Source organism: Cyrtonyx montezumae, unplaced genomic scaffold, assembly GCF_038088225.1.
Source record: "Cyrtonyx montezumae isolate F1298 unplaced genomic scaffold, pur_monq_1.0 scaffold_3, whole genome shotgun sequence".
NCBI lineage: Eukaryota > Metazoa > Chordata > Aves > Galliformes > Odontophoridae > Cyrtonyx > Cyrtonyx montezumae.
In genome coordinates, this window is record NW_027072034.1 from 146,622,247 (window position 1) to 146,738,743 (window position 116,497).

Sequence of the window (116,497 nt, forward strand, 5' to 3'; positions counted from 1 at the left end):
AGGCCTATGGTTTTCTAGCGGCTCTGGGGACTATTCTCCCAGATGCTGGGCTGCTGTTGAAAATGGTTTGACATGAGGGGGCTTAAAGCTGTGAGAGAGAACAAAATACACAGTGTGATCCAAGTTCTTCAGAAAACAGCTTAGCAGATATCACTTGGAGGAAGCAGTCTATGCTCCTTGATCCATGACAATTGGAAGAAAACTTTAAAGACATTTGTGATTACCGAGCAGAGAATCGAAGTAGATTCCATCAGTAATTAAGGACAGACTTGAGAGATGAAGTAAAAGCCACCTTGTCCATGGTTGACCATAAGCAAGAAAATTGTGTTTACAGTTGACTAGTGTCATGGAGGTAGGATGGAATAGATCATTTAGTGCAGCACTTGAAGCCTGACGGGTCATAGGACCAAAACTTGCAGCCCACAGAAAAAGTCCAAGATAAAGGAGTCCTGTGCATGGTGCCATTGGCAGCCAGTGGTGCTCGAAGGCCTGCATCACCTGCTGGGACATTGGTTATCCCAGGCTGCAGACAAAGTCTTGATAACACTTTGGGAACAGTGAGCTGCAAAGATTTATTATCTATCCTATAAGACCTATTTTCTTTCATCAGTTTTAATTCACAGAGAAGTTGCATTGTGTTCTTACACTGTATCACCCTGTTCTTTGGGGAAAAGACTCAGAGAGGAACCACATTTATCTTCCTTCCAGCACTTACTGTTTTCTGCCTACCATCAAATCTCCCTTCTTCGTCTTAGCTAAAGCCTTACAGTTCCAGCCTTCTTGGTCCCTTCACATGGCAGTCCCAAGATATTGCTAATGAGAACAAATTACACACTGGCATGAAAGCTTTGAGATCCAGAGGGAGGACTACGGTACGGTAATCTAGAACACATTTATCAATCTGTACAATGATATTAAAATGGAGCTCTAGTGACTAGAATCTGATCCTAGATAAATTTGATGTAACAGGAAAATAAGGACTTCCAACAAATAAAATAAAAGATGCCCCAGGGAGGACACAGACTGAACCTGGTGCCCTTCTGTCCCTGCAATTTGAGATAAATGACATGGAGCAGACCTGGGCTTTAATTAACACTCCTGACAGATTAGGCAAACCTCTGCTGGAAGTGGCTGAAACAAAGGCCACCACCCTGGTGCCTTCCTGAGGTTTTTGCAGCCCATTTTTCTCACAGCTTTAAGTGAAAGGTGATCTGATTGACTTCCACACCTGGGTCACTAAGACCCATGTTGCTTACATAGGGACTGGGTTGAACCTACTTTGCTAGCTCCCAGACTCTTTTCCATGCTCTGGGGGAAATCTGTTTGCTTGGCAGTGTCTGTGGCAGGAAAGGTACTGTGGAGGAGAGAACATGGGAGCCTGTATCAGGTCTGTCAGACATTTCTCGTGTCCTCCACAATAGGACTGATCTATGCAATGCTGGAGAGCTGAACAGCTTGTCTCACTAGCAGAGGAAGCTATACTGGTATTTGGAAAGCTTTGTCACTGACTCCTGGCAAAGGATATTGCAGGCAGAAAGAAGATAAGATAATGCACCCTGTTCCAACCTAGGTGTTGGTGTAGAGCTGAGAAAAGGCTCATGTTGCTGCACAGCAGCACCAGTGGTCCTTTAACATAGCAAAATGGAGCAAAGCATCCTTCAGAAATCTAATCGTGAAAAAAGATGACTTCCAAGTCCTTCCCAGCAGTCAGCGAGATTAAAAAACCCTTTGGTGGAACCTGGGCAACATCACAAGGCTTGGCAAATGAGCCAAGAACCAGCTGTCACCGCAAATGTATGCTGATGACCAAAACCAGAACAGCAAAGTGAGGTTTCTCACTTGAAACCTTTTCATTCCCAGATGACTCCTGGCTCTCCAGACAGATCTATGAGCCCTCATCACTTCAGTAATTCACAGGAAATGGAACATGGTTTATTACCAGCTGTCCTTTGTCTATTATATTTCTAACAGAGGGAAAGGCCTCCTTCTCTGACAGTAAGTCTATACTGCAGAATAGAAGAAAAGCTTGTTTTAGCTTGTAATCTGAGTAAACTTGACAAGGAGGGAACAGAAGGGCAAAAGAACAAAAAAACATTTTAATAACATTAAAAAAGATACAAGGGAAAAAAAACGAAGCAACAAATTCAAAGAAAACAGACGAAATGTTTGAAGTGTTACTGCTCAAGCATTTCTGTTCCATTTCACTTTTTTTTTTCCAAAGTCACTTTCAAAATAAATAATGCAACAAACACCTCTGCAACCATCTCAAAAGCATTTGGACTTAGAAGAAAAGAGGAGAAATGTGTTTGAAATTCAATCTCATAACCATAAAAAAAAAACCACCAAAAGCTCACTCCAGTGATTCAGGATTGCCCACGAAACCCAACAAACAAAGCAAAGTGCAAACCATGGCACCTGCTGCATCTCACCTCCATCATCTTGGTGAACAAGGAATTAGATTTTTCAGCATCTTTGCAGCCCAGATTTGATGAATTGACGCGTACTTCATCCCATTTTAAACTGCAAAACATACATGTTATCATGTGAATTTTGCCATATTTAGTGGAAAAAACAATCCCTAATTTCTAACTGTAGGATTCAATAGGTGAAGTGCAGAGCTTTAGCATAGTTACAACACTGGAGAAAACAGGCAGCAGAACTGAATCTTTGAATCCAGCAAGGTGATCTCACTGCAGAGCTTAGCATACTTTCTATGGCAGTGATCACAAGTAAACAAAAGCTTCCAGGGGTCCATGCTGTACCAGCATGACACACAGAGGCAGAGACACACTGAATCACTGGAATCACTCAGCTTTCACAGCCGTAGGCTCTAGGGCACTGATCACCCCTGCATTCATGAGTTGATGGCTGGACTTGCCGCGTTTTCCAACCTTAATGATTCTGATTCTACCACTTCACTCTGAGCAAGTGCAGCTGGAGCCTGCTCTGCAGAATCACAATGTTGTTGTCTCACAGCTACCACCAGCTCAGGCCTCATTCCTGTTGTGTTGGTGACATCTGTGCATTCAGCAGGTCCAGAACTGTACTGAAGAGCTGGCTAAGGAAAGAAATCTACTGCAGTGTATGAGTGTACTCCACTGGGGCCCTTGTCTTTGGATAGCACGCATAGTGCAATCTCTATGTATTGCATCCCTGTTTCTTCAGTTACTGCCAAACAAGTAGATTTTCTGAAGAGTGTGGAAGAGAGTATGGAAGCAGATCCTTTCCCAGTCTGGAAGAGGGCAGTGCTGCCACGGCATGTATGAAGAAAAATGTCACTCCTATTCTGCACGCTTCCATAGGCTCCCTTGCCTCAAGGTCATGCAGTCACAGAGGGCTTTAAGCTGGAAGGGTCCACTACACAGAATCTGGTCCAAACTCATATTCAAGTTATGTCAGGAATCCCAGGGTCATATCCTGTAAAGGTGAGAATATCTCCAACAGACTATTTAACATTTTAAAGCAGATCCTCTCTCCTTTGGGCAAAACACAGTTGGAGCAGACCTGAAGTGTTGGTGCTTAGGGTAGCACTGTCCTGCAGCAGAGCTCTGAGCCATGGCACAATGTCTATACTTCTCTACAGAGCCAACTCACTTCCGTGTGAAACTTCCAGGTAGTTTCCTCTGTCTGAAATACCTTGTACCAGGAGAGACTAGGCACAGACCCAAGTGGGGGTGGCAGCGGTGCTTCAAGACACACAGCAGCCACAGTGTGGGTTGCAGGTTGTTGGCACAGCATCTTCATGTCTTTGATGTTGACACAACCTCTGGTTAACAGAAAATCTCTGATACGTTTAAGCACAGGAGGGAAGAGACAATGGCAAGACCAAGTTTAGGAGCCAATGCTTTTCAGCCTCCATCAGCAAAAAAAAAATCAGAGATGATTAAATAGATTATGCTAATTAAGAGATGTAATATCCAGAGGAGAACAAGACAGCACATTCTTTGAGGGACATGAACAGTTGCCCAGGTGACAAATAAAGCTTTCCCAGCTGATCTGTCCAGGCTAATGTCCATGCAGACATGCTGCAGAACAAAGTAAGCAAAATAATTGGCTTGTGTTTGTATCTGCTCAGTCACCCCACATCCTCCCAGACTTTTCCTATTTAAGCTCAGTCATTAAAATAACAAAAAATACACTTGGTAATTGAGAAGAAAAACTAATGCTGTGTTTCCATCCCTTGGAAACACAGGGCACTGTCTTGCATTCAGCTTGAGCTGAACCTTGTTTCCACCAGCTGCGTATCCATAGATGATAGGACAAGAAGTAACAACTGTAAGTGGTGCCAGGAGAGGTTCAGGTTGGATATTAGGCAACATTTCTTCTCGGCAAGAGAGGTGAGGCACTGGCACAGGCTGCCCAGGGAAATGGGGGAGTCACAGTCCCTGGAGGTACTTAAGAAACATGGAGCTGTGGCACTGTGGGATATGTTTTAGTGGGCAGTATTGGTGGGGATGAGTTGATGGTTGGACTAGATGATCTTAGAGTTCTTTTCCAACCTGGAAGATTCTACGATTCTTTGCTGGAAACCTCTCTCTGTACCCCTCTGGCCAGGGCACCAGGGTGGCTGCTCTCAGATTCATCAGTGTCCTGCATGATACATAGCCTTGCTGTTGCAGGCTGCAGGCCTGCAGTGCTCTCAGTGCTGCAATTACTGACATCTGTAGCAGGGTGGAGACTGCGGGTGCCAGGATCATCTGTCACCATTTGTGCTTTTTGAAAACAGAACAGATAGACCCAAAGCTGGGCAGGAGTGGGAACCACAGCTAAGAAGCTAAGCAACCTTGTTGGTGCTTCCAAGTCTATTTAGCACTTCTTGGTGACATGAAATCCCACAAGTAGATTGATCCTGTGGAGGTCTGTTTGTAGGGTTTAGTGTGCCTCTTCAGCTGGAAACCCTGTGGCACTCCCCATGAACACACCCTACACTAAGGGGTTAATCAGCTGTGAGGAGCCTTTCTTGTCCCATTTGGAGGTCCTATGGCCCAAAGAGTGCCTCACAGTGCTACGGCCTGTGCCCATCTCCAGCACTGTATGTGGCCCCAGCCCCATGCCCTCACAACAGCTGCTGCGTGTGGAAAAGACAAGCCTTCTCCTTCAGTCTCTCTTCTTCCTTGTGCACTCTCCCTGGACAGTGACATGTTTTTGGCTGCTTAGATGAGTATTTCATTTATATATTAGCATTTTCTTTGGCCTGTTTGTTCAGTGTCCAAATGTTTGATCAGTGGTTGTGTTTCAGGGTAGTCTGTATTTTTATTACCTATTTGATCGCATGAAGTAAGGTGCTTTTTATTTCTTTCTCTTTATTCTATTTTTTATTATTATTATTTACTCTTAATTAAGAAAATGCCTAAACCTGTTGTGCAAGAGCAGCACAGCCTTGTACCTCCCAGGCAGGAGCAGCCAGTGATGCCAGGGGAAATGTCTTGTACACAATCTTTCTTTCAGATCTGATTATAAAAGAAAAGTGGCACTGACATGACCAATGTGATAAATGTCAACTGCTGACTTGCTGAACTTGAAATTTCACTTATTAGAACAGCTTATCACTGTTTTCTTTTATAGACAAATATATAAGCTGTGTGCCATTCATGCACTGAGACTTCTTTGAGACTAGTATTGATTTCAGCAAAGCATTAACACATTGGAAGAGAGAAATGTGAAATATAAAAGATACGGTTAAATTGGAAATAAATATCCTCTTGAAGTGCTCCTTGTACCTCCCAGGCCATCTGCTTCCCAGCTGGGGTGAGCTCTGCACTGCAGCACTAACACAGTCCTTGCTGGACACCAGGCACTACCAGAAACATCTAATTTTACAGTGGTTTTCCCACTACTGCTTTTTGGTCAGCAACAGCTCATCAGTTTTCTCACTTTAATATTCTTTTCACAGCTTTCTGTGGCACTGTTATCCCTTTGGGGAACTGCTGCCGTACTCTATTTCTTTCCCTGTCACTACACAGAGTGTAGTGTACACTAATTCCTCGGCAACTCCTTGAAGGGAACCCCTTTCACCTCTCTCTCTGTGCTGCACTCATTCCTGCACCCCAGGGCATCCATCCCACATCCCTCCCCAGCACTCACCACTGCTTCTCTCCCACCATGCAACCACCCAAAGCCCACCTGAAGCTGGTCCCACCTGACATGTTGCTGCTGGCCATGGGGTCACCGTGAGCTGGTGGGAGAAGTGACAGGAGTATTTGGTTCCCTTTGAGTTGTGGCTGTGTTTGTAAGTCCCTTCACTCTTTCCTAAGGGTGCTCATGTGCACAGAAATACTGGTGCACTTCCATCTTCTTTGCTTCTTCCACTAAAACTCATGAAATCCTGTGATATAACCTTTTCTTGCACTTCACCCAACAGCTGATTTGAGTCCTTTTCTTTGCAGATCTCCAAAGGCTGCATGGTCATGGCCCTGGGCACCCTGCTCTGCATGCCCTTGTTTGGGCAGGGTTTAGGCCAGAGGGATACAGAGGTCTCTGGCAGCCTCAGTCACTCTGTGATCCCAAGAGAAGGCATTTTCATGAGCTTCACAGAACACTATCACAGCACTAAAGCACCACGTGTTTCTATTGAATTTAACCCTAGAGACTTCCTTGGAGAGGTTCCTTGGAGGTCAGAATCCCTTATGAAATTGTTTCTGGATCCTTCAGGGACACCCAGGCATTAGTGGAGGCTCCAGGCAGAGCCTCTCCTATCAAAGGGGCACACCATGCTTCCAAAATGCCTGATAGCTCCTTCGTGGTGTGCACAGTTTTGAGGCCGCATCAATTTAGTTCCCCCCTTCCCTCTCTTCTTTCCAGATCTGAAGTTCACAAGCATCACTGTTCCTGCATGCAAGAGCCTTGCAGAGCTTTAGGCTGTTCACAAATGTCCTCTGCTTCACTGCAGTGCTCTGAAGAAACTTAATTCCAAGCCTGGGGCCCCCAGCACAAAAAGGATGCAGTGCTCCTGGAGGGGGTCCAGAGGAGGGCCACAAAGATGATCAGGGAACTACAGTGCCTCTCCTATGAAGACTGGCTGAGGGAGTTTTAAATTGGAGTTCAGAAGGCTCTAATCCAGTTCTTAGTTACAGCCTTCCAGTGCTTGAAGGGAGCCTACAAGCAGGAAGGGGGCTGACATTTTACATAGTCTAATAGTAACAGGACAAGGGAGAATGCTTTCAAGTTAAAAGAGGGGAAATTTAGAATGGATATATGGAAGAAAGTCCTTACTCAGGGGGCACTGAGACCTTGGCACAGCTGCCCAGAGACGCTGTGGTGCCCCATCCCTGGAGGTGCTCAAGGCCGGGTTGGATGGGACCCTGTGCAGCCTGAGCTGGTGCAGGCAGCCAGCCCATGGCAGGGGTTGGGACCTCGTGGGTTGATTCTATTAATTCATCATTACCCATTGAGGTATGAAAGTCCTCCCATCAGAAAAGTTTGCCAGTTCCAGGCCAGGCTGCTTTTCCTTTCCAACTAAAATATCCTGATGCCATGGTAATGAGCAAGTGGTGCCAGAGCATCTGTGCTGCCACCGCTGGGACTTCTAGGGGTGCATGGAGCTGCCTGTGTCCCTGAGCTGCCAGCAGCCATCCACTGCCTGCAGCAAGCTCTGCTGGCTGCCAGCACAGCTGGGGATGCACTACCAGGGCAAAGCACATCGGCAGCACCTCTCTGCTCAGAGGGCCTGCCATGAGCTATTTGACACCGGGGATGAGCTGACATTTGTGATGAGTCACCCGTGCATGATTGACTCCTTAGTCACCTCCAAGAGTGTGCCCACGGGGGCTGACACGGATCTGGGCAGAGGCAGCTTTGTTGGAGCATCAAGATCCCAGGAGGCTTGCCACATGCTGGAGGTGTCCAGGCCTGGATCTCACAAGGGGAAAAGGTTTACTCAGACACACATGTAACATCTGTATGCACATATCTCTGTTACAAAGTCAGCTGGGTCCACCTATTTCCTTATTTTAAAAAATCATTGTGAAAGGGGTGACTGTGAAAGCAACGAGAAAATTAACAGTGAGAAGAGAAAATTATATGCTGGGCTACCAAAGCAGAGCTCTCTAGAGATTCGTGTCCTAGGACAACCTGTCACCCAGCAGGGAATTCCATGTGTGAGCCCATCAACAGCACAGACACTTTCCCACAGTTTTCTCTACTACAGACCCTCCTCAGTTCCCCTGATTGTTTCTGAGTGCAGGTAAGTCTTATGTCCAGAGTGTTAATCATTTCATTTTTCTGACCCTTGTGAAACTTGTCCCCCATACTTTGGCATGGCACAGTGATGTATTATTATTGCATCTCCTCCTGTCCTCTCTCATCAGACGCTGGTGTCTTCCTTGTGAGAAAAGTGACTTTCCAAAGACCATCAAGGCTCTTAGTCTGCCCTCATTCCATTCACAAAGGCACAGCATGGCTAAGGCTGGCAGTGTCCTCTGTGTCTCTGTGCACAACCCCTGCCCCAGCAGGGACACCCAGAGCAGGGTGCCCAGGGCCACGGCCAGGCGGCTTCTGGACATCTCCAAGGAGGAGATCCACAGCCCCTGGGCAGCCTGGAATTCAGATTTTGCATGGGTTTAACTGAAGTTTTGTCAGCAGCTCTGCAGGTATAACTCAGAAATAGAGCCATATGTGACTCACTCAGCGCTGCAGCTCATCCCATCCCACCATTTGCTCTGCTAGAGGCTGCTGGCTCCCTGAAGGCACTACAGCAGCCCAAGGTGCTGGAGGTTGCTCTCTTTAGGGGCTTTGGCACAAGCAGCTTAGAGACCACTTCTTGCTTCTCATGCCTCCTTATCTCCTGGACTGTCTGCACAGACCACCAGAGCACGTCCTCTTTACAGAGCCCACACACCCTACAGGGAAGCTCTTCTGTCCCTGTCAGGTGGAAATAATGGAGGGAACAAATGTTTTCCCAAAAATAGTGCTTCTCTTTGTGGCTCTGGACAGACAGGCTCCTGCTGAGAATGACTTCAGATATAGCTGGCTACTGTGGGTAAGGAAGGCCAATACTTCTCAGAACAGATTGTCCATAAGATGGACAGAATTTGTACATACTAATACAATTGCTGTAAGAGAGAAGGAGCTGCTGAAGCAGCCTGCAGTGCCAGCAGGAGGCAGTTAGGGTGCCTTTGCCCCTTTCAGTATAGAAGGATGCCATGTGGATGTGCCAGGCTTTAATAAAGGTCTCTCACCAGTTGTCAGAGTAGGAGGCACAAGTGTCTGGTGGTCACAGCCAACACCACGAGAAGACAAAACCATTTGAGGATCACAATGAAGAACAGCATGTGGGCATCAGTGCACCAAGGGGCGGCTGTCACAGCAATGCCCCCATCTGTGCATGGCCTCTGTGTGGTATCAGCCACTCTGTTTCTGGATGTGGGAAGAGGTGCCAGTTGATGGGAACCACAGCAGAAGGAGGAAAGGAAGCAGAGGACAGAGCCACTGAGGTGAGATGGAGATCTGAGCCTCCACTGGAAGCTTTGGTTTGAGGTTAGCACAACACACAAACTTATGTGCAGAGCTCTCTCCTTTCTCCAATCCTGTAGGGTCAGGGAAATTGTCACAGCATTTGCTCTAATGATAGCCATGAAAATCTGAGAAAGCAGTGGAGATGTCTGGAGATTCCTCCATTGTCACAGGGTGCTTTCCATAATGAGACAGCTGGAGGATGGCATCATTCAGCTTTCTTTACAGCACTCACAATTTGGATATTCCATAGTACAGTCAGAGAGGGAGGAGAACAGCAATTGGAATGGCTCACCAGCTTCCCAAACACAATGGGCAACACCATGTTTAGCCAGGCAGGCCCTGCCCTCTCTGGACACATCAGAAATTCAGCTCTGCAATCATATCTTGTGATTAAACCTTCTTGTTTGTCCCTGGTCTGTTTTATGGATCACATCAGTCTGGAATGTGCTGAAAGCTGCAAGGGACTGGGCAGCCAGCAGCCATCGAACATCATCTCGCACTGCCTGCACCAGGCACAGCGTGGAAACACCCATCTTGCTTTCAGTGCTGCATTCAGGCTTGGAAATGTTACCCACACATGGAGAGTGCAGGGCTGGGGTGCACCTATTTTATAGGTGGGTTTACCTGCAGTTCTCACTGTAAAAGCAGAGAGAATGCCTTCTGCACTGCATCACCTGGTGCATTCTCATTTAGCTCATTTAGCTAATTTAGCAAATATTTAGCATATTTGCAAATACAGCATCGTTGGTGGAGCGGAGCCCAAGGACAACCCTGCCTTTCTGTCTTTTCCTCCAGAATCTACATTCATTTTGTATTCAGCTGCTGTCACCTTCCCCCTAACACATATGCTTTTAAAGCTTCCTCAAAAATGTCTCTGTGTAAGCTGCACTCCTGTGCCTTTTTCCTCTGCCTTTCCTTTCTCCAGTGGTTATTTCTATTTCTGTAGCAACTGGAGAACTTCAGCAAGCTGTGGAACACAACAGGAGACTTGTTTAGGTCTATCAGCAAGCACAGGCAGAGGAAGAAGCATTCTCTCCTGCACTGAGATGTCCTGGGATGGGGAGGTGGCTGTTGGGCACTGTCTCTCTGATAAAAATGACAAATCCTTCAGTTCACGTTTTTTTTTCAGCAGGTTTTCCAGATGCTGTTTCTACCCTTCTCACCCTGCCAGACTCAGGACCATGCACCAAGCACCTGCTCATCTCTGTTCCCATCAAACCACTTCTTGTGCTTCTGCTGGGGAGCACTAAGCTCATGGCCACTGTCCCTAGTAATGCCAGGGCAAACAGTGTCTTGGCATCATAGGATGCCAGTTCTGATATCTTGGGTGCAACAGAAACCATGCTTTTCATCTCCCTCCATCTCCTCCATTTACAAAGTCAGATAAATACCTCATCCTCCACTAGTCACAGCCAGTTGCTCCCATTCCCAATAAAAATGAAAACCACGAGTGTCATATTTAGCAATGGAACACGTTTGCTTGTTGTAGTAGATATTTACTCCTTGCTTCCCAAAACCTTTCTTGACTCATCAATGTCTCCCCCACTTCAGAACAGCTTGTTTGCATGTGGAATAGTCCTAAACAGTCAGCTTTCACCTTACCGCTGTGATACTCACATGAATATCCTCTGATCTGAGCTCTGTCCTTCCCTTCCCAAAGCAGAGCTGTACCAGACGGGGATCCCATCACATGTATGCAAAGCAAATGCTGCTGACCACACACCAAGCTGGAAATGAAAGTGGCCATTTGTGGCATCAAATGGGCATATGGATCCAGTAAGGATAAGCACCAATATGGAGCCAGCTGGGGACAGGAGCTCTGAGATGGCTTGTGAGGAAAACGGAGGTAGGAGGAGTAAGGGAGGTGAGGCCCTGGCACAGCTGCCCAGAGAAGCTATGGGTGCCCCATCCCTGTAGGCTCTCAGGGCTGGGTTGGATGGCTGCCTGAACTGTTGGGGGGCAGGAGTTGGGGCTGGCGGGCTTTAAGGTCTCTTCTACTCCAAACTATTGTGTGATTCTATAAATCTATAAGGCAGCATCTGCCCCCCGCGTATAGCAACACTTTAAATATCCTTATGTTCCTATTTCAGTTTAACAGGTTTAAAATACAGCACCATTTCAGCTTGTATTGCCTTTGTTAAAGAGAGCTTTTGGAAACCTGCTACTTCCTTGGAATGACAGATAATGGACATGTCTATTGATAACAGCACAGCGCGTGCATCAACAAGCATTTTAAATTCCTCTGTACTGTTAAATATCTAACAGTGCCAGAAGGAACTTTGCTAATTCTGTGGGTGTGTGGAAAACGTGTCTCTCTGTTCTTGTTAATTCTTCCAGGGCAGAGGGAAATGCTGCCGTGCAGCTGACAGCCTCCCTCAGGTAATGAAATGCTGCGATTCAGTGGTATTCCTCACTCACAAAAGCATCACCTTCTTCCCATTTGTATTCCACCAAGAGGCTTAGCAAGATGAGGAAAATAACTTCAGAAGCAATTGCAGTATGTCTGCAGTTCACTTGTGGGTTTTCTTTTCTTTTTTCTTTTTCTTTCTGAAGGCTTTATCTGCTGTAACACCTATTCTTATGCCAAAGGGAATTCAGCGAGGGGTAAATAGCTAATTTCATTAGCAGGTGTGATTTCTCCATAGTGTGAATTCTACTGAGTAAAATGCTAAAAAAATTGAATTCTATTCTAAGCTTTGTGAAGGGCTACCAAAGTGACATTTGCAAAGGAGGCTTGCATGGATCTAACTTACAGAAAGGTGACACATTTTGAGGAGGTCTAGAGAGCAGAAAATGAGGATGAATCAGTTTTAAAGCCGGTGGGGTTTCTTTTGTCAAATACTTGTCATGGTTGCAACAAAAGAATGTCTGCAACTCCAGCCAGAGGAACAAACCATTAGCTCCAAAGGAGGTCAGTGGGAGAGAATGCTATTAACCAGTCACTTCCATCATAAAATGATTTTCCCTCTACGTGAAAAGGCGTTTATCTCTGAAGCTATACATGACAAACACGCAAAGCACAGATTTAAGGGCATCTGATAATGCTAGTCCAATTATAGCTCTGTTCCAACACCTCTTAAAGGCTGCTGCAATTCTTTTATCAGAGCTAATCCTCTATCACGAGTGAGTGAATTAGAGATATGAGGAAAACGCCATTTGTTGGTATGGAAGGAGCAGTGTTTCAGTATCACCCAGCGTTATGAATCCTGCAGATCTAACACACCTCCTATGTCCTTTGCCGTAAATGAATTGTAGGAAATATTTCTGTTGGTTTTTCTCCACCAGCCCACATGCTTTAACTGTGAGTTCTGGCTCCCAAGCTGTAACGCATCAGTCACTGCAACACACGCAATGTTCTCTTGTTAATGACAGGTAACCATAGCTGGCTGAGCACATCTGGAAGACTGACTGCAGCTATTTACTGGGGGAACTGAGGCCCTGTGACAGTAAGATATGAAGTAGGCAGAGATCTTGGTGCCAAGTTCATGACATGGTGACCTGGTGTTCCAGGGCTGCCAGCATTGTGCTGGAGGCCGTGCCAGACACAGCTTCTACTCACTCAATTCCTTCAAGCTCATTCCTAAGGCTCTCTGCTCTCCTCTGAAAATCATGAGCCCCAGGGAGTATGGAGTGGCTGTAACGCCTGAGGACCTCTGGAGGGGCTCTCTCTCCCACGCCTGGAGATGCCCTGTGGGAAGAGCAGTCACAGCTGAAGCCTTTCCCCACCACAGAGCACTCTGACATCTGTGCTCACACCTCTAGGGACAAGGAATGCTATGGAGATGGGTGTTAGAAACAGCTCATCTGACACTGATTTCTCTGCTAGGCAGTAGAAGTGAGTTGTCCCCCTCCATATTTGCCTGCCACCAGCAGTCAGCTGTGATGGGAACACTGCAGAATTCAACCTCCAGGTGTTGCAGGCAGTAGCATAATGATGGCTCTCTCATAAGCTCATTAAGTTTCCCACTACAACGCACCAGTTGTACAATGCTGCTGTTTCAGCATCTCTTTGCAATTCTTAGATCTGCACACAGAGCCTTCCACTTCACTATTCTTTGATACCAGCTCACCTGGTGCCTGCCTCCCTTGGCATTCACCATCACCGTGATAAGAACTTTGTCCTCCTCTTAGCTGTGGTCACCAACAGGGAGCTGGTAGTCTCAGCTGTCCATCAAATGGGAATATCCTCATCAGCTCATTTGAATCCATCTCTCTGCAGATGGATGACAGCTACACCCACAAGTATACACATTTCAGATGAAATCTCACTAGAGCCCTCCATGGCTCTCCTGGTGCCTTCCTACCAACTAACCAAGCCACCCCAGCATTGCCAATCCAAGGTCCCATCTTCCCGTTTCCACACCATGCTGGCTGCCTAAGAACTTTGAGGTAGATGACATATACTCCTGTTGCTCTTTTCCAGTTGAAAAGACTGATTTAGCAAAGGAAATCATCATTAGACCCAAAGTGCCTCTCATATCTCTCACTCCAGCGCTCTGTCTCCTCTCTGCATGTAATATTCTTTATTTTCTGTTAATTAGGTTGCCTACATTTGCAGGACTAATGAGTAGGACTTCAGGATAGTTAACTATTTAATGCATTATCGCCTTGCTCAGATGGAGATCAGACATAGTGGCTGCCCAACCTGTTCAGAACAATTTCTAAGACACAGATTACGCAATTTTTTTGAGATCCATTAGAATGTGTTCTCCAGTTAGGAAATTTTGTCTATCATCCCATATAAGCCTTTCTTGCTGCCAAAAAAGATAGCTTCACCTGTCATCTCTGACCTTTGCACGAGCGCACACATTTATCACAGTCCCTTTGGTCTTTTGCATACAAAACACAGCCAGGCACTTTAAGTTTTTTTCCTCTGTGACTGAACACTGCCAGCTCTTTTTCTCTTTTGGACTCTTTCAGAATGGTGTGGTCCAGACACAGCACAAGGGTAAGGCTCAGCACTGCTTGGCGCAGAGCAATAACCACCTCCCTTCTCTCACAACCACTCTTAACACCATTCAGGGCGATCTTTGCTTTGTACGTAACAGTATCACAATTTGATTCATATTAACTTCAGAGTGCAAACGTATCTGCAGATTATTAACTTCTGAACTGCTGTTTATCCAGGTATTTTTCATTTTCATTCCACTTGTGCTTATTTATTCCCCTCTTGAATGCAGTACTTCCTAATTTTTTTTTCACAGCAGTTTATCTCACTGGTTCCTGACCTTCCCTCCCACTTCTCTAAAACATTCTTGAATTCTAATCAAGCCTCCCAGCCTGTGACCCTGGTGAGCTGACACATTCATTGGCTTTATAAACGTAGACTCTAATCCTTTGTTAATAGCATTAATGACAATATTTACCAACAATAGACATGAGAGACTCCCACAGAACTCTCCTTCTTTCCTTCAGATTTGACAATCTATTGGTATTTTCCATTCCTCTTGCTCACAGAAAGCAATCAGTAAAGGCTGTGCGCTCTCTTCTGTATTTTTGGGGGCTTTTTACCACTGGAAGTATTTAATGACATGGTGAGGGGATTATTTACTCCACTGCACTCTGCAGAGAAGTTCCACAGCCTACAGTACTTCTGTGCTCACAGAAAGCCAATTGGCTTCCCAGCACCTTCCCTCTCCCTGATGATTGCATCCTGATGGCCCACTCAGCTGAAGACAGCCTTCATTGCTAATCACTTTGCACATGCAGTCAATTGCCTTGATTTCATGATCAGCCCAAAGAAAATTGAACCACATAAGAGCCTGTGGCAAGGGCACGCACATGTCCACCACATTATTATGACGACTGTGTTCTTCCTCAGGCTAGGTGGGATTTTGCTTCCTGGGCCAGTACAGAAGTGATGAAATCACAGCACAATGTCTAGCAGTGGCTTCAGAGGGCTGTTGTGGCACATGGAGGCAGGTATCTCACACCATTCAAATCTCACAGCATTCTGTGGCATGGGGCGTGGATTTGAATGCTCAGTTGGCTTGAGCCCTCTGATATAAATTCATCAAATGAGAAGCCTGACAATAACTTAATGCTGTCTAGTGTTTAGCAGTAAGTGCATGTTCAGAATACAGTACTCTATGCCCTCTGTTTAGAAATCCATCCTGAAAATAGCAGTCATCTGCCATCAGCTGGGGAAGACACACACTAATAGCAACGAGCATCAACACACTGGCTTGAAATTAAACCTGAAATCATGCCATATCGAGTTAGAGGCAAAGAAACAATAATCTGTTACATGGAGATGAAAAGAATTTGCACTACTGCTGTAAAGCATTGTGAAAGAAAGTAAGATCACAGTTGATGTGAAAAAAGTGAGCAGTATGAAGCAGCAGCCTAACGCTCTACACGGTTGTGGTCAGCCTTCCTGAAAATATTTCTGCCATGCTGATATCCACCTGCTCTCCACACCAGCAGGGCAAGTTCCGATCTCATGCTCATCCTTGCTGTTGAAGTTCACTGTGATCTTAAAAGAGTTAAAGCCATGCTCTGGCAGGGAAGCCGCCCCTACACAGTGGTACCGTCCATGTCTTCAGCCAGTTTCTATCCTGCTGCTGTCCTCTCCCGGCTCCTCACAGCACAAGAAGCTGCAATACTTTCTCTTAGTGTAAGCACTGCTCTGCAAGAACTAACACATTCATGTGTTACCAACATCATTTTCATCCTCAGTCCAAAGCACGGCACCATATCAGCCACGATGAAGAAAACTATCACAGAGAAAACAGTACACACCTCTGCTTTGCTGCTGTTGTTTTCCCCAGAATTGTTGCACAGCCTTGAAGTTAATAACAAGTTTTTTGTTACTAAGCACTCCTACCTACCTCCACTCATTTAATTTACTCCTCTTGCAGACTTTTTTTCTAATCCATAAAAATTATTTTAATTTTTAAACGTTTGAAAGTGATTGAACTATCTGCAGTTCATATAACCTGCTAAATTAATAAAAACTTTTCGTGTATTGCACCATGAATGGCAGTCACCAAACAGTACCAAAAGCAAGACAGGTCCCTAAGATCCCTACGGAACATGAGCAGATACATTTTTCCTGTTTGATGATGAAAGACTTCTAGCATTTCTCTGAACAGTCTAAGCAATCTGGGATTACATAACACTTCAAATGAAGCTGCCACCTCCTGCTTTGCCTTTAAAACATCAATCTAAAGCTTTAATAAAGTGACACGGGGGCTGTTTCAATCCCATATCCTAAAGCTCACGATCCCACTCTTCCAAAAAAGAGGCATTCCCATTGGTAGCTGTAAACTTAGGTTTAAGTAATAATGACCACTACTTGGAATGGACCGTTTAATTATTACTCCTCTTCTGTGATGACTGAAGGAAACAGACATTGAGCATTTCACTGCTTTCCTGAGACTATTCACTCTTTTTTTTTTCCATTCCTGCACATCTGTTACATTTATCCACAGCAACACGTTCTCCTTTTTAATTCTTTTTGACGTTTTTGATTAAAACTTCCAATGCAGCCGTAATTATTTACTGCATTCCCTGGTTTCTCACTGCACTCCCTGGGTTCCTGCTGCATTGGTGTAATTTGTCACTTGGTGTCCTTTTATTACTTCTCAAAGATGACAATCATGTATCATTTTGATTGTTTCAACCTTTTTTTTTTATTTTATTTTTGGAAGTATTCTGAATTTAAAGTGAATTTAATCTGACCCTCTTTAGCTTTGAATCCTGAGCTTTTCAAAATGTGTCTTCTCAGAGAATACCTGCTCTTCTGATTCTTTTTCTATTCTTTTTTTCTTTTGTAGGTATCTCTTGGGGTCTATACTTAGACCTTTTTGTGTACGGAATTAAGCTGGTTTGAATTCCACGTGGATCCTGTTGTGCAGGCTGCCACCTTTCCCTACAAGTTACAAAATTGTTTACGTAACTAAAATCAAACTAATTTCCCCTTCCAGATTAACAAAACAATTCCAGACTAATCTCAATCAAACCTAAAGCCACTTTCAAATTCTCTTCTCCACGAGGCAGCATCCTTCCTAATTGCTGGAACGTTGGTACAGGTTGCACTCTGCCACAGCACTGCCTGCACTGATTACAAGGAAATCATCAGTTCAAAGATGGATACCAAAGGAAGAGATCTCTCCTCATGGAGCTTTCCTTTCAGGGCAACTCGTTTTGTCACCTAACATGTCATATTTTGCCTTTATTACACATAAAAGCTCCCTGCTACTCCATAGCCACAGTATTATTGAGCTTTGGTAGTATGCTCGTGATTTCATGTGACAGTATTTCACTATTTTTGTAGTTCTTGTACACACCATTTGGTTTACCCCTTGAGGTCTAAAATTTTTCTCTCTTTCAACACTTGTTGCTCTTCCATCTCACAAAGCTTCCTATTAGATGCAGTACATACCCACCACTAGCATTAGCCTCCTGAATGCTCTGTGTTGTTCTGCTTCAGTATTGGTGACGGAGGTATTAGGTATCCCTTTCTAGGCCTTTAATAGCCACACTCATATACAGAATAAGAGGAGAATTAATCATGAAATGCATGGAATACAAAGAGGTAAAACATGAGTCCAGCTTGGAAGCATTACCTTCACTCAGCAAGAGCCTCTATGTTCCATTGTCTGTCCGACAGCTGCTCCTGTTGTGGCTGGTAGGAGAGGGAGATGCAACTGCTATTCCAGAGAAATGAGAATTATGACCATCAACTCCCATCTTTAATACAGGCATGCCTGAGGGTACCCTGTGAGCCTACAGAATGGTCTCATACACATTACAGAATTAAGTTGTCCAACATACAGGCAATGTCTCCAGTCTGGAAAGACTCCCTTTCCCACCAGAACACTGAGTCCACTGACTACCGCTCTTCCTTTCCATGACTTAATTTAGGTTTACACTTCAATACAAAATGGAAGGAAAGAGAGCAGTGTAGAATACGACAGGTTGGTACTTGGGCTGGATGGAAAAAAGACTTCTGATCAATCATTAGATTATTAATTACATGGATTAAATCTTACCTTTATTTACAAGTTCCTCCACTTGTTAAATTAAGACCAATCTTTGCATGAATAAAAGGTGGTGATTAAATGACAGCTAATGAACTTACTCTTCATTTTTTTGTCTAACTCGGTCTGAAATAAATAAATACTAGATAAAACACCCAATAGATATCTAAGTACAAGATACAAGGTAAAGAAATAAGAGGTTGGAAGAACTAGAATGCGAGTAAAAGAGGTTGGTCATTCTGGCTTCAGAATGAAAACAGCTTAACACATGGACTGCTGAGAACAGCTAAAAATGGCAAAATGAAGGAACAGAAGTATGGTTTCAATTCAGCAGTTTCTCACATGCCAATGACGTTAAGTATGAAAAATAAATAAAGACAGAAGGAGAGCACCACCACCATCCAGTAGATTTAAACTTATTCTTTATGATGCACTTTCATCAAAATTTGTCAGGTATCAAATTTCATTCATGCAACATCAATCCACTAAGAAATACATGTTTTGGTGAGAAAATTAAAGTCCATATTTATGTAAAAATCGTTTTGAAATAAAAATAAAACAGTATCTTTTTTACCAAAAAACCACTTTATAATATTTTTTTTCTATTTATTCTTTACTAACAGATAATAACCTGGAAAAAAAAAATGGAATTTCCTGCATGAGACAGAAGGAGTTTAAATATATTTAAAAATGGAAGATTCTGCATTTACATAGTTATATGCCATTAATATTGAAGATACACTTTCTGGAAAAAAAACTTTTCATGCTTAAAAAATGCACCGTAGGTTCATACTGTACATTCCACATACAGTAGTAAGAAACAGAAGTAGTAAACGGGTTATATGCAAAGAAGAAAGGTTACATTACAGGACGGTTACGACTGTGACACAGAAAAAAATTAAAAATATTCCATTTTAACAGTATTTGAAGGCAACTCACAATCATTTCAGGAGTTCTGTGAAATTTAAGGCCATTAGTTCTAAATAAAATATATCTGACACAAACTCACAAAACTGTGTATTTTGTAAAAACTGTACATGCAAAACTATTTCATAATTATATATGAACAGGCATATAATAAAATTTTTGGGTAGTTCAGTACACAAAATTGTGCACAAAGCAACATGGTTGTGCAATTTTTAAACCAGTTAATTAACATTATCATTCATGCATCCTGAATGGCAATGTGATTAAATGACAATATAAACCCAAATATTAAGAGCCAGCATCCCTTTGAATGGGCAATCTAGACAAAATGTTGCAATTTTAAATTAAGTTTAAAATGATCCATTATAAAACATCTGCTATAATCACTCCAAAAGTCTTTTCTGATGCAAAATTTCCAGTGCTTTAAGGAATGCATGATAAGATTTAATGAGCTCGGTGAGTCAACTGTAATACTCAAAGTTCTGATTTGAGGTAATTTTCTTTAATTACTTATAGCAAGTAACTCTTCTAATTTGCTTCAGTAACTAGTTTAAAAAACTGTAAACTCAGATAAACTTAGAAACTGGATTATCTCTGACAAAACACACGTTCCTCCCCCTTGAAATATGGACCTAGTCAGAAGTCCCACGTAATTATGACATTCACATTTTAGGAGCTTTTCTCAGGCTGTAAAATGGATAGATCACTGAGAACAAACCGAAGCAGTTCAGGTACTGGAAAACACACCTATCTGTCCTTTTCTTAGCTTTCATCTGTATTTGTCTAAACAAACATTCAAAGAGATATTGCTTCTCTTGTGATCTTGTGACAAACTATTGCAAGCTAGAAGATGTGTGAATCAATATTCCAAACTTTTATTGTTAAGAATAGTTATAAAAGTACTGAAATTTAAAAATAGTAACATGTAAACATTGATACAGAGGAATAGCATTCCTATACGTTTATGTACACACAGTTTTCAGAGAGGACATATCTTCTGAGTTGAAATCCTGACTTGTGCTTTCCTCTCCAATAAATAGATCAAAAAAGTTGGGCTTTTGTCAAAAGAAAGAAAGAAAAAAAAGACTCAGAACATCATCATTTTGATCCTAGCATTTAAAACCCTTTCAGTTGCTCATGCAACCATATGAAGAAATTTGGTATGTGAAGAGAATTTTTCTCGCTCCAAAAAGCTACTGCTGCATCCAGAAATTCTTGACTTGTGATAAATGCTGAGGACTTTGGAGCACTCATATCTGAGTCTGTAACACATGAATAGGAGGCGTATAGGGTGGTGGTGCAGGGGATGGCTTTATTCCTCTGACCCTCATGTAGGACAGAAACTGGTCTGGGATCTCAGCCAAAACATCCTTAGCAAGTCTTGCCATGCTTAACACGTGGTTTCCACTTCTGTCAATGTAATCCCGGAACGGCACAAACTACAGAAGAAAAGATATGCTCACACAGGTCATGATGCAGAGACAAAATATGTCTTAAAATGCAAAAATGAGGAAGTTTGATCTAGGCACTAAAGGCACATTAACATACCACCTTACACATTATATATATATATATATATATATATATATATATATACACACACATTATATATGTATGTACAAATACACACGCATACACACGCATACACACACACACACACACACATATATATATGTCCATTTTCTAATAGAAACATATTCTCAAACCATGGCTGGCTCAGATTACCAGCTATGTGCTTTACTGACATGTCTGGATTAATTCTCAACCTCTTCCATACAAAGCTATTTTTTGCTTACATGACTTACTCCTGGGCCTCGCCTACCAGAATTCCTAGGGTAAATGTTTGCTATCTGAAGTGAACAAAACAGAAAGGATGACTTTATCATCTTGATCATTTTTCATTATACTTAGTAGTATTGTGAACCACTGCTGTGAACTTTTTTTTTTTACCTAATATCAACAAACACACCAAGACTCTAAGAAAAAAGATCTGGTTTCAAGTAAGAACTTGCTATGTCATTCCCAAATCTGTAACACCCAAAAAGGCAGCTACCAGCTCTGCCTTGGAGATCACAATAATAAGATGCTTGTGATTCTGGTAAGGAAAAAAGAAACAATGTAGGTTCCTTGATTTTTACTCACAACAGACAGCATGCAGAGGTGCAGTGGGTTAAGCTACATAATAGGTTTTGCCAAAAGGATGGTTTATTAGGAATTCTGTTTCTTGCTTGGATTTCTCAGGACTGCAGCTGGGTGACTTTTCAAAACCAGGAATCAATGCCCAAAGTTACATCTGGTACTGATATACTAGACTATGCTTGAACACAAATCCTAATGGTGTCTTTATCCTCTAGGGAAAAAGAGAAGACTTGACTGTAAATTTTCTCACATAATACTCCACAATAAAACTGGAAGCCAAACCCAGAGATCTCTAACCTCTTAGATGTACTCTAAAATAAGCAGACTGTTTTGCCCATTATCCCAACCTGAATTTTTTTGTCTTCTTGGATGCACATCAACCAAGATTTTATATCAGTTTTTGTTTTTCTAAAAAGCACTACAGCTTTCAAGATTAGGGGACCACTGAATTACAGTGGGAGTTCAGCTTACATTGCAATTCTGAGAGCCTGACAGTTTTCCAGAAAAGAAAGAAACAAAATAAATCTACTTAATATATTAAACAAATAAAGGAACTCTTGGAAAAAAAAAAAGATGAAAACAACATTTAATCAATAAAGAACTTAATTAAATTATTTTTTTCATCAGCTTTGAAAAAGTAATTCTCATCCTGGACTTATGAAACTAGATGATCATTGCTATAATTCAGCTATGTCATTTCTTTGTTGTTGGTGGGTTTTTTTTTGTTTGTTTCTTTGTTGTTTTTGCAATGAACTTCTGTATTTTTAGTGGAGCCAATATTAAAAAAATGCTTAAAAGAAGCAGCAAATGAAAATATAGCTTGTTCGTCAGAAGCAAAATAGCTGAAAAATAAAAACTGTTCTGAGCAGACAGTATTGCTATAAATTATGCAGGGATTCAACTCAGTTGACTCTTTGCCTAACTCCACAGATGATGGAGTTCTCAATTTGACATAGCTTTGATGCTATGTATTTGCACTATGTTGAGTTAAACTGAAACCCATAACCAAATTAAGCATGAACAGCAAGTTGTTAGAGCACTTCCCCAGGAAGCAGTACATGTGCAGTTCCTTAGGAGATGATGACAAAGTCACAGAACCACTGAGGCTGGAAGTGACTTGAGATTGTTCAGTCCACCCCTGCTGCTCAAGCAAGGCCAGCTAGAGCAGATTGTCATTGTCATGAGACTACAAGAGCAAGCAGCAAGACCATGCAACTAGACAGGTGGGAGAACAATGGGCAAAAAGGAACCTGTGAAGGTACTAAGCCAGGAAGCAAAGCGTCCGTAGTTCCATAATTAGCTGTAGTAGCCACTTCTGTGATTATTCAGTGACTTTTCCATATAAGAAACAAGCAGATACTGTGACATTTTCTAGTACTGACTCCTTTGTTTCTCTCTCACGCACACACACACAAAAAAAAGCCATCACCAGTTTTCAGAAGTCAGTAAAGTACCGCTCAGTTTCAGCAGCGTGGTCCTTAAACTCAATCAACTTATTGGCAAGAATAAATCTAACTGTCCCCAGAAGCGTGAAGTTAGAAGAGTAACAAACAAATGGAAAAACCACTGTAGCCTGTAGGCTTACACACTGAGCTGTGAAGGGATAAGATTTCTCTCTCACGTTTTCTCATTTCCTAATGCAATAGCTGTCTTGTAAAAAGCATATGCAGACAGGGTTAAGAATCAGAAAGTATCCCATTTCAAGAGATCACCCTACTTATAGACATGAAAAGTCAGATCACGATTTCTGCAGCAAAGGGAGGCAATTTCAACAGTGCAGTTGTTAAAACACAGTTACACAATATCAGCGGCCTAAATTCGTACTCTCTCACCTCTCCTTATGGGATATAGATACCAGAAGAGCTTGAGGAACTACAGACAGAAACATACGTACAGATACACACGTGCAAAGAAAGGCCTAGAGTTACCACACAGAACATGTAGGAGTGGCAGAGGAATAGAATGAAAGACATAAGAAAGACTGAAGGGAAACGGAAAGAATGCAACATCCTTTGCCTTTAGCTTAATAGTTTAATTTATAATTTTAACACATAAAATTATCAACAGAAACTATATGTACATTACCACAAGTTAAGTATTTTGTCAAAATTTCTTAAATAAAAATAGGATAAAAGAGAAGCAGAAATTCAGTAAACTGAGGAAGAACTGGCAGGCATATAATTCAGGGTTCCCACAATACCCATGTTTATTAGCAAGGAGGGAAATCTAAGATCAAATCTTTCCTTGAACTGCAGTTAGTAGTAAACGTAATAGATAAACCAACTGTAAAATTAACAGTTATCTTTACCAACTAACTTTAACTAACCTAGCAAAAAAAAAAAAGTGATCTTTTTACATTTGAGAATTTAAGTTTCTAAAAGCAAGTCATTTTCATCCTACCATCTATAAAATAAAGGTCATACTAAACTTAAAGGGTTTGACATTATCTCTTTTTATTTATGTAGCTAGTACATAATGTATTTGTTATTATTTAGACAGAAAGAGCACAAAATTGTACTGCCTTCAGCTAATCTGGTATGACTTGGGGCAAAGTTCTAAATGAAAGATGTTCACAGCAACTAAATGTTTCACTGAAACATTTCTGATATGCAATGAATTCTAAAAAATTGAAAAAAGTAACTTTTTTTAATCTCAGAAGAAACAGAATGTTTCTGACATTTTCTCTGATCTTTTTAATAACATCTGAAGAAGTTTTGAAGAACATCTGAAGAACATTTGAAGAACCTATTATTTATGCTCTTTCGATGTAAAAGTGGCAGCTTTTGGAGCTGCTGCTGTTCTGAGGAATTGTGCATAACTACCTAGCATATATTAGAAGGGCACAGTGCTGTGTATGTTAGAAATACCTGAATTAGCTTTAAAAATTCTGACCTGGCTCAGGGTTTGCAGAAATACCAGTCTGGAGTCCAGAAGCACTTCCAGCATGTTTATAGCTGACTCAGTCCAGGTATTTTAGATATCATTCTTTCTATAGTCAACAAGTTGATCTGATTTTGAGAAGTTCACTGCTTTTCATCTGTCAGCTTCAATACTTCCTTTAGCATGCACGAACTAGCATGCTGAGCCTTTCTATGTGTTTGGTTTTCCTTCAGTATCCCATGAAAATAAAAAAATTGGATCTAGTTTCTGATGCAGCTTTTTGAAATCAAAACAATAACAAAATTAATTCTGTCCAGGTGGTACACAGTGAGATAGGAAGAAAGAATGCCTGAGCACAGATGCAATGTTTCAGAAAAACTGTGGACTTCTAGAAATCTACTGCCCTTGGGAAGAAGTATGATTATGGTGGATATGTGCACACAAAGCTACCATACCACCCTGCATGTGACTGCTTAGGTGCCAATGACAAACACAGGGCTGACTGAATAATTGTAAAGAGCAGAACATGAACAGAACCAGAGCGAAGAAGTGGAGTAGCATGTGGAATGCAAGTAAGAGTAGCACTTTTAGGATTTGGTTCAGTCATCTAAACAGAGATGTCTGCTATCATCTGGCATACCTTAAGGCATGAGACATCTGCATGGTCATATGTGGCAGTCAGGTCACATGAAATGGGAGACACCCACAGTCTCTTGGACTGGCAGTGAGAGGAATGGGAAGATATCCTAGGCATTTCAAATACATTCAATAGAGGCCTAGGTACTGCTGACTTCCAAAACTGTTAAAATTCTTCTTTACAGACTCACAGTAGGATTGCAGTACCTGTAATACAAAGGAAACTAATTCTCCTCCCGTTGCTGTATAACCCTAAGACTTTATTTCTGTGCTGCCGGTAAGGGGTCATTTCCTAATGAACACACATCCAGTATCTTGTGGTATATAAAGGCTTATGAGGCATCACAAAGAGTTTCTGAAGCTTTTATAAACAAACCAAGATGTTTATAGACGCTACGGTAAATCAATGCTATGGTAAAACGAAAGGAGGGAAGACATGAACATGAACATGAATTCAAAGCAAACAGGATCGGTAAGATGTAATTGTTAGAGAAATTTTTATCTCCCACCTGCACAATGTCTCTTTCTGCAAACTTTCCTCTTGAAGAAATCCTGACTACATCGCCATCCAGTTCTTCCATAGCTTAAAAAAGAAACAAATGAATTTATCTACGAGATAATCTACTCCAAAAAAAAAAAAAAACAATACTGAGAAAAATTTTAGTCAATCTATACTTGAGAGCAACAGAATCAGCAACTGCTATCTTTAGGTAAATTTTAAGGTCATTTACATCATGCATTGTAGCTATTTTCGCTTTTTCATGCTGATGATACCCACATTTTGTCTTTATTATCACCTTCAGAACAAAACATGCCGCACTAAGGTCCACTATATCCTTCCGACTTGCAAACCAGCAAGTATTTCGTTTTTGTAGGGCTATGTTCATACTTCCACATGGAAGGTGGAAAAAAATTCATCTTGAGAAATCACAAGACAGCAATTGATAAATTAGTTCAAATAACTGAAGTAAAAAAAATTATTGGAATAGAGAATACTACTCCAGAACATCTTATGAAAGAATATGCAAATAATCTTGGTGATTCCTATCATGCTGTAATATTCTTTCACCAGTGCTAGACAGTAAGGCTCACTTATGTTATAAAGTGAAACCCGGTTTAACACAGATCAAATTTATTTTCTTTTGTATTTTATTACGGCAGTAAGAACAGGTGATCAATATTTCCAGTCAACTGATACATCACAAGGCAACTAAATATTGATGTTTCAGAAATTCAGAATTACTTGAGTACACTTATTTTACTCTCCCCCCTGCCCTAACATTTTCTAGAGCACAGTAAATGCTCAGCCCCCATATGGTTCTATGACTTGAAGAGAGAGCCTGAGGGGCTACACAGCTCGACATCATAGCTTGTAATCATACTGAGTTATCAATCAATCCAGCTGGAAATGTCATCAGTACTTACTGTTTGTTCTATATTATGTAAAGAACAGTATGTGTTTCAAAAGCCACATATTACAGACGTAAACAAATATAAAACATTTTAGAAAAAAACCAACACACTAAAACACTTACCATCAAACTCTGCTGGCCCTACTCCCACTATAATTATTGACATTGGAAGCTTTGAAGCCTTAGAAAGAACAAAAAAAGTGGTTTAATACATTATATAACCTCAGCTGCTATTATGAAAGATGCAAAGATAATATGAATAAAAAACATACAGGAGTGAAGCTTTGAAGAACAATTCCTTATACTCATCTCCTAAAAAGATGAGTAGAATAAATGACTGATTTGAACAATATTTCTTCCATGAATGAAAAATTTTATTCAAGTTAGTATTCTATGCCATAAAGTTAACAAGATATTAAACGGTGTTATGGTTAAGAGTTTTAATTTTACTTATCTTTTTTTATTCAATGAAAAATGGCAAAGATGGCTTTCCCTGAATGAACTCTCTGTAAAACCTTTACAATTATGAGGATAGAATCATAAATACTGGATTCTCCTGCCCTGACAGCAGGACTAAATATTCACTACAGAAATCTTCCAAAACTATTTCTTTTGAGGAGGGTAACAACAACAAAAAATCTAACCAATATCAGGGCTGAGAAATGTTTCTTATTGTGATCACAGAATCATAGAGCACTTAGAGTTGGAAGGGACCTCTGAAGGCCATCTACTCCAACTCCCCTGCAATGAACAGGAACACCACAGCTAGATCAGGGTGCCCAGGGCCTTATCCATCCTTGACTTTGACAGCCTCCGGGGAGGGGGCACCAACCACAACACTAGGTAACCCACGCCAGTGCCTCACCACCCTCACTGTAGAAGATTTTTTGATATTCTGATAGTCTGATGAATATCTGGTGATACTCTACTGAATAGTGAAATGCCTACAGTCATTTTAAACAGGAGTCTACTGAGGTCAAAAATCACAGATGTACACTTTCTGCTAAATTGAAATCAGCTCAACTGAAGTTCCAAGTAAAGTGGCTTTAGGAGATACCTATGGTTTTCTTCTGGAATATAAAAGCATTACTCTGCCTCATCTAAAAGACATTCTCTTTTTAGACACACCATTCTCACTTCCCATTCTTGACCTGTCACAAAACTGCATATAAAATCAACCATTTGAAAGGAGAAGACACAGAGTTAATTAATGTATACATGCTTTTTAAAACAATGAAAATATGACATCCTATAAATCACTAATGTGCTACAGCATTCTATACTGTACCGTATATGTTCTACATTAATTACAAATTCATCATGAAGTGATACTACACAGTCAATCTTCCAAGTAAAATTTGGTAGTAAAGTAATGCAATTTATTATTTTTTGTTTAAAATTACTAAATACTTATATGTTATGAAAAATGCTGGCAAAATCCATCTGGACATGGTGCTAGGCAAGCAGCTCTGGGAATCTCTGCTTGAGTAGAGATTTGACTAGATGGACCTAGAGGTCCCTGAGAACCTCATCCATTCTGTGATCAAGGTCCACAAATGCAGCATAACTGTAACTGAGTTGCAATATACTGCATAAGTCATTGACAGTGAGTATAAAGTATTTTTTTGGATATGAAGGCACTATTTAAAGGCACAGAATGTCTTCTGGTTTTCAGATGTTTTTGAGAACCTTTGAGTTTGAATTTAAAGAAAGTGTTCTTCAAAAATATTCCTAATCAGATAGACACAGTACTACATGATACAACATACATGAAACCGTAAGAGGCAAGGTCAGTGAAAAGACAGAGTTCAACTTTAGCATATAAACTTGGTGTTGGCATTTTCTGAATGGCAGTATAACCTTTGAACAGTTTGATAAAGCAGAACATCTGACACATATGCTGTAACAAGAAGGATGCACAGAGCACAGTGTTAAAAAAAATGAAACACTCTCTTCCTCAGTTTTATACACATCAGCTTGTATTTAACACTACTGCCCCTTTTTTCATTATTCCAAATATTATTATGACTGGAAAATGCTACCAGGCAGCATTTAATTAGTCCTGTCATGGTATACTGTGCTCGCACTTCAGGAGCTATACAGAAAAATAATGCATCTTCATCAAAACGATGTGACATTCCTGAACTTTTGCTCACTCTAGGCAAACAACACATCTTTTGTACCTCTAGACATTTACAGAACATCAGCTATTACTCCTAGAAGTTAATTATTTCTTGAATCAAGGTTTCTCTGTATTTCTTAGTGACCAAATACTTAATCTTACAAAGTATCTACCAGATGAACTTGCTGGTCCATTAGTCAGACATACCGACTTTGCATTGAAGAGAGTTAAATCAAAAGTTGCTCTTTCTTCCCCATGGAGCCTTTCTGACACCTAAAAAAAAAAGCTCTATTCCAAAGTTCTAAACTAGACCAGAGGATGAACTTGTAAGACAAAAGCTTGTTTATCTCCTTAAAAAGTGAGAGTGGATTTATCCTATTTTAATATTGGAGAGGAAGTAAACCAGTACATTCAAATTCAGCTGAAACTGTGGTTGTCAAGATTTATCATGTAGGTTCACAGAGTTCACTGACATACAGATTCTGTCCATATGCTGCTAGCTAGAACTTGAGGGCATCTTGCTTTCCAGTGAGAGACAGAACATTTCAGTAATATTCTCCTGTGCACCCTACAAATTGGAACAGTACTGTAGCTCTCTACAGCAAGTAGTGAAAGTGGGCCTTCATAAGTATGTCACCTAATTCTATTATTTTCACATTACAGATCCACTGTGGCATGTTCAAAACTACTGGTACAGTCCTTTTTCATACTCTGGATGGAAGCTGGGTTTTTTTTAATGTACTTTCATCTGGTATTTCCCAGGGACAAAAGAACAGTTTGTAGCATAGTGTATTACTTACAAGCACAGCAGCTTCAAAGAGAAAAAAAAAACACATTTAAAATAATACAGACAGAACTTGAAGAAAAATCTTGATTTTTAAAATTCAGAGGAACTACTTAAAAGGGAATTAGCTGACAGTTGTGCTTGGCATTTGGGATCAGAAAATTTGGAGCAGTTTTTAGAAGGTGAGGAAAAAAAATCTGTCTGCGATTACTAGAAGGATAAAGTCCATCACAGTTCATCATGAAATACTGCACAGCAGGCATGCATGAAGGAGGAGGAGTCAAGAAGATGACAGAAGTTACATGAACATTCAGTGCTGAGTATCATTTCCAATCAAACAGTAATTAAGCTGAGATACATCATTGTACATAATAATTTTTTTCACAGTTTGGAAAGAATGATTAATTTATGAAACTAATTTAATACCTGATAATAATAGATTCAGTTTACTTAAATTATTAAAACCTAGAAAGATAATTATTTTATATTTCAGCATTTTCAGCAAAACTTACATTCACTATGGATTCCTTTGTCTGAGCCATATCTGAAATAACTCCATCTGTAATAATGAGAAGAACAAAATACTGGGAGCCATCTTTAACTGAAGCAGCATATCTAAGAGGAAAAAAAAACAACAAAGAATATTATGATAGTAAAAGAAACTTCTATTAACTTACATGAGAAGGAGCTATATTTTATATATTTTTTCGATTTCATGAAGGACTATTCTAAATAATTAATTGTGATACCGCGATACACTGTACACTGTGATACACTTGTATACTCAAGCTTCTACTCAAGACTCAAGCTTCTCCCTGTGCAATACCTGAATATAAGACAAAACACATCCAGCATCATTCCAATCTTGCTTCAAAGGACCCAAGAAGCAAACGCTCTTTGAAAACGAGCAGCTCTCCAAGATTTGGAATGTTCTGAAAAATAGTGAGTCTGTAACAGATCCATTGAACTCTGTGTATCAGAAACCAAGACTAGAGTTTGCTTGCTTCCAAGGGTCAAAGTGTCCTATACAGTTGGTGAAGAATTTTTTTTGCATGGAGCATGCTGTTCCACTTGCTTCTTGACTTGACAGAAACCAGTGTAGTAACTGCCCTCATGAAGGCTCTTAGTGCTGTGAAGGAGCCAAGCGAAACTTCATGATAGAAGTGGTCATGAGAACAGTTGAGAACATGGAAAAAATAAATTCTATGATATATATCCTCAAGTATAGAACATGGCTGTTCAATACCTCACTGGATACTGGACAGGGTATGTTCTAACGATGCTCATGATGTTACTTAGAATATTCTAACAGTAAATGCTCAAGTTAGTCCTGCCTATAAACAAGATGCTGTAACCACAACATTTGCAAGTTTGGAAGAACACATGTTCCATGTGAAATGGAACCAAAAACTCACAGAAAGCCATCCCCAAAATACAGATAGGTAGAAAAGCCCCATAATCCATCAACTTGTTGAACATATTCCGCCTGTACACTAGCAGTAGGGACTGGAATTAAATGTCTTTATTAAAAAGATCCTCTATGGAACACATTTTCCCTACGATGACTTCTTTTATCTCATTTTTCCCCAACTCTCTGCATATTTTCACTGATGACTGCAGTAACAAGGGATGACAAAATGAGTAAAATGTTCACTATCCCTTCTGGGCAGTTCACATTCCACATGACTACACTGAAAAAGGTGAAACACAAAGAGGAATGTGATCAATTCAAAATACATTTGAAAAAGCCAATCTGAAGTCTTTTGGAAGCATGCTCTTAGCTAAGGACGGAAGATGATGGTAGAGTGTTGTTTGGATAATTATCTAGCTACAGGAAAGACAGCAAACTTATTACCTGCTTTAAGAGCTCCAGAGGAGTTCTGAGGTCATAGCAGCACTGTAATATCTGACAGAGCTTCCAGAGATGTTATCATAGGTGTGTTTTTAAGTAGAATTAATGTGGGAAGAAGAAATTTCTTTGAAACTAAAGGTAGGCTAGAAGAGAAACTGCAGGCTGCATTGGAGGAGTAACTATAATAATTTCTACTGCCAAGCCTATAAGAGTCAACAGAGGAACTGAGAAGGTGAACCTTGAGGGAAGATGCTGTTTGTCAAAATGAGATTACTATATTATATTAATCATGGTCAGGAAGTAGAAATGAAGACATTCACCATTTCCCCTTCCAATGTGTTGTGATTTGTGATCAAGAGTACCCAAAGTTTGCAGTAACTTGATATTTAGACAAAAGTTCAGTGGAAGAATTACAGATGATGGTGACAGGCTTCTGTATTTCTGGACAAGTCAACAAGTGTTCCTGAGAACTAAGTGCAGAGAACAACTCAATTTATATCAATGCTCTGATGATGCTAGACCCTGAATTCAATTTTTTTTTTAAATGAATAGGACAGTTAAGGTGAATTGACAAATTCAGAACTAGCCAGCTCAGTTGATACAATCAGTTCTAAAGAAGAATGTGCAAGAAAAATCAACAGGTTAGACTGACAGTTCACACAGCTAAAGCAGACACTAAAAGCCACGTATATGGAACTCATCTACCACAAGTGTTGGCATATTTCCTGACTGAAGGTCATAGATTAAGGACTGCTACTGGAGGGACCATACGAACGAGAAGACTAAAAGGAAATAGTTGCTAAAGGTGAGTAGTAAAATATACATGTGTATGGTTTGAATGGCGTGATTCAATGATAGAGCAATTAATCCTAATTATAAATAACTGAAATCAACTATCTAGCCATACTGGAGAGCACAGACAATTCTTTGCACCACTGAACTTGCAAGTTATTATTACTGGGCAGTAGAACAGCAGCAAAAGCAGAAAACATAGGAAATATATATATATATATATACATTTTACAACAATTAACTGTTTTGCAAGCTTGTAAGACATTAACAATATCATGATTTATGCATTCCCGATGCTTCATTTTTAAAATATCATTTCATTCTATGCATCTATAAGTAAAATCTGTTCAGATGGTTACTAGTTATATTATCTGACTTGTATTACTTTTCCTACACAAACACATGCAGTGGAAGTGGTACTTAAGTCAAGACCTCGTCTGCAGGACATTATCCTCCTTGAGAAAATTCTACAAACATATGAAAGGTTTGACTTTGGGAAGTCAGAGGTGACCCAGAGCAGCACTGTGGCTCCCCAACAGAAGCTGTATGATTGCCTGAAGAATACCTCCACCAGCCCTGGAAAATTTTTTAACATTTTCAACACTGAGATCTAAGGAACTGTAAATGCCAAAAAATTACACCTGAAGTATTTTTGATAATGTCTTTTTTATGAAGCCAAAATTCTGATTACTGTGATTCAAAAGACAAAAATAGAACATGGCTGAGTGATATCATAAATAGGTTTTTTCATCATGAATTCTCCTAAGATTTTAACATAGAGTAGATGAACTGGATCACCTGAATTTATTTTTAATCAGCTATGAAAGTCTGCAAAATACTAGCACACAGTATTCAGATCTACGAACAAGTGTAAGTTAATTGCATTAGAATGAAAAAAAATGTAAATAACTTTTTCAACGTTTTAGCATCATGTAGCTGTTAATCTATAACATTGCGATAGTTCTTCTAAAAATAAAAGGTTTCTGCAAAGTACTTGCTATGCTTACCTGGCTACATGATTAATTACAGGGGCAAAGTTTGTTGGTCCATAAAGCTGAACTGATTTTAGACTCCTATAATATGCCTCCATTACACCATCAATGCCATGGCAGTACGGATTTTGAGGGTTTCCATTCTAAAGAAAATGAGAAGTGGTTAATCACTAATAATAATCATGAAGCAGTTTAGTGAACACTATCCAGTGTGCGTTTTTAAATGGGAATGACCTAAGAATTTAAGGATCTATTCAAACTTTGCTAACACTATCCATTGTAAGTGTCATGGTCAGTTCTGACTGTTAACTGCCTAGAGAGTAAGTTTTTGCAGCCTCATAATGTATGCAGTCTCGATCACTGAAACAGGTTTTGAGACACAAATACCATCTTGAATGGAATTAAGCAGTCCTTACATGGAACAGTAAAAGGCAGTTCTCTGCGAGCATTAAAAGTACAAATCACAGGGCAGATCATAAACTAGAGTCACACTTAGGAGCACAGTTCTGGATCAATAATTTCCAGTTAGATTTTAGTTCTGTAATTTAACCAGCACATGTACAAAATTGCAGATTTGTTCCTGTTACCTCATCCTATACTCTGCTAAGTTATTTCTAGATATCTCTAAACTAGCAGCCTGTTGAAGATAGGGATAACAGAAAATGTGCAGGAACAACAATAATAATAAAAAAATTGGATCACGATTCAATCACATATCAAGGTAAGATTATCTTCAAACTAAAGTATTTCAAACATCTGCTTCGCATGCTGCTATAGATGAGGTTTCTTTATTACTATTTTTGGCCTACAGGGATTTCTTGACTGTGGATGACTATCAGTAACTTCACTATGCTGAAAAATTCTGAAACAAGTCTTTTAGACCTAAGAATTAGAACATTTTTTGTAACTACTTTACCTATTAAATTCTTATGACAAATCTTAATTCCTCAAATTAGGTTGCAGTAAAGGAATTTAAATAAATGTATATATATTTGCTTACCAATGCAAATTCATGTGATACTCTTCCATCTGGAGGCAGCCTAGCTCCAAAGCCTAGAGCTGGGAACATTTTATCACTATCATAGTCCTGAATAATTTCACCGACTGCTTTCAGTGCCATGCCATATGCATTCAGCTGATAGGGATTCATATAGTGCAATGAAGTAGGTTGTGAAGGGTTACCTGTTGAAACAAGAGTCAAGTTTACTTTACAATTGAATCATTCCCATCTTGAACCACTGACACCTCTCCTAAAAAATGTCAGAAATCTAGGAAAGAAGAAATTGAAAAGGAAACAAACTTATTTCCTATATATATAATTGTGGTTAAAGCAGATAAAAAATGCAATGTTGCTAATGCATCTTTAATAGGTTAATATAGTGACTATAAGCTTTTTCACCAATGAAATGATAGCAAGAAATTGTGACCAAACCTGTATATTTCTGTCATTTTGGTAATGTAATATACAATTCTATTATGAAGTTTACTGAAACGTTGAGAGATTTTGAAAACCATTCTGGAAGAGAATCAAAACTTCTCTTTGATTCACCATCCTTCAGCCTCACTCCTCTTAAAACTCCTTTGTTTTGCCCCTCTCAATGGAATCTTCTAATTCAGCCAATTTGCTCACAGCAATAATAAATGCACACAAAAAAACAGAAATATGTAAATAACAGCAAATTGTTCCTATTTGTACAAGTAAGAATTATTGTTATTTATTTATTTATTAAGGAAATTTATATCTGCTCTCTTTGTCCAGTTTTTCTGGACAGGAATTGGTTTCTAGTCTGTTGTTGCTCAGCTGACTCCAGGCGGAGCCAAATATACAAATAATTAGTAATACAAAGTACTTAAGCGAGATTCTGATACGGTATGCACACATAAACTATTTTTAAAAAATTAACTAAACACAACACAAGAATATAGAAGTTTATCTTCATTCTTACCATTTGAGGCTGTGAAATCAATAGCTACTGTGAAGTTGATTTGGGTTCTGTAAAGTAAGCAGATACAGTTCTTACTAAGAGCTTTACTGCCATGTGGAAAAATAAACAAGAGATGTGATAATGTTTTTGAACAAAATATAGGAAACAGACTTTCTAATTCAGGTAATATACATTGAAAATAATATTTCATGAACACACTGAAAACATTAATTTTATTCCATCCCTCCTTTTTCATTGCTTAGGAAAAAAATCTAATTCTACATTTAGGTTATTATGATCTCTGTATATTATTATTTTCAACAGTAAAACTGATCTTTCCTTGTCAATTGGAAAATTTGGAAGTTAAAAGTAAAATCTGGGAACAGGAATATAAAGATTAGTAATTTGAGCATAGCTGAGTAAAGCCATTATTGTGCACGAATCAATTGTCAGCATACCATTAGTGTCAGAAAAACTAGTCACTAATGGACTTATGGAGTGACAATCCAATTAACGCAATCCTCTTCCATAACTTCCTCCAGCACAAAATACTGTCATTCTGGAGAAAATCTCTTTACTGATAAGAGTGTAATCAGACAGAAGAGTTTGGATGAATCTAAAAACTGTCTTTTTACTCAGACCAAGTTTTTTTCGTACTTCTTCAAATCAGCGCTCCACTATGAACTTATTGACCAAACTGCCAAAGATTACAGCTCTCTGAAAGTAATTTTACATATTTAACTCATGCAATATTATATCAAATATCAACAGTCTGACATGGTCTTACTGCCCAGAGAAAACACTAGTACTTTCATGAAAGTCTAGGTGCAAACAGAAAAACACATGGATTTTATTACACTGACCAAGGTCTACACAAACTAAGCTAGGCATTAGTGGACACCATCTCTAAAAGGTAGAAAAACCCCATTGACAACCACAGTATTAAGAAAAGCCTTTGTGTTTCCTTGGAATGCTGCCAGTGCAGAGTATTTCTAAAAATGCTGTATCACAGTGGACTTGAATGAAGAACAATGAAAGCTGCTGCAGACTGAAATGTTCTGAGACTTTTTTTCTGATTTAGGAGAAATACGTCCTGATAGTAGTTCTGCACTCTGCTTTACACACTTTCATCCGAAATACACTACTGTTAATGGTTTGACAAGTCAGATTTTGTTTGATGGGTACCTGAATGGCAATCCTTGTGGTTTATTAGCCAAAACGTACTTCTGCACCATAAGTTAGTTACAAGAATAAACATCCTAAGAAGTGCATGCCAACCAGCTTTTTATCACCATCACTAGAGTCTGCAGTAAAGCCATCCTTCTCAGCTGTTAATACAGTTAGGAAAACCAACCAACAACAAAAGACTAATACAATACCATCTCTGCTTTTATGTTTAGAGTCCTTACTAGCACTGCTAAACAAAACTGGTTTTGGACAGTCATCTCTCTGTACTTAGATTTTAAGAGCTTTACTGTGGTGCAATGTCTGAAGACTAAAATAAAACTCTTAAAACCATTACATGTCTGTACATCAAGAACAGAAACCCTTCAGCTGGCTCAAGAATGTATCACTGAGGAAAACCTCAATTTTCCCTCTGTCCGTAAATTCATTTTCTGCATCAGTTATCCCACTCCAACTTGTAAGAAGAAAGAGTTACGAACATTCCGAATGTAAGACTGAAATGAGAAAGCAAAGTAAAAAAAAGAACTTTAAAAGAAAAATGTCTAACAAAAGAAAAAATATCTAAAATTCATCTAATTACAAAAATAAAAAATAAAAAATCACACTCCATGTGACTAAAAGTAATGACTGACAGCAGCAGTTTTAGAAGTATTTCTCAAGCAGATATATCTGTGTTAAATGTACATTGCTCTGGATAACAGAAATTCACCTGTTAAACTAGAAAAAATCCCTCACCCATTTAGCATTCACAGTAATCTGGACTACAGGTTTTCTCCAAGAAGAGTTTGCTTATTACTGCACATGCCAACTTGACAACCATAAAAATCATGAGATAAAATAAGATTAAAACAGACGTCTACCTTTCTACAACAGAACCGGAATCACTTACTTATTCTTACAACAGTTTTACAGATGCATATACAGATCAGAATTGGGTTTCTTAAATACAAGTTTCTAAAGCTATTTTATAACCCCTACCGTACTTAATACACCATGGAAGATTCCAGGAGTCTAAAATGGCATTAAATGCCATTTTCAGGCAACTGGATCCCACTCTTAATGCAAGTGTAACATTGCATTATGAACTTATGACCACACAGAGTATTATTTATACCTTACATAGGACTGGGAAAGCTGGAACAAACTCACTTAAGACAAACATGCACTGTGTTTTCAATTACCCTTTTATACACACATATATAACACACTTGAATGTCCCTCTGAGTATGATACTGTGAAAAAGAGGCAAGGGAGACTAGGTCACACAAGGCACTAACTAACCCTATGGCAAAAGGAATAACCAACTACAAAAAGGTACAAAACGAGTATCAACTCTTGCAGTCAAAATTACCAAAATGCAATTAAAACTTCTTTGAGCACAAAACTGAGTATCTGAAGTTCAAACAATTTAACTTCAAAAAAGTACCACAGGGGAAAATATTTCCAAAAGCAGCTGCACTAATGTGAATACAGATTTTGTGCGAACGATTATTATGAAAAGGTATTAATTTCCCACTGCTTCTCAGGATTGAAAAAAAAACCCAAACTGTCCATAATTAAAAAAAAAAAACCTAATTTGGGAAGGCTAATTTAAAAGCTGTGTGTTGTGGGTACATCAGACACAACTAATTTAGAAGTCAAGTCTGATGATTAGAAAATTAATCTGAATGATATTTTAAGAAATGTTTTCACAGTAGCACATGTTATTCTGGACACAAATTAAAAGTAATGAATATATCTGACAGTTCACTGCTCTGTTTTTATTTCTATCATGTTTTATTTATTTTCAATTGACTAATTTTTAGGTTCTATCCAGTGCATATATTAATAACATGTTTGTTAACACTAACATATTTTTGGTAAGATCTTTGATTACCATATTTTATGTAAGGGACAATGTCTGAAAAAAAAAATAATTCAGTGTGGATGCATAAAATATTGAAAAGCATCTGAAATCACAGTCCTCAAGACAAACTTGGATGCACAATTAAATAATCTAAATTTTAAAACACACCAAGAAAAAGGAAGCTTTATTTAAGATGCTTTACTGCTTGTTTTTACAGAAGTCCTCAGAGCTTTATCTGAACTATAAAAAGCACTGCAGTAAAATCACCATCTGCACAGTGATTAATTAGGAAGGATATACTGAACTATCTTTGTGCTTAACTCAGGTGAAAATAAATGAACTGGCAGACAATTTTGTTTAGACTTCTATACACAGAGCAGTTTGTTAGGAAAACTAAACAAGTGTTTACGTGAAAACTGAGTGAGCCTTGGAGTGTTTTCAGGATTAACTGAATGCTCTGAGAAGGGATATATAGTATTACTCTAAACAGCAAGAAAGTCATTGTCTGAACACAGCTCAAAATCACACACACACAAGCAGATTTGTGTCCTAACTGTATCTGAAGAGCATCAGAAAATAAATGAACCAATCACTAAGCTAGAACCATACTCCAAGGCAAGACCAAATGTGTAAGAAAAACTAAGGTTCTCAGACCACACAGCAAGCATAAGGTAAATATCCATACCTAGGAATCCTGAAAAGCAAAAAACCTCTTTCAGAGCAATATATGAATGCCCTATTATTATCCCCACATATTTCTGTAATACTTCAAAACACCACTGTAGCACGCTTACAATGCAATATGGAACCCAAATACCTCACATACAGGGCATTTTTTAATCTAAGTTGCACAACATAGGTTAGATTTTTGTTTATAGAAGCACCGAATCTACACAGTACTGAGCTACAGAAAATTCCAATACATAAGAAAAGAATTTTGAATTTACAATCCACAGAAAACTTAAGGCAATCTAACTACGCTGAAATTTATGTTAAAGCCACACTCTCTGTTTAGGCATAATGACATACAGCATTATTCAATCATGGAATGCATCATTTTGTAAAAAAATAAAACCACCATACTGGTAGCTGTTTGATCTATAAAGCATCAAAATAAAATAACATTAATAATTAAAAAACCCAAGGCTGGAAAAGTAGTGTATACAAGTGTCAAGAATTATCAAGCTCCTGAATACAATCCCAAATTATCAACTTGAGTATAAGGAAAAAGTCTCTCACAGGTTTCCCGGAGACATGAAAGCTCCATCTCTGGAGACATTCAAGACCAGGGTGGACAGGACTCCGAGCACCTGGTATAGCTGTTGGTGCCCCTGTTCATTGCAGGGGACTTGGACTAGATGACCTCTGAAGGTCTCTTCCAACTCAAATGATACTACAAATCTATGAAATACTTAAAGAACCCAGAATACTAAGACACTAGAAGAACTCCACACAGGGTGAGGCAAGAAGACCCAGAGTAACAGGAGAGACAAAGTAATTGAGGCTAAGGGTCAAGGCTTTTTTGCTGTTCTTTTAAAATATTTCTAGTTCCTCACATTTTTCACAAGTAATGTTTTTCTGATCAGGAAATTCATTTGCTGAGGTTGTTTTTCTGCTTTCCCAGATGCACATTCCCCAAGGAGCTAGATGAGAAGCTTGTGACACCCAGGGCTTCAAGTGAGGTTGTAAGGTCAAAAAGCTGTGCACAAAAGCTACCACAACACTGCTGTCTGGCTAGGCAGGCTGGGTCACTGAGTGTCCTGACTCAGGGGAGGGCTCAGACAGAACATCCAAGCACAGCAATACACCTTGTGGACTCAGAGCTGGTAAAGGAAGACATGACCTCTCAGGGTGAACTCACCCTATATTATCATTAGCAGTAACAAAAGTATCTTACCAGTAGAAGTAATCTTCACCACAGAGCAGTCTGTGTCTCTGGGAGAGCAAGGTAAAACTATCCTCTTTCAAAGTTATAACACATGAGGGAACAAGTTAAGCCTGGATGTAGCTGTTGACAAGGCAGTGTCAGTTTTTTCTAACAGTACACTGGAAGAAAACAAGAAATTCCTTCTGTGTCTTCAGAGTGAAAACCAGCTGGTCTGACAGCAGGGGGGAGTCAGCGAAGGTTTGAGAATAACTTATTGCACAGCAATCTATAACTGAGCTAATGGAGTAACTAACACTAACAAGGGGCTGTCTCATCTCCATGGTATTTAATCTAAAAAGTCTCCAGTGACAGTATTTTTTTTAATTTCCCCTTTGCAAATGCAGCATCAAAACAAACAACATATTCCTCATAAAAGTTCCACAAGATCTTCCTCCTATATAGATTTATTACTCCTAATTATTCTCCAAGGTTACAGCATACATGGTTAAGCCTCTACAGCACGTAGCTATGGTAGCCCTTGCTTCATAGTTATCTCTCAACTAAGCTTCCTCAGTACATCAAATATGTATGCCATTATATATGATGTACTGGCTGGATGAAAATAGCTGTCATAAAAGCAGTTCTAAATTTCCTTTTTTGACCATCAATGATTCAGTACACCTCAGTTAAAAATGAAAGCCCAAAGTCCTAACAATCCAAACAATATGTAGATGTTCATATCTGAAAAGATTTATGAAGGCAAGTTTTAACACAATGGTGCAGAAACATTTCCTCTTATTTTTCACTAATCTGGGACAGAAAAGATTTAACACTTTTAGGTTGAAAGAGGATACAGTTCCTGAAATTTTAATGATTTACAAACATCTAAAGTATCACATGCTATTCTAAGATGTTTATTAAGTCTGAAAAGCATAGTAAGTTTTTCACAGAGATGTTCCTTCTGTCCACTAAGTCTTGCAGCTTTATGGCTCCTGGTCTCATTTCTAGACAAAACAGAGCCAACTACTCTACATTAGAATTTGATAACATTAGGATAAGGGAATGGTTCAAAACTAGAAGAGGGGAGACTCAAGTTAGGTATTAGAGGGTCACTCAGAGGGTGGTGAGGACTGGTGCAGCTACCCAGAGAAGCTGTGGGTGCCCCATCCCTGGTTCAGATCTGGGTTGGATGGGACCCTAGGCAGCCTGAGCTGGTGGGTGGCAGCCTTGTCTAAGGCAGGGGCAACCAAACTAGATCATCTTTGAGGTCCCTTCCAACTCATGCCACATAAGGGAAAGCTAGCAAATAAGATGATACCACTTGATGGACAACAGATGTAAAAGAGACAGTGTCATTAAATAAAAATAAATTAGAACATATAAACAAATTTCTAAAAAGCCAAGTAACTGATGATACTTATAAGGAAATATTCCAATTAAGAACATGCAGATTTGAAATACAAATCAAATCAATACTGCAGTCCCAATTCATTACAGTTAAAGCTGGCAAGCTTTTAACTTAAATCGGTATTCATTCTAGACATGTCAAATCAATTACAATAAAGTTCTGAAAATGAAATATTTCATAAGCATTCATTTATAGAAGAGACAACATTGTGCCTACTGCAGAATGAGTGTTTTTTTCCCCTTGCCTTCCTACATGAAGGAAAAACAGGGAACTAAAACAAAAATTTTGGAGGACATAATTGATGGGAAAACAGTCTGATAAATGAGGAAAGTTTCATGCTGCCCTTCCTCAAAAATTTGTTAACTGGACTGAAACTGATGTGCAGTATTAAATAACATGAAGTAACAAAGATAGGATCAAATTGCTCTCAAAAATAGGAAAATGGCTCTGAGACTCAGTCTCCTGGTTATATTTCCAAAGAAGAAAATTACAGATGGTAAATGAAAAGGTAACATTTTATAAAAAACCTTTACAGTTTTCAGTGCTTGGAAACAGCTGAATGAGTCACTAAACAAGATTTTGATAAAATAATTAAATGATCAGTATTAGTGCTCAGACTTTTAACCACAGAGTATTCTACTAAATTATACTCTGTTTTTAAAAAAAAATAAAAGAGGAATAATCTTTAAAAGTGGTAATTATTAATATTTCAAGACTGCACTTAGAGATAAAACACGAAATATCAATAAAATTACAAAAGTAATGTTTGTATTCAGATTTTCTATTAATCATCTATGGAATATAGATATTTAACTGGCTCTTTAAACAGCTCTGTGGGGAATATGGTAACTCAATCTGAAAAGATTACACATGTATGTGCTCTTCTCTTGTCTTTGCAAATTTTGATATAAAACTTGATTCCTCCATTCTTTTTCCATGCTTTTCTTGTAGAGATGAACTTTGAATGAACAGGAAATAAGACAAGTTGTGTTACAAATACCTATAATATATTTCAAAGAACAGAGGTAAAACCATTTCTTCATCCATGCACACATATACCTCATTCTATGCAGACTTTTGATAAACAAGCATGGATTGTCATTTTCTCTTTCTGTTAGTGTTCATGACAGGAATGTAGCTAAGAAGGGCTAGAACAGTCCTAAAAAAGTGAGTTGTTTCTTTCAGTTTTAAAGATTCCCTACCAAAACCTTGCAAAAATGAGAAGTGTTCAACAACAGATTGACTATGATTGTTAATATGGAAAACACAACCAGAAAAACTTTTAACACTCTTAAGTATTCTGTTATCTCAGGCAGTTGTCTATCTTTCTCTCTCAGTGTCTACCTCAAACACACAACAGTCCATAGCAGTCACTGAAAACGGACTCAGAAACATAGAATTGACTGGCATCCTATCCATGGCAATCTAGGTGCCTCAGAACAGTTTGTCAAGCAAAAGCACTGACAGAATTCCTTACAGAAGACAAATAACATTTTTCAGATGTAAAAATTCCAGTAGTACCATCACACCATGCCTCACTCATATTATGTTTACCCTTGCTAAATTTAACATATTCTAATACAGTCAACAAGTGAATTGAACCCTCTTTGAGGAGAAATACGAGGATCTGAAGAGTTGAAACAAAGAGTGACAAGTACTCCATCAGAATTGAACTGAAGGTAAGGACTGCAACTTCAGAATACCCAGATCATTTTTTGATCCAGAAGCATCCAGGAACAAAATTCAGGGGCTCTGAGGATAGTAAAAACCTTACTAACCCTAACCAGCCTCACTTCAGCCCTCTGACCACACCCTCATGGACACAGGAGCCCCATTTAATCTCAGCCTTCAAACTCATGTCAGAGGAACATAGATCTCCAGCCCAGCTATGCCCACAGGCTTCATGGCTTCACCTCCTTGAATTCTCAGCATAGGCCCACCTGACAATCACCAGAACTGATTCTGACCCTTATTTGTGGTTTGACTTTTCATCCAGATCTTGGTCTTCCTCATTATCACAGACTTCCTTGAAGTTCTGGACTCTTAGCTGAACCTGTCCCCCATCTCTGCGCCTGCCAGGCTTTGCCCTGTTCATGGAATCAAAGAATGGCTTGAATTGGAAGGGATCTTAAAGATCCAAGTTCCAAAGCCCCTGACTGGGACAAGGTTGCCAGTCACTGGATCAGGCTGTCCAGGGCCCCGTCCAACCTGGCCATGAACACCTCCAGGGATGGGGCATCCACAGCTTCTCTGAGAACCTGTTCCAGCACCTCACCCCTCTGTGGGTAAAAAACTTCCCTCTAACCTAAATCACCCCTCATTTAGTTTTAAATTGTTTCCCCTTGTCCTATCACTACCAAACTGTAAAAAGTAGGTCTTCCTCCTGCTTATAAGCATCCTGTGAAGACTAGAAGGCCACAGTGAGTTTTTCCCTGAGCCGTGTCTTCTCCAGGCTGAACAAATCTAGATCTCTTCCCTTTTCTTCATAGGATAGGCACTGCAGTCCTCTTCTCACCTTCATGGTCCTTCTCTAGATCCACTCCAAAAGTTCCACACCCTTTTTGTGTTGGGAGACTGTTGGCCTTCTGGGGCTGTAAGCCCACACTGCTGACTCATAAGAAGCTTTTGTCCACCAAAATGTGGGCATACATGTACTGTGCAACTGGGCCCCAGTTAGTGAGATCCCATCCCGCCATTCATGCTATCCCCCTTTTCAGCTTCTAGTTCAGAGACTGGAGGCTTTGCCAGCTACTCTATGACATATCTTCCTTCCTCTCCTTATGTGTGTGACTGCTTTAACACCTTACTGATGGGCCTATAAAACTCCCTCTGAAGGTCTGCCATAACCAGTTGTGTGGAAGACACTGTAATATCAGTCAAGTCTGACATGTTGCAGAAAAAATACGTTCAGACACAAAAGAAAAATTTCTCCACAGATATGAGTAACAATTTTTAAAAAGAACACATCTACATCCATGTTTAAAATCTTAAACATTCACATTTGTAAGTACTGTCCATAAAAATGCTCTCATTGCTTTTAACCTTAATGAGATGAAAGACACTGTGTTTTCACATACGTAAGAGATTATTACTTCACCCTTAGTAAAAATACTTATTTTATTGGATGGAGAACAAACAGCAGTAAATTTGGATTTCCTGACTTTGCAATTTAACTTTTTGGAAGAATTTAAACATCAAAGAATTTGTTACTCCTTGAGAGAGAAAAAACAGTACTCTCTGCTGCAGCACATTACTTAGGTCAACAATATGGACTACCTTTTAGCAATGATCTACAAGTTATCAGTTTGGTATGGTGTATAATTACTGGCTGTATTTCTAAAAACCTTAAAAAAAAGGTAGCACAGCCAGCGTACTGACAGTTTCTCTGTAACCAAAATATAACCTTCTGGCATCTTGTTAGCAGAACAAACTTCAGTGACAAATGCCTAAGGAATAAACCTTAAGCACATTATCATCCGTAGGATTATCTCGACTGGAAACAAAGATGAAGCTGTGTATTGCTAATGGCAAAACACAACACCGACTTTATTTTATCTGAAGCCTGGTTGAAGATTGCCACAAGAAAAGCTGGTAACCTGTATCTCCAAAGGTAATCAATGATCTAAAATAGCTATAGAAAATATGGTCAGACAGCATGCCTCAAAAATCTATATTAAGTGCCTAGAAATGTGTGACAAATTATTTCCCTTTTTTTTTAGAGAATACTGCCTTCTGGTACAGAGGTTAATAGTCAGGAATTTCTGACATTTGATCCCACTTCTAGATATATTCCAGGGTAAGCCATTGATACTTCTGTCTGTAATTCCCTTTTGGAATGATGATAAATGAGAAATTGAATGTATTATAAATTTTATATAACTAGTATTGAAAAAAATGCCTTTGAAGGGGAAAGGCTCTAAATAAAGGCCAATCTTAAATAAATCAAAGGTCAGTGTAGTCCAAAGAAATAAAACAGCATCTTACTCATTTAATAGTATATACATAATTCCCTTTCAGTTAATCCCATTTTCACTGGTTGATCCGAGGTCATTACGAAATCTCATTATTTTTGTACCATTACCTATTCCAACAGCATACATGAAGTTCCATAACTTAACTGACATCAATAACTTAAGAAAGTACAGCCTCTACATGAGGAAACAATACAGTTCTTAAAGTAATTACTTAGAGTCATCATATGCAATGTACAAATACAAATTATTAGTGAATTACAATGAGATTGTGAAAACAAGAAAACTTTGTTGATATTACATACCCGCCTTTAATATAGTCAAGGAATGAAACCTCTGTTTCAATTAGGAAGGAAAGCAGTGTTACCTGAAAGCAAATAAAAAACAGTCAGATACAAATTGTCATTTCCCAGTTTAACAAGTAGAGACATATCCACAATGTTTTTGGAGGTAAAAAAATAATAAAATGAAATGAAATAAAATGAAATAAAATGAAATGAAATGAAATAAAATGAAATGAAATAAAATAAAATAAAATAAAATAAAATAAAATAAAATAAAATAAAATAAAATAAAATAAAATAAAATAAAATAAAATAAAATAAAATAAAATAAAATAAAATAAAATAAAATAAAATAAATGACGTAGAAAACAATGTTTCAGAATTTCAGAATTTCAGAAAACAACATTTCAGAAACCATTTTTTTGAAAGGGAAGAGTCAGATTTGGAAGTCTGCTACAATTTTTTTGGTGGTTGTTCTGTTCTGTTTTGGTATGGGTGGCTTATTTATTTATTTTTTAAGTGAACGACAACGGATGTAGGACCACTTTCCAGAGCAGGCAAACATACGCTTATTCGTTTTGAAGTAGCCGGTTTCGTTTAAAGATCTCAACTACAAATATTTATGCCATTTCTCATCTCATATTAGCAGTTGTATTGAGTATTGATGCACACACATGCATATGAATACATGAAAATATTTAAAGTGGAACATACATAAAAATGAGGAGATGAGAAAATTCTTCACTATCAGTTTTGATGATTCGTGAATTTTGTGGGTCCTAAACACAAGCAGCAACTTAAAGTGTGGCATTTTGAGTGCTCAAGTTGCAGAAATTTTAACTCAAGTGGAAAAGATGTGGCATTCAAGATTTTCACATAAATTTATGAAGCAAAGAATTCACTTCATATTATTTTTTGCTTTATTTAGAAATAATGCAGTCCATATTTCTGAACTTAAAATGGCTTTCTAGGTAGTAATGAATGGAAATGGCTACTCTATCAGTGTATTTCTTTAAATCAGTAGTGAGACAGCAATCAATGACTTTTATCCACTTTGTTAATTTTTTTTTAGAAGGCAACCTTCCATTAGTGAGAATGATGGTCTTAGAAGGTTTGGAAATCAAAAAATCTGTTGGGACAACAAACATATTGGGTGAACGACAGAAAGAAGTAAAAACAAAATTGCAGGCAAACATACAGGAAAGTAATTACTCTTAGAAGCTTAAGGGAAGCCTGCACACATACGTAAGGGCAAACAAGGATAAAAAGGAATTAAGAAATTATAAAAGCAATAATAAAAAGTACCAGTAAAGAAGAAAAGAGGAAAGAAAATTACTAACACCAAGTGATTTATTGTAAATTTCCTGTTGAGACAAAAAATAAAAAAACTAGTTTAGTCTGTCTGCCCAAATCTGAGTAAAGATGTTCTTTCAAATGTAGACAGCCTGAAAGAACTTTATTCTAACACTTTAATTAGCAAAAAAAGAAAAGAAAACTAAAAATCTAATGAATTAATCAGATCTTTCATGGTATATTTTCCTGGACAAACTACTTTTTACATTTTAAAACAGAGGTACAAAATAAGTGATAGTTTACATGTACTGATGAACAGACTTATATAAGAATGTGAGACTGACAAATCGTTTCTTCAAAGCTATATAGTTCAGAGTGAAAGTAGTCCTCATGACTTCACTGGAACTTTTCACGAGCAAAAAAGCCCCATGTTGGATGCAAAAGAATATCTTAAATCTTATTCGATTTTCCAGTATACAGCCCTTCAACATTTATCTTCATTTTCTCATAGATGTTCTGAGTATCATGGGTATCAGAACATGGAAGACAAGAAAATGCTGAAGGGAATTATTTGCATTGCTAGCAAATGGTTAATAGAATATGAATAAAAGGACATCAAATTCTCATCTGAAATTAGACTTAACAGAATTTTCAGGATAGATTTACAAAAACCTGCTGTTAATAAAAATTTATGGCTGTTTGAGTTTTAGCATGATAGGCATTACTATTGATGTTAGGTGAGCAGTTAAATTTAAACATAAAATTGAAAAAAAAATTCTGAAAATACAAACATGTTTCAGACAAAATTTAATTATGTCCAGTCAAATAATTTCAAGAATCTGCCCCCAGCTTTGGTATAACTCATTTTTAAAATCATTGGCAATTTAACAGTACACTTGAAAACAGCTTTTATCAACTTAAAAGAAAACAGAAAAAAAACCAACAACAAAAAAAACCACATCTGAAAATAAATGCTTAGTAAATAGTTTATTGTTGTAGCTTTCACAGATGGTTCTATTCCAACTCTGTTATATGGCAAGTCAACTGCTCTGTATTTCAAGAGAAAAGCATCCAGTTCTATCTACTTACTGTTCCAGAGTTAATATATTTTTTCTTTTTTCCTTTTTTCTTTGGATTTATTACCTAGAAACACAGACAAGTATTAAAGCACATTCATTTTTGATTAAACATGAAAATAATTGTTAAGACATTTTCAATTCAGAAAACCGAATGTGTATGATCTAAATTTATTCAGTGTGCTTATTACTTATGCTCCTCAAGACTGGTATATACTCAGTTTTCAAAAACAGTGGCTTATTTTCACAATACCTGCTAGGTAAGGCAGTGTTGTTACTCTTATTCAATAAGACTGAAACAACAGAGGTGAGAGTGTTCATTACATCTGAGTGCACTGTGACTTTGAATTTTCACAAAATTCTGCATTTTTCTGCACTCCTGATTATAGTGTTACAGCGTACTGGGTCATCACTTCTTTGTCTTCCAGTGCACCTCTTCAATTAATCTACTTCCATCTTTTTAATATTATCTGTGAAAAATGGAAGTTGTTCTACTGTTTTTTGTATGTGGTGCAATGACAGGTACAGCAATTGCGAGGCAAGACTTGGACCATACAGTCTCATAACTAGCTTGTTATTTCATGAAATCTGGTACAGATTATCACCTGACTGGCAAACACAGTGCACTCCCAGTACACAAGAATCTTCACAGAATTGGACTACAGAGTACTAAATCATTCTCTCGAATGTCTTGAACCCAGTTCATACAATCTCCCATTGCAGACATTGGAAAAAAAAAATGTTTCTTTATACCACAAGGAAAGTCTCAGATAGTTTCACTAAATGTGTGTAAAAAACGTATTCCCATTCTACTCTAATCACACACAGGATTGGAAACAAAACATTATTTTGTTAATTAGCTTATTAAGTATCTCCTAAGTAGAAAAACTCAAATTCTTGTGGCTTACTGCCAAGTTCTACTGTAAACTATGCACAGATGTTCTGGGAATGACAAGGAATGAAAGCATTCCCAACTGAAATCTCAGCCACTTAACTGCTATTAAGTATTGCAACAATAATCCCTGAAAATGGGAAAAATAGCAAAATGTCTTCCAAAAATTCACCCTCGACCAAAATGAAATCACAAAACTACATTCCTTGCACAACACAGAACAGCTGTGAAATGCAAATCAGAAAGAGACAACTATCATTGGAGATCTTCCCCAACAGGTTAACTAAGACTGATGCTGTCTCTTCAGTTGGCCACACTGCTTTCTGGTGAGTATTCTTCAAACCTTTTACTATGTAACACAAAGGTGCCCTCTGTCACACGAAAAAATCCTAAATAACCCAGTAATGATGGCTGGACAGGTGAGCTCTGAATTAAATCTGTATATATATGCAATGTGATAATACTTGTTGAACCAGAATTTTGGGTGGAAGGTGACTTACTGGCAATTGCCCAGAGCAGGAAGATGAAGATAACAGACTGCCTGCCTGCCCCGTGGTCCTTCATTCACAACTCATACAGTGCTGCTAAGTGCCCAAAAGAAGATTCATGAGAATCTTCTGCTTCACGTAACTTGACAATTGACATCTTAGGAATTGTGAGGAAATGCACTACAGCTTGGATTGAAATGTCACGGGAAACAGTTGGGATCAAAGATTAATTAAATTACAGCTTCCCTCTCTCTTAATTCCAGGTACTATGATAATAACTACGTAGATTTTGCTCAAATTTCAGGTAACACAACACATTTTAGCCTCTGAAAGCTTTATATTCCTGCAACAACCACAGATGCTACTTGAACTCTTACCTGTCAAAGAACAGCCCATTGAAGAGAGCTTGTTGTAACATGTTTCTAATTCAAAAACACTCAAACAAGAATTTCTCTATCTGCCTTGGGCAGTTTAGCTGTAGCTTAATTAAAGAATTTGCCCAGTCTCTTTTGTTCTGATATTGCACAGACTGATCATGCGGAAGCAGCAGGAAAGTACAGAGGACTGTCACATGGGGAGGGAAACACTGGCTGTTCAGGAAATGTATGCTACTGCTGGGAGTAAGATATTGATAGTCTATTTAAGAAACTGAAAAATCACTGTAAGATGTTAAGACAGCATATTCCTGGTAGGGTAGGAGTCATGTCAGTGGTACAACAAGAGAAGACAGTTTCACTGCACAGAATACACTGCTGTGAAGCTATGTGTAGAAAGCTGCTGCAAATTGCAGTAACTCCACAGGGTTGATTCTGGATCTAAATAAGAAAAACATGGCTTTAAGTTATCTTTGTCCTGTTCTGCACAGCAGCATCTTTGCTCTTTTCCAAAATAAATGTACAGCACATCATTGGAGCACCCTCCTTTCCTACCTTGCATTAGTGCTTGCACAAACCATCATGTCAGCATTTTAAGAAAGACAGTACATTACAAAACACTGAAGTTTAATGGCACTGGACCAAGATCAAAGCATGGCTTAAAGAATTACAAAGATCCACATACCACAGAGAAACAAACAAACAAACAAGCAAACAAAACAAAAAAACAATAAAACCCAGCCAGCCTATAACTGCATAGCTTTGCCTTCTCATATAGGCAAATGTCTGCGTTACCTGCATTTAATTTGAAGGCAAAGTAGCTGCTAATTTAAAAGAGGAGATACTCAATACCAACAAGATTGCACTATAGAAGACGTTGAAAAAAAGTTCCTGTTTTCTTGATGGTACAAGTGACTTCTGATATTGATGTTAGGGAGCATACTTCCTCCTGAGGAAGCTGGAGGGATAAGATCAAAATCTGGGCTTTTGGTAACATATGGAGGCCAAGGATATAGCCACTGAAGAAATACCAAGAAAAGTATCATGCACAAACACAAAGTCACATGTCAGGAAAGAGCTCCAGAAACAAAAAACAGAAATACTTTCAGGCCCCTCCAAAACAACAGAAGTTTAAGTGGAAAAAAACGTTAAGTGCCTTATTTTTCCTTCAGTTCCTGTACTTGGTCTCTGGACTAGAGTAATAAGAGGACTCATTTTATGCTAACAAAACTCTTCTAGAGAATAAGAATGCTCACCAACATTTTCCATGAGATGACTGTTTTTAACAAGAATAATCCTGCTGGTAACCAAACCCAGGAATGGGATGGGTTACTGTGGTGTGAAGACAGCAATGTATTGTGTGAGGATGAGTCAAGGTTAAATCCAAATGATCCACAAATTGAGACAAAATAAAAGCAATTTCCAGGAGGTTGCCTTTCCTATATTTTCCTCAGAAACTCTAGCAGGTGGGGCATTTTCCTGAGTTATGTTCATTACTCAGCTGATTCAAACTTCTTCACCAGTTCACCAGAGAGGAGACTACAGCCCCTTCAATCTGAAAGGAAAACAACTAAGCTAAAAACTCATAGAAAGAATGGACCATTCTTGTGGTTAGCAGTATTTATAAGCTCTGAAAGGGATAGAACATTTCATATCTTATAATCAGCTCATCTTCATAAAGGACATGTTACAAAGTTACAAGAAAAATTGCACCTATAAACTGAAAAAAGCGCACATAAAAAAGTCAACTTCAATACTTCTCTTTGGGTCCTTCATTACTTCACTGACCAAAGAAAACAACAAAACAGCGAAGTTAAAATTAAAAAAGAATGTTCTTTGCAGATCTCTGAAAGTCAGTCTACAAAAGGCCTACGGAGGAAGACCTTCAGATTTAGCTTATAGAAAGCATTGGGCACAATCCATTCGCTTTGCCTATGAGCAGATGTGAAATGGAGGATTCACAGAAATGGCTAGACATATGCCTGCATATGTGAAAATGCAACAGCATGTATTTTCACACAGGGAAGTATGCAGGTTCTTGGAATACATGCATTATTTCCATGTGAAAATTACTACTCTGAGGCCTTGCAGGGCCTACTTCTACTTGTAATAATGCTGCCCTGATTAAGTAAATAGGCTGCCAAACCCCAGTGTCATATTAGTATCACAAGGCAGTTGTGACTTTCTGTGAAAATACACTGATAACTCATAACATCACAAAGGTAAAATTGATGTTTAAGTACTGTTGCTAAACACACCTAAACACTAGTCTACTGTAGGGATAAAAAGTGAAGAAAGGACAGAGAGAAATCAGGAAAGTAGAGTTAGTTTCCTATTATTTCCTATCACATAAACTAGGGGAAAATACTTCTTGGGTGTGGTCAATACATGTAGTTACATATACACACACATAAAAAGATGGAGAAACTCAAAACACTCCATAAGGTCTTATAATGGGAAAGAAACCAATTCCTTTCACTAGAATTCTGGAAGACAACTCAATGCAAAACAGCAAAGATGCTTGACACAGATCCAGACAAGCCAGTAGTGTAAGGAGAACAGCACAGAAATAATTCCTAGCTCAGGTCCTAAAAGGAGGATGACTATGCTTAATTGGCACCAGAACGGGCCATTAGGATAAAACAATTTAGACAGAATTCACTATCTCAGATGCAGCATATTTCTAACACATCCATCCTGCTTCTAGCTGTGGAGCATACTGACAGGCTCTGGAGTTTCTGCACTTCACACTGTCCACAAAAAAATAAAGTAGAAATTACCTAATGACATTACAATTATTTTTTTAAATTTCATATTGCACTTTCCACCCCAAATCAAGATTCTTCTAGGATATTAATTTAAAAAATAAATTTTAATTAATAAGTTTTACTGCTTGGAATTTGGAGTCATTTTTTTTATGTGTGTGCCTAAATTAGGAGTAATTTTTAAATTAAATGATCTTTCAAAAACAAACAAAAAAAAATGCTGAAAATTAGGTTTTTTTACGATTCTCTTCTGCAGGTCAGGTTTCATTTGTACAAATTCTGATTGCTTCTGAGAACAAATTACAGAACACTTCAAAGAGAAAAAAATCTATTTTGTTTTCCAAATCTTAGTAATCTCAGACTAAACTAGGAAAGAAGCACTACACCAGGAATTTATTAGGTTTTAAATAAATAAACCTATATAATTTTGGCAATGGGGCCCTGAGAAGACAGTGATGTAGATGTTCTCTACATTTACCCACAATATAAGAGAAAGTCATACTGCAGTTAGAAGTACTTGAATTGACAACTGCCTGCCAATTGAATCTCAAGCTGGAAATAAGAAGCAAATTTTTAATCAAAGATGATAACTCACCATATGACAAACAAACGCACAAACAAGGTAAATTTTCTGTCATTCTGTAATCTTAGCATCAGAACTGTAAATTTCTTATGTCTGCAGTGGAGACCAAACACTGCATCTAACACAAGATTGTTGTTTATTTAGGTAAGTGAAACTAGCATCCAGTTTAGTAGTTGCTCCAGATTACATCTAACAATCCAGCCATCTCAGTCTCAAGTTCTCTTCCTGCCCTGCTAGAGCCCAGTGCATATATGCGTGCACACATACCTACTACTCTTAAATCCATTTATGGAGCAACACTTTTAGATTTCCTGCTCTTCTTCATAAAAGGAGAAATGTGAAATAATTCCAAAGCTTTAATTTTGACAAGCAATGTGGAGATTTAACCAGTTTACATGAATACTGGAAGTTTTCCCACTTATTTTCTGAAGGTGAGCAAACAGAACACTTACCTCATACACATTGAACTGAGATTGCCCTCTTGATAACTCTCTGTAACTTGTTGTGAATTCTCCAATGAAATCATGACTATATAAAAAATACACAATGTTTACTACTTTAAACATCTAACACACATATTTACAAAAAAGAGGAGCACAGCCAGTATGAACTAATACCCAAGAGAGAAGCAATGGCAAAATATGAAATTTGCTTAAAAATTTGCATTTTCACTTCGTTGTGTCTTTAGCAACAAAAATGAAGACTTGACGTATCAGGTTAAATCTTTCTGATAGCTTCTGCTTAGCTTAGCTACACAGTGCAGACTAAGCTGTAAATTAAGCTTACACATGAGGCAGATCACTGAAGAATCTAAGAAAACAGAATGGGCTATCAAATATTATTACCACTTTCTCACTGGATCACCACTGGCATCTTGCTCTAACACAAAAGCAGTGGCTACAAGCTTTTCCTTTCTGAATAGTATTTCTGTTCTACAGATAAATTCCACATTTCCATGCTTTGTCACTCACATTTTGAAAACTGCTTTGTCAGCTCCTAGCCAGGGAAGAGCACACTGCAAAGTAACCACTGTGGGCAGGGTGGCCAGAGGGAAAGTGCTGGAAGATGCACCACTGTGAACAGCTTCTGGGGTCAGGGAGCAGGACCACAGAATGGGAATGGAACATCTGGAGTGGTCAGCAAGCACACAGCTTGACAGCCTCACAGCCTGCTACACAACATGCAGGAATCCTGACACCTTCTGTGCCCATCTCTGCCATTCCCAGCTGAACTTTTCTCACTGCTGCTCCAACTCCCGCTTCCTCCTGATCCTCTCTCCCTCTGCCTTCACAACTGTTCCCAAGCAAAGCATTGTACCTCCTCTATATTCTGCTTTCACAACCAGTGAGCTATGAAAATAATTTATAATGATTTTTTTATCGCTCCTCCAGCAGTAAACGAGAATAGAATGTCGAAGTTTTATAATTTTGTTATTTGTAAAACTTGTTTTTAAGAAATACAGCACATTTCTAATTCAACTATAAATAATGAAAGCAGATTTAAATAGTCCTGAGGATTGCGAGAAAAGGAAAGCTAGAAACAATACATAGCAACATGAAATTTCTTACTTTATTAATAACAAAATAACAAAACAAACACAACATTAAAATCTCACCATCTGAAACCAGTGAGAATTCAAAAATATCTGTAAACCATGAAATTAAAAGGTTCAGCTATCACGGCAATGCTGAAAACAACTAAAGCATCCTGCAGAAAGCTTGAGAAATACTATACAGTGAAGATGTTACTGACTACTCAGATTCAGAGTCATGAAACAATTCCCTTCCACTCTGGAGACTCCAAAATTGTTTCCGAGACAGACAAAGACTTTTCTTAAGAAACACATCTTAAGATATTGTCTCCTTCTTCTAAACGCTCCCTGGATTACAACAGCTATATTACCAGGGGAACAGAAGAGGCAGCATATAAGCAATAGAACTTGAGAGCTATAGAGACAGCAGCACATAAGATATATTTAATTTTGAGTCACCCTAGCACTGGAAAAAAATGCACCTTGGTAAAACACGAACCTTTCCCTTTTTTTAACAATCTTTAATTTTCAAGTCATCTGGTATTTTTTAAAAAGCAGAAAATCAAGCAGCTGCTCAATGACTATATCTGAACAAAAATAGAAAAATATAACAGTGATCCCTCCCAACGTTCACAATTGCACATCACCCCGCAGATTTCCTTATTTGTGTCTGAACTGAGAACAAGGAGTTGTCTTTGATAGACCATTGGCTTCCTAACACCAAACATTCTGAGACTCAGACACTTCTGTCTATGAACGCATATCAGAACTCTGAATCAGAGACTCTCAGTACATCAAACAATCACTTGAATTCCAACTCACTAAAACTGCTACTTCTGGTACTGTTCTTTGAAGTGCTGAAAAACGCTTTCAGAATTGTCATTAGCTTTGAGTTTTTTGTCTTTTTTTTTAATAATCTAAAGGAACAAACAATGGAGAAAATGCCCATCAATCCCAGAAATATGTCAGTGAGGAAGATGAGAAGTCCAACAATTTAAAAATCAACTAAGCAGCTGGAGAAAGAGGTCAGAGATGGAGGACAGAAGAAAGAAGAAAGCAGCTGGGATCTGAGATTTACAGTCTTCTTGCAGTACTTAGCTTCTGAGACAAATCTTTGTCTCTTGCAGTGTTCAGATTCCCCAATGACTGTTTTGGTGCCCCCAGGTTAGCATGGTACTACTTATAGTTCTAAAATTCAAGAAAAAAAAATTGTTCTTTATAACAGATTGTAAAAGCCAAGGTTGTGAAACGGCTTTTGCACCACTTCTGCAAGGTGACAAATTCTCTGAAGTTAGTGAAAAAGCCTTCAGAAAGTAAAAAAAGAAAAAACCACCAACTATTGCTGATGTCGTTCATTTGCACTCACAGTGCCTGTACATCAGACAGCAGATATGCCCACTAAATTCTTACTACATTTCAGTCAAGGGCAATCTGCCACATTGGTGGTTGCATCTCAAACCTCAGTTTTCTTTCTCAAATTTTGCATATGTATAATTGCTCCAATGCAAGTGTCTGTGAGAACATATATTTCTTCATAAAATAATGATACTTCAAATAATGAACAGTTACACAGTTACACTGCCTAACCAGAGTCTGTAGGCAGTTGAGTTACTCCCTCTCACAACTTCCTCATGATCAAATGTAATAAAATAATTTTCTATAGCTTTTTTTTTAAACTATTAGTTGTGTTCTATATCCATTACACTACTTTACTACTCAAAGTTTTAAGTCATGGATATATATCAGTGCCACAAATCCTAATACAGGATCTTCCAAATCCTCTCAGAAATAAATGACATCAGAACTCAGCACTGCAAATAGCACCAAGCCAACATTTCTGTTGAGGATATATGAAATACATAAAAAGAATCCAATACAATTAACTGTCAACATAAAACTTTGCACTGCTTGATTAAAGTCATGGGAAAACTAATTGTTTAAGTTAGAAATGTCAGGTCAGATAAAATTAAAAACAAATAAAATAAATAAAATTTGCTAAAGAAGCAAATATTCTAAATGAGAGGTTAATGTTAAGATGGTCCAGTCAAGAAATTCTAATTCAAGAATAGTCAAGAACTGAATTGTCAAGAAACTGTAAGCAATGTTGAAAAATAAATGAGACCTAAGAGTATATAATTACTTCTAAGTTAATTAATGAACTTCACAGCAACAAGTTCAACTTTTGAGCCATTTTCCAATGCACAGATAATACATATGATCATATGATGGAAAAAAAAATGGGAAAAAATTCTCTAACTCAAGACTGTTGAACAAAGGAACATTGAATCAAGTATATGCACGGTATGTTTTACCAATGGCTGAACAACATGCAATATTCAATATAATTTGCTTTGCATCTACAGGCTCTGATGATCTTTCGAAGGTTATTCTTCTAAGACTGCATATCTCTTGCATCTTGTGCACACAAGGAGCACAACAAGGCAGTCCAGTAAGGTAATCAACTACTGTATCAACTGATAATTAACAGAGTCCATGAGAAATGGAAATTAATGTAATCTGTTTAACAGTGGCATTGTACAAAACCTTGATAGACTAATTAAGCCACCCTGAATAGGATTCACTTCAGATCCATTTGGCTAACTTCAAGTTAAATTAATAATGAATGTTCTTGCTATGATTACTTGCAAGTTATAAGCATCACCAAATGACATTTTATTCCTATTGAGACAGATTCAATCAGAATGCAGAATACCATTTTCCCCAGTTTGATACTGAAATAGTTTAAATGATTAGCTCAGTCTAGCAGCTTGATTTTTAAATTGTCTGAAGTTACATGAGACGAGTGCTGTCTCATCATTGAGGAATTTAATGTGTAAAAAGTCAGTGCTTTGTATGCTTCTAAATTCAAAAAAGGTGGAAAGCAAGAGGCAAAGAATCACAGAGTAAGAAGGTATAAATGTAAATAATATTCTTCACCTCTTTATTTTTTTTCTTTAGGTACTAGTTTAGCAGGTATTCAGAAGGAGATGTAAGCAAAATCAGACAATCTTTCAAAGTGTCTGGGACAGCTGAGGCTAATGATTGCCAGAATTCCACAGCATGTTGATATTTGCACTCAAAATTGCACCTATATAATTATTATTTGTCAGATTTCTTCCTTTTCTTTTAATCATATCTCAGATACAGAATTTGAAGGAAATGAGTCAGCACATGGGGTTTAACGAAGATTAATGAAATATGATATTTATTTTTTATTAACTTAGAAATATTGTCTAATTTTTCATTTTCAGATTATTTTCACAAAATATTGTTGCTTATCTACAAATTGTAAGCATATCACATTTTTGAAGATTTGCAAATCTAGGTGTTAACTAGAGGATATTAATATAATTAAATCTTGATAATGATACAGCAACTTTTATTCTTATAATTTTAATCCCCATATTTTTAATTGCTTATGCTATAAGCAATTAATATGCTTTATTTGTCCCTCCAGGAAGAATCTAATCAAGAAGGATGAATTTGTTCTACGGGGTGATAACTGCAGAGCATAAATAGGTGGTAAGAATGCTTTTGATGATGGAGTTATTTATAACTCCAGTCTTTCAGTTCCAGAGTTTACAAGAACATGGAAATGAACATTCAGTCCCAATGGGAAATTATGATAACCAACAGGTAATTTCTAAAATGCAATATCAAGGTAACCATGCCTATCAATTGCAGACTTGAATACTTTATCATACTTAAAAGCAGTACTTCATGAAGGAATGCCTTAAGTAAAATAAAAAGAGATCACAAAATGGTTTACCCCTCCTTTCATACATGTACAGTAACTATTAGCACTAATGAGATTCACAAAACATTCTATCTTATTTGTGCCAGGTATGAACCTCATGTTTGAATTAGGCTGATGTATCAGCATTTATATCAATTGCAAATCATAACAGAACAGTAAGACAGCAACTTTATTTATTTAGTCTTTATTTAGTCCAGTTCTGGCTAATCTATATTTACACATTCTTAAAATAAATATAAAACAACAGAGATTATGCCTTACCTTCCATCTCTATCCCAATCATACACCTCTACTTTAATTGTCCTAAAAAAATTTAAGAGAGAAACATGCTATTAAAACTCATATTCAAATGTACAAGATTGTATTTAATATTTATTGAGAGCATTTGGATACCTCTACAGGGCCAAAGCTAGAAGACCACATTTTTCAGTCATTTATTATTGTGAAGAAAACAGCAACTCACTCAGGTTACTCAATATAAATTCATAAATGAACATTAAAACACAGTGAAAGCAAAGCGAACAAATATTTCTGGGGGTTTTGTTTGCTGTTTGTTTTTCTAATCAATTCTTTAAACCTTAAAGTGCTAACAGCCTTTCTAAGAAGGTTAACAAAACTAGACTCATTGTGACAGTTTATTGGTATATGCTATTACATAGACAAGGGATATCTACTGTGAAGTAGTAAAAAAAAAATAAAAGTAGTGTGCCCAAATTTGTGAAGAAAGGTCTTTCCTTTAGGACGAAGTGAACTTGAGCAGGTCATTATGTAACACAAATTCTTTGATAGCACAGAGCAGATTTTAAAATAATACTTAAAAAGAAAGTAAAGCAAACTTCTAAAATTCTACTCCATATATATTTGGTTCTTAAATGAAAGTAACAACACCAGAATAAAAGAAAACTTTTATCTGGTAGATGGCATTAATCTCTGCTAAACACTCTGCAGTAATGACAAATGAAAACTGTGATCCACCCAAGACTTTATGAAGGTCTGATCTGTGGCTATTGACAAAATCTGTAGTGCTTTTACACCCACGCATTCCCTCTTACCCCACAGCAGAGGAATATACTGCTTGGATATCTGATCAAAGAGAAAAGTGTGGCATCATTTTTTTGAATTCCCATAAAGAAAACAGACTAGCTTTTTAGTTCTTTCATCAGAACATGTTAGATAACCACTAAATTATGAAACCTAACCATGAATCTGGTTTCCTAGAATGAAATGGGATGAGCAGATCATGATGGTACAGGTGTGTCCCTGGACAGAATTCACTTAGAAGCATTAAATGCAGTGAAATTACCTAAAACTACAATGAATGTTTACTGTGGCATATATTCTTACCAGTTACATTACTTTCACCTTTCAACACCTATCACAGAACCCAGAGTACCATAACCTGATCTGTGAAACTATCATTATTTGAAAGATAACAAGCTGATGGTAGGAAAATAATCCTCACCATTAGAAAGAAAAGTTTTCATATTTTAAAAAAGCAAACAACATTAACAAACTTTGGATGCTTCTTTTGGACCATCAGCCAATACTTATTTGATTCTGACAGCTGAAGTATATTTCCTTTTGTCAAATATGATTATTATAGGGAGGACTGTAAAGTTCCATGGAGCTGTTATTTGTAAGGCATTCACAGGCCACATCATACAAAAATAATGAAAACATGATAAACATATGGAAGTAGTTACACAACAATCTGAGGCAGATCACTATATTTTTAAATTCTGTTTTGGAATGCTGGTATTGTTTCAATATTGCATCTAACACATCTTTTTTATAACATTAATATAAAAGCCTTTTCTTTAATATGATGAACAGTGCAGTGTACAGAGACCAGCATCGTAAGCATTATTTTGCTTTGCATCATGCACAGAAATACATATACAAGTCAAAAATTCTATTTGATTAGACCATACTTATAATGAAATCAATGCTATTTTTTCCATCTAATTGAAAGAGAAACACAAATGATAATAACTGTATCAAGTATTTCACTAGGAGACTGTTAGGAATGCAGGAGAACCCTTTTTCCTTAAATTTGAAGCAACATGATAACAAGTACTGGAAAAGTATGACAGACAAAGTGAAGTAGCTGTGATCCAGTAGGAAATGCTCAGAAAAGAAATTCCCAAAAAGAACAATAAAAAAAAAAAATCCCACATTCATAGCAAAAATCTGAATTAGTTTTTGACCTTTCAATTTTTAGTAAGTGGCTTATAATAACATAACTTTATTACTGTGAAAGCACTCTGCTTAGCTTAGTGAATATAAGCACTTCTTACTCTTCTACAATAGTAACTACTTGGATTAGGTCAAGTGAAGCACAGGCCAGTACAAGCAATGGTTTCTGTTTATATTGTGGTATTAGATAATAAATCACAACTCGATTTACTTCCCAAAAGGCTCATCTTCATGGTAACAGATTACAATAGCTTTACTCCATACATTTCATTGAATAATTGTTGTTGTAGTTTCCATGGAAATAAATAGGAGGCATTACTTTCAGAGCAACCTACATACTATGCAATTTATCTATTACTCATTCAGTTCTTCTAATTCCCATATTTCATATCTCCATTATTTCAACCTAAATATTATACTACACATTGCTAAAAGAGTTATGACTAATGCTAAGTCTATACCCTTAAAGTCTTAGTAAAATAATTCAAGTACTCCAGATTTCAAGTAGTAAGGATAGATAGATTACCAGACTTTTACCTGGATATATAATAACAGCATGATCTCAATTCATACCAAAAATATGAACAGTGACGACAGAATAACAAGTTATCATCAGTGACCTAAACACTTAGCTCACTGATACTGTTAGAAGTTAACATGTCAGTGTTTAAGGAGTCTAAAAAGATCAATGTTTCCTCAACTTAACTACCTAGCTTGCAGGTAAAACATTGGTAAAACCATAGATTATGACCACGTTTTCCAGAGATGGACCCTTTCGTACAGGATCGCTGAAAACTTCAAATCTGAACAACATGAGGATTAAATTCCAGGTATTTCATCTATTTATCAACATATTTTAAATACTTTTACCAGCATTCTTTGACATTACAGTGTTATCCAAGGAAGGCAGATATCAGTGTGCAGCGTGTATTTTTCACTGAATCATTATAAAAAAGTCCTTGTGTATGCTAGTCACAGTGCACATTCAAGTTGCTTTTTTTTTTTTTTTTTTTTGCTTTCTAATGCTTTCTTAATCACCACAGAGAATGAAATCACTGCCAACGTTTCTTAGAGATTTATTATATTGGCTTTATTTTTGTAAATGTGTTGTGATATTCTGAATATATAGTATCCTGACAAAATAACATCAGTTACAGAATTGTTTAGAAAAGCTTGTCGATAAAACTATACATGAATTAGGAAAAAAAATCTGTGCATGCTAGGAAAGCTTAACCTGTAGCTTACCGGTCATAGTCTCCATTACACAGTGCTCTGACAGAAATCTTGAATGCCTGCCACACTGGATTTAATGTATTTTTTACAACTTCTGTTTTGTGGCATATTGTAAAACTGCAATAAGAAAGATATATATTTGTTTACTTTTCATTTTGTGTCACCAAACATGCAATAAAAAGACCTACAATCAGTATGCACTGATACAATGTCCATCTAAAGTTTAAGCTAAGAAAAGACCAGAAGAAAGGCAAGGAGAATGGATGTGAACAGATCTATTCGTGAGTGATTATGAATGAGGGTGCTATACAATTCTAAACTCAAAATGTTTTACCTAACAAGAATTACAACCCTTCAGTGAGTTAGTTTAGTGAAGAGCAGGATATTATTCCTGCTTAGCAGGTAAGAAACTCAGTCAAAGGACTCTTGACTTTTTCATGCTCGTTCCCCATTTTAGGTCTGTTTTTGTTTTTGTTTTTGTTTTTTTTAAAAAAGCAACAGGGTTGTCTGAGTCAAAGCATGAAAGCCTCCATGAGATTCCATGATCCCCTTGTCTCAAATGAAATATATATGATATATATAAGAATTATAGTATGTTGTTCTTTTGAATCCTCATCTTGGATAGTGAATTGTTCAAAAGAAAATAGAAGGCTAAGTCACTGTTGAAATCAATACTGCAATTCTACATTCAGACGAACTAAAGTTGTCCTTTGAAAGAATATGTTCCTGAAGTTCCAAAGGTGTATATTCTTATCTGACCTATTAGTGAGAAGGAATAGCTAAAAACATTTCCTATCTGAGATATTTTTGAATTCTGTTTCATAGATTACTGTGAAAATGACAAATTTGCAACATAAGGAATTTTCATCTAAAACAATACATAAGCATTAGTATATTTCTGAATTGTGATTTTCCTCAAGTTCTATTTAAAAGCATTTTATATCTTGTATTGCGTTTTACAATTTTTACTATGACTAATTTTTATTTTGGTCTGTATTTACCATATATTCAATTCTTAAGACTCTCAGCTGAAGTATTTGATGTTTGTTACAATAGTTTTATTTCTGTGCTGCATAAATTGATATATTATAATTCAATAAAAAATGCAACTTAATCTGAAAAAAATATTAGAAAACTATTTTACTATCTGCAAATAAATAAGCTGCTACTGCTTACAAGCAGAAATATTTAGCAGGTATCTACCTGCCATCTTCATTGCTTCGATGAAATACCAGGAAAGGATCTGATTTCCCAAAGAAGTCCTTCTTGTCTAGTTTGTTCGCACAAAACTGCATTAAAACTGAATCCTGAAATTGATAATACAGAACAATTAAACAGAGCATGCAGTTTACTTAAGGAAAATATAATTGAAATATAATATAAAAGAATATAATTGTCTACTAACTATACAAATAGAAAATAAAATGAATGTGAGGTGTTTGGCTTCTAGATGCTTTCTACCTATTCATATTCTTGCAAATGTCCTTATAGTGCAGCTTGAACTGTTAGAAGAAAGAATTCATCCACAGAAGTGTACAAATGGAGTTCTAAGCCCTCACAACGTTTCAAGTACTTTCTGACATACAGAGCTGCATTTTCTGGGAAGTAGATGCACAGCTAAGGAACACATCAGAACTAATTTTAAAAGCTGCAGTGAGACACAACTAACTCTCATTCCTTTAGTGACTTAAACCTGCAATTTTCTGCTCCTGCTGCCCATAAAGCAAATAGCTTAGCAACTTGCTATTAAGATGCCAGAAGTTTCCAGAAAATGAACCATTCTCATGTTGCTGTAGCCAGGCAAATTGATAGATCACATAGTATCATGTCTACAGGCAGTGTCAAGAGTACCAGAAAGATTACAATGCAAAGATAAAGCTGTAGATTCATTAGCTGACTGAGGCAGGGCCTACTGGATGATTATGTTCCATTATCAGGTCTACATGTTTAGCAAAAGCAAGATGAAGAATAGAGAAAACATGGTCCACCACTGACTGGGGTAGGGGAGCAGGTGACAAAGGAAGTGAAAATCTTATTTTCTCATCCCCTTCTGTCTTGGTCTTTACTGCTAAGATTTGACTTTGAGAATCTTGGGCACCTGAGACCAGTGGGAAAGTCTAGGACAGATCAACATACTAAGTCCACCTGGAGATTAGTATGTACCTAAGCAGTCAATAGTAAGACCAGTAACAATTAATGTCTTCATTGATGAAACAGAGCAGACTCTCAGCAAGTTTGCAAACAATACAAAGCTAGATGCAGTGGCTTCTCCACCAGCTGGTTGTGCTGAGGAACCTGTGTGAGCTGGAAAAAACAGGATAAGATGAATGTCAAGAAGTTCAACAATGGGAAGCGGTCTTTGAGGGCAATAAGCTCCTGCACAAATACAAGCTGCAGGACAAACAGCTTGAAAGTAATTTTGCAGAAAAGAACTGGGTGGGTTTGATGGACACTAAGCTCATAATGAGCCATTCCTGTGCACAATGCAACAAAGGCCAACAGCCTTTTGTGCTGCACTAACTAGAGCACTGAAAGGAAGCTGAGGGAGATGACTTAGTACTGGTGATAGCATACCTGAAGTACTGTGTTCCTTTCTGAGCTTCCCGGTACAGGAATGTAAAGGACATATAGGATCAATTCCAGAAAAAGAGATCATAAGATGAATGAGTGAGGGACTGGACTGCCTCTCATATTAGGAGTGGTTAAGAGAGCTGAGATTCTCAGGCTGGAAAGGAGAAGGCTCAGAAGAATCTTAGCAATTAGTAGGAATACTTAAGGAGGAAGTAAACTGATTCCTCCTCATTGGTATTCAGTGGCTGGAAAAGCAGCAATAGGTACAAAATAAAATATAGGAAGTTCCATTTAAACATAAGAAAAAAAGCCCTTTTTCTATGAGGGTGGTAAAACACTGGAAGAGATTGCAGTCTCTCTGAATATACTCAGAAGCTGACTGCAGAGAGCCCTGAGCAACCTTCTCTAAGAAGAGCAGGAGACTTGGACTAGACCGTCTTTCAAGGTTCCTTTCAACCTCAGCAATTCAGCAATTCTAACAATCTTTGCCATTCTAAACATAAGCTATCCATTTTGGAAAAAAAAATCTCAGAAGATCAGTTAAGAATTAATCTAAATAATGAATAACCTTAGAAAAATATCCCAAAGAAAGGATGTGACGGTTCATGAGGGAGAGCAAGAGACTGTCTGAGAGAACATGATAGAGAATAAAGAAGACACTACACAAGGAGGAGAGACTGATTCTCAAATTCACTGTAAGGTCCCTTCAATGCTTTCAGATAAAAGTCACAATATATGCAAGTTTTGAGTGAGGTCAGCATGAAGAACATGAAGGACTTCAAATACACCTACTGTTTATGTTCATTAAAAGGGAAAGAAAATAATCCTGTACCAATTATAAGTTTAATGACGTATTATTTCTGACTTCTGAATAGTATAACTGAGATTGCAATACTAGCACTGAAGGATAAACCAGAATATATTAAAAAAAATACTCTGCAGCCTCTTTTAAGGTTGCTTATAAATGCTCAGTGATGGTAAACCAGTCTGAAGAATTGCTAAATAGAAAAACAATTTCTGCAGGAAATCAATTAAATGATACGTCCATCTTGTCATCTGATGCAGTGTTACCAAGTTTCAATCAGGTACTACCAAGATTTTTAGACAAAGTAAAATGAATGGAGAAATATAGGCATTTTCCATGACTCTACATCACTTGTGCTAATAACACAAGAATTTCCTATTGCTATATGAGAGACCTATAACTTAGCAGCACTTTCATATCATCGGGTTTGACAACACTAAGTATTTACTGATTTATTCTATTGCAATGGAAGGAGATTCTGTGAACAGAGGCTGAAAGACAATGTCACTACGTAGAGCAAAAGCAATAGTACCCATTCCCAAGTAGGTCAAACATTTGTGTACAGAAAAAAAAAAGTCAGAGTAAGAAGCCAATTTCTTGAATTGTAGTTAGATGTCTTTTTCAATTTAAATCTGACAGACAAGAAAGGAAAGCATTAGGATCCTCCCTAGCAAAAGAAAAAAGCATTAAAATCCTAACTAGCATTGGCAGAATTAGGGATAATTTAGCCTAACAAATTCCATCTCAAGGACATAATTTTTTTGGTTCTACTTACTATCAAATCTGAAAGAATTAAGGCTTAATAGTGTCCACTGCTTCCTGCAGAAATCTCAGCCAAAATATTTTTTATAAATCTATTATTCCAACACTCATTATTAGCAGAGAAAAGGTAGTTTGCATGAGGGCACTCCCAACAGACTCTGTTAATGGGAGTTAAATGAAACTGAGCTGGAGCACCCTATTAGCATAACTGTGAAGAACTTGTAGGCTGTCTGACAAAATCAAATAAGACTTTAGCCTGTGTTCTGTTCATATATACCAAAGCAGAGAAATAGTACAAACCTAACTAAGCTAGAAATAAAGCAGAAAATTAAGGATTGCTTTCTTATAGAAGATATTTCTTCTAATGAAATTAAGAAAATAAGACCTAAAAAGACTAGCTACTGGATATATTAGTAATAAGAGGGATGTTATTACTGCAGAAATAGAACAGTATTAACAGCTTATGGCCCAGTATGAAAGTTAGAAGTTACACAAAACGTAAAGCATTAGCCCAACACCATCCAGCTGCTAAAACTAAGCCCCAGAAACATCTCTTCAAGCCCTGAGGTATTTTTGTAGCTTTAAATATATAACCTTAGCTTTAAATATAATAGTGACCAGATCCCCTGGATCTCACCAAATATCTGATATTATTTCTTTCTTCATTTAAGATTTGGTATATTGTCATTGAAAACTCTTCCAAGACACATACTACAGCTCATTCAATATATACCATGCTTCGACTAACTCCCTCACCTTCAGATTCCAACCCTTCTTTATCACCCTGTATATACAATCCTTCCTTATTCCTCCTTCCAGTCTGTTTCTCTATGATTTATGGTTTGCTGCTAGCTCATTCAGTGCTGGGAAGCAAAAGAGCTGGCCTGGCTCCAGGTACTTTCCGACCAGTACGACTTCTCCTCTGTCCAATCTACTCCATGATCCCCTAAGAGGAGGAAAAGTGGTGATAGAGTTTGGGAAGGCCATTATCACACTAGCTCTCCCCCCTTAACCACCTAAATTCCCCACTGTCTGCCACACACTCAGAATTGCCTTTGCTTTCTATTAAATAAGCAGGCATTTAACATTAGTATTTGCAATTCCCCAGGCAGCCTCCACTTTAAAGGAAACTGTTTGAACTTATCTTTTATGGAATTCTTTTAAATACCTACAGAGCTTTTCCCAATAAACATTAATTTCACATTTCTTTAAACAATATGACTATTAGCATATATATTTTTATTCTCAGGTCAATTTTACTGTGATGATCATGCAGTATCAATATTCTGTAATGGAAATGTAATTCCATGGCTGAAACAAATGGATCTTTGTTAAAAACTGGACACTAAGAGATTAAAATATGATTATGTAGAGAATTAAAGACTAGATTAAAACTCATTTAAGAATCAGAAACTTTATGTGTCAAGTTGTTTTTTGCTTCTTTCTTTACTAAATAAAGCTAAGATGGCAAAAAAAATAACCTAACTTCTTGCAGATATCACAAAATGGAAATTCATACATTTTACTTACAACAGCCTGGTACAGTGTAAATCACATCTATTTTCACTTTATTTTTCAAAAAGCAACGAACACACACTTACCCGACAACAGCCCAGTTCCTCTGCTGTTACAATGACTGTTCCACATTTTTTTCCAGGAATGCCTCTACAAGAAATGAAACCACATCATCTCAGTACTTTTAATAGTACATTTATGAAACTTAGATCTGACACAGATAAACACATGTTTTCAAGTCACAAAACTGACTGTGTGCCATGAAATTTGAATTCAAATTCAACAAATTGAATGTTATTGCTTATGCTAATTTTGTTTCTAGTTCTTTATTTCCATCCTTCTTTCTTGAACTTAAATAATATTAAATAAAATTTGAATAAAATTACTATCTAAGGAGACACTGAGGTAAAATTAGACTTTTAAATTGGCTGTATTTTTCAGGTTTCTCAAAGACAACTATAAGGTATTTATGCTGTCTTGTGACATAACATCAACATACACATCCACTGTCATTATTTTTGTTTACTCCTTTCCTTAATCCTTTTGACATCTTTTAGAGTGCTCTAAAGCTTTGTCAGTGGTTTACAGGCAGGTTCAGCCTGGTTCAGTGATGAATGGGGCAGGGGGACCCACAGACCCATACCCCAGGAAAGGGGAATGGCGCAAGAAGATGGGCCTAAAAACAAAACAGCAGCAATGATCTGAGGAAAAAAACTAATTTACTAAATAAGATATAGGAATGCAAAGTAACACAATATAATAGAATTGAAGGTAATAAATCATGAGAGCAAAAGAGTGTCTGAAAACCAATAGCCTTGCTCTAACGCTGAAGGCGAGATGGCTAGGAGCACACACTGCAGGGATAATCTGAAAGGAAAAGAGAAGGATTTCATGACTTGCCAACAGTTTCATCTTTCTCTCTGAATGAACAATGCAAAGTAAAGCGAAGTCTTCTGGGGTATGTAGTTCTTCTCTTCTGAGACAGATATACCCAGAACTATTGACAATCCACGGAACTGGAGCATTAACTCTTTAGCTCCCAGTGCACTACATGTTGTTATGATGTGGAATACTGATAACAAAATATTATAAAACCATGACAAGCTTTAAATTATTCAGTAAGACTGTGGTACAGCATTGCACTGCAGAAACAAATACAATCATGAAAAGCAAACAATGTCATTTTAACTTCTAGGCAACACTACACCACATATACTAGCTGTATAAATGGGAGACAGGAGAGAGTGAGAGACAGACCTGAAAGAAAGAGACAGGCACAAGAAGTGGAGGGGAGAAAAGGAGAAAGAGAGGAGGGGGAGGAAAGAAGTGGTGAGAGAAATCTCTTACAAGCAGACCAAAGTTTAGAAATTATGAATACAGGGGCAAAGATTGATGCAAACCCTATGTAATGATTCTGGAAGTTTGCTGAAAGTCCTTTGTGGAATGTGATGCTTACATCTATAAGGAATACATCAGGGAATGCTGCTCCTATGCCACTGCAGTCATTTACCACTGATCACAGAAATGTATGACTCTTTGCCTGAAACTAGCATCCTCAGTGCAACAGGGTAAGTCTGATTTCTTAGAAAACATAGTAGATAGAGAAGCTATTCAAGTTCTTGATAATAAATACAAACTAACAATTTAAGTACATACAAATCATCATAGAATCATAGAATGGTTTGGGTTGGAAGATGCCTTCAAGATCATCTAGTTCCAACCCCCCTGCTACAGGCAGGGACACCTCCCTCTACACCAGGTTGCTCAGAGCCCCATCCAACCTGAGCTTGAACACCTCCAGGGTGCAAGCATCCACAATGTTGCTGGGCAACCTGTTCCAGTATCTCATCAGCCTCACAGTAAAAAATTTCTTTCTAATATCTAGTCTAAATCTGCCCTCTTCCAATTTAAATCCTGAGGCACTTTTCCATTTAATGCAGCTTGATTTATTAAGTACAATGCCATTCAAGACCAAGCAAGAGAATTTTCTAAAAACAATAGGAAAAAGAATCTAGTCACTGTAAATGTTATATAGTATGATTTATAGTTCAATCCACTTCTTGTAATTATTTGGTTCTAAATCTGCCACTCTCCAATGGCTCAGAGCTTGAAAACTATGGGATATTGACTTGTAGTCTCATATTTTCAAAAGATGAAAAAATTGTGTTGAGGCACTTTGGAAAAGTACCTCAAAAACTTTTGAAATTTGGTAGTGAGAGAAGCAGAAGAAGTGACTTAGTTGTAAGAGTGATGCTGAACTTACATGGAAAAATGTTTCAAGGAACAAATCATATGCCCATGACCCATGCTTTGATGGACAAGGAAGAAACAGAAATCTCAGAAGTGTAGCTAAAAATCCAGAAGGTCCCAATACCACAATTCTGTAGGCTATGTCACTCAAACAGAAGGAACCAGTATCACCATTATCTGAAGCAAAACTCTTGCTACATAGACATCTGAGTTCAGGATGGACTCAAATCAGCATTAGGGATTTATGTGAGGTAGTCCACACAGTGACAATACTTACAGACAAAAGCAATAAACACATATTTTTTGTATGAAAAGATCAATAGATGCTTCTCATTCACAAAAAAGTTGTGTCACATGCTAGATCATGAGAAATACAATTTTGATCACTTCCTGAAGAACAGGACAACTAAAGCAAATTGCTCAAAAGCAACTTTTGTTTCTGATAAACTTGTCACCACACAATGATATAGGAGGATCTTGTGCCATTCTGCTTGCAGACAGAGTACACGGCAGTCAATATCTGCCAGCCTGAAACAGAGATCTGCATGTGAAGACTTGCTGCATTTTGTCTCATGAACATGGAGGACAAGGGAGACCCAACCCCAAAAGACACATGTGTTTTGAATCACCACTCTGAAAGATGAGGAAACTGGAAAGGCAATCCCTTGAAGAAATTTGCATGAATATATCAGTAAAAAATTGAAATAATGATTGCTGAGTAGATGGGAAAATTACACACAGTTCAGTCCTACCTGAAAGCGCCTGAGGCAAGGTTTGGTTTGACTACCACCAATGATCTAGAGAACACACCTCTTACAGAAGAAAGATAATTTTGCCATGATGGCTGCCAAGGAAATGCTTAATCAAGATGAGCACTGAGTTAAAAAGCTCCCATTATTCAGGAACTGACAACTACCAAGTGACCTCTGCAGTTTGTGATGCTATTAAGGATGAATTTTGTACACTTGTCCTGAGACTACAAGCATGAAAAACAGACTGGGCCATTTGCAGACAGTAAGGAGTTTGTTCTCTTACAAATTTCCTTACAACTATTCAATAAGAAAACAAATTCTTAAATGTAAAGTCAGTACCCCGCCAAAAACGTCAATGGCCATAGATGAGTCAAATGGAAAGACCATTAACTACCAATAATGCCTGCTGAGTAAAATAGAGTTAAGCTTGTGCATTAATTGTGGGTTAAGTATTATGGACCACTTCTTTCAACTACCAGGCAAATATTAACTATTATTTTGCAGATGAGTTCTGCCTGTTTAAATCCAGAACTTAGTGCCACTACCCATTTTTAGCTTTAGTGAATAGCTGGTTTTGAGATGTCCTGGAGTTGTTTCTGTAGCACTCAAGTGACAGTACAGTAATTATTTTTGACAACCAAATTCTCTGGGTAGGATTCTCTGGAAAAGGTTATAGAATAACATCTGTGGGGTAATCTGTACTTCATAATCTACTAAAAGACTAAAAAACTTCTAGAAAGACTACTTGCATAGTCTTTCCCATCCTTGGGTAAGTTCAGGAGAGCAGCAGGAAAACCACTCCAAAGGTGCGTGAAAATACCTACCCTTTCCTGTTGCTGGGTCAGGATTGGGAATGTAGCACTTGAATCTTGCATGGGAAAATAAAAAAATCTTGGGATCCACAGTGTGCTGTTAGCTCCTAATGCTGCCCTGTCACAACTGGAATGTGTCTGGATGTCCTTCAGTGGGTGAATACTGCATAGCTCTACCTCCCTGTTTCTGCAGTCACCAGGAATACTTTGCAAGAGCATCTTCTCCAGCTGTAGATTATATTCAGAGTTCCCTGCCTCCTGCTTGCACGGGTTCTAGGGTGTCCATGTCCTTAACAAATCCATGTTGGCAGAATCTACACTTTCAGCATTGACTGCTCGAGTCATAATGAAAAATCCTTCTAGTAGTGATGAAGTTTAATAAACAAGGATGTAGTTTTGCTGAGTAATATACCTCAACACCATTATTTCCCAGTGTAGCTGCATCTACTTTAGAGTGGTTGCTAGAATAGTTACATGGAAAAAAATCACTCAGGAATATTCTGATACAGAAAATGTGCCATTCTGGTTATAAGTAGGGTGCAAACTGAATAAAGGAAGATAAAATGTGAGGAAGATCTACATACAGGTCCCTATTGCTTTGAGAGCCCAGAAAATGTAATTGTTCTACAGTTTTCAGACCATTTGAAATGCCATCTGGCAGATGATACTGCACATGGTTAGCTGAGGTCTCTGATACTATACAGAATGAAAGGTTTTGCTGTTAGAAAAGAAAAAGAAATCCATGGAAAGATTCCCAAAGATGGCAAAATAATTGTACAAATCTTTGAAGAAGCAATTGACTGTTGTAAGAATTGGACACAAAACCATCATCAAAAGTAAAGTCCTCAATAATACCTGCATGTCTGTTGTCTGGGTACAGTCTTGAGGAGTTTTTGTCTCCCTAGAACAAATGATTCCACAATTGAGATACTGTATCTGCAGAACCAAAATAAGCTTGAAAAGACACTGCGACTTAACAAGAACTGAAAAGGAGGATCTTGCTAGAGTTAGTGGAAAAGTCAGAGAAAGATGACAATTAATACTGGAATCTGAACATCTGAGAATAAACAGAGCCTCAAATTTGGCAAGCTGAAACTGCAGTGATGCAGATGATTAAATTTTTTAATGATCTGAAAAGCATTCACCATCTTATTTCAGAATGCAGAGAACCTAAACCTCTGGCAGTCACAGCCACAGATAAAGAGTACAGGACAAATAAACAGGAAGTACCTATTTTAGGGCTCAAATGTATTTTTTCTATCAATTATGTTGACAGCAAGATGACAAAAGAAAAAACTTCCCAAACAGGCCAGCTGGATCCAGTACAGCCTCATTAACAAGCAATGGCACTCAGATGTGAATAACTAGTGTAGAATGGTCATTAAGCTTTGCAACGGCTCTGCCTCATCGTTAGAGGGAATCCTAACAGGAGTGCACTTAGTAAGTCCTGGAAGGAATGTTTCTCAGAATTATAAATGTAGTTTGTATATACCTTCTCTCCAGGAAGATATAACATGAAAATACCAATTTATGAAAAATTTCAAGGAAAGTAATGATCACTTGAGAGGAAAAATTCACCAATTCTGAAATGGTTATATTTGCACCTCATCCTTTCATATTCATACAACTGGGGCACACAAGGTCAGTCTGAGTAATTCTTACACAGAGCTTGACTTGAGAAAGCATTTAATGAATTGAGTAACCTAAAAGTTAAAGAGAGTAAAAATTACTGTTAAAATGACAAATTACCCGTTTCACCTGCCTTGTGTGACTAGATTTATTTCCCAGGAGAAACGAGCCAGAGGAAATGTTCACATTTGTACTTGTCCAGTTTGTAAAACAAAGTGCAGCAATAAAGAACTGTTTGTGAACTCAAAGGCTCCTAGACAGTCACAGGCACAACGGGGTAGCACACTACCATACTGGAAACAAATGTCTTCTGCTACTGGCAGGCATTAGTAGACTTTGAGAAAAAGAAACAAAAAGGGAGGTTGAGGAGATATCCTCAATAGCAAATACTATTAAATTCACTCCGTGGCATAATTCACTGGAGCTCATAAAACCAATAAAACTGCAAGTCATGCCTGTGTTGAAGCCAAGGAAGAAAAGTGTATGTTTATCCTCATTTTTGCTCTTACCATGAAAGACAGTACCAAGGCATGCAGTTCAACCTGCTGGACAGATCATTGTAATGGTGACCCTCTCAGCTTGAGATGCGTACTTGCATCTTGATGAGGTGGAGAATAAAGGTATTCTACTCTGAAAAAGTACCTAAGGGAACTTTCCCTGGTGATGAGTGGTCTGATTTAGCCTTCATGGCAGCCATGGGTTCTCAAATCTCATAAGGTTTTTGTAGATGTTCAAAGTGCAATCTTCAAATCCTTCAAATTTTCAGTTTGGAAAAATGTCAGAGTTTACTTGAATGTCATAAGAGGATGGAATCCAACCTTCTCAAGCTGCTTAACTACAGAAAGTGGTACTTCAGTAGGGTAGCTGACTGGAACTGTAAGAACACTGAGCATTCTCTTCTTTGTATGCCTATCAGCAGAGAATGGAAGAGGCAGAATTTTAATAAGCTTCAGCAATACTGTGAAGAGAAAAAGCTCTTTGATCTCAAGTGAAAGATTGTAAAGAATGTTCCAAATATGTAAATGTGGACTTGACTTTGTAAAGAGAACTGTAAATTCAAAGCAGAAGGTATCCTTAGGAAGGGAAGACACGCAGTATTGTCAAAAGAATCACAGAATCACTTAGATTAGAAAAGACCCATAAGATCATCAGGTCCAAGAACACTGAGACATTAAATGCACCTGTATAAGCAAACAATCATAAACAGGCTCCAGAAAGTCCAGAGCAAAAAATCAATTAGTCTCAGCTGTCTAAAGCATTGTCAAAAACTCCAATAAAATAAAACCTGAACACTGAGAAGAGATGAAGAAAATCAACATTAACAAATACCTACCCACACCATTTATGCAAAAAGGAAGGTATGTTTTGAAACTTTTCAAAAGGACAACTGGCTTGAGTCCGTTTAGTAGCTGACACTTAACAGAGCAGATCTAAACAATACTTGCTCAGCCAGGAGAGAATGTGTTACAATACAGGGAAAGATATCAGTGAAGATTCTTTCTCATAGCTAATTTCAAACTTTAAATTTCATCTGTTATGCACTTCAGACTTGGCAAACCACTGAACAAATTATTTTTAATCTACATGTTTAAAATAAAATTCAGGAGTTTACTTAGAGAAATTTTACAGTGTGCTGAGCAATTTACCACACTGCAGACAGAATGAAATACAAAGACCCTAGAGAAATCAGAAAGATTTCTCTTAGCAAATACGGGCGTCCTCAAAGTCAGCATCTGCCTCTGATCATGTCATCACAGGCTCCCTTCCTTCCAAGTGACACCTAGTCCAAACAGTTAATGGTGTTCAGAGTGCAATTTGCTGTGTAATTCACAAATTCATAGCATAAGTTAAACTAAATCATCATAGCTGTTAGCATAAGTCTGTGAACATTCGTTTTAGTAGAAGGAAACAAATTAAGGCAAACTCCTTGTCTCAAACACAGGATACCATTCAAGTGAATAGACAATCTGACTACACAACCATCCTGTCCCCCAATGATAATGAAAAACACGACCAGAACAAGCAGAGAGTGTGCATCTCCAGCCCACAGCACACAGAGGCTGGCCTGGGATAGCCATGGGAGGACCTGGACAGGTGGGGATGGTCCTTTTGATGAGGTAACATACCCCTCCCATCTCCACACACTCATCCTCAAGGCTAGTTCTTGGACAGGTTTTGTCTAATAACCAATATGGCTGCTGAAGTTAACCACTTGGTATGAAAGTTGCTTTTCCTGGGTTGTTTTTCAAGTCATTTAAGGAAGCAGTCAAGTGAATATATATTATGCTGCTGTATGTGTAGGTGTGTTCTTAAGTTTAAACAGTACATTTATAGGAGTTATTCTGAATTATGCTGCAGACATTGAAACCCTCCACATCTTTCTGAACAGGTGATTCAAGATGCTGAAGATTTTCAATACCCTTAAAGTACTTTCCAGTGTGCATAATCCTATTACCACAGATAAAAGAAATAATAACAAAATGAGTAGTGACATTAATAGAAATGTTTATGTACGGGTAAGTTAAGCTCTGATTTAAAAATAAACCATGTATAAATACTGCTTGTTTGGGAGGGCATGGGGAACAGGAGAGGTTTCAGGGTAGGGGTTTACTAGGGACTGGTCATAAAAACCAAGTCTGTAAATACAGTGATCAGCTGTTTGAACTACACGTATTTGGATCCCCTTGAAATTTAGCAAAAACACATTTACTAACTCCAGTTCCAAGCACTAAAGAGAATGTGAATTTTATTGTTAAAGGATGTTACAGCACTAATGATAACAACACTCGTGGATTTCAGCAAAGGAACTAACAGCTTACAATTGTTACAAATCAATTTGAATCCCCTGCAGTTGGCTGTAAATTAGGGAAGCTAAGCCAAAGGCTTATTTTGAGAAAATACTATGTGAAAATGTTTTTCAAACACTTTTCAAGGTTTTCATTGTCACTCAATTTCTAAGAGTTATCTACACAGTGAGAGCTGTTGAACAGCTGATATGTGCCTTCATAAACTCAAATTATTGGAAGTAAGACCTCTACAGAAAAAAATTTAGTCAAGGCTAATGGACTGCAAGAGCTTAAGAGGAGTGCCTACCTACAATGCAGTGGTAACCATTTATGATTTAAAAAGGTTTGTTTCAGTTATGCGTGTTTCAGAAATGGAAGGACTTGAAATCTCATTTAATATATTTTCAAAACTTAAAATATTTTCAAAAAGTAATTATACAAAGCTTATTTTTTGTTAAGAAAACATTTTACTTTTTATAATGTTTCCTTTTATATTACATGGACACAAAAAAAATTACATAAATTCTCTTGTTACTTATTAATTTCATCCAGAAACATTTTTGAAGCCAACCAGAAATTACTTTTGGGCACAACAATATGAAACCTCAGGTTTATTTTCAAGCTTACATCTGCATTGGAATTGTACGAAATTGAGAATTTAATTGGATTCAAGTACTGAGAAGGTTTGGGACATGACAAACTTCAATACTTCTAAAGTTATTTAAAGAGAAAATCATGACTATCATACATAGTTCTCCTTAAAGCTGGCCACTGCTATCATGAAGCTGAAAAATTCAGGACCACCTCCACACAATATCAACAAGCTCCTTTGATACAAACTACAGAAATGTTATTTTTTCTTAATATTAAGCTCTCCACTTTAGCAAAATCTAAGGAAAATGTCTAGAACTGATGTGAACTGTACTTCATGATGATCCTGATTCTTGTTATCTGAATACAAAGTCATAACAAGTGTCATTTGTGATGCTTTTGCCAAAGTTTGATTCTGACAAATACTTTCCTATAACTGACAGATGTCTGCATAGTCTCTATATGGAATAAACAATATCTACATCGTACAGATGCAGTCTCTTCCCTAAGGAATTGCACGGAAACAATTCAACCCACACAGTGCTTGTCATCGTTTATACAAACAGTTTCCTAAACCTGAAAACTTCACCTGTATTTACAAGGAATCCAGCACTGAGGAAGTTATTCATACAGAATCCAGTAAAATGTGATAAGAACATTACAGCACAGTAAACAAATTCGTGATAATTCACGGCAGTGCAGCTACTGTTTAAAAAAAACAACAAAACAGAACAAAATGAACAAATATACTGAATTAAAAAAATATTTATCACCTAAAATGCCTAGCTATACCTTTAAATATTTGCTTTTAGTGTGTGCCACACCTGAATTTTTAGCTTACATTAGGATAAAGCCTGTACATTATTTTCAATCACTACGGCATTTTTTAGGAATAAATAGTGCAGTTGTTTCTCAAATCTTTTGCACTTTAAATACCTGTAAATCCCTATGAAGAGTGGTTTGCAAGCATAAAATTCTCTCATCTGCAGAAAAATTCATAGATCACATGAAGTTATTGATATATTTTGTTGGATAAATAGTGAATATTTGACTTACTGTTTGGAAATTGTATTACTGGGATTAATAAAAATAAAAGTAGGAAAGTCTGACTTTGAAACGCAGGGTTTTCTTCCTTGATGCTTGAACAAAAGGCAATACAGATTTATGATGTGTTAATCTGCAGGCTAGAATATCTTTTCGTTGGGTTATGAGGATATTCTGATATGGTATCTCAGTGCTTTGGTAGATTTATAATGTCTTACAATGCTCTGATACCAGTGTTCCCTGGTATCAAAAGGGATTTTGATGAGGTTCATTAAGCACTGTGTTGAGTGATAGCCAACATTAAATCCATGCTTTCATCAATGAAATAAGGTACTATACTTGCACTATAGGGGTTATTACAATTCTATGATTCTATGAAAAGATAAATTCTATTACCTGGATTATAAATGGGCACACCTAAGGAATGGTTCTTTGCAGATTTATGCAACATGACAGTTTCATATTCATGGACAAGACAGGAGGTTAGTGAAAGGATAACATTTTCTTCTGAAGAAAATTTAGCTTGTGTAGGTGCTTGTTTGAACCTAATTCTATATAAATTTTAACTGTTTTTTTGTTTGTTTTGTTTTGTTTTGCTGAAGTAAAAGTATAAATTTCTTTAATAATGATAGTGTTACTGGTTACTACCCAGTTGTCCAATTTTGTGATCTATTAAATAAAAAGATCATTTCCTTAACAAGGACAAAGCAATGTAGTAGATTTAGGTAACAGAATTCAAATATTTTTATCAATTACAGAAGATGCAAATATGTTAGAAGAAGTAAGGAGACAATTTCAATACAATCATTCAGATAGCAATCCTCTTTGACTAGAGACAACATGCTTTTGAGAAATTTGAGATGAAATTTATTTCTTGACTGAGGAAGTACTCATGTATTCATATCAGAAGTCTACATATGCTTTGAGAAATGGATTCACTTGACTAATGCCATCATTTAAACTGGATAAATAAAACGGCTAGTCTTGTTAAGGACTCAACATTCAGTCAGTCTCAGAGAGAATTTCTTCACAGTCATTATTTCATCTGGCACTGTACTCTAGTTCTACCTATTTATATAAAATAAAGAAAAGATGAATATGAAAAGCTATGGGAATCTCACAGACATTTATGAATATATTGGTAACATTCTTCATAAAATAAAGGAAAATAAACAATAGCAACACAATCACTGCATACATGTTCCTAGTACTTAACATCATTAAAAAAATTATAACAGAAACAGAATGTAAAGTTTAAGGAACATCAGGGGTACCAGTAATCTCACATTCATATGAATGACCGAAAGGTGATTTATAGAATCACAGAATCCTTATGGTTGGAAGGGACCTCTGAAGACCATATAGTCGAACTCCCCTGCAATGAATAGGGACTACAGCTAGATCAGGGTGCCCAGGACCTTATCCAGCTTCACCCTGAAAGTCTCCAGGGATGGGGCATCAACCACATCCCTAGAAAACCTTTTCCAGTGCCTCAACACCATCACTGTAAAAGATTTTTTTCCTTATATCTAACCTAAATCTACCCTCTTTGAGCTTCAGCTTTTTATCATAAAGAATTGTAATTTCAAATATTTAAAGATTATAATATAAAAAATGAGGATACCTAAAGAGTAAGTGTTTATGTTAAAACACGGGGATGTGAATCAGAAATGTGAAGCAGAAATCAATTCTTTAATCTTATCAACGATATGAACTAAGTCAAAACTTCTTCCATGTCAATGGTCATTCCTAAGCGTAGATTGAGAAGAATAAATAGAATATTTAAAACGCCAAAAATAGAAAATGTTTTTAAGAGTGTTATATTCAAGCTATCTCTCATGTACAATATAATTTATTTGACATAAAATTCTGCATTAGTCAGTGAAAACTCACAGTTAAAGAAAAAACAACGCTCTCACCTTATGAAGCAATATGTATTCAAACAGCAATGTGGAATTACATACTTACGCAATTGGTTTTTCCAGTCTGCTCCCCTGTGATCCAACTATTTCTCCAAGTGTACAGAACATCTGTCCCAAAAAATCCTGAAAAGTATCAACAAGAGAACACAGAAATTGTACTTTTGACTGGGAAGAAAAAAAAAATAAAAAAGGTTTACCATTTATTTAGGCTCTACTTTAGAGTTAAACTCATTCTACTGAACACTGTATCTTAATAGTAATTGTGTAATTATACTGTTCATATGTTACCTTTTTCATCAACAAAAATTAAACTTTCCTCTTCAAACAAGGTTTTAAGAATCTTAAGAACCTTCAAAGACAGTATAAAGCTTTCCTTACTAAACTGGTGCATTTTAATAGATTGCTTTTCTATGAAGGAGTGTACAATGATTCTAGCAATTTCTTGAAAGTTAATTACATTGGCAGGAGTTCAAGCCTGTGAAGGATCTTTGTGAGAATTCTGGATTGACAATCTAGGACTGCTTTAATGACAGACATTATTTTTGATTTTTATAATTTTACTGTATCAAGCAATTTTCATATTCCATCTCCTCGTAACATAAGTAGCACCGTAATATGAATGGATTTTCAAAGTGCTGAACAGATATTGAAAAAAAAATGCTGCAGTTCAACTCCTGAAAAGATATATATGTGTGCTTAAATGTGCCCTTTATAGTAATATATCCCATTAAAGTTACAATCATGAGCATTATTCTTTTTATTAACAACAGTACAACCTCTGTAATTCTCTCTGTGCACCTGGTATTAATTACATTCAAAAGTAAATAAATACACTTAAAAACGCTAAATCGTTTCATCACAAGAAATTGTAATAAACAGGAAAAAACTTACATGTTTCGACAGATTAGGACTCTTGGAGTCAACATCATAGCTTTAAAAACAAAAAAGAAAGTTATATCCAACTTGCCAGATGACAGATCTGAGGACAACGTAAAAAAATGAAACTCATGCAATTCTTCCACCTATTTCAGTGTGTGAAATTTACACAAAAAGATACATGAAAGGAAGTCTCACCAGTAAGAAAGGCAAATTGATTCATTAAAGATTACAAGATTACTGTTCACTAGCTATCTAACATAAAATTGTTTTCAGAGTACAAGTTAGTAAGAGAAATTATTCTAATATTCCTGTTTGAACAATGGAAGCAAGAAAAAAAATCAGAACAAAATTTCGAAATTAATCTTTTTAACAGAAATCAAACTACACTGTGAATTACTTCCTTAGTCAAATGATTGAAAAACTACCTAACTATATAAAAATAACTCACAATAAGTCAAATTGCTTTTAGCAAGTGTTTGACTAGCTCTTTTCAGCTTTTTATCACAATCTTCTTCCTCCAGATAGAAAATGACATTGTCTTTTTTTTCATTATCATCAGATTAAAAAATAAAAACACATTAAAAAACCCTCTGAATTCAAGAAAAAATTTAAAACATTTAATACAGTAAGTCCTTTTGGGAATACTAACCTTTACACTCTCAGTCATTGCTCACTGTAAGATAATCCCCAGTAATATTTGTATCATTTGATTCAGTAAAAGAATTGAAAGTGCATTCTTAATCCCCACCTCAGCCTCCTACAGCATGTTTCAATCCCCACACTGCGGTACATCAGCCATTTGGGCTCCCACAACTGCTTGTTGGGATGCACTGTGGACCAGATCAGAAATCAGGAGGATGGGAAGCTGGATGTGCTGCGGTACAGCCAGTTTTATGAATGTATTCGTAAGCAAGAAGGATACAATAAAAAGAATAACTACAGGAATCACTAACAGATGGTTTTTGAAAAATAGTAACAACTGTGCACTGTCTGGTGAAATTGAACAGAAACAAACAAACAAATAAAAAACAAACAAAAAAAAACACCTGTTAGCTTGATCTCTGGGCTAGCTATGCTACTGGAACAACAGCAACAAAATTCACTGGCAAAACCAGTAACAAACCATCAAATAGCAATGGAAAGAAGGCTGAGATGTTGGTCCTATACAGTGTATGCAGGGGCTCATGCTCATTTATCAGTATCTTCATAATATCAAGAATCAGAAATATGCCTGCCTTTCTCTTTTTTTGTTGTCAGAAATTTAAATCATCAGAACTTTCTTCGGAAAATAACATTTTGGCCAACTGTAGTACACAATTTTATCAAGGAATTTACAAAGTGTGCTTAATGAATATGCCTCTTTCTTGATCTATATTGGGGTTTTAATCCATCAACAGCTACGAGTCTCATTTTTAACTCAGAATTCTACAATATTTCATTTCCAATCTATCAGTTACAGGACTTCAAAGTGAAATCACAGACTGTCTATATGGTAAGGAAGCAACATTTAACTTTGAGCTCAGACTTGTGTCTCTCAACAGCAGAAAGCAGGCAGGTCGTACATTGCAAGTACAGAATATGATGTTTACTGCTTTTGTAAATAAACAAACAGAAGTCTACTTCTCTGAGTACATGGAGAATCAAATAGAAGACTGACAAAAGTCAACTCCGAGTACTTTTTCAGACTGTGCTAATGCAGAAGTTCTTTATAAATTTTCTTTCTTTGCTTTGACTGAGCCTATCTCTCTTCTCCTTAATTCATTACTTCTGCTCTTCTATGGCACTTTGTCTTCCCATAACATACAAGGAACAACAGGTAGCCAGATCAGGATTCCTACAGAGCCCCAACTGTCTCTTCATTTCTGAAATGCTTCAACTGAGCTTGGAGGGGAAAACCCTATTTCACAGTGCCTAACTCTTAGTAAAAGATAACTTAAACAGCAGGAAACAGTTATACTTAGCAGATCTAACGACACTGCCTACAAATTCTAAATAAATAGATAAATAATTGGGAAAAAAAAATCAACAGCAGGTTTTCACAGTGAAGGTGAAAACAACTGCACCTGGCCACCTAGAAGAGCAATGCGGATATTAGCATTCATTTCACTTCTTCAACAGTTGAAGTCCAGATGGAAACAGCTAGCTGCTAACTGTGCATTGTGTACAATAGTACTTTTTCTCCCTTACTCATCCACCCAACAGTCCTTATTGGCTTAGGCAGCATTCTGATATGCTATAAAAAGACAGTTAAAGCTAAAAGCAATTAGATGTGTTTTTTTATTTGCCTGTTTCTATGACATATGAAGATACCGCTATTTAAAAGCATTTCAATACATTCTGGTAGCAATTTAAAACAAAATCAGCACAAAAGAAAAAAAGCATTTAAGTTTATTAACATTGCTAACACACATGTCAGGCACTGTATCTTTTTTTTTTTTCCATTACTATAGGAAAAATCCACTCTAATGCTCTATTTACTTTACGCTCTGATGAATATACAGATTGATTTGCTCCCAGAAACCCCAAGAAAGAATAAAAATAAAGAGATCATAAGATTTGCTTTTAAGCAATTTCTGAGATACAAAAGTGGCACACTGAAGATAAAGTGTGTAATATTTAAAAATGGCTTAACAGCAGATTTCCTGGGAAATTTTAGGCAAATGAAGAAGGGTTTCTTTTCAAGTTAATTTCGTGCTTTACAAAACTGTGTATGTTTACAGAGATCGTAATAACAGAGTCAAAGACTGTTAACTTACAAATCAAATCGCAGATTCTCTCTTTCTTCAAAAAAGTAGTCCATTATAAATTTTCTTACAAAATCTGGATTTAAAGTATTGTCAATTACTTCTGTTCTTCCAAACTGTAAAAGAAAAGTATCAGTTTAAGGCAAGTCATTTAAGGAATTATAATTAAGTAGATCTCCAAAACCTGCAGTATGATATGAAAAAGCCTATAATGCTTTTTCTTAAACAGATGTCAACAAAGAAAATGATCACATCCACGTGAATAGACCAGTTATCCATGTATGAAGACAGACTGGCAGAAGAACACATAGATCAACATGAAGCGTGGTGTATGCACTGTGTCATATGGTAAAAACTTTATAAACACCAGTTCCCAAAGTCAATCAGAATCCACAAAAAAAAAAAAAAAAAAGAATAAGAAATTCAGCAGTACAAAAACCCACTTCTCCCTTGGAAAAGACAATAGCAAATAAAAGCTCACACATAGTATTTATTTCAGGTAGATTTAAATATTAGAGAACATAGTTCTTCTGTTAGAAGTGTATTGTTTTTGCACTATCCTTCCCCTATTTCACCTTTGTTCAGCTCTCTTTTTATCTTAATTTATTTTTAATCTCTGAGCTTTCTGGAAAATGCCTTTTCTTCCCTTGGTGTTTACACCAAGTTAAGGATGAGCTGAAACTATTTTAGACAAAAAGAATAATTTTTGATTGAATTCAGTTCACAACCAACAAAGATATAAATAACTGATCATAAAACAACAGTTCTGTGTTTTAGCTGTTCTTTCAAGATGTATTTTTGAAACAGAAAACAAAACAAAAAAGCATGAATTAATGACATGGGCATTTCATTTTGTCCCACATATTGAATATATCAACACAATTTAATAGAGCCTACTGAAAAGGTCATTGACAATTTCCTGAAAGATCATTAGTAACTTCTCAAAACTACAGTTTATGACTCCAATCTTCCAGCTAGTCGAAGACTGACAGCTGCTTAACTGACAGGACTGAATTAAACTCATAAAAATGGACAAGGAAAGAATAAAGACAGTTATTTTCTTATAACTGAAGTCTTTTGAGATTTTTTTTGAACTTTCAGTATCACAGGTGTGAATGTAGCCACCACATAGAGCCCATATTTCTAACTGGAGCCCTGAATATTTAAATTAACATCTACATGTTATGAAATGACAAGAGCATAGTTTGCCATCACTTCCTCTCAAAACTCAGGAATTTCCTTTCATTACTTCATTTTCATAAAAACTAAATAGTAAAGAACTCCAAACACATTATTTTTGTCATTTAATATATTTAATTACTTTCAGCAACTATTTTTCCTCTTACAATGCCCAAATAAATCCCAACACCACTCAGTAGCACTCGCCATCTGAAGAAGTGAGTCTGTACCTAGGAGCATGACTGCCTTGTAAAAAGCAATCACCCACCTCAGGTACAATGAAATATTCAACAGAAGTTAACGCATCTTCAAGGTATAGCATTATAAAGTCTCAGAAACAGGAACAATCCTCAGAAGTGGCACAGTAGTGATTTGCATCTTTAAACAGTGTGCTCAAATTCTGTTGGGTAAGTTCATTTTGTTATGCTGTGAGATGTTCAATCGTGACAGCATTACTCAGAGATATTCATATTCCAGTACTTCCTATGAAAGACAGAGAAGCAATACTATCTTCCCAATAAGCAATATCCTCTCAAAATCAAAAGATGAAGAAAACCAAACACATAGTGTCACTTAGCATATCCCTCTGCCAAGACTTTATTTCAGTTCTTAAAAAATAGGTAGAATGATTTCCTGATCTCACTAGAAACTGAGATTCCCTGTAAAAAGGCTTCCGGGGAAGTTTCTAGAGCACCAGCTGTTTAGAAAGCAGGATCATGAGCAAACACCACATTTCTTCAACTCTCCTAAGCCAAAGCAATCGTTACGAAAGGGGTAAGGCACTATTTGGAAGTGCATCAAAGAAATCTCCAGAGCAGCAAAGATACTGGATATTCAACTGGAACTCCCAGAATCTCTTAAGAAAGGTTTGGCATTTGTGCATAAGATCCTAGAAACAGATCAGAACAAGAACAAATACTTTCATATAGTTTGCTTCACATGAAAAAAAAAGACAGTCTCTTGAGAAGACTCGAGGTACACTTTAAAATGTTTGAATAAAGCTGACAGGCAGAGTGCTGTGAAAAACACTCTCTTCAACCAGCACTGGTCACTGTTATGGCTAAGTATTAATGAATGATAAATGAAAGCAGCACTACAAAGTTGGCACTCCTATGGGAACAAGTAGGACTGGGATACATGTCTGGGCTAAAAACCTCTCTGATTCAAATTCTATGTGAGTAGAAGTTTCTCACCAGTTTTGAGGTGAAATACATTTCAGTATTTATACAAAAAAACTTTCCATCTCAACTCCATGCCGTAGAGCATTCATCAGTACTGGAACAGGGAAAAACTGGAAGCTGGAATGGCTGATTAAATGAAATATGCAGCAATAGCCAAGCAATTGGTACTGTCTGAAGGTGTGCACTGAGAATGAGAAGCCACTCTGACACAAGGTTCAAAGCAGGAATGAGAAATGAAAACAGTGGCGTCATGAGGTCCATCATTTTTTCAGTTCTGAGCAGGAGTATATCAACAGTTGAACTTAATGATCTTGAAGATCTTTTCCAACCTAATTGATTCTGTGAAGAATGTGACTGTAGCTCCTCAAAAAGAGTACTATAAGGGGAAACAGATGTGCCAAAGATTGGATGGACAGCTAAAGGAGGTCATGAAAACAAAACTGGCAAACAGTAAGATCAACAAAGCTCTCTTCCCCCTTTCACTGATCCAGTCCTTCTAAAATAATGAAATTAAGATAGAGCTTACTCTTGAGCAAATTGCTCTTGTAGGAGTAGAAAGCAAACAATCCTTTGTTTGACAAACCTAATAAAAAATTGCTCTCAAAAATTTCAGAACATGTTCACTTGATGGATAGTAAATGGACTCAAAGAATACAAGAATAGAGAAAGATGGTGTTAAAATGCATGACTTTCACTACCCGTGGACAGACTGTCTATCCTGAACATTCAATTCTCAAACATAAGGCTGTTCTTCACCCAGTGGTGCAATCCTCAAGCATATTCCACACTGCTCCAAGCCTCAAGATGCTACTTTGAAGACCCGAATTTCACCCATCAAGAGCCTGCATACACTGTTCTTAAAGTGCTTGTTGAGGGATGAACTTCTGTAACTGAGGCTTTAATGTAAAGGACTGCTAGCTAGTTTCCCACTCACTGGATGCTAAGAAAATCCATTTAATTAATTAAACGGAGAAAAACAAAACAAAACAAAAAAAACCCATTCATTTTTTGTATTTCCTAAGATGAAGATTCCTTGCCATATACTAATGCAAATTCTCCTGGTAGAAAGGAATTTTATTTATTTATTTAGCCATCCTAATTTTTATACCATTTCAATTTAGTGGTCCATCCCAAAGGGCTTTGAGGTTAATAGAAAATCATGAGCTTCATTTTGATATCAGACTTATAGAAGACTAGCAAGTTAGTTAAAACATTTTTTTTATGAGGCTGTTAAAAACCACATTCCCATTTATACCCCAGCCCTCTGCTAAAGAGGCTATAAATAACTTTTGCAAAGAAACTTTCACTATTACTCTAAAAATAAAATAATCCCAATAAATGTTGATTATAAAGCATCTAGTCAATCATTTCCATTAAGACAGCCTCTGAATTCTACTCATGAAAAACTCAAAAGTGTATCTTAGTATGGTGAAAAAAATTGTAGATGCTACAGTGAAATACATAATTACTGAATATATGACTAAATTTCCACTTCGAGTAAAATTAATTAGATCACATAAAACCTTATGGTAGAAAGGTAGAATATACTCATCTTAAAGATCAATTTATTAACATAATAGTTTAATTATATTTACTAATAAATAATTCTTTATGTTTTATAATAATTTACTGAATTATTACTATACAGGAAAGAAAACATAAAAATAAGAGTTAATTTTCTGGATAAAAACTTCTTGCGTAGTCCCAAAAAGTTCCTGTGACTGACTCACACATACATACATAATCCAAAATATTATTTAAGCCTTCTACAGACAGTAGTAGGCTACATTTCACCATATTTTGATTGTGCCCTCAAAAAGTAAGGTGAAGTGAGTGTTTTTAAAACCAAAGATCAGATTCTGTCAATGCATTTGTTGCTAATTCTACTAGTGGAAGTACCTGATGATCCCACTGCAAGTAATGACAGAAAAACTGTTTTGAAAAATAACAGCCTATAAAACTGAGAACTAAATATTTTAATTGGTGTGGTAACAGATAACACTGAGTAAACCACTGGAATCCATACCATAGGCGAATAGGAGTCAGTGCCCAGAAAACATCTCCTCAGAAATTAAATTGAGAGCTTGATTTAATTACTCTATTGAACCAATTCAGATATCCTAGTTGAGGGAAAAAAAAACAAATCAAAACAAAACAAAACAAAACAAAACAAAACACAACATTGGTAGAATAGAGTGCTAGGGAAATTATGAAGAATATGAAATGACTTTAATTAGTTTATGTTCCCCAGGCATCTTCTACAGTCTTTGAAAGTAAATCATTAGGCAAAAGAAAAAAGATAACTATAAAGAACAGGAAAAAAGTAAAATATGTTGACATGACCAAACACCATCCTTTAATGTCAGCACATATCATCAGGGTGTCATTATTTGTCTTGTAGTTTTCTCCATACAGTTTCAGGTGGTTCCCACTGCTATGAGCTAATGAAATACTAAACAAGTGTTTTAGTGCAACGATATGACACACACAGAGACACTTTCTGAAAACACAGTATTACTGCATTCACAGCAGACAGAAAAAACAGAAAAATAAAGATATGCAATTATCCATCAAATGTACATTATCAACTAATTTTCTACCTACTGCTACATATTTTACCACTAGTATAAATATCATACACCATAACATACGAAATGCAATCCTGATTCAATCCCTCTATTGTGACAACCTCTGACTGCTACTAGGAACAGGATTCTATTCACCGAACTGTACGTACACTGTAGTAGCAGTGCTGGCTTTTGATCATCACTTGGAGGCATTTCAAAAGAATGATTCATCTTATCTACTGTGGACATCTAAATTAGATATGATTAACTGCCCTAAGGAAGTTATCTTTTTTCACTAACTATAAATAGTTTAAACAGTCAAAGGACTTGTAAAGACCTGTATGTAGATGGCAGTCAAGATAATTATGTTTTAAGAGCAGAAAAAAAGCTAAGATTTTCTATCAACTGTCTTGTTGAAAGTCTGTTTTAAACGGTGTAACTCCTAAACTGACGCATGATACCACATCCACATGCACTCCCTTATAACTGAAAGAATACAATACAAGCACCCTATCCTATTTTGCTTTGATTAGGAAAACAAAATTGCATAAAACAATACAGAGTTGTAAGGTGATAGCACACTTCAACCATTACAACCTTGGATCTATTAAAAAGAAGAGTAGATGGAATTTTTCCATTCACAGCCTCCTAAAACAACTTACAACTGTCACACAGAATGTTTTTTTAAGTAAGGTGATAATGTTATAATTTGACTGTCAGGTAAAACGGTAAATTGGTAAATTTAAATTTAACAGAATAGAATGAAAATTCCACAGAATCACACATGAACCTTAGACAACAACAAAAAAGAAGTCCATGCACATCCATTACTTCCAACAATTTAGTTAAGATTAGAGACTTCCCACTTAGGTCTGCCATTTCTTTATAGAAATCATGAGAGTAATGTGAACCTGTAGGCATACTGAAAACATGTCTGGTACATAGTACAGAACTAGAGAGAGCAGTAAGTTAACTACAAATGATGAGCTTTTGTCCAAGACAGAGATAAATTCAATTCTTTAAGGCTAACAGAATGGAAATCCACATCCACTCAGTTTCAGCAAAATATATGTTTTTCCAAACAACTAACAAGGATGACAAAAATATGGGAAGAGGTTTGGTTTCTGTACCTCTTGACCCTTCAGACAGTAGTAAACAGAAAAAATATCAGTTCTGAAAACAAGACTACCACAGCTGCTCTTTTTTACAGTGAGCAATAGCAAGATAGTTCATTCCTCTCATGACTCTTTAAGTAACCAGCAGTCCTCTCTGTAAGGCAGCTACAAAGCACATTCCATTAGGAGAAGGGAAAGATAACCACCCTTCCTCCAACACTCACTTCTTTCAAAGAATAACATTAAAGGAAAAAGAACTTGTTAATTAAGTACAGGGAAACAGTTATAGGATGCACATGTTGACATGCTGTATTTATCTAATTTAGAGATACGTGATTTACTTTCTTAAGACATATACCTGCAGAACTCATGTGGATAGGCTAAGAAGACATAGCACAACCTATGCATAATGCTCTTTCTCCCTTTTTGCCTGATGAACACTTTTTCAGCAGTAATTAACTTCTCTCATATACTGTACTGATGCTACCACACCTGCAGGTTACTTTTGCTGATCCTAGGCATCACAATAGCTATATCTTTCCATAGATCTTGTACTGCTTGAGTTTCCTCCTCTCTCGATATTCACAAACCTTGTTCAGATTGATAGTTCAACTTTACATATTTCACAAAGAGTGTAAAACAGCAGAATTACATATTTCATTTTGCTTTCCCTTTTGATGAAATAAATGGAATACAGATATGAAAACTGAGAACAACGTAACCAGATATTCTTTACTGGGACATAGGACTTTTATTGTTCTGCATGGCATTCAAGAGGCTATGACATTCCCTCAGAGCAAATGGAAAGCACTGAACATACTACAAAAGTTTATACACACGTGTGTGTATTTATGTCTTACCTCTCTCCATTCTTTGTTTCCAATGGCTTGTGTGTATAAAACACAGACTGTGGAAGGAAAAAAAAAAGATCATTTTGAGAATGTAATGTCCTTTTTAAAAAGCGAAATAAGCTGATTTTGTAGTCTATTTTGCTGTCAAAGCTATTAGCTTGGAAAATGAAATATTAGTGTTTCCTTTCAGTTTTCAGTATGTCTCCCCAGGTCAGTGACAATACAGGCTGGTTGTTGTTGCAATTAATTATGAAATAGAGCGGTTCTAAAATGGGAGGTGACACTTAAGTCTGGCCTCTAGCAAATCACCTAAAATTGTTCGGAGTAAAATTGGACAAAACCAGATTTTCATTAAACGTGGATGGTCTAACTATCCTAGTTAATCCAGTGCATAATTACACTAAATTATTTCTTCTTTCAGGAAATGAGAGAATTAAAAGAAAAACAGGTCTCTACTGCAAAATGACAGGAAATAAAAGAGGAAGAAGGAAAAAAATAATTCTTCAGATATACTTCCTTAAATCTGCTAAGTTCTTCTCACATATTCAAGTATACTGCATACTTATCTTTTCTACATAAAAAACTAATCAAAATTGAATCAATTACATCTATGTAACTTATGTTTGAAACATCAAGAAGCATAATCTCAGTGGCTTCACTGTGCTTACAGATTTATTCCTCTAATAGAGAACCCACTACACATTACTCTGCAGCTTTCCTCACAGAGGTATAGTTAATTAGGTCCTCTGTACAGTAAGTACAAGTGTAAAACACATGCACTGAATGAATACTGCAAACTTCAACAGTTTTGAACTAGTTGTACCTAACAATTGTAAAGCAATGATATCCTGAAGCTCTCACAATTTCCTCAATAAGGGAAATACAGATACATAAACACTCTGTCAAACCTTCCCCTGTGCCAATTGTTATTTTTCAACAGAAGACAAAAATAATACTACTATGAGTTTCTGTCTTGAACAGTAAAGTCAGAATCATCAACTGACCTAAGCAGAAATGAAGTCAAGCTTCAAACGATGTTTTCTTCTTACTCATAAGGTAAAACGCACACACACACAAAACCGAACACATTAGGAAGAGCAGAAAAAAGCAAGCTCTACATTTCATCTTGACACAAAACTTAAAAGTTAGCACAATTCAATTTTATTTTTTCTAGATACAATATTTTCTAAAAGAAAAATCTTTTATAAAAAACATAATCAAAATCAATCTCTGTCTTTCTCCATTCACTCTAAATGGAACCTTGGACAATCACAATACTAGCTTTGGCTCCTGATTATAGTAGAATGAATCCAAAGCAATGAGCCAATTTTTACAGCACTCTTTGGAGAAGATAACTGACCTATATTACACAAAGAATGAAGTTTAACGGGAAAACAGAAGGAAATGGAAGCTATAAAATCTGCTGTGGAGATAAAGGTTACTAAATTTCTGACTAACCTTTGTATCTATTAAGATCTGTGCCAAGATAATCCTGGCAGATGTGGGAAATGTTGTCAAAGGAAGTTTCCACATATAAAAACAAACAAAGAAATATTACCTGGAAATGCCCCTAGTGCTAAGATAAAATCATACTCACTCGAATTCCCCTTTCATTTCCCCCATTGGCATCTCTTTTTTTAAATAAATACCAATTCAGCATCAATGATGAATATTTTCTATTTTCAGTAGTGGTTTCTAAGAAGGCAGATATCTCACTAATTTGAAAAGCAGATATAATTACAGATCTCATCCATGTTGTCAAGATCTTAAATCTAAGTTTTCCATTAAAAACTTCTCATATCTATATCCTCACTTGAGAATACAAGTGAAATTCATTTGTAGAAAAAGCAACTCTTTATAGATAATGTGCACTTCTGCTATTCAAATATTTCTATTGTCTACATTTTTTCTAAACATAATAATCTTTCACCACTGATTTCCTGCTTTATTTTTTGTACTACACGCTGCCCTGTGTATTAGCATTAATACAGTAAATCAAGTAACAATTGTGCACCATAACTGTCCAACAAAAAAGAATATGAAAGAGGAGAAATTTAATATTGAGGAGAAGAAAGCAACAATACAACTGTAAAATACCCGTTACTATCAATGTTTCAGAAAAGAGGCATTCTGGCACTACCTTATCTCCTCAGTTTATGAAGCCAAATGAAAGAAGAGTTACGAACAAAAAGCCTGAAAAAAGACTACTGTTGAATGCTTATATTCTTCTACTGTGGGTGATGAGATGCAAGTCATGCAATGTGAAAGGGCCGAAAAACAGTAAAGCTCCACCTTAAACCTAATTCAGTCTCTTTTTCTGCCTTTTGGAAGGCTGCTCGCACCTCTGCTAGAATCAGTTTCTTTGTGGTTAGTTCACTATATTTGGGTTTTTCTCTTTGGAGGACACAGAGTAATCCTTCTCACCTTTTCATTGATGAGTCATTAGTGGGCTTCTGTTCCCCTCCATTCCCAGTGGCTTCCCAGTGCTTCCTAAAGTACATTCCAGAACTGAGACCACATCTCTAGTTTAAGAACCATATATATATGGTTATATATATATAAACTTAAATGAGGAGAAAATAAGCTAATAATTTATAGTATGACTTGCAATTTTCTGCTATTTAGCTGGTTGCAGATACAGCATATACAAGGGCTGCTCCAAAAGTAATTGATGAAGACCAAACAATAAATGTGAAACAGTGATGCCGTGGGTGGCGTGTTTCAGCAGCGACGACAGTGACCTGAAAGACAAGCCATGTTTTGGATAGTCATGCTCAGCACAAAATGAAGAGTGTCTTGATCAGTTCATTCAGGGAAATTGTCAGATTACAGCCTGGGCACTGTATACAGAGTTGAATATCACAGAATCACAGAATTGTAGGGGTTGGAAGGGACCTCTAGAGATCATCTAGTCAAATCCCTCACCAGAAAAGCTTCAATGAATTGGAAACAATGGTGGTAATGCTGGAACATCGCAAAATTGGAGCCAGGCGGTCTCACAAATGTTCACACAGGAACAGAAAGAACACCATGTGCAAGTTTGTCAGAACCTACTGAACCAGCACAAGGCTGAAGGTGACAGTTTTGTAGATCACATCATCAGTGTCAAGAGGTAGCTACAACACTATAAGCCACTGTTAAAGTGGCAGCCTATGGAGTGTGGACAAAAAGTTCACAACACAACTTTCAGTGGGTAAAGCTATCTTCTAAGACAGCAAAGGGGTGATCCTTCTGGATTTCCTGGAACCCAGACAAACCACCAACTTTGACCGCTACACAGCAATGCTCACTATGCCGAAGGCTTAAACTTCCAGAGTTAGGCTAGAAAAGAGACCCTTTTTCTTGTAACATGATAATTCCAGGCACCATACAGTCTGAAGACCGTTGAGCACACTGCCAATCTTGGCTGGACAGTGCTACCACACCCACCATATAGTCCAGACTTCCATCTGTTTGAGCCAATAAAACATGGAGTGCATGAGCAATATTTTCCTTGCAATGACACCATCATAACAGCTGTCAAACAGTGGGTCACCTCTACTGGTGCAGATTTCTAGGAATGTGGCATGCAGGCCCTTCCTTGTTCATCACTGGTGAAAATGCACAGCTGATGGTGTTGACTATGCTGAAAAACAGTATTTTGTAGCTGAGAATTTGCTCTGTCAAATAGTGTTATTGTGCCCTTTCTTGTAGTTTCCATGGAAATAAATAGAAGGCACTACTTACGGAGTGACCTAGGTATCCCAAATATAACTAAGGCAGAGTAATAATTATCAGCAGTAATAGTAATTTTTATTTTATTATAGGTGCAAGATGCATAAACAACATTTAACCAAAAAGTCAGTCTCAGCTGTAAAGAAAAAGGATCATGAAAGTCACAGACTTTCTCATAAATACTTTGCAAATTTAGAACAATTTAAAACATCCTTCTTTCTTTCCTCTGAAACTGATAACCCCCAGATTGTCACACAATTGTCCAAGTTACTGGTCTCCACTGGTGGTATGATTTATTACCCTGATGGCTTTAGGAGAGGTTTCACAAAGATCCTGGTATTATACTAACTACAGTAGTTCCTCTAAACAACCTTTTCAAAGTCATTTCCAACTGGAGAAATGAGCTTTTCCACGTGAGCTCTTCCAAGGGAAGATAACCAGTAATCGGAAATGTTAACTTTTAGTAATTTTAAACTCTGGGGCACTTAAGACAGTGTCAAATTCTGGATAAATTAGATCTTTCAATGCAGAAGAGGGCAGATGTTTCAATGGTTACAGATTCGATTCTCAAAACACAGCAGTCTACCACTTAACTTTTCCTTATAGTTTGAGCAATCCTTACCCTACTCTGGTCCTTTCCTAATGAATGATTATACACCTACCCTCTAGCCTGGAAACTAACTTATCACCTCAGTTTTTCCAAGCACAAAAACCTCTATTACCTTCCAAGAAAGTGTCAGCCACAGTAAAGTAGGCCTTTTCTCCATTATAATCTTCCCATGAACTTGTACCCAGTTCCAGCAGGCTCTTTGCTGACCAGCCTCTACACCTTTTAGGCAGAACTTCCTGAAGGTCCTTTTACTCCAAGTGTCATGAGTTTCTTCTCATAGCTACTTCCTTCTATGGGTACATACTCCCCAGGAGGATCTGGATTTTACCTTTCCAGTCTTTCATATGACACTCTTTCTATTACCATACTCAGCACTTACAGGGTTCCACAAAAGGAGACTCCATCCTAACTGGTGCTGTAAAATCCAAATGGCTTTAAAGTAGATCTTGTGGAAGCAGTATGGTGCTGGATTTGAAACTGTTTTTAGCTAACAGGATAAAGTTACTATACACAAGACCAGTGCAATAATGGCCTTTGTCAAACAGACACTGAGGAAAGATACTCTGCTACACTTCCAAGTACAGAAAAGAATAGCATTTTTACACTACAACCTTTCACTGCTATATTATGGCCATGTGTCTGCATTCAAACAAAGGGCACTGGCAGCAAACTAATTAGCTAATAAATAGCCTTCAGAATATAAAATCTATGCTGCTTGCAGAATATCCACCATCAAAGTCACTTTGCCAAGTCATTTCCCGAGTGCAAATACAGTATAAGCATTTCTAGTGGTAAGTTTTCCCCTTCTCTCTTTGCCAAGGACTGAACTTACAAGAAAAAAGAAAACACTATGTTTTAAACTGATAGAAAAGGTTACAAAACTTTTAAAAATATATCCAAATAACTTAATTCTATAAAAATATCACTGTCTTACATCTCAGAAATTTTATAAGACAGTAAGATTTTTCCAGGTTTTCCTGTCCCTTCCCTGCTGTGGGCCACCCAACAGCCACAGACCCTTGGGGTATCCCTGCCCCAGCATACATGCCCACAGACTGCATCCTCTTCAGAAGTCTTTTGCATGGAGTGTTGTCTTTCCAGGTCACATTCCAGAAGTGTATCTTCAGAAGTGTGGCTCTGGGAGCAGCCTCAGCAGCTGCATTTCTAGTCCCTAGCCACTTTCCTTCTGAAATGTGTTTTGGCAGGGCCTTGTGTGCTCCCCTGGCTGGCAGAAGCTCTAGCTGGCACTGGTAAGCACACGGCTTTCAGAGCTGCCTGGAAGAAGCTGTGATAGTCACAGAGCGGGAGACAGCCTCCTTCCACACAAGTCACACTGCTACTGAAATCCTTAAATTTATGCCTAATGCAGTTTCCCATCTGATAAAAACTTGAAGTACTTGCCAAGTTTTTAAGCTTAAATACTGTTACGGACATCTCATTCATTTTCTTGAAAGATGTCTTAATTCAATACAGAAATCCCTGAATTTAATCCATCCTGGGCAACAGGCCACTGAACACTCTTCTAAATTGCTTAAAAAACAGTTTGCAATATGCAAGATACTCTGCTCTGCTTCTTCAAAAATTCCCTATATCAGAGGCATGATATTATCTATGTCTTCATATAAAATAAAAAAATAAAATAAAATAAAAACACCTTTATAGCTTAGGAATGTCAAAGGCACTCCTACCTTCATGCATCTATTCCCCAGGAAGCAGGATTAATCAAAGGTCTACTGTGAAACCTCTCTCGAGAAACATTTGATTAAGATCCAACAAATAAACACCCAGAAAAGTATTTCTATATTTCACACTGTCTCATGACTCAGTATTCAAGTATATCCCATCAGAACACGGTTCCATGACCAAACACATGATGGAAGTATGATTGTCTCAGGGCTTATCTCCAGCATCAGTAAGTACAGTAAATGGCATTCTAAGGAAAAAAAAGCCTAGGCTTCTAAAAAAGAAAACGAACCTACAGATAAAAATAGATAAAGAGTTTTGCAGAGGAGGACAGAATGACCCAAGATAATATAATGTAAGGATTAGTCAACAAACAAGACAGGAGTACTTTGATTCACCACTATCAGGAGAAAAAAAAAAAAAAAAAGAAGGAAAGAAAAGAAAAGAATGGAGGGGAGGGGAGGGGAGGGGAGAGAAAATACATAAATATTTTGTGGTGTCAGTTCCTTGATAAGATTTTATAATATGTTCTGTATAGGAAGGCATTGATTTTAAATCATAAGACCCACCACAGCTAAATTCAAGGGAATTAATTTGTTGTGATACAGTCATACATTAACAAAACCAAAGAGGAAAATGAGCCTGACTATCCTATATACCTGGTAACATTAAATTTTTTTTCATCAGTAAAGATCAAGTTTCTCGATACAAGTTAATGAAATTTCATCTTTTCAGATTTTGGTTCTCAGATTATCAGACACTACATATCAGCAACAAGTACTTCCAGTTTATCTAGAAGTATGCTGAGCAGATTTGAAAGCAATCTAGAACAACAGATACTTAAAAAATAATCATAAAAAAAATTTTAAAAGTAAGAAAGACTTTTCTGCATTCACTGATTTTAGGAAAATGTAGCTTGACTGCTTAACTAAGGAAAGGCATAGTTCAGAAATGCAGTCACAGTCCCTGTGACAGGGAGTTCTAAGCACACCCAGCACCTGCTTTAAAAAACTGTCACAAAAACAGTGTAAACCCTGCAGACATCAAAGCGACCCACTAACCCCATTTGTAATCCAGTGGTTACACATTTGAAATGTATGTTGTGAGAAGCCAATAAAGCGCTACATACTTACTTGGATCAGATTTAGAAAATGTATCTCTGTCCAAAAGATTTCTGTTAAAAAAAAGAGAGAGAAAAGTAATTTTATTCCAAAAGATCAGATACCAGTATAGATATTTTTAAATGATATTGATCAAGATTCTGCTTAGTTGTCTACTCTTCCAATTCATAAGATTTACTTAAAGTCAATCAGCACTTTCTTCCCTTCTCACCTTTCTTTTTGTTATATATTTTGGATTTGAGCAAATCTTAGCTTAAATACTGTGGTGTCTTGAAGTAAAAAGCGATGCACAACAAGCACATTAACATATATAAGAAACAAAAATAACTTTAGATCAAAAAGCTTCTACGAGATATTAACATACTAGCTGAACTCAGAGCCTGTGTACTTCATCAAAAAGAATGGTTTTCAGATCTGCAGTTTTCAGATCATTACCAATTATCTAAACAATCTGTTGTGGATGAGAAACGTAAAACAAAACTAACAGACAAACAGGACATGGGAAACAGAAAAATTCAAAATACCTAGGAAAAAGTTGGAAGAAAAATGTTACAAGACTTAATATTACAGGATTGCTTCAGCCAGCTGTGAATCATACACAGACGAAAAGAGTCATTATTACCAGTAAGTCTAGTGAAGTAGGGCTGTGCACAAAACCATTCTCAGAATACAGTTATTAATATTTCACCATCCAAAATTCAAACAAATAAAGTTTAAATTATTCTGACAAGCCACAAAAAATGGTCTGAAAAGAGGAGACCACTGAACAAGAGAAAGCTATTAAACTTAAGCAGCTACATTAGGTTTGGTATTACTTAACAACAGAAAAAGAATAAAGAAAAGGCAGCTATGAAATGGTTGAAACAGTTCTAGGTATCACAACAGGCCATGAACTGAATGCAAGTCCAAAATCTCGTGCCTTTGTTAGGAAAAAAGGAATAAACAGATGAACACTGGAAACTTCTCAATCTAGTCATCTTGTCTTCTTAATACTCAACACTTAATTCAAGCAATAAAGCAATAAAGTTTTAGGCAGAAATAAGCAGAAGTCTGTGGAATATACTGACAAAGAAAACACAGCTACATATTGATGATAATTCCCACACAGACAGAACAAGTAGGAACAGGTCTGACTGTAAGCTGAATTCTCTGCTCTTTAAGTGCATAAGCTGAACTTTATTCCATTGCTTTACCATCTGTCATGGTAGAAAGACATGATATGAAATCTCTGCCACTGAATATCTTTAAGAACAAATTAGGTAGCAGCAAGTCCTAAACAGGACTTGTTGTATATTCTTTGATCCTACCCTGGAGCAAGACACTGATTAATTAACCAGTTTACTCCCCTTACAAGTTACTATTTTTAATAATTAGTGAGCCTCTCTAAAGGTCACCATTTATTACTCTCTTTCAGATGTAAATCACATTATTTTCATGCTACTGCATAGTGCTGAAATGCATGCTACTTGTTGCTAACTACAGGTTTTCTAAGCAGTGCCTTTACACTTCAAGAAGGAAAAGATACTGTGTGCCCCATTCAGATATTGCCAAATCCACAGTTCAGAACAGGCAATACAAAAAGGACAGCTTTAAAAAAACGTTTCACTTATTTTAGCCAAGTCATTAGAATTGTTACTTGTGAATGAACCTAAAGTCTGCACATACTACTTCAGAACTTCTCTATTCAGCGGTGAGAGTTTTATGCACTCATTTAATGATATTCAGGGAGTCTGCAGTCAATCTTAACCAACAACGTGCAAAAATATAAACTGAAATATTACCAAAGCAAGGGAAAATAGAAATTCCAAATCTATTTCATAATGACCACCACAAATGGCTTCAAAATACACTATAAGAAGTTTTGCAATATCAGAATTGCCAATCTCAAACAAAAAATTGCCTCCTATTTCCTTTTGATTACATACACTTGGATATGTCATTAATTCATAGTAAGTGCAATTGTTTTTATTATCCAAAAATGAATTCCTATAAACCTAAAAATTTTCAGAATTAAGAATTACATGGAAAAAATAGCACTTCAGCTTATACGATAGGCCTCCCATGCTCACACTTTTCCAAGCCACCAAGCATTTGATGTCAGGGACCTAACGAACGATGAACACTTCCATACAGTCAGCAACCCTGAAAGGATTGTAAGGATTGAGATATCAAAGTCTGACATCACAATTCAGGTCAGTAAGCATCAGTTATACAGATCTGAACTGATAAAGCTTGTAATATCTTCTATTTGACCTTTCATACGTTTCACCATAAATAAAAAACACCTTCAGCAAAGTTTGCAGGCACCTGATTTTCCAAATTGTTAATAACCAACCAAAAGAGCAACACAAGAACTTAGTAGGCTGTTCAAGCAATGTAGGATTCGAAGGGAACTTTAAAAGCCAATGGTAACAGGAAACAAAGCTCTGTTTTGTCCATTTAACATCTCAAGAGGCTGCACAATTTCCTTAGTGTATTTTCATTTTAGTAGGAAAGCAACCAAAATGTTCCTTTAAATGTATGGAAATCTCAAGTCACAGAAGCACAGGACAATGTGCAACCAAAAGAAATGCTAAGAGTGAAAGGAGAAAGAAGGTTGGATGTATTTCTGGAACTTCATTTAGTCTTTATCCCTTTAATAGTCTGAGGAGAATTTTTTTTGCCTACAAATACACTCTCTTTGGTAGTACACTATTTTCTCAGGAAAGCTCACAAACTCAAAAGCAAGAAATGCCAAAAACTTGTTACTTCCTCCTAATCAAAATATCCTGAAAAACAGACTTGTCTTTCAACTGAACATTGTGAGTAAAGTCTTTCTATAACCACTATGATAAACAGTGGGGATAAACAATGAAAAAGAAAACAAGAGATTACAATAAATCATGAGGATTTGTTTTCCCTCTGGAGAAAAATGTACATCAAACACCTGCAGCAAAGAGCTCTGGGAATATCTGTGCAGAAAACGCTATTCCACAGTCACAGATCCTGAAGAAATTCATTTTGCACCTTCCAAAACACTTGCAGGAGCATAGATGACTAAGGGAAGAAAAAACAATAGAAGCCATGGCAATAACACCTACTTAGTCTGCTCTGGAAAGTACAGAGGAGATTAGAAATACTGGAATAAAGATTTCTTTATCTGTATAACAAGAGCAATTCTCCAAGGGAAAAAGAAAAAAAATAGTAATCAGCAAAGAAGAAAAGTTAAAATGCCTTGTGTACAGCTTCATGAACTCCACAAACATGTCAGTATGTCTATGACAGTTTCTGCCCAGTGCTTTCCTTCAAAAAAATTCTGTGCTATGTTTAGTGTAAAACTTGAGGATCTTGTTTATAAATCAGATTCTTTAAGACCCACTGATCTACTTAGCAGTGTTTGCTGAACAGAAATAATTGCTTTGTGGCTTTATACGATCTGAATGTAATATACATACACATGTATGTTGAGAAACACAAATCTACATTAAAAGCCAGTATTTACTCACCCCATTCACATGACATCTGCTTCACATTTGACTTCTTTTAATGATCAATAGACTAACGTCCTGTTCTGTAAGCCTTTACATTTAACCCTTTTTTACTGCTATGCAGAAGTAAATTCAACTCCTCCACCACAAGTTTGGCACGGAAGAACAGACCGCAGGAACTACAGAACTGAATATTATAACATCTGTTCCTCTAGGTTAAAATCACTGCTTGCATTACTGGACAAATACCTGTTTACACAATGTTTTAAACTGAAACCCTTGATGACAAAATCAAGATTGACTTCAGATGGATTTGTCAGAATCTTGACAAGCACTAAAGTTTTATGTTTTTCTTCATCTTTAGATTACATTTAAGAAAACAAAGTGCCCTGGATATCAGCTCGGAGGGAGTTCATTGTCTTCACAGAGTGTTGTACAGTGCTGTATTTTGGATTTTTCATGAAATAGTGGTGATAACATACTCATGGTTTGATGCTGGGCGATGCTTGCACAATACAAAACTATTTTCATCTTCTTGTGCTGCCTGCCAGTGAGGGGCTGGTGTTACTCAAGGAGGAGGCAGAGCCAGGATAGTTGAACCAAGCTGCACCAAGGGATGTGCTGTAGGACTTAACTATAAAACTGGGGGGGGAAAGGAGGAAAGAGATGGGAGAGGTGGTAAAGAGTTAAGACATCTGTCTTCCCAAGTGTCCTGGGTCTGGCTGGGAAGGATCTGACTTTCTCCACAGGAGCTCATGCAGTTCTGTGCTCTGTATGTGTCACCAAAGCAGCGGTGACAACATTGAGATGTTTTGGCTGCCTCTGAGCAGGGCTGGCACAGCATCAGGGCTGGCTCCAGCCCAAAGCCACAGGCTGCAGGTGGGTGAGAGGTGGGGAGGGGACACAGCCACCAGAGCTTTCTCAAATTGACCAAAGGGATTTTTCATACCCTATGATGTCATGCTCAGCAGTAACAGCTGGAAGGAGGTGGGAAAGAAGAATGAAGGACTCTGGTTACAAAAACATTTGTCTTCCAGAGAAATGAGTGCACATCCCGAGGCCCTGCTTCACAAGAAGAGATTGAACTTTGCTGACTGGAAGTACAGAATAACTTTTTTCCTTTTGCTTCCATGCAGCTTTCTTCTTTCATTAAACTGCTCCTGACTCAAACCCACAAGGCGTTTTTTTGTTTTCCTCCTTTTCCTCCACATTGTTCCCCACCCATGTAACCATGTTGCATGACAAGCCCTGCTTTCCAAGAAATGAACATCTGCCTCTGGATGAGACACGGTGAATGAATTCTTTATTTTGCTTCGCTTGCATGTGCAGCTTTTGCTTTATCTATTAAACTGTCTTTATCTCAGCCCACCAATATTCTCACTTCCACCTCTTCAACTCCCCCCTGAGTCCCACTGGGATGCAGAGGAAGGAAATGTCTTGTCATGGTTTTATGATTTTTGGTACTGGTATTCCACATCATAACATCATGTAGTGCATTTAGAGTTAAAGAGTTAATGCTCCAGCTCCGTGGATCATCGATAGTTCCAGGTATACCTGTCTCAGAAGAGAAGAAGAACTCCATTCCCCAGAGGACTTTGCGATGCTTTGCGTTCTTACGTGTTTCCGCTCAGAGGGAAAGATAAAATCTGTCTGCGGTCACGGGACACTCTCTTTCCTTTTGGGATCGACTCAGCAGTGGGTGCTCGCTGCCGTCCGCCTTCAGCGTTAGCGTAAGGCCTTCGGTTTATCGGACACTCTCTCTTGCTCATTTTATTTGATTTATTAGCTTTAATTCCAATTATATTGTATTATATTGTGTTATTTTGCTTTCTGATATCTTATTTAGTAAATTAGCTTTCCTCCTCAGATCGTTGCCGCTGTTTTGTTTCTAGGCCCATCTCCCTTTTCCCTTTCCCCCTTCCCCTTTCCTGGGGCGTGGGTCCGTGGGTCCCCCGCACCAATCGTCACGGAACCGGGACAAACCTGCCCGTAAACCGTTGACATGTCTGCATGGTGCTGCACTGTCTGATGGGAAATACAGCAACTGGTGTTTTGCAAACACAAAATTCAGTTACCCATGCAATGTTGATTGTTAATTTTTAGAAAGCATATATTTTAAATATATTCTTATATTAGCATACATCACTTTTTCATTTGAACTACTCCATGGGGAGGCTTGTACAACACTGTGTTTCGGAATTTTAATGAAGCTGTAGTGATAACACACCCATGGTTAGATGCTGAGCAGTGCTTGCACAGAGCCAAGGACTCTTCCGCTTCTCATGCTGCCCTGCCAGCAAGGAGGCTGGGCATTTGCCTTCCCAAGAAACCATCACACATAATGAGCCTTGCTCTCTCAGAAGTAATGAATACCTGCCTGCCCAAAGTAGCAAATGAACTCCTTGTTCTGCTTTACTCGCATATGCAGCTTTTGCTTTACCTAACAAATTGCCTTTACCTCAACCCACGAGCTTTTTCACTTCTGCTTTCCCAACTTTCTCCCCCACCCTGGGTCAGGGGCAGTGAGCGAGCAGCTGTGTGGTGCTGAGCTGCCTGCCAGGGCTAAACCACAACGATTTATTAAACAAATGCATTTTTATTTCCTTTTTTCAGTGCCACTTTTTCAAAGAATATCCTGAAAAACTAATTTCATCTTCTTTTGTTTTGTTCAGAACTGTATCTATTTCACTGTTTCATTACTAATTTTTAATCTTAACTGTTTTACATCACAGTAGTTGATGTCTCTCAACCTTAATTGCTACCACTGGATTTCCAATGGTCAGCCAGGTAAGACAATAACATGAACCAAAGAATCTACTTGAGTGAAGTGTCCACTTGACTTCTTGCAGAGTAATTTATTGAATTTTTTTATCAGTTGTAATGCTAGCTTTAGTAATCACCCTTCCTGAGCTATTTATACTCTGCTATATTGTCAGAACACAATAAAGAAGCTATTAGCCTTCAAATTCAAAATGCCCTGAACCTAGAAGTAGATTAGACAATTTCTCAGAATTTTATCTCCTTGTCAGAATTACTGGTTCTTTTAGGAAAGGCTTTGAGGTGAGAAAATGGTGGCTCTCCTGACCAAGAGGCAGTGAGAATGTTCTGATTACCTTCACTCTTTGGGGCACTGTAGGCCTGGAAAGAAAGCAAACATATCTCTGCTAAGCATGCTTAAGAAAATATCCACAGTATTCCTTTGGAGAAGTAATTGATTCTTCTCGTTCACAAGAAGATGAAGAAATAATTGTCAGCTTCCCGAGTAACATTAATCACCAAGTTACAAATACACTGATTCAGAAGCCTTTCTCTTTGGAGAAAAAGGGAAGCAAGGAGGACAACTGGAGCAGCACAGCTTCCTTAAGTTTTTACAGCAGCACACACACACACACACACAAAAATATTATCTGTATATATGCTTAAAAACAGAGTTAGGAAATACCTCTATTAAAACTGCTGGCTACTCTCGAGGGTTAAACCAACAATAAAAATGGAATTGACAAATTTCTATACTTCAGCATAACAGTGGTTTTGCAGTAGCTGTCTGTGGAAACTGACAGGAACAAAGGAATATAGATGAAGCAGACCTATACAAAAGTTGAGTTGTTCCATTTTAAATAAATAAAAGTCAATTTATGAGCATGTCCTGGTTTTGGACGGGGTAAGCAAACAGCTCACGTTACAAACTGGTTGAACTCTTCTTCAGCACCACACCAATTATTACTTGGAAACAACAGAATGAACCTGCTACATTTACACTTTTAAGGCTGAGCATGTAAACAGTTTCTGGCTCTGAGCTCCCAGAGAGATATCATGGGGGATGGAACTGAGGACCCCGGCAGTCCAAAGCTCGGGCAGTTCAGTCTGACGTCAGTTCACTGGTCCTTTTCCAGATACTTTTAATCAGCTGATCCAAATCCACAGAGATGCTGTTGTAGTTTAGATGAATTTTAATATAATAGTATAAAGCACATAAATTGTTCTCACACAGTCCTCTTCTGAAACAATTTTTTAAAGGCTATACATCAAAGAAGTCATTTAGAAAGTGAGTATATACAATGAGTGTAATGGGGGAGGAGGCACTGCTTATACAGGCAATGAAAGAAATAAAGAAAGGAAAGGAGGAAAATTAATAGAGAAAGCCTCGGTTCAGTTAAAGCTGTTACACACTTCCTACTACCTAAGCCTCTCTTTGCTTTGCCTTGTATTACCCTTCTGAGGCCTAAAATAGTTGGTTTCAGCTGTGCAAGGGTGTTGCAGAGTCACCAGCGAGCATTGCAAATCCTGTCTGGGGAGGAGGAAGTTCATGGTGGTAGCAGTTGAGGAGCAGGTCATCTCAGGAGGATAATGATGTTGATGGTTTCCTTTTCCAAATTTTGAGGGTCCCCACCTGGGGTACTTTCCCATGCACTGTTACCACAATCTCTGTCGGCCTGCAATTCCATTTTGTGTTTGAACTTACTATATCTTACTATATCTGTTTGTTACACCTGTTTGGAATCATAATAAAACCAAAGAGCAAGAACCAAAAAATATCTTTGCTTGTATCCCAAGTCTGCACTTCCTTACAAACTGCTGGGAAGGTCTCTGCAGGTCTCCTCTTTCCATCCTCTGTCTCTTCTACTCCATCTTGCATCCTGTGTTCCCACAGTGCTTCTCTGCACTGTACCTTTCTGTGAGGGTCACAGATACCTTATTCTGCACTAAGCAACTACTTGCTACTACTATCTGTAGAAAAATAATGGCTATGCCACATCATTGCACAAGCCAGAGAGAAACTACGCGGTAACCATGAGATCTTTAGAAAACCTGCTTTTGCAGCCAAGGAAATCCAAACAAAGCACCAAGTAGGCAAAGACAAGTTCAGACAAAACCTGACAAGCCCTGAGACTTCACATGATACAGAGCTTGGTAACTGTTCCTAACAGGAGCAAGACTGTATCTACAGGGCCACAGATCTGCCTTTCATTTTATAATTAACGTGTGCTTGCCTGAAGTTCAAATAATACATGCACACACAGGGAAACCAAACCATACAGGCTATCAGGAATGCATCTCCAGGACTATTTTGATGAGGCCATCACCCATTTATGTGTTTTTCTTGAAGCCAGCTGGTTGTTCAGGTGGTTTCTTTTCAAAGAAAAAAAAACGTGCAAGATCAACCTTCTGCTGTCAGCAATCCATAAACGTGGATAAACAGATTTTGAAACCAGCCTGGACACAGAAGATCGGGAAAATGACAAGCAGCCCTAGAATCAGGATGAGTTTTATATTCTGTGTTCTGTACAAGTTACAAGCTCAAATAATTTATTATATCTTTTATCATTGCATCTTTCTGCCATACAGATTTCTAAGAAAAAACAAGGACATAAGTAAACTGTCCGAAGAGAACAGAGCTTACCAAAAATCAGTCCTGAAGACAATCAAAGATAAAATGCAACATGCTTTGGGTACCACAACCACTAGAAAGGAACTGCTCAAGACTTTCAAACTGTCAAACAAATGGAAAGGCAAAAATCCTGAGGTAGGACATTTTGCTCCTCCCTGCCAGAAATCTGAAATTAGATTAGTCTCATAAATGAGAATACCATTTGTTTAATTCCATTCATCTCATTCATTAATATTAAATTTCTGTACAAATTATGAAACAGTATAGAACTGATCCAAACCAGGCACAGACAAACAATTGCACTTCTGAACCAATTATAAAGAGTCTATGCTTTCCTGCATGTTATGCCTGGCACAGGAATACAGAAAGTGCAGAACCCATCCAGCATAAACACAGAATGATGAGGACAGTTCACATGATCCTGCATAAAGCCTAGCAGACCTGTGTCAATGTTTTACAAGAATATTACCATCTCTCAGATAACTATAGCATTGTTGAAACATATCCTGGTTTCAGCTGGGACAGAGTTCATTTGCTTTGCAGTGTAGTAGCATGATGCTATGTTTTGGCTTTAGACTTGGCTTTATGACTAGAAGTCATAGAATGACCAAACTACTTCAGTTTCCTACAGATATGCAGAAATTATTCTTAGAAAGGTAATTCTGTTTGACAGCTCCTCATTCAGTAGGTAAATAAACACTAACATGAGGCACAATGAAACTCTACTTCCTTGCAAGATAAGCTTTCATAAAGGCTGTGGCTAAATCAGGAGACTCCAGATCAGTCTACCCGGTAGCTACTAGGCGCAGAGATCACCATTATACTGATCATGACAAAATCTGAAAAGCCTGAGATCCCACTGTGTATGTAACTTCACTGATAGTAGGGAAGATGAGAACGGACTATGACACTTTTCCAACATTTAACTCTATCACAGTCAATGAAGAATATGACCAGACAGGGTTGTGTTCTGGTGGACACATCCAGGCAGGCCTAGGCACAAGAGGAACAATCTCAAATGTTCCTGCTACTTTCTTCCCCTTAACACAGCCTGAAGCTTACCTCAAGCTCACGAGACCACAAGTTTCTACATGCAGCTGGTAAGCGCAGATTCTAGTCTACATGCAGGCCTGTCATCAGTGAGCTGTGCAAACACATCTTTGGAGAAACTTTTTGGCCAGAAATCAGAAACAGAGTAAAAGATAAAGGAATAACCTATATTCTCTTTGATACATTGACTGTAGGGTCAAGGTCTTGATCCCATCTTCCACCATATGACAGTCATTCAAAGCAATGCCAGTCTGCAACTTAAAAAGAAATCATAGCACATCCTCATTAGACCATGGACACATGACAGAGGGATATCCACTACTGAGTACAGAGGGAGATGACTGCAAGAACAACTGAACAGACAACTGTGGACTTCTGTCAACACCAGCGGATCCTTCCAGGTGACACCTTCAAGTTGTTTTACCGCATTAAATCTAAAGAATACAGATTCCTGATAAAATAATCTTAGAGGCTTAGAAATCTACATCTTGGAAGAGCTGGAAAAAGGCTAAACTTTTTCATTTCATAGACATTGAATAGTAATAATGACAAAAATTAATTTCTTGCTTTACTAGCACTTGTAAAACTACAGCCTGTGCTGGCATTCAATAACCAATGTGTATGATATGAAAGGTTTTAATTCATACAGAAACCCCAAGAAGAGTATCAACTAACACCCAAGACATCTGTTGAATGCATTTTTCATAGACAAAATACTACCCATCTTACGAGGTGCATCTCTCCCAAAGGCTGCCTCCAGCCCCCACACCAAACAAGGCTGACTTGCACAACGTTTAGTAGTGCAATCCCATCTGCATAGTACTGACACCCGGCTAGTTTGGTCACACAGACAGTATGGGCATGCCAGACACGATGACTTAGGAAATGCCAACAGATGGACCACAGCAAAACGCCAGTAGAAGCTGTATCCTCGATGAAAAACAATAAACAAAAACAAGCAACAAGAAACACCACAGAGATAAAAGTATTGACTAGAGGGAGGAATTGATTTGTGGCACAGTCAAACATGGAACCTAACACCTTGCTCTGCTTCACCTGCTCACCAAACTACAGCACATGTACAAACTGGGAGAAGTTCCCATATTTACTATAATCAAAACAAATATATATATATACACACACACAGAAGACTAACGATCAGCAGATAACTACTAATGTAAAACAGCAATCAAACTGGCTCTACAACTCTGAAGATACCAAGGGAAAATTAACGACATGACTCAAACTATTTTTAAAGCATTTCCCTGCATATGTCTGAAAATACACAGCTGCTAATTCTGAAAGAATTTTCAGCATTTGCTGAACTTTGCATGCTTGACTCTCACTGTATTTCACAATCTTGTTTAACCTTACATCTCCAGAGCTTTATCCTCGGAATGTTTTTACAGATGAATCACAACCATGTGTTACTGATTAATCTCTGCCCCAATCATTTCACACTCAGACCAGAAGTATGATTTTGCAATCAAAACCTGTCACTGCAGCACATCAAGAAGGGAATCACTTTGGAAATTCCTAGCCCACATTTGACATCAAGAGTTATCAGGATGAGAAAATATTTTTAGTCTTTTTTTTTTTCCCTTGTTTAAGATGTGGCTTTTGAAAATATGTCAAAGATACACACAAAGAAATTAACATGTAAACAATGTCCTAAGGTAAGTTATAAGACAAGTAACTAATGTCAGACACAATCATCTATGTCATACACCCACAGTTATTAACTATTTGATGGATTTTTAAGTCATTGTAAAAGTTAGGCTTGAAGAAGATGCTGCAGACTGACACAGACAGCTCTTGGAATCAAAAATACTCCCTTTAGATAAGAACTGGGTCAAAAGCAGCATTAAGAATTCTGGCACCTGTAATTTTGATAGATTATCTGAAGAAGCTAAAGTAATGCTAGGGGTCCTGCTTGCTCTAACATCTGTCAGCATGCCTTCCGTGCAAGCATGGGTTCTGTATCTGCTGCAGGTAAACTTTGTGGAGATGGGCTGAACATCAGCACAATCACATCTCAGCTACTGACAGACAGCTTCAGCATTCCTAATTCAATCTTACTGCATTTATCATTGAAAACAAAAGCTGAGATCGCGACAAAACACTAAAACATACTTAGTAAATATACTCAGTATATTCCCTTAGTTAAAAGAAAAAAGAAAAAAACACAGAAAAAACAACCCTTACTAAGTATACTAAGGGAAGAGAGGGAGCGATCTGACTGAAGTCCCGAGCCCTCAATGTCTGTCCTCACAGAAGCAGTGCTAACAGCAGTAACTCCCAGGCAACCACAGCAGAAAATGGAGCAGCGTGGCACAAACTTTGCCTCATTTCCCATCAGGAAATAACATCGACAGTTGAAGTTATCCGCCAGAAGCTGCCAGGTCCGCTGCCGAGAGGAGCCACCGCTCCTCAGCTGCTGGGGCACATTTAGAGAGACGGGAAAACGAGAGAAAACACAAACGTAAAAATTCACCTCCCCCAAAAAAAAACAAAAATAGTTCCAGACCGCTAACAGAAATGTCTCTGCGTTTCATAGAGAGAGCATTAGATCTGAAATCCCGGTAAACAAAGCGGGGCCAAAGGGGCATGGAGGAGCAGAACTGCACACAGCGTTACGGATCGGCATTTTGAGCAGCAGCGCTCGGGCAGAACGTGACGAGGCGGCGCGCCAGGTTTCCTAAGAGTTTTGCAAGACATCCTTCAAAATATATTCAAGGATTACTCCGGACGGGAGTTTTTTGCTTTTTTTCCCTTCCCCTCCCGCGGCACCTGGGACAGCTGCAGAAGTTAAACGCCCGCTGTAGAGCCCGGGCGGGGAGCAGAGCTCCGGCGGCCGCGGGGGCTGCACCGCGCCTCCGCGAGAGGGAAACCGCTGCCCGCGCCGGCACCGCCTCACCTGCAGGACACCGACAGCTCCACCTTGGTGGCCGGGATGCTGGAGCTGAGCACGTTAAAATCCCCCACGGACGCCATGCTGGGAAACCCACCGCTCCCGCCCAGCTTCTGCTGCCCCGCCGGCTTCTCCAGCCCGAACATGAGGCAGCGCGGAGGGCGGCCGGCACTGAAGAAGGGAGGGACGGAGGGGAGGAGGCACGCTGTCGGCGCGCGGAGTCCCGAGCGCTGCGTTGCGCTGCGCTCCGCCGACTGAAGAGCGGAGCGCTGACGTCACCGCGAGCGGGAGCCGGCTGCCTGCCGCCCGCCTGCCCCTCGCGCCGACGCGTCCGTCCCGTCCCGCAGCCGCTGGCCGTCCGCCCTGCCGGTCCGCCAGGGAGAGGGTCACCGCGCCGCAGCAGCCGGCTCCTCCGCTCGCCTGAGCCCGTTGCCAGCTCGAACTCGTGGGTCAGGAAGCCCAAGCAACTTATGAGGAAAGGCGAAGCGCTCTCCTACGAGGAACGCCCGCTCCCTCCCAGCGCGCCATGCCGCGCCGCCAGGGGGCGCGTCCCCGCCCGGCGCTGCCCCTCAGCGCCCCGCTGAGGGTCCCCTGTTCCCTCTGCCCAACAGCGCGCGCTGCGCGGCACCGGAGCAAAACGGTGCTGTGTTTGTGCCTTGGCCGTTGTATACACTGACATGTGAACGTCACCTTCTCATGCCTTCGTTAAAAACCACTGATTCAGCCATACTGAATCTGTTTAAAATAATTCACAGTAATCGTAGAAGTTCCGTTGCCTTCTGTCTCACATCATGTTGTGTTTGATTTGCTTCTGTTCCACGGTACAGAAGGGGCTCCAAACACTTGTATCTCATGGTGCTTCTATGGAAAGAATGTGGTGTCATCCCCACCTCAGATCGGAGACTAAGGCACAGGCAAGGGAAATCCTGTGTTGCAGTTGCCTGTATTTACACAACAGGACTGCTTGTGTTGTATTAAAAACATCATATTTACACAACGATTACAACCTCCACAGCTACACAGTGTATAAGTCAGGTCAAAGATCACGGGATGTCAGCCCAAACCCTGTACAAATGTCTTCTACCTTGGCTGTTAGTGGCTGCACACATTGTACCAAGGGGAGTTTTGTGTTTAGTTATTATTATTACTTTTTTATTATTTTTCAGTAAAAGAGAAGGGTTACTCTGAAGCCACAAATATGGTTTTCCCTCTGTAGTCAGCTCCTGTTAGGCTGCTCCTCCAGTGCTGTGTTCAACTGTAAAACAAGACATTTGAGGTCCTGAAGTGTGTCCAGAGAATGTAAGACATTGAGGTCCTGAAGTGTGTCCAGAGAAGGGCAGTGGGGCTGTGAATACATATCAAAAAACTATTAAAGGAAACCTTGACCTTAGGCACCTTCTCAGCTCCCAGCCAACAGACTGAACAGTGAGCACAGAAAGCAGTAACGCAGTCCTGTTCACAGGGCACATCTGGTGGCAGAAACTCAAGGAAGATAGTACAGACATCTCTTATTCAAAAACTTCCAACTTCACACCCTGCTTAATCTTCTGCTTTTTTTGCTTTCAGGAATGTGTAAGCTGAATTTGATTTCTTCCTCTTCCTTCTCTTGTTCATTTGTGGAACACAAAGCATTGCTCATCAGGTACCGCCACGGTGTTTCCTCTCAAATCAGCCTGCTTGAGGTATTCAGTGCAGAAAAGAAGCTACACAGTTTCGCAAGTATGCTAGGTGTGTCTGCAGTCAGCCATGCCAGCAAGCTGAAAGCCAAAACTGCCAGTAAACAACGCAAATTTAGTTCACTCTTATCTTTTTCAATACAGTGGTGTGAAGGGATGGGTGAAGGATTGCTGATACCTTGAGAGACTAATGCCAAATAGGAACAGGGTGCCAGGTGACTAAGAGCTAAAGAACAGTTCTTAAAAATCCTTTAAATTCATTTTCAGCTTTATAATACCTTACTCCCTCTTTCACAATCTACTGTAAACATCTCAAGCAGGGGAGCTCAGAGGGCAAGGCATGAATAACTTTAAAAACATGAATAGATATTATATAGATACAATATAGATATAATATATTGCTATACATTATATAACTATTTATTTGCACAGATAAATTAAATGTATATCATGTAAGTGTAATGTGACCTTACATTCTTCCCTACTAAGCCATTGTAGATCACTGCTGAAGACAAAATAGGAGGTTAAAATGAAAGCTTTCTTTGGCTGTGTTATATTTTTATGTTATCTGATTTTAATGTCCTATTTTGCTTACAAAAATGTAAATAATTGATTCCATAAATAGAGCATTCTATGAAAATAATGGGGGAGATAGGATAATTCATGTCATCAGTATTGCTGGGGACAGATCCATGTTCACTCATCACATTTACCAAGGCACAGATATTTTGCTTTCTAATGTTTCTGCTTCAAGGAAGAACATAGTTCTCAAGCACTGAGAATGATTTCTATGGGAAGGTTCAAAACCAAATACTAAGCAAGAGGCAGTTAAAGGAAAAGCACCAGTGTGGCTAAATATGCGTTATTTTGATCCAGAGAGGCACCTTGCTTTTTCTCATTCTTAAGTGCTAATCTTAAATGCCAGTGAGGTCTGGTGACAATGTCTACAGATTAGGACTCTATCTGGAATCTACAAACAAAATAGCTACCAGATTACAGTGCAAAAGAAACATCCGGGCTGTTTGTTGTATATACTATGCTGTCATTTTAATAATAATATTGATTCTGAACATTTTGGTGTAGAAAGCAGAACATTTTCCTCTCTTTTGTAACCATCAATTTGTTATTGTCAGCCATTGCTAATTATCAGACAGCCACGCATCTTGATTCAATACATGCAACCTAATTTTAGCAGTGAGGGACTTACTTGAGGTAATTACAGGATGAACAAGCTACAGATTCCGAAATAACTCTAATGTGTAACACTGAATTACTGCTTTAGGGCATTGCTGTTTCCAGGTTTCAGCACTGTAACTGAATCCAAATGCCACAAGATGTAAACACTGATTACTCCCCGCTACTTCATCATTCTGCCTTGGAGATCCTTAATTTGACATCTCAAGAAAAGTTCTATCATTTAATATTCACAACCCTAAAAAAAAACACACACACACGAAATCAACATAAGTCATTCTGTAGAAAGTTAAGGAGCTCAGAATGGCACTTTTCCTTCTGCAGATGTGAAAGAATATGAGAAAAAGCTTAGAAATGAGCTTCAGCATTACTGGAGCAAAACAAATGCCATTCTAACATACCACTTGCAAACAACCAAAATTGTAAGTCTGAATTTATGATAAAAATGTGTATTCCCTGGATCTTCTTCAAGTATTTGTTGAGTAATTCTTCTGATCAACATCCTATAAACACCATGTTTTTATTGTTGCTGCCGTCAAACTCATTCAAGAGGTGAAAAAAGGCAGTGAATTTAGGCTTAGCTTGGTCCTTTCTGATAGCTGAACAAAACACTGTAACAATGTTAATATCTTAATATAAAATGCAGTTTGAGGACAGTTACATCCTTCTTTCCTGGCTTTAATTCCTATGCTTAGCTTTCTCTTTCTTTATTGACATTGGTTATTTTAGTGCATTGAGCAAAGACAAGACATTTAGCATGGAACCATCAGAAAATACCAGGGCTGAATCCAGACCACAGGCTTTAAAAGCCAGCCATAATATGACATGTTAATCATTCTTCTAGCATGAATTATCTTCTGTAATTGCATATTTTTTACTCTGCTTTTAAAACATAACTGATGAAGCTCTGTTTCTGTAACACTGAAGTCTGAAGGAGATGCCTGACTTAGAGATTAGGCGTGAGGAAGAAGAAATCTCCACTGCTTCAAGAATTTCACTTTAAATGCTAATTTTTTAAGGGCCCACATTCCACAGATGTCAAGGAGAATGTATTCATTAGTAAAAAAATATCTAGGCCTGTGTAACAAAGCCTTTGAAATACATCCCTGCTGTCTGCAGGTGAAAGGAGCATCATGGTGTTAGCATGAGGAAGTTCATGAGTCATCAATGTGAAGACAGCTAATGATTTCCCCCTCTCTCTATGATGACAAAGTTAGCACAGCATTTGTTTGTTTACCTCTGGACTAATTCCATTACTTTTATCTTTTTGTGTTATACTTACTTACACCAGAGCTGAGAATATTCACAGCAATTGGCTATCACAGCACCTTCATGACCAGATGAAGCTTTCTTGGATTATTTCAAGCTTGTTTCTAGTTTGATGAAGGCCAGAAGAGACAGGTCATAATCAGTAGTAAAGCTATATATCACAGAATCACAGAACCATAGGATCATTTACATTGGAAAGGACCTTCAAGATCATCAAGCCCAACCATCCATGTAACACTAGAAGTCCACCAGTAAACCACGTCCCTAAGCATCTCATCCATATGTCTCTTAAATACCTGAAGGAATGGGGAATCCACCACATCCTTGGGCAGCTCACTCCAGTGCTTGACCATCTACTCTGTGAATAAGTTCATCCTGATATCCAGTCCAGAGCTCCTTCTTTCCACGTCCCGAGGAAAGCATTCTTCCATAGAATTAGCACAGTTATGCTAGGTTAAATAGAAGTAACATCAGTTCCTGTCACAGTTTTCAGTCTGTTACAAAGCTCTTCAAAAGGGCAAGGGCCTCTGAAGCACTCTCACAATTGTCTAGAAGTTGTACAATCCGTCTCATGTCTTTTATTTGATTTTGTGTAGTAAAGTCTCTCTGTATTTGAATTTTATATCTAGAAAACCCACTGTCTGGATCTCAGAGTGAAGTGTGCACTATGCATCTCAAGTTCTAATAATGTGCTTTGGAGTATTTTTATTACTAGTATTTAGTAGCCAATGAGGTCAGGTTTCTGCTTAGATTTCAACATAAAGAATAAGAAATCATACTGATTAAGTCTTTTTGAATAAAAAAAAATATGTTGATACACACTAAAATTAGCCACGTGCTGAGCTAATTTTGTTTGTGGACAAGTTGCTATAAACATGTAAGGATGTGTTTAAAGCCATTTTTCAAGAAAGACAACTCATCACTATCTTATGGCAGCAGAAATTTTAAGGTGCTCCTAAAGCAAGTCTTATTTAGCGTGGCAGCAAGAATAGTGACAGAAGGATTGTCTGTATGCAGATTGTCTTGAGAAGTTTAAATAATAGTCAAAGGCTTTTCTTTCAATAAAATCAGGCAGTGCCAAAATGAAACCTCAGTATATTTATCACACCATCAGTTGAGCACCTTGAGAAACTAACGACTCTAGAAGAGGAAATCTGCTTCTTCCTCTTTGGTCTCCTTTATTCACTGACTACCCTTGAAAGACCAAAATTCTTTTTTTCCATCCTTCCCTGCCATGCCGTCTCACTTCTAAACCTTTCATATTTCAAAGAAATATCAGCTGAATTTGCAGAACATATGTGAGCACTACAGATCTTCTAGTGATAATTTACTTCATAATTTTTTCTCTGCCTAATCTCTACTCACATTTTTCCCTCAGATTGTTCCCAGGGTATTCATAAAATCACTGACACTGTTAGGAAACACAACTTTGGAGGCAAAGCCCTTGTATATAATAATTGCTTTGAGAATTAACTTATTCAAAAGAAATTAGCACACTTAGCCTCTACAGCTAACCATTATGTCCTCCAGTTATTTTATTCACTGGAGCTAAAGACAAATGCAGACATGCTTAGAAAATAAATAAATAAATAATTTCAAACAGTCACTATAGTAAAAAAAAAAAAAAAACCCAGAAGCAGCAATACCCAAAGTGCTACATTAGAACTTCAGTCAGGTTGTGCCTTTTATTAATAGTGCACAGAACTTCGTGTATTTCCTAATACCATTGATGAGACTTCAGTTCACACTGAAGAAAACAGTATCTCTGCCAAAGTCGGCACAAATTGTATCTTTGAGTATAGACTCTGCTTCAGATTTCATCATGGAGCACTAGCTGCTGGTCTATTACCTACTTGCAGATATTCAGGCAGATGTGTGCACAGTGAGGGTAATAACCTGGTCTAGTCTGTATCCACTGCTGTACTCACACCCAAACATATAATCTGGGTTATTTGTCAATTCACACATCATTTCTGCTTCTCAGTCAGGATAGCAGTGTATTTTCTAAATAGAGAGAAAGAAGGAAAACCAAACATTTATGTCAATTGCTTTTTAACAGTTTTTCTCATGAATTTCATCTTGTAAACCAACATAGTGAAATCTTAAAAATACCTGCCACCCCACTGGCTCGTGCAGTATTTATTGCTTCATCGTTTCAAAAAAAAGTCATGCTTTTTGTTTGTATTTTTTCAAAGATAAATGGAATTGAAGCATGTTGCCAAGTCCCTCCATGTACTATTTTTCGTTTAGCATTAAATATCTGTCCCAAATTCAACTTGAAAATGTTATGGTAATTTTATGTTTATTACTTCATTCTCATTTTCTTCCTAAGATAATTTTTATTTTTTTGTCAGTGGGGAAAAAACAAACAACATATGCAATTTTTGCATAAATAGAACATTACCCGCTACTTTCTTAGAGGAAAACTTCACAGCTCCTTGAGGTTCTTTGTCATATTTGATAGTCCACTGTTAGACATGGAATCAGAAAGCTCACACCTCTCCCACACTATGGGATGCTATCATCTGGTGCCTGAGAAGGGAAGAAATTGTGTTAGGAAAGATTTTAGAGTACTAACTAATGGTCAAAAGGACAGTGTGACTTACAGTAATTTCTTTCAGCAACTCACTAAAATATCTGGAGAGAAAACAAGTGAGAACTTCAAAGAGTTGTTTCACCTTCTTGCACTGATACAAAAAAAACATCTAAGATGGGCAAAATGAAATTTTTTATAATATCACTTATTTTCCATTGCCATTTACTCCATCTTCCATCAATTATATCATTTTTCATGACATTAAAGTACCTAAA

General features: G+C 37.7%; 1 protein-coding gene across 5 annotated transcripts; it reads right to left on the reverse strand.

Annotated features, from left to right (window-relative positions):
- Positions 1-19,099: 19,099 nt before the first annotated feature.
- On the reverse strand, positions 19,100-109,707 carry CPNE8 (copine 8). 5 transcript variants are annotated; one of them, XM_065743580.1, is made up of 20 exons: positions 109,554-109,707; positions 96,743-96,783; positions 89,612-89,658; positions 82,722-82,825; positions 79,978-80,017; positions 79,133-79,209; positions 67,387-67,450; positions 62,851-62,954; positions 61,660-61,764; positions 58,480-58,521; positions 53,383-53,458; positions 47,842-47,895; positions 45,481-45,542; positions 34,920-34,966; positions 33,974-34,155; positions 32,989-33,116; positions 29,850-29,952; positions 26,555-26,612; positions 25,529-25,602; positions 19,100-20,803 (listed from the first exon to the last, which is right to left on the reverse strand). In XM_065743580.1, exons 1-20 carry the CDS (start codon positions 109,691-109,693, stop codon positions 20,615-20,617), a joined length of 1,737 nt encoding a protein of 578 aa, XP_065599652.1. In that variant the 5' UTR covers positions 109,694-109,707; the 3' UTR covers positions 19,100-20,614. The 5 variants fall into 5 exon arrangements, 3 of the variants coding, with proteins under 3 accessions (XP_065599652.1, XP_065599653.1, XP_065599654.1); XM_065743581.1 differs by lacking the exons at positions 79,978-80,017; positions 82,722-82,825; positions 89,612-89,658; positions 96,743-96,783; positions 109,554-109,707 and having other exon boundaries at positions 79,129-79,143; XR_010622583.1 differs by lacking the exons at positions 19,100-20,803; positions 25,529-25,602; positions 26,555-26,612; ... (7 more) ...; positions 58,480-58,521; positions 61,660-61,764 and having other exon boundaries at positions 62,930-62,954; positions 79,129-79,209.
- Positions 109,708-116,497: the final 6,790 nt, after the last annotated feature.

What these genes read in the sequence shown, in the direction of transcription:
- CPNE8 (XM_065743580.1), bottom strand. Translation starts at nt 109,693, where the DNA reads ATGTTCGGGCTGGAGAAGCCGGCGGGGCAGCAGAAGCTGGGCGGGAGC. An exon ending in ATTTTCTAAATCTGATCCAA is followed by an intron (nt 89,659 to 96,742) that starts GTAAGTATGTAG and finishes TTCCTTCCACAG; the next exon opens with TCTGTGTTTTATACACACAA. An exon ending in CGAAGCAATGAAGATGGCAG is followed by an intron (nt 61,765 to 62,850) that starts GTAGATACCTGC and finishes TTCTTATTGCAG; the next exon opens with TTTTACAATATGCCACAAAA.